Here is a 124,754-nt window from a genome sequence, read left to right on the forward strand (position 1 = left end):
GTTAAGAGAAAGGCCACTCACATGGGAATATTCTGGGATGTATTTCTGGCGTCTTCTAAGATGAGGAACTCGTCAGACTGTTTGCAGCAGATCTGTCACATCCTGGAAAGAAATCACATGGGGAAAAAAAACATTTAAGTTTTAATTGTATTTTTGTTGGTCTTGAAACAAAAGAATGGCAAAAGGCTAACGATTTAAAACTATTTTAGTGAACACAATTATGGTACATCATATGATTCGATTTTGTTTATTTTTAATTATAATAGCCTAGAAATAAAATATTGGGTTACTGAAACTAAAAAAGACACGTGCTTCTTGAGCTAAATGTGACCTTTATATTTTCAGTCTATTTGTAATAATGAAATGATCTATCTCGTTCTCTCATGCAAGATCTCAGGAAAATAGCTCATTGAATATGAAAAGTCTCAGTGTGTGTTTGCACTGTGATTCTGCTGCATGGTCAGTCCCTCTAACGAATTATTCTGCATACTGATTCAGGCAGAAATGGAGACTCTCCGGGTCATCCGAGTGATTCTGGTGCTGACCCGGGTAAGATTGTCCAAGGCCAGAGCTCTCTATCTTATTCAGCCGACCAGATTCGCCGGTACCGGACAGCGTTCACCCGGGAGCAGATCGGACGGCTGGAGAAGGAGTTTTACCGGGAGAACTATGTGTCCAGGCCGCGGAGATGCGAACTGGCGGCCGCCTTAAATCTACCTGAGACAACCATCAAGGTAAGACAAGATGATGTCCAACGAGCAGAGCTGCACCAGGCCTCTGTGCCATGAAATACAAGCTCATAATATTATGCAAGCTTGTATTTATATACACATATATTTTTTAAAACGTGTTATGTGCTCCAATAAATGATTCTGAAAGCTAATTTTACACAGAAAATGAAGGGGGAAGGAATGAAACACTGAATGAGTCAGGGTCTAAGAATAACCTAAAACCAAATGTTGAAAAGAGACTCTAACATCCAGACTGACATTTACTAGGAGTCTCTTTTTTCTAATTTCTTCAATAAAAAATACAAATTGTTACTGCTTTAATTTTATTTTGTCATGAGAATTTAGGAATTATTTATTGTAATGTGCAAAATATCACTGGAAGCCGAATCCAATGTGTGCGTAAAAGCGGAACTGAATGGTGTGTGTATGTTTTTTGTTTTTACTGTGGTGTATCTGTCTATAAATTGGGTTTGTGGTTAATATTTGACCCGGTGTGTCTCTGTACCAGGTGTGGTTTCAGAACCGCAGGATGAAAGACAAGCGCCAGCGTCTGGCCATGACGTGGCCTCACCCAGCCGACCCGGCCTTCTACACCTACATGATGAGCCACGCGGCGGCCACGGGGAACCTGCCCTACCCCTTCCCATCCCACCTGCCTCTACCTTACTACTCCCACCTGGGGGTCGGGGCTGCCACGGCTCCGGCCGCCACACCTTTCTCCAATCCCCTGCGCTCTCTCGACAGTTTCCGGATGCTGTCTCATCCCTACCAGAGGCCGGAGCTCCTGTGCGCCTTCAGACACCCCTCCCTCTACCCGGGTCCGACCCACGGCCTCGGTCCCGGAGGAAGCCCCTGCTCCTGTCTGGCCTGTCACTCCAGTCAATCCAACGGTATCTCAACCAGGCCCTCCGGCTCGGACTTCGCTTGCTCCCCAACTAGCAGGACTGACGCTTTTGTCACTTTCACGCCTTCGGTGCTCAGCAAATCCTCATCTGTGACATTAGACCAGAGGGAAGAAGTGCCTCTGACCAGATAAAACCAAAACAAACAACACTTGTTCTATATAAAAGCCTTTCCCATAAGCTTTTTAACCTAACATATTATATGATCAGGACTGAACAGCATGAAGAGGTAGCATATAAGCAGAGAAAGCCAGCTTAAACTTGGGACAAGATAATTAGCCAGATCTCCAGCTATGTGACGCACAACAGATCTTCCATTACTGAAAAATAATAATCCCCATTGCAGAGTCAGAACAGTGGGCTGAAACGTGACGCCATGGACACAAAACCACATTTGATTTTTAGAAGATTAATTTGATGTGTGTGTGAGAGGAGGGGATCCAGTGAAACGTTTAAATCTCCGTGATGGATGGTGTTAATGTATTTTTTTTTTATCATTACTTGTCTCTTTACGCGTCAAAATCGACCTACATGTATTGTTAGTTACGCGAGAATGATGCTTTCCATCTCTCTTTTTAACAAGGGGATTTGTTAACATGCTGCGGCCGTCTCATTATAAGCAGCTCTCCACACCAGGGCCCTCCACGGCGGCCTGGGCCGAAATGTGCAGATGCTAGTAAAATTAGTAAGTGATGTATATGTACGACCGGGTGAATTTTGAGTGTTGAATTAATGACAATAGCAGGAAGGAAGGGATCGTTGCTGCCAAAAGGTAACAAGGCGCCAGGGGAACGGATTACTACTACAGCCCGCACGGTTTGAAGAGGGAGGGAGGAGGGAGGGAGGAAAGGATGGAGGGGGAGGATGGACCCAGAAGAGGATGGAAAGAGCCAGAGAGAGGACAATCAAAATGAAAAAATAAAAATTTTAAGGCCATCGACGACATGCTCCTGCAGCTTCTTCCCTAAATGACACAAGAGCCAGTTCTTTTTTTAAATCGGATGAAAATGTGATTAATTTCTGCCTATAGGCCTCTTTACATATTCCTCTCGCTTCATACTGCTACAGTGGCACCGGTTTAGAGGCATTTCGCGGAGAAAGCGGACTAACAAGTGACTGATTATGTTTCACTTTATTTTATTCTATTTTATTTTTATTTTATTTTATGGTCCTTTTTTGTCTGGGTTGTCCTCTACGTCTAATTTGCAATAAACACTGTCAAAGAATCAACAGAGCATTTGGAGTGTCTGTCTTCTAAACACCTTCAGGATTTGTTAAATCGATACGGACTTATTTATTAATTGAATGGAAATGTGACTTTAATCCGACAAATAAAATAAAATAAAGAATCAGACTCAAACAAGATCTGTTCCACTCTGATCATCTTATTTCGTTTCATTTCGTTCAGCACAAGTACGTTAAGGATTTTCTATATTGGACTGCATGATCTCAGACTCCACCACCACCATCCAATCATAACACTAATTTTGTTCTCAAGTGGCTGGTGTCAAAACAGCAGAGTGAGCCCCCATCCCTCCTCATGGGATCACTAGATTGACCGTGACAGTTAAGTGGTCCCCGGGCTCCGTTAACGCCACTCATATTTTTCTCTCCGACCACTTAATAGACACGGCAGAATTAGTTGTCTGGAGATATTAGAAATGCAAAGAGATCGATGATTCCTAGGGCTCCGCCAACCAATAAACGGCGATCTTAATTGGCCGCATTTGACCGCGGCGGAGCAAATTACAAGAGTTTTCCTGAGCGTAATAGGATAAAGGCGAGGCGCCGTGGCCCGCAGAGAGACGCACAAATCAACATGGGGTCGTAGATGGGGACAAATCAGAAGTTGTTGCTGTGACGTGCGGCGAACTGGCTGACATTTAGCATTTAAGCTGGCCCCCAAATCTATAGTTGTGTAATTGTATAGCTATAATCTAACGAGCCAGTCTGCAAAAAATAAAACAGCCTATTTTATCTAAGAATTCTAACGAATCATTTCGGGGAAAATGCAAATAAAAACATTAAAGCTCGCATCTCGCGCTCTGTGTCCAAAATGGAAAACCAGACACCAAAAAAAATGTCTCAGAAAGTCAGTAGATTTTCATTCTCCTCTGATACTGAGGTAAAAGATTCATCCTAATCAGACAGCGTTGCACCCAACCATGCACACACACTCTTCACAAACACACACACCAACCTCCCACCCCCTCTCGCACAGGAGTTTGATTGATGGCCTTATTAACTGGAGTTCTTGTAAGTGTGACCGAGCTGATTAAAATGCATATGTTTGGAATAATACACCGTTTAAGCCGCCCGGGTCGGGGCGAAACCACAAGGCAGATTTATGTAAACTATCAGGCGGTGTCTTTAAGCCTGATAGGGACACGGGTCATGCAGGAAAGTGGCTTTGGTTTGTGCATAATAAAACGGTGCCATAAAATAAAGATGAACGGATCAACGGGTAAGAGCTGAATAGGCCATTCAAAAGGCGCAGCCTCTCCAAAACTCAGTTTTCATAGCGGGTTATTTTTAAACAGGCTGGGAAAGGCTTGGAGTCGATTCTCATCTGGTTACACGGGAGCAGCAGCTCTGTACCATCATCTTCTAAACCAGCGCCACACTGTGCCAGAATGACACATTTAAGTGAGGCAAATTACAGCCACATTTACCCAGCCACGCATATGCATCTCCATCTCCCCTCAATCCTCAGAGGCCTAATCCAGCATCAACATCCCTTTTAACCGCTACAAGACATGCGTATGACTGAGCTTTAAGATATGATGGGCTCATAGACAGCGCGCATAACAGCAATTACATCAGCCTTGTACGATCCTATTAGTGCGAATTGGCTCAGGGCTCTCCAGCTCCCACATCTAGCACAAAGCGTTTTGATATGGGCGGTGCAGTGCAGCTGTCCACCGACAGCAAATTCAAAAAAACACACCAAATGGGTCTGTGGCTGCTGCTACCGCTGTTTAAATTGGATTACATCCTAATTTACAGGCCCTTGTCGTAACGCAAGGGGCTGGCGGAGGCGTGGACGGACCAATCACACAGTAATGATGATGAATGGGAGATTAATGCGCATACAAGAAAGACAATTTAAGCCTTCATCTGTTTAAATAGCCTTCCAATATCATTTGGAAACGGAGGTCACGTTAAATCAATCGGGGGACGCGTGAAAGTCGTTTTCGGCTGCGTCTTTATCAACATTATTTACGGTGCACCGGAGACAGCTCAATGCAGCAGGAAAATGGACCGGCTGCTTCGTGCGTATGTGACATACAAGTGCAACAAAAACACAGCAAGATGGGTTCGGGGGGGGGGGAATACTCCCCCCAGAAATTCTCTCATTTAGGCCTGGCTGTTCAAATCAAAGCACAGCCGAACATGTTTCCACAAGTTTCTGTGCACAACCACGTTAGAAATTATCCATAAGGATTTGGAATTAGTGTGTTGAATTCAAATAAACTCACAATGTTGTGTTTTTATCAGAGAGATTCTGTGTATGGCAGCTCGTTGAAGGAGGGGCAGGGTTTGAAAATGAAACACTGACACACACAAAAATACTTTTAGGCCTAGGCTACATTGAGAATATATAGGCTATGATGCATATGTTTGAGGGGGTTTATTAATGTTACTCACCAAACTTCATTCAGAGCAGATAGGCTACAGTAGCCGAGCTTGTTACACCGGTTCGCTGTGGCTTCAGTTCATGTGGTACAGACAGTTGGGTACAGGCCCACAACCGAAACCTCACCGGCGCCAAAACACTGCTTTTTTTGGCGGCAACATGAAACAAACGCCATCTCCGGTAGAAAGGTAGCCCCCTTTTTTCATTTCACCGTCGTCTCTCCGTGTAAATTCAAAAGGAAAAGACTTTTGAATAACAAGTAGGCTACTTTGCTTTGCTTACATGGATAAAGTTTGTTGGGCTGACCTCGGGTGGCAGCAGCTTTGCACGAACCTTCACTGACACGGTTTGTTTGCGACATTAATAACAACGTATGACATCTAAACAGAGGTAATCAGAGTGATGCCTCTTTATAGGCCTACTTCCTGGTTGCAGGTAAGGACCCCGGAAATACTACTGCGCATGCAGGTGTAATGAAAGATACATAAAAAATGAATGAAGAACACAGGTACCTACAAATTGATACATTTCGCATGGAAATAAACACAACTGTAAACAAAAACCCATACAAGTGATGCATGATACACTCTAACATATACGCACACAAATCGATGTTATCTTGTCCACGTATCCCCTTTGTAATTAACATGGTCTGACCCTGAAGCTTTTAAGCAGGTGTGCGCACCTGCGGAAGTCATTTGCAACGGTGGCTTGCACGTGAACAGGTGACCATAATATTTTTCTGGCCAACACATGGGCTATTCGTCTAACGCGTTCACTGTTTTTCACTACAGTTGGCAGTTTTATATTCAGTTGTCACAATGAAAAATAGCTAAAACCTCGAACCTCAGGCAGTCAAAGGTCAATAGACCCACGTTGAATTTGGCGATTAAAAAATCAATAGCCTATCTTGCAATTAATCCATATATTGCTCATTATAGCTCCTTGTTTGTTCTATTGAATTAAGTGTTAATATCCAAAGTCTTTTTATATCTGCTTTTTCTCTTTGAGCTAATGTGTCAAATAATTACATATGCTAATTTCACATTCATGGAAATATTTGTGGTTTACTGTTGTCTGATTATCTTGTGTCATGAACATTATCATTTGACATTTGAGGGAAATGGTCAGAAATAGCCTACCTTACCAGCCTGTTATTGTTGACACACTATCACTTGTCCTCACTGACATGAGACAAGATCATTTTGTTTCTTTCTGTACCATTTGCCTGGTGTCTGGCCAAAATATTTTGTCTTCATAACAGCTCTGGCTGAAATGTGTTTCTTCTCAGACTATGGTTTATATATGGTTTAGATTTTTATGAAATGCTCTACCTTGGCTCAACATAGCCTACTAGATTTTAGCCCTTTATGGTTTTTCAGTGCTGAGAAAATCATCTGAGCTTCTCAATCTCACTTTACTTCCCCTCTGTATTTAAACAGAAATGGAGCTGTGAGTGACACCACCAGATCGTCATCGTGTCCAGTGGATGGATCACTGAGGTGATGTGCAATGAGATTTCTAATGTAAGTACAGAAAAATATCCCTGTCTGAGTCAGAAGTATCAGGCACAATTACAAGGCCTTGCACAGACAACTAAACCAGACAATTAATATGTTAGAGAAAGCAGTTTAATTATCTGTTGATTATACTGAAATTAAATGTTAAAGGTGTGGACAGGGCTGGTTAGAGTGTCACCTCTTGTTTAACAGCTGTTGGGGTGATGGCTGGTGAACCGGAACAGTCTCCTGGGGAACCTAATTTGAGCCGCAGTGTTTATACCACCTCAATTTCATCCTCTTTGCCATCATCACAGTTCTTGGACCTCAAGCTATTTCAGGCCAAGGGAAAGCCTTTGTTGCTTTAAAACAAGGTACAGAGTTGGAGATCCTATAGCACAAGGTTGTGATTTCAAAGGATTGAAATTGTGCTCATCCATCATGTGAGACACAGCACTGCTCCTTTGTATGTCGGCTCATCCTGAATGCAAACGAGAGTTCATGTGATTGTGTGTTGAGAATGATGCTGTGATGCTGCAACTGTTTTCAAGTTTAGTATTTGTGAGTAGAGTTTAGACCTTTCCTGTCATGGTATTTGTTTGCAAAACGCAGCCTCATTACATTACTCAAAGCCATTTAGTTTTCATTAGTAAACTAATTAGTGGCATATTTCTTCTGATCCTTCATACTTAAATCCACAAATGAGAAACTTGAATCATGCAAATTTCTAGTTTTCAGTTGTGGTAATGGAATAATAAAAAAAAGTCACTACTTGTGGCGACCAATGAGAAAGGTTCAATTTTTAAATTGCTATGTTGAGAAGTCAACGGACCAGAAACAAAAGTTTCACAGCAGGATTTAAATCTAGGATACCAGAACTAAATGACATGTGCTTCAGTCAGCTTAACCACCAACTTGTCTAACACAATTTTACTTTTGAAATTATCATGGAGGAGCGCACACTTTTTGGAATAATGAGCCTCGTACATCTTCCTCTAAATATACAATATATCCAACCACCCTATCTCCTCTGGGTTTTGTGTGCGTCATACTTCTGAAGTTTCCTTTTGTAGTAATCAAGTGAAACTAAAAAAGTGCATGTTAATGAGCAGCTAACGGAAATATTCACTTTATAGCAACTTAATTTATTGTGATGGTTGAATTATTTATTTGAAAAAATAATTTATTCTTTATTTGTTTTTTGATGAAGGTGCAGAGTTGTTAATATGCAATACAGATATGCAAGAAATATTTTCATCTAGTGACCAGAGTAAAAGAGCATGAGTAAGCTGCAAATGTTTCCTTTCACACAATTTAATGTGTGTTGTCCCATCATGAGCTAATTGCATGTGGTGGCCTGTAGCCGACAGTGCTGCTTTTCTGACAGCTCACATTGTCTTTTCCTGAACTGCACCACTCTACGTCCTCTCACTGCTGCTACCAGCGCTCAACAACTCCTGGAGAGTGACAATACTCAAGAGGTCTCACTCCTTTATCATCCCTCCATCGCACCGATAGTGGCAGAAATCAGTTCACTGCAGATCAATGCTGCCAGAGTTTTAGTTTACAAAAGGCAGCAGGTGTGAAAGAATGACTGTAGATAGTAGTGGATACATTAGGACAGGGGTGTCAAACATGCGACCCGCAGGGCCAGAACCGGCCCGCCAGAGGGTCCAATCCAGCCCACAGGATTAATTTACCAAGTGTGAACATTGCATAGAAGACAGAAGTGGCATAATGTTGTTGAAATTGCATATATTTCTCGTGAAATTTCAGGTTGTTGATAATAAGGATATTTCATTAACTGTAAACATCTTGATAATGTAGCCTACTTGTACTTCTTTGCACTAAAACAAAGGGAGAAACTCAAAGTTCTCGTTATTTATAGATTATTATGCAATTCTTTTACTGGTCCAACCCCCTTGAGATCAAATTGCGCTGTGTGTTGCCCCCTGAAGAGTAAAAGATTTTGACACCCCTGCATTAGGACGTGTGTGTTTGTGTCCATGTCCCATAGGGCAGCAGAAAAGTCTATCACATTAAATTGAACCTTCAGCTCAGTATTGCATTGCCTGTTTTGTACACAGAAATTGCATAAAGCATCAGTCAGTTAAGAAATAGGCTGTACTATATTGTCACTTAAAGTCCAAGTAATCACTTTGATAGTGTCGGTAGGAGTTAAGCCTCCAAGGTCTCCCAAAAGTCTTACTCAGTGTGATGATGATCAACTTATTAAATGTCATTTGATTGTTCAGCTGCTTTCCCCATGAGATCTTCTCTGTTTTGGGGAACCGTTCACAGAGCAGGCCACATTGTGCTATATTGTTTAAAATGATTTAATAAGCACTTTGCTTTACGATGCAGCGTTATTATTTTATGACCCTCCCGGCAGCCAATGGCTTTGCAGATCAGTCCAATTCTCTCCACACCTCATTTTATTTTACTGCACGTTGGCCGCTTTACTGCTCAGCAATGGCGGTGGCTGACGGCGACAGGAAAAAAGTTGTGCCCTGTCTTTCCCCAGAGAATCAAACAGACTCCAGAGCAAAGTGTAAGAAAAAAGCCAGTTCCCACAGTCTCGCTGGACTTGCATCACTCAAAATGCAGCATGTTGTCTTTTACAGTGGGAACGAGCTGCAGCCGAAGTTCATGTGACGTGTTCTGCCATTATTAGAGCAGAGGTTTGATGGTGGAGTGACGTCTGTGTGGGGGCGACTGGTGATATGACTGCACTGTAGGAGTGTGTCTGCATGTGTATGACCGCCTGTTGGTTTATGTGTGTGTCTGTGATAGAGCATCTCATTGCTGCAGTGATGTATCCTCATTATGTCCCCATCCCATGACCGTCACACTCAGCCTACTGGTCCTCTCTTGGGGGACTGGGGCTTCCCCTTGTATCTCCCAACCCCCGGTCCATCTGACTCCAACCTCCTCCATCCCCCAACCTGCACTTGGGGTGAAGTGCTGAGTCCTCCTGCTGACCTCTGACTGTTACTGCTGACCAATAGCTGTGGTTTGGGGATGTTAAAGGAAAATTCCGGGCAAATTCAACTCAGGGCTGTATTTTCCTAACATTTTAGGTCTAAAAGAAGGAATCTCTGTCCCCGCATCGCCACGGCAGCGATGAATGGGAGCGGATTGAAGTCCCGCTGCTTAGGCTGTTTACTTTTTTTTTCCACGGACAGCATCAGATGGCTACTCAAACATGCACCGAGAAGTTTGTTTACTTCAAGCAAGCCGACATGTTTGTAAAACTATAATTCAAAGTCATTCAGAGTATCGCGTGAGACCCAAGTTGATGCGCTCGGTGTGTTCACGTGCAGTCGGAAGCTCCCGTTTGTGTCATAAACACAGGAATATCAACTCTTGACTTGCTTGAAGTAAACAAACTTCTGGGTGCATGTTTGAGTAGCCACCTGACGCTGTCTGTGGAAAAAAATTGCAGCTTTGAGGGATAAGCAACGGAACTTCCATCCGCTCCCATTCATCGCTGCCGTGGCGATGCGGGGACAGACACAACTACCGCAAAACAGGAGCAATTAAACTGAAAATCTTCAGATTCCTTCTTTTAGACCTAAAATGTTAGGAAAATACAACCCCGAGTTGAATTTGTCCGGAAATGTCCTTTAACATAAAAAGCCTAAATATCCGAGGCACTGTGGGTTGTATTGAAGGTCAGGAAGTGACTTCACAATAAAATTGCGGAACAAGAAGGAAGGCAAATGACACAAAGGTTTCAACTGACTGCTCATTAAACTCCTTCTCTGCAATGTACACAATTTATTTTACTGTACATAGTTCACCAATTGTATTTTGTAGGGCCTGTTAACTTCAGCCCCAGTCTTTATACTCAGTGTAATGCATGTATATAACTGATTTTTTCCTAAAACAAATGGAGACATTTAAAAGTTGCCAAACTAACTAGCAAACGGCTGTGTTTGCTCAATAGTTAGAGATGAGAGACCCAGCTAAAAATGGAGACAGCTCCTTTTATCATTGTCAACAACATCATACAAGAACAGGAAATGTGGTGGCAACAGTAACCCGGGGATCAGGGCTTACTAAACGGTCAATCCGCAATGAAGCAGCTCATGCTAAAGACGTGTGTTGTGATACAAGTATCTACCGTTCAAGAATGCATGATCAGTGTGTACGAGAGTGCGTGCGTGTGTGTGTCATGAGGCAGGATAAGTTTGGGAGGTAAGGTTACACCATGGGAAAGAGAGCAGAGGAGATGGTGGTACCAGATAGTGAGGGCATCAGAAGAAGCTAAGAGCCTGTGCTTAGTGCTTTAATGGATGATTTGAAAGAACACTCACACTGTTTGGCCGGGAGCAGACCTCCACAAAACTATAAAAACTCTGGTGATTGAAAAGGTAAAGGTCAGTGGTGTGTGTATGTGTGTGTATCCATCCAGTGCTCCACGTCTCCACAAAAGGTTTGCCAGGATTTTTTTTTTTTTTTTCACAGAAGTCAATTCCATGGAAACATTATCTGTATGGATAAAGTTAGGTTGATTGATGTGCAGTTGCAGGGGTTAGGGTTGAGATAATAATCATGATCTGTCTCTAGATGCCTGATGATGTGATGTATTATGATCACATTATATTGTATTGTACTTTTTTATACAATACAATACAATACAATATAATGTGATCATAATACATCACATCATCACATTATACTGTCTGCTTTATGTCAGAATCTCGTACACAGTGAATATATTTGAGACCTTTGTTTCCAGTGAGGGACTTCAACACATTTTTAAAAAGTATTTTTTAAATGTTATATTCATATAAATTTTGGAAGAGTTAGACTGCCGCTGGATGATGTCATCTTGTAAACTAACCCAGAAGTAAGCACTGACTAACAAATAACCACCACTTCTATGATTTTTAAGTTTAAATACAATCCACTGGAATAAAAAGGTTTGGCTATTCTTTCTTTTAATCACCAATTTTTGGCATGTCGGCTAGATTTTAATAGCAACAGTAAAGATAGATTTAATTAGGAGTGAGAAAGGGAACGACATGCACTCTGCACAAATCTGGACTGCTGTAGCGTAGCGGGGACTCGGCCTCAGCACATGGTACATGCTCTACCAGGTGAGCTACCACGGCAACAAAAGCTTTTCTTCTTGCAAAGTATTTACTGTAAGTATTTTATTTGACAATAAAATGAGAATATCTAACAAAAACTCACCTTATAAGCTTTCTGGACAATGGAACTGGTGTGAAAACTAATTTCCATGTTTTATTTCTGTTCTATTGGTCACTAAGGCTGTTCATATGGGGCACAAAATGCACAAATTGTGTCGGAGTGCTTTGTAAAGTTCAGCTGAAGCTAGGTGGCTCCATCTGTCTTGAAATGCTCAAATCAGTATCTCCAAACATATGACATGCCGACTTCTTGCCTTTAGACTTAAATTGTGAAATATTACATAATTGATAACATAATTTGAACAGTATTTAATTAGTAGTAATAATTGCATTAATTACATTTTAAGACAAACCCTGCAGCTTCCTGATGTAACCATATAAACAGTTCATATTACTTTTGTCTATAACTGACTGATATAACAAAATGATGTTGCAGCTCTTCAGAAAAACATCTACCTATCAAACGTCATTCTGCAAAAAAAGCCAGTGTTCCCCCAGTGGACAGGAAGTGGTGTGTTTTGTTTCAGGCAGAAGCCACAGTGGTTTGCTGGGAATCAATCAAAGAAGAGCTGCTTATTCAGCATATTGCAACAACAGAAAGAAAGATACAGTGAAACCCTGGGAAAGGCACAGATGAGTTTATTATCAGAGAAAAAAACAATGCAATCTCAGATTACCAACATTAAATCTATGACTGATTTGATTTGATGACTGATTTTGCAGCTAATTAATCAAATTGTATCTTTTCAAACTGAGCACAAACGCTGCAAATGATTCTCTGTTAAGAGACTGGTTTAGGTTTCTCTTTAGATCCGCCCGAAAGCCGTTAGTGAATAGACACGGATGAGTGACGAGCCAGTTTAATAAGACAGACAGACTGACGCTGGCAGATAGACCTGTGGCGTCTTCAGGTTGTGACTCACAGACCAGGAACCCGGATTAAGGGGGGAGAGTGCGTAACGAGGGAGTCCTGTTTTGGTCAGCCAATTGGAGGGGGGGGGGGTTAGAGAAAGAGAGGGAAAGAGAGAGTGTGTAAAAGCTTGAGGAGAAGAGGCAATTGGGAATCCTCGTTTTATAGATTCCTGTTTGTAATGTCGGCGCTGCAGAAGGAACACGAATACACGATACTGAAAACGAGGAAAGGGAAGAAGAAAGGAAGACACGTGTACGATGAGGAAGAGCAAGGCAAAGAGACTGTGGGAGCGAGGGCTGTGGAGATCAAGAAGAAGGAGGAGAGGGTTTATGGTGATGCTCTGTTTGTGACGGCTGTCTGCTGGATGAAAACAGGGCCTCTTTAACTCCTCGCGGGTTAATGGAACTTTTATGAGTTTGTCCTGCAATCATGTAACCCCTGGCGTCTCCTTTCCTCTGTTTCTCTCTCTCTGTCCTTCTCTCCCGCTCTCTTCAAGTCTTTCCCCCCTCCTATCACAGGGCAGATCAGAGGTGAGCCGCTCCTGTGTTTTTGTAAACACTGCTCTCTCTCTCTCTCTCTCTCTGTGCAATGGGTTTTATTAGGAGAGGACCAGTTATGAGGAGGTCTAAGACGGCGGCTGAGTCACTTGTCTGACTTGGTTTACATTGGGTAAAGACTTGTTTAGGTAGTGGTTAGTATAGTCAGGTGGAGAGCATGGACAGCAGCAGGATAATGGCTTAATGGCTGTGGCGTTAACCAGGCGTGCAGGCTGCTCAGAGGTCTCTTTTGTCCAAACGTTGTCCCGCTAGTGTGGGGAATAATTGGTCCCACTTTCCAGAGAGCGCTTCATTAAAAATAAAAAAAAGTAGTAGCTCATTTGTTTTATTGCAATAACCACATTTGCAACCCCAGACACCAAGACTTCTTTGACACCACTTACCCAAACCCCACAACTACAAACTTTCCCACCGCTTGGTTAAAAGTGGTCAGATGTCTGACAACACAAGGTGCATTATAAAGGGAGAGGTGGGGGTGGATTGATGGAGATTGGCGCAGAAAGGCGATGAGAACCCGACTAGGTCTCCCATCATAAAGCACGGCTGAGCGATGAGCGGCTGCGGGCCAGACGCAACTTTTAAAGCCCGACCATGACTCACGCTGACTGTCAGTAATGAGTTTTATTCACTTCCATCATTTGAGTGTCGATTGCGATCATGGGGCTATCTGAGAGGCATGATTGACGGGATGGAGACAGAGGTGTGGGGCGAGAGAGTGGGATGAAGGAGGACAGGAGGGAGCTGGACACTGATACTGATATGTTATGTACCTTCCTTTGGAGTCGGCAGCGGCCAGCTTTCACAGTTCACAGATATGTGCAGGGAAAATATGTAAAAGCTGTAATTGGGGGTTCATTGGACGAATTAGACAATGATGTAGAGGATAGAATATCAGGCCCTTTCCAACACCCTCCTGTTGTCCTTCTGGGTCAAATTGACCCAATCTGTTCCCTTCCTCCATCCATCCTTCTTTCCTTCCTTTCTCCCTTCCTTCTTTCCGCAGTTCCTTTTCCTTTCCTTCTTTCCTTCCTTCCTTTCATCCTTCCTTCTTCTTCCTTCCTCTTTTGATCCAATTGACCTGATCTGTTTCCTCCCTACATCTTTCTTTCCTTCCCTTTTCCCTTCCTTCTTCCGTCCCTTCTTCCCTCCTCCTTCTTCCTCCCATGAACAAATCTGCTCCCTCCTTCTTTCTTTCCACAATCCTTTTCCCCTTCCTTCCTTCTTTCCCTCCTTCCTTCCTTGAACGAATCTGTTACCTCCCTCCATCTTTCTTTCAGTCCTTTTTCCCTTCCTTCCGTCATTCCTTCTTTCCCTTCGTCCTTACTTCTTCCTTCCTTTTTGACCCAATCTGTTCCCTCTCTCCTTCTATCTTTCCTTCCCTTTTCCCTTCCTTCTTTCCTCCCATCCTTCCCTTTGTCCTTCCTTCCTTCCTTCCTTCCTTCCTTCCTTCCTTCCTTCCTTCCTTCCTTCCTTCCTTCCTTCCTTCCTTCCCTTCGTCCTTCCTTCCTTGTCTCATTGGAATCACAAATGCCTCAAATGAAAAGCCACTCACAACTCACTGCAGCCTGTTTATCGTTTCTTCATATCCTCAAACCTCCATTCTTCCAACAACACCATCGGGGTGCATGAACTCCTGGAGTACACGGTCAAAGACAGGCAGTTTAAAGATGATAATCAATATTGATCCCAGTCACAGAGTAAGTGTGGGGGTATGGGGGGAAGGAGAGGTCGGGGGTGGGGGGAGGCGGGCCTTACTCCATCTGGATGTTGATGGGATCAATGAGCTTTAGAGGATCAAGAATGGATGGTTCCTTGTGTGTAGGCTCTGTTAGCAGTGACACGGCCAGAGAGATTACACAACCTAGGCTCCACATCTCCCCCATCATCTCTCTATTTCTACTCGTCTTTTTATCGTTGCCGGTGACTTGAGATGAAACATCAGCCCGATTTTTCACCCGCTCGAGGGTATTGATTTTGGAGGCAATAAGGTGGTAATCTGCTGGGCAGTTGCATTAGGAAGACATGACAGACACATACTTTATTGTTTTTTATGGACCAAGATCATTAGTAGTAGATTAAAAATGGGAAACATCACAGACAGATTCCTTTGTAAATAAACTACTATGATCTTTTTTAAAGTATATTTTTGGGCTTTTAATGCCTTTAATTGATTGCACAGCGAAGAGAGAGACAGGAAATGGGGAGGCAGAGAGTCGGAATGACACGCAGGAAAGGGCTGCCCGATGCGGGATTTGAACCGGGGCCGACTGCAGTGAGGACTATAGCCTCAACATGGAGCTCAACGCTACTGAGACACACTGAGAAGAGAAGAATAGGCTTTATGCAGAGCTCCACTACTTCCTGAACTTAAACAAGATCCTTATATCCAATATTGTAAGACAGGAAATAAAGGAGCTTAAGTTCAGGAAGTCGTGGAGCTGTGCATAAAGCCTATAGTGTTTAGATCTTTACAGATCTTTAGATTCTTCAGAAGATCTGTAAAGATTGAAACGTTGATCCTCCACTCTCATAAAATTTTGGCGAGTGTGCGTGTACTTTTTTCTTTTTGCATAAACTAAGAAGAACCACATCCAAATGGTTTGTTAATAGTAGCAAAAAGAGGTGTGAAGGTTTCTCGGAATAGCCGAGGACGACTGCTGGACTTGGCGTGGAGGTGAGGATCCATCCCAATCGGTCATGCTTACCTCTGACAGTAACAGAGCTTTTCTATTTTCTATTCTAATAAAGCCTGTCCTCGCTATATTTACCTGCTTAGCACAGTCCAGTGCTCTGGGGCCACTGTGACCTGCCTGCCCCGGTGTGTGTGTGTGCACGCGTGTGTGTCGGAGGGAGAAATAATGGTGACTTAGCACCTGGACACGTCAACAATATGTAGATTTAGCGATGTTGATACAGCATCAGAATTGGCAGTGAATGCAAATTTATTTGTGGCCCAGAGTGTGGGGAGATAGAGGGAGGAAGTTCACCTACTCTGTGTGTGTGTGAGTGTGTGTGTGTGTGTAGTGCACAGCATGAGAGAAAGGGATGAAGATTCAGCTGTGTGTGTGAGTGTGTTGGATTAGAGATGACAGCCAAGACCGAGGAATCCCATCATTCCACGTCCAGGGAGCGCTCCATTCAGTCGGTGACACGGGCCTCTGGGGTGGGGCAAGAGAGAGGGAGAGGGTGGGGTTGGGGGCGGGGGTGCCAGTTATGACCTGATGGATGTGGTGCTACGGGATGCAGGGAACACCCTGAATATCGCCTCTCTCACACACACACACACACTGTCATCCAAGAACAGAGTTGTGCTCACAGACATCAGTGCTGCAGGATGCTCAGGTGTTATCGCTGTCTCATTTTCACAGTCGTATCGCTTTGCTTTATATTCCTGCACATAACCCAACTGCACAAATGAGTACACACACACACACACACACGCACACATCAGATCCCACTTGACAATGCTGCTGCACAGTCCTCCACAACTATCATTGAACTGAAAAGCCCCAAAGTTGCATCTTCTTTTATTAGAATGGCATAATAACTATCCATCAACTCAGCCAGCCAACCGTGTCTCTCCCTCCTGACGCCCACAGCCAATCGGCTACCTCCATATTTGAGAGCTAATTTGTCACAGTCAGCAGCGTCCCTCCCATTTCTTCCTCTCCCTGAAGTCAGTGTTATTGTCATCCCAAGTCTCTGAGGATGGTTTTATCATTCCTGCTTAGTACAGCACTGGGATATACGAGACAAACGCATCACACACACACATATACACACACATGTTTGTATGGCTATCTTTGTGAGGACACTCATTGACATAATGTATTCCCTAGCCCCTTACCCTAACCATAACCACCCAAAACAAATGCCTAACCTTAACCATTACTCTTACCTAACTTAAACCTAATTATAGTCATTATAAAGTCTTAACTCTCAAACAGCCCTTGGAAGGGGTCTGAGAAAGTAAGAGCCAGCCAAAATGTCCTCACAATCCCAAAATGTCCCCAATCTGATGGTTTAAAACTCAAACTGGTCCTCACATGTATAGCTATACAAGTACATACTCACATGCAAACACAGACACACACACAGGCATCTTTCCACCCACACCAACCACTCTGCAAGCTTGTGATACTTTTATGAGAATTTAATTTTGCTCCTCTTTTCTCTGTGTGTGTGTGTACTTCACACACACAGACAATGACACCCATGTTTGTGTGCGTGCGTGCGTGCGTGCGTGTGTGCTGTTTCCCTCCACTCTGTTCTAAACGAACCAATTATGGGTGTTTATGTAGCTTTAATGCGTGTAAGCGTCGGGAGAGAAACATTGCACCACTCACCACCTAATCAATGAGGCCTTGCATGCTACACCACCCCTCGCTTCTCTCCTCACTCTTGTCCTCTATCACATCACTCCTTCCTCCTCGGCCCCCCTTCATTTGCTTTCTCTCTCTCTCTCTCTCTCTCCCTCCCTCCCTCTCTCTCGTTCCCTCTCTGTTCAATTAGCAAGAGACAAGCGTGAGGTATCAGGTCAATTGGCCATGAAGAGAGCTTTAAACAGAGCAAGATGAGGCCATCACTGTGTTGCTATGCTCAGGGAAACTACTGTAAGTCTTCGACACTGAAGTTTGGTACATTACAGACAGAACAGACCTAAATGGTGTTGCATTAATACCCCCATGCTCCCAAAGTGATTACACAGACTGTTAATTAGCTGCTCTCTAAACCCTGACTTTAAGAAGTCTTGTAGTACACTATCATTTTCAACAAATCCCATGAAAAAACCAAAGCCAACTATGAGCTGATGCTAACAAATAAACCTTGTACAGCCTGTTCCCCCTGTGCCATCGGCCAGAACAATGAGCCACCATGAACATCGGTTCATTGGGCAAAGTATTTAATTTTGAGTCAATCCGACAGGCACTATTCTGGTGCCGCACATAAAATTCTCACTCACGCACCAAATCTGCAGCTAAAAACAGTCCCCTTATGCAAAATGTTCCTGTGTTTGAGTAATGTCTTCTGAAAACTCCAGTGTCCTGCTGCTTTAGTGTTTAACCTTTTTAAAAACTGATTGCATGAGTCTTATTCATGATCTATGTTTAAGATTTAAAGTAAGAACAAATGGACTTGGATCTGAGAGCCACTGGAAAACAGGAAAGTATTCGTATATGGAATTGCGGTGTTGATGTTTTCATGGGGGTCAGTGGCAATAACAGAAAATAAATTCACTCGTGTGGTAGTAATCTGTAACCACACAGTGTTGATGTCAAAGATTTCACCCCTTTAGTTCAAAAGCATTTGTATTCAGTCTTTCCAGTAATTTAATTTCATCCAATTTCATTGTTTAGACCAGTTGCTATATAAAGGAGTGACAAAATAGCTGAGCATCCATCAAGACTCTGGTTTGACCTTAAATTCATTTTGTTTTTCTCCTCTTTACAGACGACACAATAACTGCTGAGTAAGTACAAGCCATCAAATGTCTGCCTACGTCCATAAATGCTTCAGTTCCAGTGTGAGTGCTTGGAGTCGGTTCAACAGCTCCAAAATGAGCCATTGTTTGACTCATCCAGTTACTTCATCCATATCATTATAACACCCTGTACTTCAACTGTATCATTTACATTTATTCAGTCATGGTCAGCTCCTGTTTAGTGCCACAGCAGTCCATGGCCTCATGTTACCTTGTAGAAATGGTTCTTGTAAGTCGAGGGCAATGCACAGATTGTACATGTTGTTAGAGGAGAAGGGAGGTCTACTATTGGATCAGTCCTCATGGTCCGCAGAGAGTCCAAATTAAAGGAGAATTCCGGTTTTTGACCCCTAAATCCTTTTCCTGATGGTCACCCAGTGTTGGGGGAGCAAAAAACGCAACTAAAATTGATGCAGGCAAACCGGAGTTACACTATGGCTAGACGGCGCTAGGGATAGTGACATATTTTCTTAGCACCTGAGCTTCAAGATGACGGGTGTGAACTCCACCCTGTTGCCTCCCTCATGGCGCTGTAGTTAGTTTGTTACAGTTTCTAAACATTAGCTGGGGCTTCAGATCTTGTTTTTTCATCGGTGGCTCATGAAGACTGATTCATAGTTCCTCATATATGCCACACAGGCGGTGTTATCATGTCCCTTCTGACTGAGAATATACCTTCATGCTGCTCTCACCCACTCCAGGTCTGAACCAGCACCAGCAGCAGGCCTTTACAGCTACTGCTTCCCCCCAGCCGATGGCAGAGATGAATGTGGCTCAGCGGGAGCTGCACCCCTCCTGGATATTTAGGGCCCACCCTGGTGGGTCCGATGGGAATGGTGGGACCGGTGCCCTGTTACAGACACCGGTGATTATTTACCGGGCCTTGGTCTCTGTGGGAACCGGGTGGTGATGGATTCTGACGGGGGCTGATGATCACTCTTCCAATGAGAGTAATTAATATAATGAAGAGCTACTGAGCATGTGCAGCAGCTTGTGATGAATAGAGTGCGCATGTTGTTGTTACTCACAGGTGACAGAGGGAGTGTGGGAGGTAGGCTACTGTGGGACAGAGAGAGGTGTATTGCAGAAGAGGAGTTGAGGGAGAGCTAGAGTAGGGAAGGAAGGTATGAATGAATCGATATACTGTAGGAGGACAGAGGAGTGTGAACGCCTAAGAAGTCAGGTGGAAAATTGATTAAACTATTTACATCCTCTTGAACACCACGTCCTGCCGGGAGCGAGTAACACACGAGAAAAGAAAGGGCAGGAAATGTACAAGAAAAAGTGAGTGAAATCCAGACAAGCAGGGACAGAGTTTATGAGCTTCGTTTCCATTCATATTGTTGTGATGCACCCTTTTAACCAGGTGGCGGGCCCATGTTTCACAACAACTCACCACACCCCCATAGATATTCTAATGAGGACTTCATAGTTATAATTAGCTGCTGTTCTGTGCCTTGCTGTCATTGTGACATGTTTCGTGCTGACCCGCTGTCTGCAGTGGAATTATCTTCACTAATGAACCTAAGCGGAGTCAGTGACTCAGGATGGGAGAATGTTGTCTACAAAACAGGAAGAAGCCTTGTGTGGGTGTTGTGCTGATGTGCAGACGCCATGGGTGTGGATGCGAGCTCTATGGCTAAACAAGCCCGACTATTATTGGTGGGTTCATGCAAAAGATATCAAGGCCACGTTACTACACGGTGAGACAGTGGCTCGTTACGCGCTGCCGAGCGAGCTATTATACCTGCTAGATTCCAGCCACTAATTTAGCCACATGCCACTTAGCGTGCGTTTGATATGAATCACAGGGTGCTTAGAGGAGCCTCGCTCCCCCCCACACCCCCTCCTCCCGTCCCTGTGGTGTGACCCCACCGCTCTCACCCCACCGCTCTCACTTCCTTAAAGAGCGGGTCGTTAAAACAGGCGAGAGGATCCACCAGCAGTTATAATGGAGGAATAATGAACGCTGTTGCCTCAGGTATTTATCACAGCAGCAGCTCTCGGAGCTGAGGCCGTTTTATTCTCAAAATGGCAGAGAAAGGAGTGGTGGGGGTCAGTTAACTTCAAAGCCTATGAGCACACCAGCAGAGAAAGCCTTAATCATCTTGTGTATGATGCACTGATTTCATTTCAAGTCAGTTTGGTTGAGCTTCATGTAGGTGTGTTGTTGCACACCCACGATCAGAGGACGGGATGCACATTGTTCGAAAAGGTTATGATGTCATGTGTCTTTCAGCTCAGTATCTACTGACTAAGACTGGACTTTTCTTCAAATCCCACAAGACAAACACAAGTCAGGCATCAAACAGTGAACTCCTGCTGACACATCAGCCTGGTGTTGTGTCCTGGTGTGGACACAGTCAGTGTGGTGTGTCTGGTGTCCCGCCACTGGCTGCCTGGCTGAGAGGGTGAGGCCCTCCGGCTCAGACCGGCTGGCTCGGGACTCGGTCGGTCCCTCGGTCGTTCACGTCCCCTTCAGACGTCAGCACAGGCCGGTCTCACCACGGCTCCTTTACAGGCTGCTTTCATGTGTCCTTTAATGAGGAAACCGCCGGCTCAGCAGCCTGCTATAAAACACAGGCAAATTAAAACACCCAAATATGAATCAGCTACGTAGCCTAATTCAGCAGACCAGGCAAAAGGCGTAGCTACTTTTAAGGGAGACCTCAGGAAGACCAGAGTCTATTGTCTGCAATTGTCCACGATGGCATTGCAAGCTAAAATATGTCAAATCCTGCTATAAAAAAAAGTCTATTACATGGGAAGACACAGTGCATATGGGAACAATGGCTTCTTATTAAGATGTCTGATCAGATACTGGACCTATAAGTACTTCCCCTCTTTTATAATCAGATGAAGATAATCTTCAAAGCACACGGCTGAGGCAAGTGCATAACTTCCTAAAGAACAATAATAGAGTGAGTCACAAGCCCACGACACAACCCCTGCCACCAATGGCTCGCCACAGTCTGCTACAACTGCGGCTGCCACTTAGACGACAGCAGCTCTATAAAATGTTACGAAGAAACACCAGGCCTCAGGAAAAAAGAGCGTAAAATAAAACAAAACCGCATTTGTTTTTTTCCTCTCATTTCATTGTAATGATGGAAATAAGGGCATCATTCTGAGATTAGTGCTGCTATTTCTCCCCGACTGACGTTAAATGTTACGAGTGCCTGCTGAAGAGCTTTGGAGAAACAATGGAACAACCACCCACTGAAGAGCAGGATGGTGGGATCATTGTTTGCACACTTCAAGCTGCTGTGACAGACTCTGAAACATGGAACTAGCAGACCATGAAGACATGAGATATTGAGATAGCTGAACAGTAGACACTGTCTCACCCCCAACCTTTAATGAATTTTTCACCTCGTAGTTTCTCTCATATATTTATGTCCAACAACCAAGTCCAAGTCTACCAGACACGAAACTCTTCCAATCTCCACACTGCCTACTTTAGAACTGCTCTTGGGCAATTTTCAATACGTTATCAAGGTCCACGCCTCTGGGATCAGCTACATGACTCTCTGAAAAAAATTATTCATTTAACATCATTTAAAAAGGCTCTCAAAAAGTACCTCATCAGTCAAACCATGTACCATCAAACATAATAAGTCATTTATTGTCATGTTTTTCCCTCTTTTTCTCATTATTACATTCATTATTATTGTTTTGCATTATTCATTCATGTATGTATTTTCCTTACTTCCCTATATTTACTGTATAATCACTTACTTTTAATTATTCCCTATGTTCTTGTTTTTACTAACAAATTTGGTTTTTGAATACTATGTGGGTGAAGTTTTCATAGAAGCCCTTTTGGGTTTCATACCCCCTTTGCACATCCCAGTCATGATGATTGTTCATGTTTTAAATGATATGTTCGTGCAAAATAAATAAATAAAAAATCTTCAGGTTAGTTTGGGACACCCCTCGCGTATAAAACAAAAGGAAGAAATAGGGAGAAACTTAAAGCAGAAGTGAGTGATATATTTGTGTTAATATAAGTCTTAAATAGTTATATCTTCCGACAGCAATCACTTACATAGAGTGTTTGGACTGAAACACGGGTCTCTCAGTCCCTCTGCTCTGCTCTGAGCCGAAGAGAAAACATTTATCGTATCCTACAGTTTTTATCCAATGAGGAGAGAGAACGGCATGCAGGGCTGTGTGTGCAGCCAAGGAACGCCGTGAATGTGGTGACGTAGCGACGAGGACTGTTATGGTGCGTTCAAGGAAACTCGTATTTTTCCGACCGTGAAGTGGTACCAGTTCGATCTGGTACGAGTTCACCGGTCGGAAGTTACGAGTGGCCGTTATAGTGACTTTCACCGGTAAAACAGGTCGGAAAAACACGAGTGGGTTGCCTGGAACGCTACAAAGTCGTAAGTTGTGACTTGAAGCTGTAATTTACGATTTCAAAAGCTTGCCTGGAACGCAGCATTAGCGAAAACGACCGGATCACTCACTTCTGCTTTAAGACTAAATAATGAGGTGAAAGTTATGAAAGGAGTAGATAACAAATGCTGACTTTTCTGCAAACACAAGTCCTGTACTGTACATGGCTGTTGTGATTGCAAAAAATAAGAAATGGAAGCAAGTGTATGCGCAACGTATTGGCTAATCTATTAGATTTATCCCATAAAATTTCTGCAGTACTTGAGTTTATGATCATCAAATACCTGCAAAGGTTTGATGTTCCAATCAGCCATGGCCACACTGTGTAAACTAATATGATGAAGGTGATAAACATCACTAGATATCAGCATGTTAGTGTGCCGTTTGAGAAGGAAGTGAACATGGTGGGTGCATTAATGGGTTTTGTCATCTGACTTCCAACTATAATGTGCACCTTTGTCAATAAAACACAGAAGTAACTTGATGAGCGACCTTGATCTCTTTAAAAAATGACAAACACTGCATACACATAACATCTTTTATTTTAGGCTACAGCGTGACTGAGGATCTGTTTCACAGAGCAAAGACAAACTGTAGACACTATTCATGAATTTTACTAAAAAAAACACACACACACACAGGAGTTTTTTAAGATCCCTCTTCAATTCTACACAACCATTATGAAATATACATTATGTACATTTGCTCATAGCAGGAGGAACTGTTCCTCACTGACACTTTACACAGGCATCATACAAGCTAGGGTGAGCTGACATGGTCAAGGATAGACTTGAAAGTAAAAATGGCCAAGAAAAAGTGCTAAACAAAGAGAACAATATTTTGTAGTGAACAGTATAAAATTTAAACAGTGTTGGTCACAAAATAATACTCCGATGGCTCAATAAGCAGATGTAGACAGCAGAGAAGAGAGGTAAGTTCAAGGAGATTCTGTAATTGTATCAAAATAGCCCGGTACATCGCACCGCAATGCACACAGTGCAAAAATAACCAGATATTTATCTCAAAGTATAGCAGAACAGAACTGGTCGATCCAGTGAGACGTAGTACCACAGACCTGAAACTACTGTAACTAGTGTGTATCACATGCTCAACATAATAAGTGATTGAAATGAACAATGAATGAACAAGTGTGTGCACTGGCAGGAAGTCTACAGAGGCACTGACACCACCTTCCTGCCACAAACGTGTAATGTAACAAAAAAAGTAAACGTTGAGCCTATAGTCTTGCCAGTTTTGATTCCCTTACATATAATACTCAGAATGTTATTTTTTTTCCAGCATTGAAAGTATAACCCAAAGCCTTGCACTGCCTCTTCAAAAAAAAAATCCATCACTGTTTGAGTCCTCACTGTATCCTATTTCTGGATTTGTTTTTTGTTTTTTTGTCCTCTGTGATTTAATATCCACAGGTCCACGTCATTTGGGTAATAGGCAAAAAGCACAAATCTGACAATAACATACCACTTTGAACATTTAGGCGATTATTACTCATTTATCATCCTGAAAAACGTAGTCACATGCAGAGTTACATGTAAACCTGCAGCTCCTCATCCTACATCTCATTTTCCCCACTCTGGCTGATCAGCCCAGACTGGGAAGAGAGTTGCTTCGTCTCTAGATACGAGCTAAGGTCAGTTTTAGCATTTTCGCGCATGCAGAGGGATAGCCAGGAATTGAAAATATGATTCAGCTTATGCAATGAGGGGACACGTGTCGACATACAGTATGTTAATTGGACCGCAGGTCTGTGCCAGAGAGCAAGGCCGTAGTCTCTCCTGAGCATAGTGGGATAAGGGGCACTGGGGTGTGTGGTTGTGGTGTGTATGTGTGTGTCTGTGTATGGAAAAATCACAGTCAGCTGTGCTCCCCCTACATTCACTGTCCTTCCTCCTCACGTAGGAATTGGAAGACAGATGAGAAGTCCTTGTTAGCGTATCCGCGGGAGGACATGACGCGGAAGATCTGGTGGGCGAGGGAGCCCAGAGGGATGGGTGTCTTAGTGTTGGTGGCAGTTGTTTGGGCCAGACCGAGATCCTGCACACAGAAGGAAAAAGAGTCATAGGTCGACCAACATGATAATAATAATCTTGGTAACACTTTATTTGATGCCTATATCTATAACGCATCATAACCATACTTGATGGAATTATGTTGTTATCATGCAGTTATAACACTGTATAACTATAGTTATAAACACTCATGAATGATCATAATGCTTTATAACTATAATCATAACACGCTATAAAGCATTTTATCATGACTTATAAGGTCAGGTATTACAATACGTTATAATTGTTAGTAACTCGCTGACAATGCCCACATCGATAATGTAATGTAAATATAGTTATAATTGTCTTATAAACGTGTAGAACTATCATTATAAACACTCATAAATCATCATAAGACTTTATAACAATAAGCATGACACATCATAGAGCATTTTATAATGGCTTGTAAGGTCAAGTATTATAATAGAGTTATAATGCTCTATAATGTGTTATGCTTATTGTTATAAAGCCTTATGATAATTTATGAGTGTTTATAATGATAGTTATACACGTTTATAAGCCAATTATAACACATTATAACTATATTTATAATGCATTATCGATGTGGGCTAACAATTATAACGTATTATAATACCTGGCCTTATAAGTCATGATAAAACGCTTTATAGTGTGTTATGATTATTGTTATAAAGCATTATGATCATTTATTAGTATTTATAACTATAGTTATACAGTGCTATAGCGGCATTAGAACTCATTATAAGTATGGTTATAATGTGTTATGATGTACTGTAATACAGTATGAAGTGACATACATATTAGATTTCTTACGCTTTGATAGAGCTACACAGGCTGTGTATGCACAACAGACATTGTAAGTGATTTAACAGACATCCAGGTGCACTAAATAATACACAGACTAACCATTACAGAAGAGCTAATGCAGTGACAGTAAAATCAAGAGGGACACAATGAGTCACAGATGGACTGGTGAAGGGAGAGCAGATAGTACAACACTGAGACAAAAGAACAGTTGAGTGAAGTGAAACAAAGCAAACGGCACCATGGAGAGAGGGACAGCAAAACACACTGGATCAAGGAAAAAGGGAAAAGGAGTTTGAGTAGAAGCTGAAACAATCATTTAGCTTTTCCATTTAGTCAATAGGAGCTGAATTTCAGTCATTTCATTCAGGAAATGGTAAATATTTGCTGGTTGCAACTTCTTAACAGATGTTATAAGAATATTATTATATTTTAAATACTTGACATGAAATCATTTTGATGCAGCCCTGTCAAAGAGTTACAGATGATGAAAAGACAGGGAGCAGCAGGTCTGGTACCTTTGCCATTAGTGTGGTTCCAAAGCCGCCCTGGTAGTTGTTGGCAGAGGGGACGCCGTCCATCACCCCGGGAACTGGGTTGTACGTGTCGCTGGACCAGCAACGACCAGAGGACATGTTGAGGATCTTTGCCAGCAGCTTTGGATCCAAACCCAGTCTGGACCAAGAAGAGGAAGAAGACAGGGGTCAGCATCTGGTCTGGTAAATTTTCTATTCAAAGTGCCGCTAGTGAAGCTCAGACTTGTGTCTGGAGACTTGACCACGACGGAAACTTTTTCAAATATTAGCCAGTGAACCCAGAGAATATTATCTTGTATGAAATGTAGTAGAAATGTCTCTTAAACAGAAGCTTACTGTGATATTACTGATTACTGTGAAAAGGGAAATTAAAAAAAATGAATAACTAACTGATGAACAGATCAGTATGTTTCCATTTTACTTTTTAGGCCAAGTTGAGACACGGTAGAGGCAAAAAAATACAAAGGAGAGAAGAATTATGCATGAAATAGTGAGGAAATGGGACAGACGGAGACGGGAGGGACAGGAACGCCGATTATAGAATTCATTTCCACAACAGGGTGAATGTAACATGGAGAAAGATAGGTGTGGGGGGCGCCTGGTGATCGTAGTGACCCCCATTGAACCTTATGCCCGGCTGCGACCATTCCTCAGTGTTAATGGCTGAAGGCTTTGTAATGCTGGCTAATGCAGTATTGATGTTTACCAGCACATCTATCCTTCATCATCCCCTCTTTCACGAAAAAAAGAAAGTGGAGGAGGAGAAGTGGTTAAGCAGCACAGGGGAGCCATAAACCTCTCTGTCACGTATGGAGGAGCGCTCTTACTTCAGCTGCCCCATATTGCAGCAACCTACTTTCATATGCAAGAGAGAGGACAAGTCTCCAGGCCGCGGTGTGAGGAAGCAAAAAAAGCAAATGAGACAAAGAGAGTGCAGACAGAGAGAGAGAGAGAGCAGGGAGTGAAACAAAGTGCAGAGTATTACAGTAGGGAGGGTGCAACTATCTGCCTGTGTAGTGCAGCTTTTGTATATTAACGTTTTAAGGGCCAGTGTAAAGCTGACCACATCAAGCCCTGGCTGCCTCACTTCACTGTTACTTACAGGCCTGTAACTCTATTCTGCTCTCAATATGACTATTAAACCATCATAGGTCCTTAAGGCCAGCAGCCTCCCTCCCTCCCTCGCTCTCCCCCTCCCTCCACCTGGCTCTCATTCTGCCATTACTACCACACTTTTTATTAGCTGTCTACCGACTAATTAAGAATGGGAATTGCATTTACACTCTCTCCATGTCTCCTTCCTTATTTTTTTTCCCCCCTTGTCTCTTTTGTGTCCGACTCCCTAGCTTTTTTTTCATATTCTTTATTGGGAATGTCGCATAAGTGACACTGCATGTATGTGTGTGTGTAAACATGTGTTTTTGCTCGCAGTTTTTTTTAATGGCAGTCTCGCTCATGATGGCTTTTTTAGTTTATGTCTATGAGCATCCCTCGCCATCCTACTTCTCCTCTCCTCTCCTCCTCCTCCTCCCCCTCATCTTCCCTGCTGACACCTCCCTGTCTGAGGACTCTGGGGGACATATGTTTGACATCGCACACACACACACACACCCCCATCTCTCCTCTCTCACACACACACATAGAGAGACAGAGCCCCTCCCTGCGTTCTGGGTCAGCAGCTGAAAAGGTTACTGGCTGAGCTACAATAAAGCGCGTCCGAGCGCACAGATCGTTTGTTATAGCGACCAGAGACGCTGACGGGGAGCTGTTGTCCTCTGTTAACGATAAATCAATGAAGTTCCCCTCCTGCTCTCCATGCACACAGACACACACACACACACACACTATCTCACACACATACACACGGCCGTGGTTATTAGCTGACGCAGTGGTGTTGTTCCTCGCCTGCGGTAATTTGCGTGGAGAAGAGGACATGTCACGCTTTAACAAGATTGACATGGATAAACACACACAGACACGAACGGTAAAACAAACGTGTTGCTGCGCGATGCCACTGTTGATTAAAGAAATGTGAGAGCGATGGAGGTGGGGATGAAAATACGAGGGGAGGGTAGTTATGTGTTTATGTGCTGGGGGGGGCAGGGGGGCTCTAGCAGGTGGAGTTCATTTGCAGCGCTGATATTAAGTGGCTTTTCATTGCGATTAGCTCCTCGTCCTGGTCTGATGCCACGAGAGAAGCAGCCCAACCCGTTCCCCATTTATTATTACATTAAAGAGCTAACGAGCACATATACACACACAAGCGTTTACTATCCCATTTATAGAGGCAACAAGCACATTTATCACCCAACTTTAATCTTCATCGGAACATATGCTCACAATTCATTTGAGCTATGAAGAGAGGAGGAGGTGTTTGTGTTCCTGTGTGTTGTGGCAAACCTATTTCTGTCTCTCAACACAAAAGATTGTGTCTTGTTACACCCTTTGATTCACCCGCCGCTCTCCCTATAAAATGAATAAAGGAGAAAATGTGTGTGCATCAGTAACTGCGCGTTTGCATGCATGAGCGAGCGCAGGTACACAGGCGTGCAGTGTGAACGGTAAAGCCGTAAAAAAGCCTCATATCCCTTCCTGAGCCAGTCGTCTCTCTCCTTTCATCTTCACGTGCATCATTAAAATCAACCACTGCCCCGCTCTAGTCTGCTACTACGCCTCTCCTCTCCTCTCCTCTCCTCAGCTCAGCCCCTTCCTTCTTCCTTCACTCGCCGGATGGCTGCGTGCAGAAATTACGGCGGACACAAAAGAAGAGAGGCAGATGAAGGGATTAAAAGAAAAGGGTGAAATGATGAGGTAAAGCAAATAACGACGAGGAAGGAATGGGCTGAAAGAGAGGGAAAGAGTAGGAGAAAGACAGGTTGTGTGTGTGTGCGTGTGTGTGTGTGTGTCCACGTAATTGTCATGCGTGGCCATTCCTTGCACTAAGAGAACGTCATGCTCTGTTGGAGACGGCCCGAGCTTCCATCTGAGATCAACAAATTAGCTCCATGAACAGAACAGTGTGTGTGTGTGTGTGTGTATGAGTGAGACTGTGTGTGTGTGTGTGTGTGTGTGTGTGTGTGTGTGTGTGTGTGTGTGTGTGTGTGTGTGTGTGTGTGTGTCTGTCTGCATATACAGGTAAGGACACACACACACACACACACTTGAAGAAAAGGGCAGCTCTATCAGGCCCAAGTCCAGCATGATAAAATGTTATTGCTGTTTTCATATAAATTGGCTGTGAGTACTTAGTCTCCTTTGTGCCGGACTGTATCGCGCGTGTGTGTGTGTGTGTGTGTAGCAGCTCACATAACGCCTAAGAGAGTGTCTTCTCTGCATAAGAGGCAGCAATGCAGCATGGGAGATTTAAGGGTGTGGGCTCTCTCTAAACGATGACAGTCTTTGTCAAACCCTCTAATAAAGCCCTAGAGATTGGCTAGTAAGAAGACGGGGAATCACAGAAACACACACACATACACACATACACCATGCATGTGCATACACACTATGAAGACTGAATATGGGTCAGACAGACTTGTAAAGATATAAAAAATTATTCGCATTCCAAGTGAAGGGATGCTGTAGTTATTATTCTCATTTTATTTCATAGGTAATACATTATAATTATGTGCACCGTGAGTAGAAGTTGTTGCAGTTTGGTAGAAAACTGCTGCCTTCACTGTCTCTGGATGTAAATCTGTGTGTCTGAGTGTGTGTGCGTGCATCAGAGACACTGTGGCAATGTGTAAATCTGTGTCGCTCCCTTAATGCCTCCATATTTCAGAAGCCTAGTGGGGGGATTTATGTGCAACTGCTCATGCCAATTTTCCTCCTCTGTCTCGGCGCAGATAAATCAGCCGCACTAACACAGCTGCACTGTGAGAGGGGTGGCGCACGGACGCGCACGCACCCCCCACACACACATGCACAAAATGGGAGCACACGCCATTTAAGTAGCAGAGCCCATAAAACATATATAGTAAGATGGTGAACAGAGGAAACGGTCTATTATTGACAAGGGATATGTATAAACAGGGCAGAGAATAAATTCACACTCCGAGGGTGAAAAAGTAATCTGACGACCCCGGTAATTTCATTCATGTAAGGAATAACTGATGTGTGGCCCCAATGTAGAAAAGCTGGCCCCTTTCAAAAAGGGTTACTCTGTAATATAAGGTCAATGGGAAAAAAATGCATCAATTTTCTAACTGATTGTTTCATAGTGATCACCCTGATGTAGAACAAATTTTAAAATTTCTCTCATAATTTAAAACAATGGCTACTGGATAACCAAAGTTGCCAGCACACTTAAAAGCAAGGCACTTGTTACTCATTTAGTCTCTTTAAAAATGTAGTTTAGTACCTCTTAACGCATTCAATCTATGGAATTATCTTAAAATCTTGTGAAGTAGGAATTGGGAATTTTAAAATGTTTTATCGTATTTTGTATCATGTATGACTTAGCTTTTCTTTCCATTGATCATATAGGATAGAGTACACCTTTCTCAAATGTATTGCACTTGTCCTAGTCTTTTTAGATGTGGAAACTGTGTTTCTGTATTGTCTATGTGTTGTCTACTGTCTATTTGTGTCATTCTATGAATCAGCCTTGTAGAGTAGTTTGTGGTCTGTATTTTTTGTGTATTTTTGCACGTTATATGTTGGGACTGCAGATGGAAATTAGCTGTGAGCTAAATCTGGTGCAACCATCTCTTCGTTTTCTGCAAATGATTAATGTCATTGCACGTACTGTCCCTTAATAAACAAGAACAAAAAACACGCTGTTTTCCCTTAGAATCAACTAAAATTCCCTGATAGTAATTCTGATGATTTTGAGCCCTATCAGTGCTGGTTTAACTCAGGAGACTTCATATCCCATCATCCTTAGCCGTATGGCCGATGCGGCTTTGTGCAAGCATGAGGTATTATGAATGATGGGATTTCTAGGCGGTGTTCAGTGACAGGGGTGTGACAGCATACTAGTGAGAGCTCAATCAGCAGATGTAAATCAGACTCGGTGGCTCTGCCCCCTCATCCATCTCTTTCCAGCACAGGCGGCTCTGACTCTGGGCTGGACTGACCCCTTTGCACTTCCATAAACTGCACACACACACACATGCATCTCCAAACCTGTATTGAAGTAGTAAATTACTGCCACAGTTACAGCCGTATCACTGGTGTAGTAATTGCTTTTATAGTGACGGCTATATCTGAGGGCAACTTCATAGTTGTGATGATGCGTTGTACATGTGCTGCTCATGGTACATGTCATGATAGCTATTTTATAATGTCATATATATGTGTGCCCATGTAAGTGAAGTAAATGTATCCACTAAGAACATTTCAGTCTTTGCCTTTTTTCTTTTAGCAGCAGAGGTAGGGCGCGCATTAGCGTAGCAGTGGCTGACAATACCTAATGCCAAGGTTCATGGTCTCTGCGGTCCCAATCATCCCGATGGCCAGCAGCATGTTGTTGCAGATCTTTGCAGCCTGGTGAGGATTTAACACAGAGAGGAAGGAGATTTTATGTGCAAATGAATGAGGTCTGCAGGGCATCGTGTAATAGGCTACAGACAGTATTACAAAGAGAGCATGAATACATTTAAAGGTATATCAGATATAGATGTAAGATAATACAGTTTTGGAATGGACTAATTAATGAGTCTAAACAAATCTTTTACAGGGACATTTTGCACAAACATCTCACGATTAGTATCTCCATTAGGGTTCATGATGCTCAGTACAAATTGTTCTGTAAGGAAAGGCAGTCCTTTATAAAAGCCTGATGTGAAGCATGTTTTGCTGCATTATGATGATCTATAGAAACAGGCAGGTTTAATGGTCTCCCTGAAGAGCAAATGCTTTATTTTTTATGTGATTCAAATGAGACTGAAGACAAGGTCCCCACTCCCTATACCTTTTAGTAGAGTTTATTGCAGATAAAGTCTTCTGTACGGATAATTATTAAATCCATAAATCCATCTACTTGTGTGTGCATAACATGATAAAAAAATATAGCCCATGAAATCTGTGTGCATGTTTAAAGGGATTCAACATTTTGGCAAATTGGCCCATTGCCATACCTTTATTTGTCGGTGCAAGCTAGAGCAGAGCGGCGAGCTGCTCAGAGCTACGCTACGGAGGCTAATGGGATTTCTTGATTTCCCTCATCAAACTCATCAAATACACAATCCAACTACTCCAAAGCGCTCTGGTGGACAAGTTGTGACCTGCACATTCACCACGCTATGTGATAATAACACAACGTTACGAGACTGAGCCGTTTTAGAGGTAAATACAGAGCCTGCTTGCTGAAAAACTGTCCCTGAAGGCAACGCGGATCAGCGGTTTTGCATGTATTTACCTCTAAAACGGCTCAGTCTCGTAACGTTCTGTTATTATCTTATAGCGTTGTGAATGTGCAGACAACTTGTCCACCAGAGCGTTTTGAAGTTGTTGGATTGTATATTTGATTATTTTGATGAGGGAAACCAAGAAATCCCATTAGCCTCCGTAGCGTAGCTCTGAGCAGCTTGCGGCTCTGCTCCGCCGTTCTAAAAATAGCTTGCACCGACAAATAAAGGTAACAAACTTACTGCTAAGACTATAGGGATTATGGCAATGGGCCAATTTGCCAAAATGTTGAACTATCCCTTTAAATTAAACAAACAAAGGAACAAGTTATTCTAGATTTGCATGTGGGTGAGAGTATTTAAAAGTGTAGGTTTATTTGTACTTAAGTGTGTGACATGAGTGAAATAGGGCTTAAAGAAAGAAGACGTCATCTGTATTTGTGTGTGTGTGTGTGTGTGTGTGTCCGTGTGTGTGTGTCCGTCTTTACCTGTCCAGTGCCAACCTGTCCACAGTAGACAACATTGGCTCCCATGCAGGTGAGCAGCTCCTGAGCAGCGTTGTACTCCTCCTCTACTCCACCTACCATGAAGGTCAGTTTGGCCAAGCTGGCAGCTCCGACACCTACACACACACACACACACACAAAAAAAAACACAGGTTTGAGGTGACATAGCACACACACATCTAACAGCCTGACCTATAGGCCTGTAGACCGAAAACACACAGCATCTTTATAACTGCAGATGAGTCATACTGTAACTGAGCAGTAGGTCTGTCATAGTAACGTATATGGATTTGCTACACAAAAGAACACAATATATCAACCACTTGACTGTTTCAACATTACCAACTGTGTCTGAAAGGTCAGCTGTGTACTTTTCTCTGTGTGGATGTGTGTGTGTGTGTGTCTCAAAGTGGGACAGGCGTGTTAAGTAGCGGTGCACCAGAGGGACAGAGGTATCTTTAAAAGCCGATTGTTGCCATCATCCACTACACAACTCTCGTGGGAGCCCTTGCCTTTTGTCCTGTCACCCTGACTCTTGCTGTCTCACACACACACACATGCACACACACCAACAGCTGCGCCTGAGGCCTGGCCCTCTCATGGGGGTATCAGTGACAGGCGTGAGGGGTAATTAACTTTACACTTTATCATGTTCAATTAGGTGTCCCTCCCCATGCCTGATGGCTTAAGAACCGTGCCATGTTGTAGGAGGCAACCACACACACACACCCACTCCCCCTCACCCCACAGGGTCTTTAAAGGGACATTGTGTAACTTCTCCTGTTATCTATTCACAAAAATCAATTTTTTCGTTCAAAAGTATGTTTTTCATGAATCAGTAATCACCCCCATCAACAAACTGAAGTGTTCCTTTCAGCTCTGAATTTGCCGTTCATATCATTCATATCTACATGGAGCGGGTAAGCTCGGTGCTGGCTGCCATGTCGTGCCGCCATGTTTTTACGTTCAGTGGCAGCGTGACGGTAGGAAACCACGGAAACTCACCGGAGACACCGGAGCTGTCGGCTCAGGTGGAGGTGGCGTCTGTGAAAAGTCACCGCGGTAACGCAGTGAGGAGGAATGGAGCGTTACACTGATGCTGCATTCACCTGCAGTCCGGCAGGCGGCCGTCGGTAACAAACCAGAGAAAGCCGGAAAAACGTGGGTCAGGTAAACAATACGACATTGCCATGACAACATATTGTCACGTGTATTGTTTTGCCTCGTGCTGACGGACCACTTGTTTACATAGAGGCTTGTGCCGTTACGTGCGGCGGTTGTCGTCCGTCTGCCATCTGCCCAATTTCACGTGAATGCAGCATTAAAAATACGATTGAGTTGCTTGCGATATACAACCGCAACGCTAGATGGGAGGAATTCCTACACAATGTACCTTTAATGCAGAAATAACCTCTTTTAAGAGTGGAGTCTACCCAGCAGGAAATAGCAGCATCACTTGAATACTTCCACAATGAGCCAAAACATCATTATATCTTCTTTTTTTTTTTTTACTGTATTTTAAAAAAGACCAAAGGAAAAGAGAGAGAAATAGAAGAAGGCAAAGAGGAAAGAGAGAGTTCAAATCCCTCTTTAGGGTGTCGTCTAACTCTAATGAAAGGCCTCTTAATAGTGAAAGCCTAATAATGCCAGTGTTAATAATTAAAAGGGAATTACCAGGCACAAAACAGCTGAAACCACATTATCAGACTTCACTGGGGAGGGGAGGAAGGGAGGAGGAGGAGAGGAAAGGAGAGGAGTAGCTCGAGCTACTGTATATTTTAATGACTCATAAACATAAATGTACATCTTTTCCCCCTCCCCCTTCTTTAATTGGCTTTACTGTTGTCAAGTATATGATGATGCCACTACACTGTATGTGCATGTTGTGTTGCGTGCGTGTGTGTGAGTCAGTGATGAGCTGTCAGCAGGTCATTAGGGCCACATAATGAAGCCTGAGGCCCACGCTGCGGCAGCTGCCTATGGACCACAGCAAACACACGCTTAACATAAGGCTGCCACACACACCAATCATACACACATATGGTCCACAGACCATAGACATGATAGATTTTTCTCGTCGTCTTTTTAGATCTTATTTATCTGCTGTCTTTATCTATTTGAGATTTGTTAAGTTGAATATAATAATGTTTTTATCTGACCGAGAAGACTGTTGAGATTATTTGTATTGATTATTGATCTTGTCTGCATGACCAAATCATTTTAAACATCCATACGGTGGACAAAGTACAGTGGTAACTCTTGACAATAACTCCTTTATCCTTTGATATATGTATTCAGCTGGAGTTTTGTCTAACTACAGGTAGAAGTTCAGCCAATAATATCAGTTCTTCTGTTTCCCCCCCCCCCCTCACTTTCTTTCATAACCCCCCCTCCTTTCTCTCTCTCCCTGACTCACACACACACACACACACACACACACACACACACACACACACACACACACACACACACACACACACACACACAGAAAGAGCAGTGTGACAACTGTGCTGGCTCATTAGTGGAGATCACTGTTCGCAGACGGCTAAAGAGGAGATTATTGATAACACAGTCAACATGCTGATCAATACATCTCACTAAGGAGAGAAGGAAGGAGAAATAAGAACAAGGAGAAAGAGAGAAAAAGAGAAAGAGAGAGAGAGTGAGAGAGAGAGAGAGAGAGAGAGAGAGAGAGAGGTGTAGATTTGACAGCAGAGAAGGAAAACAATCTTTTTCTCTCTACCTCCCAGCATCCCTCCCAACTCTCCCTCCCTCAAATTAACTAATCACCCATAATAAGCTCTTATGATCTGTAGTGGATTTCTATAAGCAGTGACACCAGGATGATGGAAGATCCTCTGAGCTGGAAGAATAACACGTCATTAGCATAACAATATGTATGTGTGTGTGTGTGTGTGTGTGTGTGTGTCGGCGTGAGTCTGTTCACTGTGCATAGACTAAAGTGCACTAAAGTGTTTGCATATACAGTATGACATTTGAGTCTGTGGTAGTGTCTACACCGCTACCATGTGTGTGTTTATATGAGTGTGCGTGTGTGTGAGAGTGTGTGAGAGAGAGAGAAAGAGAGAAAGAGATAGAGAGAGAGAGAAAGAGAAGGGACGTCCCGTTCTCGGGCCGGTCCTGTCAGAGACGGATTAAAGAAGAATCCTAATGAGGCTTCCTGAGCATCGGGTCCGCCGGCTCATCCATCCCAGCGGGAGTGACAGTCCTGGATCGTTAGCACTGCACAACTACAGGACGCCCCCTAGGGGGGTAGACACGGTGTGTGTGTGAGTATATGTGCTGCGGTGGGGGTGGAGGGGCACCTATGATAGAAGATATAGGAAGGAGAGATGGAGAGGAGGGATGGAGGTACTGAGGAAATATCCACAAGAGAAAAAGTTCTATATTCTGTATCATCATGCCCCTGAATACATTCAGCAAAGTATAATTATGACAGTGCACCAGAGGGGAAGGAGTGGACTGAGAATAAAGTGTCACGTTAATGTCTTGAAAGCAATAGCCTACATCCTCTGGATATAATCCCCCTGGGAAACAGTCACGCCTCTCCTCGGTCACTTTCTCCAGGGGACAAGTTCTGGTTAGTTCAGTAGTGAGTGCCCACCTTCTCACCCACAGCGACAAATCTTCTGTGCCCATGCTGAAGCTGGCTGAACTATTAATGAATTACTCTGTGGCTTTTTCTTTCCTGAGAGCAAGGGTGAGGAGGAGGAGAATGAGAACGGGTCCCACAGTGCGTCCTATGACGTATGGAGAGGCGCCACGCGGTGCGTTAATATCTGTGTGCGCATGCTTGTGTAGTTGTGTGTGGTCCCTGCCTCTGTTGACTTGCAGACACACACAGACAGCTCCTTGATGTGATCTACTCTATTAAACGCCATTAGGACAGATGCTTAACAGCAGGTTTCTTACAACAGGCATTAACCGTCCGCTTAAGAGGATGAAACCGGTCGTGTGAAGGCGAAGAAAGATCAGAGCGACAACTTTGGTTTGGCCTGTTTGTAGTGAACACTAAATTCATTAGCACTTCTTTCATTACACACGAGAGAATCAACCAAGGCATTTCATGACAGCCTCATGGCCATTTAAACTCGAGCTTCTTTTTGAAGTGGCATTTGTGCGCACAAAGTAGTGGGAATGTTAGTGTACATGTGCATGCAGTATCTGTGTGTCCCTGTGTATGTGTATGTGTGTGTGTACCAGGGTCAGGTGCAGATCCCAGAGCCGTTCCGCCAATAAGACGTCAGTTAGAGCTTCTGAGGCCGCGTTCTCGGAGTTACAAGCCGTATGTGAACCAGTAGGCACTTTTTTTATTGGCGGTGGGTTTAAATTAAACTACATTTGTGAATATGAGGCTACACAAACAACACACAGAGTCACGGATACATACACACAGAAGAGGGGATGTTCCCAGAGTTTGGTAATGGATGACGCATTTGACACCGTGCCACAACCCTGCTTTTTTTTTTTTACCCTAAAATAAATGGAAAAACACTCACAGCAAAACAACACCTATAATATCATTAGTGCTCCTTCAAACACCTCATTTCCTCAAATGATAATGTAACTGCTCTAAGTGTGAGAATGCCAGCACAGATTTGAAGGATATGCCAGATTTCACGTCACACCTTTTGAGTCCAAATGTAGTTGGTGTAAACAAACTCTGGCCTTGGCAATACATGACCTCATTTGCTGCTAGGTTTTTAACTATATGCACATGTAAGGTTGTAGTTTTGGCTTCAGCCGCAGTCATCTATAATTCAGACTGAAAGAGCCTTCACACAAAATAGTGCTACAGCCTTGAGTCAATGGGGGTTGACTCCTTGCAGTGTAAAGCCAGTAGGGGTAGAATGTTTACGGGCCAACAACGCAGCCTCATGTGGTCCACCATTATAATTACACCCAAGGGCAGATCTTTTTCTCAAACAAATTAAAAACCCAAACAGGCCCTGTAAAAAGCACAACGGATATCGAGTAAATAAGTGAAACAGTAAGAGAGTACGAGTTAACCAAAATCGCTCACACATAACACAAATAAAAAAAAAACACACACACACACAAACACACAAAATCAGCACTTTCAATAGTTCATCTGCCAACTTTGCTAATGCTACTCTGTTATGTTAAAAACAGACTCTTTATCGGCTCCAGTTAACAAGCGCAGAGCCATGAGAACTGAATCCTGCACACAAACGCTCCATGAGAACCGGGAGCACGAGGGCGACCGGAGAAAGTTTGGGCTCTGGAAGAAGGGAAGAAGAAAAAAAGGAGGAAAGAGTGGAGATAGTTTCTACAGCCTTAAGGGTTTCGTTTGCTATGTCTTTTCATTGACCACTGGACCAGCCTCATCATCATCATCATCATTATCATCATCGTCATCATCACTGGTAAGTGCTCTATTCCGCAGGGGAGAGCGATGGTCAATGGTAGGTGACAGAGGATGGAGGGAGCGAGAGAGAGAGCCACAATCAATCCTTTCCCCGGCCCAACGAGACTCATCTAGGATAGAGCAAGTTAATAATGATCCCCAATTAGGCTGTGAGGAGGCAGACACACAAACATTCACAGACACACACACACAAATACACACACTCACATGGTTAAGGTGAAAAAAAACCTGTCCTTCATAAAGACAGAATGCTAATTCCCTTTTAGAGACATGACATCCAGTTTGACAGTTAGGCTACATTTGATGGACAGGGACTTTTCGTATGACTCATACACCAGCTGACTTTTTGTCTGCAAACACACACATACACACATAGACACACACATACACAACAGATGACATAGGGGCAGAGATGTACGAGCCAGTCCCCAGCTGCTGTGGGTCTACCTCCATCTGGAGCATAGGCTAGACCCTAACCCCCTATCACCACCGTCCCTGGTCACTCACCCCCTCCCACTGCTTACCCCCCCCACCCCCTCCATCCTCCGTCAGTGAAAGGCTTGTTATGCTAATCTAGTCTTTGGACCACTGACGCTCTCTAGCGCTGGTTAGCCATCAACATGACAGACTGCGACAGCACCAACCCCCGCTGCCCATCCAACCTGATTCCTTAACTCTGTGTCACTGAACGATCACTAACCTTCACTAAACTGCCCTCAGGCTCCACCACTCATCTTGTCAATTAATCCCATTCTCAGACTGGATTAGTGTTGGCCCGAGTGCTCTCCTGCTCCTTCCTCTGACCAGAAGTACCAGAAACAGCTTCCACAAAAACATCTTGGTCTTAAAAAGGGTCCAAAATGAATCCAAATCTACAACATGCTTCACCAAATTCAGTTTCCGCCATTTAAAGAGGAACTAAGCAGGATTTCTCCCGTGGCTATGCTACATTTTTACCTTAATTAAAAAGCTTGTGATAATTAACTACATGACTTGTGACTTGTTACGAGTTAAAACGGAGGCTCTCTGCCTTCACCTGGCGTCTCACGGCTGAAAACCAACCTGGCAACATCAGTGTAGTTACTCGGTCGCCCCCCCGGTGTCCCAGCTCTCGTCTCTGCACACAACACGCTTAGTAACCCGTAATTTTGTGTTCATGACGGTTAAGACTACACAAACACGCGCGCCCTAACATCGTATATGTTATGTAACGTTATCCACCGCTCCATTTATTGATTTTTCGCCGGCTTCGTTGTAAACAGATGCACATGGGCGAGAGGAGCGTAACCGAAACAGTTGAAAAGCGAGCGGACTTGCATAGTTCCCCTTTAATTTCAGTGCGAATTTGGATTGAATTAATTGTAGGGGTGACAGCTTTGTAGGGGTGTGCCAAAAAATCAATTCACATAAGAATCGCAATTCTCATCTAATACGATTCAGAATCGATATAAAATGTCCCAAAATCGATAAAAAATAAATAAAAAAAATGAAACAAATCTGCTGGCTGTCGGCCTCCATTTCCTAAATGTGAAAAAGAGACTTTACTCATTATGTCTTGCAAAGGGGAGGTCGCTTATAAGCCCATTGGGCTTTATGATCTTTCCTGCACATTTTTTGTCTTTTACTGATCTTGTACTGATTGTATGTCTGTTAGTGCAAACAATAAAACAAAACAAAGCAGATTGGAGTAGATCATGAGGATCCTTTGCACACCGATAGATTGAAGCAGAAATCATTATGAATCAAATCGTTTTGAATCAAAAATCGATTTTGAATCGAATCGTAGCTCCAAAAATCAGAATCTAATCTAATTGTGAGATAGTAAAAGATTTCCACCCCTACTGTGTTGAGGACAGCTGAAAAGTGAAGAAAGCGATAATCTCAGACATAAATCTGCTGACAAAAAGCACAACATGCTCATAATTTGTAATTTAGGAAGCAAAGGTGCTTTTTTAGAGCACACAACAACCACTCAGGAAATTCTGCCATTGCCACAATAACTAAATTCTCCCCATCCAACGTCTATTTCACAGTATCACTACAGTTGGTCCTTTTTCAAAAATAATTAGTACCGGTAAATAGTTAGAAAGGAATTTGCATTAAAACATTTGGTAAAACAATGCTGTAATGACAAACATTTCCTGCAGCATTCAACTGCAGTGCAACGACTAAATCAACAGATGGAGTGTGTTCAGTTGATACTGTACTGGCAGTGGTTGATGTGGAAGCTCAGCAGCTGTTTGATTTCATAACACTTTGAGTTGTCTTGGCTTCCACAACATTTAATTATTTCCCTTTGAAATAGTTAGTAATAAATCATGTCATTATGTCATGCAGTTGAAAATTCTGCAAGTTGGGACTGTTTACCAACAGTAAAGAACCTTTTTTTAATTATTTTTTTTTTTATCTATGTCAGTTCGGACAGTAGGAACCAGAGTGAGAGCTCAAGCCAGAGATGATCTTTGTGGAAGGAGCTGCAGGTTCTTTAGGCCTGGAGGGAAAAACAGAGTTTAGATCAGTCAGCAGAGGAGCAGACTGGCAGCGTTGATTGACGAACGAACCGTGCCAGCCTTGGCTTGAACAAGCACATGCAGGCTGAAGGATGACGTTCAAACTGTCAGCAAATGACACACTGCAACGCTCAGCCTCAGTTGATGTGGTATGGATATGATTAGAGTGGTGTTGAGCCTCAGCCTAAATAGGTAGTTAGCTGAGGATTATAAGGCCTCGCAAACAAGCAACATTAGCCCGAGTGCCCATGGTTCCACAACGCTGAGGCTGCTTCTTGCTTTCATTTGCACCAACAGCTACTTTCCCAGCGCTGGGAAAAACACAATGAAAGGTTTTTTAGGGCCTTTTTAAAGCCATCGTCCGTTAGCAATGTGGCAGCCCACCATGGGCACACAGACACAAACACAGGCATTCTGGGTAATTACTGCTAACGACCCCGTCGCTTGTTAGCCAGACCTCCTATTTTTGCCATCGCTGTGCCAACACCCTGGGCCTGTGACATCAGAGCTTGTTTTGTTGTGGGTCAACTTTGCATGCGGACGCGTTTAATGACACCAGACAGTGGTAGGAGTGTGTGTGTGCAAGCATATGTTAGCATGCCTGAAGAGCCAGTGTCTCAAGTTAATATAACTCGGTCTATTCAGGAAAGTGTTTGCATGAAGAGTACAACCCTGTGTGTGTGTGTGTGTGTGTGTGTGTGTGTGTGTGTGTGTGTGTGTGTGTGTGTGTGTGTGTGACTGTGTGTGTGTGTGTGTGTACTTGTGTGCGTGTGTGAGCCACACAGCTGGGTCATGCAGGGCTACAGCCAGGACAATGGTCAATGTGCAAGAAAGAAAGCCAGTAGGATGCCTATGAGAAGAAAGTGAAGGTTTTTTTGATAGCTCTTTTTAAGCAGGGTTATGACTCTGCAATTCAGATCCCACGGGTCGCTGCCAAACCAGTAGTGACGCACACAACATAACACAAATACAACAAATACACATTTCTGTGTAAAATGCGCCACCTCACACCACACACACACACACACACACACACAGACAGACACTGACACAGACAGAGACTCACTGACACAGACACTCACGAAAGGATCCATTTTATACAAACAAAAAAATCTATATTAAAATACAAAAAAATACAGAAACCACAAAAAGAATCGTCTGCTTTTGCAGACGTTTGAGAGCACAAGAGATCACAGCAAGTCTGTGCTGCGCTTAGTGAGTTATTATCTTATTATGGGCGAGACACTACAGGCAAAAACACTGTTTTTTCATGCACTGATCAATTTTGAGATTTTGGGATATTTTTCTTCCCGAACATGTCTTCTTTCAGAAAAGTCAAAAGAAATGGTAGAAAATCCACATTAAGGTGGTTATTTTACTTCATTTTGTCTCTTTTGTTGGTAGATTTCTCCTAAATTCACCCAAAGTTAACAGCTACTGTGACATACTGTGCTGTGCCTGTTGTCTGATCCATGTCATGTCATGTATCATTGTAAAGCTCTCTCTCTCCTGAACAATGATGTAGGCTCCAAAAATGGTCATTTCCTTTGTATCCACAACCAATCGTAAAAGTATGATTTACATTAACAATCTATGGAATTGTACAGTACAAATCTTTAATGGCCGTTTTCTCAAAATGAGTTTTTCCTCAGACTCTGAATCCGAAATTTCAACATCAGCAGCACTTAAAGACACCAAACCTTCCAGTTTTATTCCTGTCTATATTCTGAAGGTTTTTACAGAGGGGATTGTTGATATATCATTCAAAGCCTGATTTATACAACATTTTATTCCTAAAAACAGGGCGAAATTTGATTTTTTTGTAGGGCTTGTGACAGTATTTTCTCATTTACAGAGTGATAAAAAGAGATATCCAAAATCCCCTCTGTAAAAACTTCTGACTCTAATATGTCAACAAAATAAAACAAGAATTTTGAAAGTGGCTTTATCCATTGTTCACATTTCAGTTCGGGAAATGTATGCAAAATAGCGCATATTTCATTAGATATTACCTCATTTACATATTTAAACATAAAATTTGACAGGGTTAGTGATAAACTTGGGAAGTTTCATGGTGATATCTGTTAGTTATTTTTTTTCCCCCTTTCACCTGTAGTGTCTCCCCTTAAGTGAACAAAATTATTTTTCAAACTGTCTCTTTCTTTATGTAAACACAATTAAATATATCCAAAGGATTAATTAAATGACATAAAAGAAATATAATATAGACACAATCACATATTACTTATGATCACACAGACATTTGTGTCTCAAAGTAAATGTTTAAGTAAGTATTTCCATTTTACCTTAATGCTGTATCTAGTACATTATGCTAACTATTATGATTACTATTGGTCATGGAAATGAGCAGTTGTACACACACACACACACACACACACACACACACACACACACACACACACACACACACACACACACACACACACACACACACACACACACTATATGAGTATGACAGTGCGCTATTTGGGTAGGGTGCCATCTCCTGGTGTAAACACAGCATGTAACCACACATCCCACCCAGAGGTGTGTGGAGTGGGGAGGGGGATCCAAGAGAAGAAGTTCAAGAAACCTTATTGATTTTCCATCTACAGCAAAATAAACCTGTTACATTCCAACTATACAGTAGGTGCTGGTGAATTTTTTTTGGGATCATAAATAACTTAAAATGATTATCAACATTATAACTGACATTCAGAATAGCTTTTAATTAAGTGTCTGCTATTGTGAACTAAACTAGCTTCATGATCAAATGGATGACTTATGCCTAGAGGTGACACTGCATGCAGCATGTGTGCACGTGAGAGAGAGAGAGAGAGGGAGAGGGAGAGGGAGAGAGAGAGAGAGAGAGAGAGAGAGAGAGAGAGAGAGAGAGAGAGAGAGAGAGAGAGAGAGAGAGAGAGAGAGAGCAGAGTGTCTGCAGAGAGGCCAGCAGCAGGTAAATCATTGGTCATCTCAGGCTAGTAAAAGAGGCTTAGTTAAGAGACAGGAGAGGAAGAACCGTCACAGAGGACTGCACACATGAACTGTGCACTGTCTATAGTATGTAAACAGCGTGTGTGTTAAAGGAGAGTAACAGGCTTAAGGCTCTGATCTCACTGACTGCAGTCGGTCTGTTCTGTTGACGCCAGCTGGTAAACATGCCCGTGTGGGCCGAGTCTATGTTTGCCTGGGAGAGGGAGGGAGCTACAGTGTGTATTGTGCATGGATGAAAAGCCGGACGGTGTGATAAAAAGCAAACAGTCTCATACGCAGCCAGCAGGAGTCTCGGGATGTAAGCATACCTATAACTGAATACATGTATCAAAAGAATTGTTTGTGTGTCTGAAAGAGAAGAAAGAGATAGAGAGAAGGACAGTTTTACTGCAGTGTGTCTCCTTCATGTCTTATCTCCCTTCTCTCCTCTCCTGCCCTCCCTGTGAGGGCAGTTTCTCTCCTCTTTATGACTCTTTATCTGACATGAAAGGCACTAACATGGGATACCCGCCATTACGGCTCCATCAACGTGAAAAAGCTCTGACATGGGATTCTCCTCTGCGGCTCAGCCCATTAAGGACGAGCGGTGATCCTGTGCTCTGTCAAGGAGCCGTCACCAGCAGACAGCACCGACATAATGAGGACTTGAAACCTTAACCTTGCCTTTAAGACCCCTGGTCAAAAGCGGCAGTAAAAATCTCCGGAGGGCACCCACTGACTGGTCCTGCTCAGTAATTACAACCCATGTCTTAGCACTAACCCAAAAGGTTCCATAGTTTAGATATACAAAAGAGTGTAAGACAGTTCAGAAGCAAGTCTGAGGGGTCATAGGCCCAGCAGCACCATGATTGGTATTCTCAAATGAACAAACCAGTCTGATCCTGCCACTGGCACTGTCTCCTTCCTCTCTCACATCCTGATCAGCTGCAGTGCTGTCAGAGAGAGATAAGATATCCTCTGCCAGACCATTTATCAAAATGTAGCATCTCCTTTTCACACACAGCTTGCATAAACATCATCTTCCTTTTTTGTTGAGACAGGTATCATGACAAGTTGCTGATCGCCGTTCGGCAAGGATCAAAAGCCGTGGCAGTGTTATACTGAAATGTGAAACTTTGTTGGTGTAAGACAGCTGACCCAAAAGACACATTTGTTTTCTAACACTGTTTCGGTGACACATTACCTCCTGACACCGGAGCGTCCATGAACACAGCACCCATCTTCTCTGCAGCGGCCGCCATCTCTCTTGAGACTGCAGGGTCGATGGTGGAGGAGTCGATCAACAGCGTTCCCTTCTTCACTTTTCTGAAGAAGGCGAAATAAAAGAAATCTGCACGTCACGTACACTGAAAACAAGAAGTTTTGTCGTGCCAAGTATTTCTGTTTGCACAGTAATTTTTTTAAATAGAGGCAGGGTGTGGTTATGAATGTCACAGTGTTTGCGTACTTTAGAATGCCGTTTGGGCCCGTGTAGACTTCGATGACGTTGGGACTCGACGGCAGCATGGTGAGGATGCGGTCTGCTTTTTCTGCCACTTCTGCCGGGGTGTCCATCACCTGAAGAAAACGAAAATAAACAGCTTCATTATAACATCCTGGCATCTCAGAAACATGTACTTTGTTCACTCAGCAACTGAATTACAGTGTGTTTTAAAGAATAATTGTTGTATGTGTATTTATAAATTGGTTAATACTGTGTACTTTCAGTCGATTTGGTGCTAAATAAGAGTTACTGCATTACCTGAGCACCCAGGTCTTGCAGCTCCTTGCAGGACTCGGGGAAAACATCAGTGGCAATAACAGGATAACCGTTTTTTAACAAGTTTCTGGCCATGGGACTGCCCATGTTTCCCAGACCAATAAACCCCACTGGTGTTTTTGAGGCCATTGATCGCGTTGACACTGAAAAAGGAAAACAACAAGAAGTGTGAGAAAAGTGGTGAAGTGTTTTGTTCATCTTAAAGACAAGAACAAGGTAAATGATGTTCAAACTCAACAATTATTTATGCTATAATGTACAAAAGTTGTTTATAATCACACTGTGTTGTTGCAGAAGTTAGGCTATAGTTTGATCAAAAAGCCATTTACAACTGCAGTTCAACTATGAAAACCTTGGATCCTCTTGACAAATGCTTTCAGGTTAAATGGCAGTGAGTCAGCTGTAAATGTTCTCTAATTATACTGGAAAGGCTGTATTTACAACCAATAACAACAGAGCAAATCTTGCTGCCGTAACATACGATGGCCAAGCTATTAAACTGCTGGCTCAGCCAAGGTCCAGCCAGGTTAACAGATACTGAACAGAGTGGAAACACTGGCGCCGGGCCAACCAGACGACAACAATGGGATGAGGCCAAACACAAAGCGCCGTCTTAGATTAAGAGAACCCTCTAACATACACTGTAGATAAGTGCCACAATCCCGGTACTTCTGTGATGATAAACATTTAGGAGAATTCAGTATTCTAATACTGGCCTAAACTGAACAAATATACAAACACCAGTGACTACGACTGTGTAGCTTTAAAATTCTTATACCAAAGTAACAAAACTGCGTACTCTGGGCAGACAGGTGGCCTTAGCACAGGGATCCAGACTAACTGTTTTTACTAGGAGCACAGTGGCCCCAAACTTTTTTTTTTTTTAGGAGCGCAAGCAGAAACTTTTGGGGTGCAAACTGTATATTGACTTGCAAAGCAAATATTCACATTTTTCTCATTATTCATCTTACATTCATTATCCTCAAACATTGGCCTGCCACTTGTAATGACAGACTCCAGATTCTGTGAGTCACCCCTTTCAAGTTTTACCAGTATTAAAAGAAAAATAGCAAATTTACTGGTTGCACATGCGCAAGCAGATGAAAAATGTACTTGCACTGTTTGAAATTTTAGGGGCAAAATGCCCCTATTTAGGAGCAGCCTGCAGCCCTTAGCAGTTCCCTGTCTTGCACTCCATATTTTGCCATTCCAGCCACTGTTTTCTAAATTGTGTTAAGGAGAGTCACATCATCCCTTTGATAATTACTCCGACTCTAAATGCAAAAGAGAAAAAGGAGCCTCTGTTACAGCTGGATTTAGCCAGAAAAAACTTGCTTTAATTCGTTGTGCTTCTGCCTCTTGAAACTCTTGCCTTGCCTTGATGATCTGAATCACCAAGTTAACTACTGGTTTATTTTACCACATCAGATATAAATGTGAACAAACTGAAACTATAAGTATAAAGCGCATTCTTGGCCAGTCCTTACATTTGAACCGGGCTTTAGATTTTCTTTTAATTGTGCAGTGAAACACAGAGGTGAACAAACAATGCAAAGCTCTTCAAAATTATACTCAGCTTATGATGACATACAGAACAGACAAAAAGGAAAACTCTTGTATTTAAGAAGCTGTAACTAGGAAACATTTTGCACTGAGTGAGTATCTAATTTGTTTTCAGTTTTGTGTCTAGGAATGACGTTGCAGTATAAGTGACTCAAGCTTGTCACTTCAGTACAAAATGAAAGAAAAAAAACTAAATAGAAAGAACTGTCACTTATTTACAGGAGGTAGAGAGACATTAACTTTTTTTTTTAACACTCGACACCCACACAAACAAAACAAAAACGTCAAAGCACTGAATATAACTGCATGCTGTTACTGAATATTTGAACATTTAAAAAACAATATCTTTCAGAAATAATGTCTCCACCAGTCTTTCTCGCTTGACTTTAGCATAGTGCCATCACATCTCAGAGTCATTTGTATTGTGTATGTTTGTGTATTGAGCTGAAAAAACTAAATGTAGCCTAATACTTTCTCCAAACGCAAACAACACAAGCTGACATCATCTTACAACAACCCATTATCATTACAAGCTCTAATTTGCAAATTTCCTGATCCCAATCAAAATCAGCCTCAACAGGTTGGTACCAGACAGAGAAAGGAAACCTAGAACAGATATCTACCTGAAACAGCTGAATGTAATATTACAGCCGATTTCCAAAAAAAGATTGAAACCATAAAGGATTTTCATATACTTTCCTAAAAAAGTGTGAAAATATACAGTCAGAAGAATATATTAAATAGTTGGGCTTTCACCTCCAAAGCTATATAGCTGTGGCACTAAAAGTTCACACAATGGACTACATAACCGTACAGATGAGACACAACTACATCATTACTACACATAATCAAAATTTGGTTGCAAGAAAATGAGAACTAGTTGAGATATGAGTTTGGGATTGAAATACTCTGTTTTTTATTACTTATTAACTGTGAAATATTCTGACACAACATGTTCCTGTAGCTGCCTGGAGATTATCCATGTGGTTTCTTGAATGTTCAGTACAAATTTCAACCCAGTCCAGTGAAAAATAAACAGCTTGTGATGTTTTGAAGAATAAGAGGATTCAAGTTAGCTCAAAGAGTCAAACTTGAAAAGCTAATTGAACTTGAAGCACATGCTGGCATTACTTAAAAGTGGACACTAGGGTGATAATGGGGGTAGCAATGTAATGGAGGCCAGGCTGTGGGGACTTTAGAGGAGGGACCTGCACTTATAATATAAAATACAATATATTAGGGTTAGCCTAATGACAGACAGACATAAACACTATTGTTTCAACACCAGATGGTTATGGAGATGGTTACATGCAGGGAAACAGGGGCCAGTGTAGTTATAGCATGCCAGTGGTCCTTGAGTTTCAAGTAGCATTACTGAAATCAGAATGGTCCTGATTGAGAAACATGGTTGTGTGTTGCAGTGTGGGATGGGCTGCAGGGAGGAGTGGATTGAGCAGGCTTTGTGACAGTGTTGCAATCCAAGACTAATCCATGGTTTTGTGTAGTGTACAGACTCAGAGCAAAGTACACAATTGTGACTGGCAACACCTGAATCTAACTAATATAATTAGTTAGCCTGTACAGAGAAAACGCATAGCTCTCAGTAAAATTAGCTGTTGCTGGTCATTGCTGTTCACCTACGGTATGTTCATGTCCGTTTAAGAACAATGTCTTATCTAACTGCATGACTGAGCACCACGCAGCAGGAGACCACCTCAGGGACACTGTGTCCACACTGAAACACTTCACTAATGGGCAGCAAATGTTCATACTTTTCTCAGAGGGCTAGCAGGCTAGCTAACAGGCTGTAGCCGTACATGTTCCGTGTGCATCCCCCCCTCAACCTGCGCTCGTAAAAACGGCGATAAACGACATGGTGAAACTGACAACATAAGCGAATACGTTACCGTAGGGAAGGTTGACATGCTTATTCCACCTTAACAATAAATTTCGTGACCCTCTAAACAACGCAGCCATGCTTCTTTCCCCTTGACCTCGGCGTACGGTGACAGCTGTCAAGCCAGGAAAGCCAAACCGAACTGTTATGACTGAGCGGGATTTGCACCAATCACAGCGCTTGGTCAGCTTCAACAGCCAATGGGAATAAAGCAAAGGCGGGACATCCTGTGCTTTTATTAGTTAATGCCCTTTAGCCGCTACTGTCTGTACAGTATTCACTTCACACTGTCGTATTGTTGCAAAATCAATAGATTAAATAATCACAAAACTAACTTTGCAATATGTTATTTGCTTTGCAGTGGTGAAAACAGATAACTTGAAAACAATACAACTACTTTTTACACTTACTTACACTTGTGGAATTGTTTTAAGCCATATGGAGAAAAATAAAGATTTGATTTTTCAAATTAATCCTATCACATATACTGACAGAGCCCTCTTCAGTGTTAGAGACCACATCTACCCTCGTCTCCTCCTGAGCATCCTCAGCATCCTCAGCGCTGCTCAGCATCCCGGAAGTTCAGCATCATCTGCTCTTTCAGGAGGAGACGCATCATCGTCAGAGCTTTGACAACAACGGGGACAGTGGCAAAAACATCGGCCTGTCCGGCAGACAGTCACTCTTCTTTGCAGGTGAAAGGGCTACTCTTTCAATTTCACGCGAAATGAACGTCTGTCACTCCGTCTGTTGTTTCTCTAAGACAGTGTTTAGCTTAGCTAGTGACTTGACACGACATGGCCTGTTCGCAAGCTAATGTTAGCTGCCTTAGCTGCCGTAAATAAGATTATCCTCCGGCTAACTGAGTCAGGATTTTACATGTCAGAGCTGTGTGTTGTGCATCTGCTAAGTGTTTTGTGGCTGTGTCTCAGTTGTGCAGACAGTGCCATGTGGGCTGGTTTTTGCTGAATCGAGCCTCAGTTATGACTTTCACATGCGTTTATATCTGAGTCAGGAGTCCACGGTGTGGGTCACATGTGGGGAAATGTAGGGTAGCAGGATCGTTTTGTTGTTTTCTTTAGCCCTGTTGTCACCCAGGACAGTGATGCGAAGCAGGCTTCATCACTTGCTAGCGGCTAGACACATTTAGCACTGGTGTTCCCCCCCCTCGTCTGCTCACTATCATCAAAACAAAGGCGTAGTTTAAGCAGTTTCAAGTCAGCTGTCTTGCTGTAAGGTCCTGTGTGTGATGTGGTGGTGTCTCAGTTAAAGGGCACACTGTAGCTTCCACCCAGATTAGCTACATCAGGTTGTTATTCATCTTTGATAAGAAGAATAGAAGATTTTTTTGTTGATAATTTTACCTTTAGAGACTTAAAGAGACAAATTCAGAATGAAGGATGAAAATGACGACACAGAGACATCCTGACTTTCCATGTATCATGCTGCAGAAAACCTTAGACTGTCACTTCCTGTTCAAAGCCCACGTTCTTTACTCACCATGACATCACTATCACTGGACAAAGCACACAACTGTTTTCGCAGGCTCACCATGACTAGTAAATTCGTTTTGACAAGAAAAGTAATGGAATTCCCCCCGAAGTAAAAAGTCTGCTACCCACACTATAATAAAATACCCTTAATTCTCAGTGTTCGGCGTTGAAAATCTTTAATCCACTCATCCATTTTGCTCTCCTCCAGACAACTTGTGGGTTACAGAAGGACAGTGGAGAAGAGTGTTTTGTTCCCTTAGAAGGACAGAGCCTCTCCCATCACTTGTTGCTGTTTTAAGGCCGAGCCTTGAAGGCTGAAGTCGGACAACAAAAGTCTTCTGTGCTTATCTGTGCTAAGTAAATGCCACAAATTAAAAGAGAGATTATTGAGTACAAGTGGCTGCAGCTTTGCTCCACTAAATGAACGTTGATATGCATCTTATTCACCATATCTGTGTAGACACACATCAGAAGACCTCTGCTTAGCTGTTGACTTCACCTGTACATGTTCACTGAGCTGATTCAAGAACACAAACTTTATTTGTTTTTATTAAAATGAACAGCTTCTGACTTTGTGCATGACTCGGAGGAAAAGTTATGTATGTATTTCCTTCGTTGAATGTCTCTTTCCTCTGCTGCTCTTCCCCCCTGCAGACAAATGAAGTGACCAATAGGATACAATGTCGTCGTTCCAGGTGGTGGACTCGTCGCCGGGCAGCAGCGTCAGCGTCATGGAAACGTCCAACTTCGCCCACGTCATCTTCCAGAATGTGGGGAAGAGTTTCCTGCCCCAGGCGCCCCTGGAGTGTCGCTACACCCTGACCCCCTACATAACACCCTACCCCAAAGACTGGGTGGGCATCTTTAAGGTACAATACGAGCGCACACACACACACACACACACACACACACACACACACACACACACAAATGTTGCAGCTGCTATTACTCAGATCATCCTTCAAAGACATAGCCAAGCATAATCAATTCAGGACTTTAATCTGAATCACTGAAATTACAAAGAGACACTTAGACATTGGAGCTTTTCCCAGCCCATTACATACGTGTTTTTGACATGGATTATGTGTTAGCGTTTTATTAATTGCCCATAGGTTTGAGTTTGGCACATTAACACATACATCCGCCTTGACACTAATGCCCCAGCTCTTCACTACATGCCTAAAACCTCACCGCAAGCTTTGGTGTGGTTGCTCCGCATGCAGAAAGAGGAAGAGTGTACATGGTGGGCTGGTTACAGTAGGTCTCGCTGGGGGGCAAACATTTGGTGCTCTTTATGAACCGCTCTGATTCTTATTAGGACCCACTTCACTTGTTCGTTCCCCTCTGACTTTCCATCAGTCTTTTTCTCTGCTTCCTGCAAACCCAACCTCCCCCTCAGCTGCACTCTTTTATCAAGGCCATCAAATCTCACACGTAATTAACAGGAAATGTGAACTAGGAAACTTAATGTCTCGTAAAGGCAAAAGACAAACATTTTATCGTTGTTTAAGAACTGACTTCAAATCCACCAGCTCAATTAAAAAAGAATAAAGATGCTGGGTTTATTTGGAAAAAGTCAATTGGAAAATTTAATTGTTGTAATCCGTGCTAATGAAACCTGTTTGATGGTTAGTGCTTCATGTCAGGGAACAAGCAGACTACACTTCCTTAATCCCTTTTACGTAGATGTCTGTCTTTGTAGGGCGATATTGGATCTTATTTAATTCTGTCAAAATATTGGCAGCGTCAGTGTGTGTGTTACGAGGATAAACAAATTATACTTGCGTGTTAATTGATACTTTTTTTAATTAGGGCAAAACGGTCGAGTTATTTATGTGTGTTTTTCTAGATGACAGTCATTCGCATTAATCATAACAGGAAATGAGCTGACACGGCACATCGTTTTTCTGTTTTGCCTTGAGTGTTCGGAAGCGAAGATGTCAGAATCAACAGGTTGTTGCTGTATTATTATAAATGATTGATTAGCTTTGACTTTGTCACCCAGCACCGATGATCAGCATTGATGCAAATGTTTGTCTTTGATGACTCCTTTTTGTCTCCCAGAGGCAAAAACCTGTGTGGGAGGTGAGTCAGGGAGTGAGCATCCCCCCCTCCCCCTCACTTACCTTCACATCTATAGGCGTTACCTGAGACAGAGAGACACTGAGCAATCCAGCTGACTCTGGGTGAGGATGACTCAGGCTGCTCAGACAGACACTTTTGGTTTGAGTTGTGCACAGACACCACCTAGTGGCTGATACTGTTCATAGGACAACAATAAGGATCCCAGTAAAACAAACTTGCTCCTAGCTAGCGGTGCTCTCAAACGGCATTGTACATGCATTGTATACACAGTAAACACAAAGAGTGTACACTCAAATCAAGCTTGTCAGGTTTTCTTTTGTTTTCCAGCACGGTGACACATTTTTGTCCCAAATAGAATTGAACACATTGTTACACACATACCACTTGTGCACACACACAACTCCCTAAAAAAAAAGAAAGAAAAAGCCCTCTGGAGGTTTTTTCGGTTGTGGCATGTTTGTTGGGTCGACAGGGAGAAACCCGTTGTGTGAGGGTATAATTAAAGTGTCATCGTGCTGTTCCCTCACACCTTGACTGCGTGATTGATAGCTGCTTTGCCTGTGATTATTTTATAACATCACTCCCATGTTGGAATGCTACACCATACCTAACTGACTGTCAGTCATCTTCACTCTGCAATTAGAAAAATTATTTATGTCTCCTGTGTCTTAAGCAAATACACGTGAGCACACAAGCAAACTTGGCAGCAGTCCACAGCGAGCCAAGCCTCTCACTGAGATGCTGCTGGAGGTGGAAGGAATGTTCTTGGCCTGGTTTCCATACTGACTATTACAATTTACTTGCATAGTATTATGCACAATGTAATGGGCTGATAAGGTAAACGCTGCAATTATGTTTCATGCAACTGCATTATCTAACCTGAAGTTTTGACAAATGTTTTGAGTAGCACAGTTGATTTACTGTCACTGTGTGAAGCTTCCAATTGCTTTGTCACATATTGACCTCTTTTGTTTTCTCCTGGATTGAAATTCATTAGATTGTTGGTTTAATTGTTGTTGTATCTACATATCTAACTGTATGAATGAATGAATGAATGAATTTATATTTATTTATTTATTTATTTATTTATTTAAGACACCAATAAAGGTGTCCAGCCTATATAAGGGCTTACAAGACACATTTCATATTTAGACAAACAAAATCATCAGAGTACAGACTAAACAATTCACTTTTTCTTAGTGTCCAGGCACTTTTTATGAAAGTAGCTATAGTAAAGACTTCTTTTCTGAAGAACCATTCCAACTCAGTAAGAATCTTTATTATTACATATCATTGAATGGTTATTGAATTAAAAAAAAGTGTATTATGCATCTATTTATCATTTTGCCTAAACTGACTGTACATCTGTCTGAATGACAAGGTTTTTCTCTCGTGCCACTTTTCCTTTCATTTTCTTAGATGCAAAAAAAAAAAATCCCATAGTGCCACAGGTGGTTCAGTTATCCACAGCTGTAGCGCAGTTATGTAATGTCACAAACATGTGATGTGTGACTTGAAACGAAGTGTGTGTGTGTGTGTGTGTGTGTGTGCGCGCGCGTGTTTGTGTGTATGTACACGAGCAGCCCAAAAAGGGGAGAGTGTGTGGTTGTGCGTGACAGATTTACGACGCAGGACATGAGTTATGATGTTCACAACTCACTTTCATCATCTGTCACCTAACAACACATGAAATTCATGGAATTACATCTCCCTTGCCATTTTGTGTAAAATTTTCACCTTTTCTTCCCCCGTCTCCCCCTCCCTCAACCTCAACCCCTTTCCTCATTACCACGTAGGACGTTCTCTGCCGTCTCACGAGTCTGCGCATGTGTGCTCTTCCACACAAAGCTATGTACACCCCAGCTTTTCCCGCCCCAATCTCACACCTACACTGCCCCTCTTTTTTTTTTTTCTTTTTTTTTTGTGAGCCCAAAAGGGGCAGGAAGCGAGGGGGAGGAGGAGGTGTGTGGAAGAATGAGGGGGCAGGCTTTTAAATGTTTCCATTCTTGCCTTGAACATTGTATGTAATCCTCCAGATTCCTTTATGTCTGTGTTGTTGAAGAATGAGACGGTAACAAAAAGATGAAATGCTATTAACCTTCTAATCATATATGTTAAGGTAATTAGTTTGATACTTGTGATTTTACAACATAATAACCCGTTGCTTTACGCTGTCCAGGCAGGAACTATTTTTTCTGGTGGATCAACATGTTCAGTTTTGTTTATAATGCCCTTTCAGGTGGGTTGGAGCACAGCCAGGGATTATTACACCTTCCTTTGGTCTCCCATGCCTGAAAACTATGAACCAGGAAGTACTGTGCACAGGACTGTTGTGTTTCAAGGTACACACACACACACACACATGCACATACAGACACACTATGTAAACCACTATACAGACTCAGTGTAGTCCAAAGTAACTCCTCCATTTTACAGCACATATAAAAACCAGCACTTTTATTTAATAAGGGAACACAGCCGCAAACGGCGGCCTGGGACCCGAGCACCTCTCAAACCACACACACACACACATACACATTGAGGGCCTGCAAACTGGTTTTACTGGGCCTGGAATGGTCAGATATTACACAGTGAAAATATGAGAGCATGCTGTGGTGTGTCAGTAGTCAGTAAAACCAGTTGGCTGCCTGGCGGATGTTCTGTACTTACTCCTCCGGCCCGCAGAACCAGGCCTTACACGTCAGCACTGTTCTCCAGCGAGCTCTCAGCGTAGCTTTGGCTATTTGAAATGTTAGCATATATAAATGATGTGCTACCTATCAAAATGTTCAGTGTTGTCTGGTCACTGGTGAATAATTTACTCCTGCAGGGCTCTATGAAAGGGACAGTGCTGGCTGCTTTTCATCCAGTGTAGTAGTTTCTCTCCATTTTAAACCAGAACAGCTGTAGATACTAAATTTAAATGCTTCTGAAACAGATACAAAGTCACAAATTTAACATTAAATCAAATTACAGACAAACAATTGTCAACAATTTAACACTCTGTCATGTCTTTGCAACCCCAGGGTATTACGTACCGAAATCTGACGGAGAGTTTTACCAGTTCTGTTACGTCACACATGCTGGTGACATCAGAGGAGCCAGCACGCCATTCCAGTTCAGGTCAGCAACGCCCACGGAGGAGCTGCTGACCGTCACCGAGGACGACAGTAACTCAGACATACTGGTCGTCACCACCAAGACAGGCCTGCTGGAGGTAGGCCACACAGGACCAACACTGCTCTCTCAGTTTTCCATCTTTCTGTGGTTTGATCCCCAATAAAAGATTTTATAGCAATGTGCTTGATCCCTATCAGATTCACAGGCGCTGGTCTAGACCATGACCATGACCTCTGACCTCAGGGAGCAGGGGGAAAAGCAGAGGACACATTTCCTCTATTTGGAATTAATAAACTATTACATTATTGTCCTTCAAAGCTTCCATGAAAATGAGACACAGTGTGTCATACAAAACAAAAAAAATATTCATTATATAATATTTTTTAAATCATTATCTCTTGACAGGACAAGATAATTACGAAAACCAGATCACTTGCACACCAAAGTCTTTAATATGCAGGTGCAATTCTCATCAACTTTTCTCCTGCGTTCTAGCGAGTGGAGGAGGCGCAGCAGGAGCGCAGGGAGCTGCTGATGGCCATGCGGCTCCTGCAGGAGGAGAAGCAGCAGCTGCAGGAGGAGCAGAAGCGACTGGCCAGGGAGCGCGAGCAGGAGAGGGAGACATGCTGCCTGCTGCGGACACACAACCAGGTCAGAGGGAGGAAACCAGATGACGAGAGGGAAGATAGGGATGCATGAGGAGAGACGGCATGCACACACACAGTCTGCAACACATAGGGTTGCAAAGGGGTGGAAAATTTCCAGAAACTTTCCACGGGAAGTTAAGTTGGGGAATTTTGGAAATATTCCAAATTGGAAACCTTCCATGGGAATTATGGGAATTAACTGGAAATTGGGGGTAATTTAAACAACCTATCATATCCAAACATAAATGTAAATATTTTGTTTTATCATAAGCAGACATCCATGCAAAATAATACAATTAAAAAACATGACATTTCAACAACAGATTTATTTGTTAGTAGAACTTTATCAAGTTTTAATTCTTGTATGAACAATCAATTCTTTTACTGAACAACAAAAACATGAATGTTGAGTAAAATATTATATTAAATATTACCCCCCCCCCCCCCCCCACTGTGTGCATGTGATTGAGGAATAGCATAGATATTCAAGTGCACTTGCATTAAATCTGGTTGTTTTAGCCAGGATTATGCTACAATATATTTTCCCCAACTATATTTAAGTTCCCTGTTAAGGGCCAACCTTCAATTTTGTAAATTTCAGATTTATTCCCATTTATTCACGTTTATTCCCATATATTCACGTTATTTCCTAGGGAAGTTTCTAACTTTGAAAATTGTTGGAATTTTGCAACCCCAGCAACACATAATCAGTGGTAACACGAGGAGCCAGGGTGGCTTGATTTAGTTAACATGCATCTAAAAAAAAAAAAGTTGTTGTTATCAGAAGCAGTTTGCGCAACATTGAAATGAAAGGTGAGGTAGTTTGTGTGCATGTGCAGGGTGAGCGTGTGCAGCGACGGTTAGCCTCTATTTGCACATGTGTGTGGAGCCGGTTCCTCACCAGTGATCACAGGTCTGAAAACTTCAAAAGCCAGAATTTATGAATAATCTGTGTCCCTGTTTTTAGAGACGCACAAAGAGCCACAGCGAGTGTGTACGTGTGTGTGTGTGTATGTGTGTGTATGTGCATGCCAGTCTTTCTCTCCTTCTTTAACGACCTGACTCAGTGGGCCAGAACGGAATTGGGACGCAGTTTTCTCGGGCATCTGGCGTCAGGGACGGTGCCATCGCGACCACAGAGTGAACAAACATGACGTCAAACACACAAACACACGCGCGCGCACGCACGCACGCTCATACACATGCACAAACTGCCCCCACCACCTCCCCCCCCACCTCCTTCATTCTCACACTCAACTCTCACATTCGGGCTCCACACCACAGGGCCCCTCTAATGTGCATTCACACATGCACAAGCTCGCGCGCGCACACACATACTCACACACACAAACACACTCATTATGCCACCCGCTTGCAAACCCTTTTAGTCTGTGTGTGGAATGAGAGGAGGGTAGTCCGCAAAACCGCCTGCCTGAAAAAAAAAGAGAGCCCTGCCCAGCCTCAGGGACAAACACCACTCAGTCACGCGATTCAGTGGCCACTGCTTTCTCACTGTCTGTCGTCTCCCCGTCCCCGTCTCTCTCTCTCTCTCTCTCAATGTTCACTGGTTTTGGTTCAGGGTTAGTTTATTGGCATGACGCGTGAATAATTTATTTTGTTCGAGCGAGGTGGATACAGTGATATTTAACAACCTCTGTCAAGATTCAATAAGGAGATTGAGTAATGCTCCATATTGATTTAATCTTCTTTTTCTCTCACCCGTTCACTGGGATGAGTCAGATTTCAGATTTTAGTGTTTTACGAGTTGCTCATTTGATAAGCAGTAGCTTGGCACACACGCCTAAAGCCCAATGAAAGCAGAGAAGTGTGTGGGGGAGGGGGGGGGGGGTGTTGACTGGCCGAGGAAGTGGAGAGGTGAACCGCTGAAACTCGCCAAGAGTTGTGGGAGTTTGAATCCAGTCTCTTATCGCCCCCTAGTGCAGCTCTCAGGTCCGAGCTCAGAGCGACAGCAGGCTGCTTTGAGTTAGTCCGCTGCTGCTCTCTCTCTCTCTTTTTTTTTTTACGAAGGACAAAATCGCCATAAATTACGTGGCAATACACACACACACTGTTATTACCGTGCTGCTTTTCATTCAACAGGCATGTCCATCTGCAGATATACGACTTCAGTGAGTAGGTGTGTGTGTCTTTTGTAGAGCATTTATAGTAGGTGCGTTCGCTCATGCCACGCTGATGAAAATATCCTTTGAGTTTAACATGAAAACATAAGTACATATTTTGTGGCTGCTAATTTTACGACTACACTTTTTATAAGGTCTTTATGCACTGCTAAAGTGCTTCCCAAACGCCAGCCGTAAAAATCATACAGTAATCTACGCAGAGCCAAGCCCAGAGGGAGACAGGCCTGAGAATGTGCATGTGCACTTTTCTATCTGTTGCGGATTGATGGCTGCACTATGTGCTACCTGTCTGTCTCCATATGTCCTTGACTGTATGGCTACGTGTCCGCCCTCCCGAGTGCATGTGTGCGTGTGTGTAAGCTACAAATAGAGAGGACGATGTGTGCAGAGGTATGTTGTTCTGACACAACCAATATTAGTCGTGAGTGATTTAATGTCCTACTCTGCTGATTTGCATCAGGTTCAAACAACAAGGCATTTCCTAAGAAGACACACCTCATTGGAGTAAACAGACCTCAGGATCTGTTTTGGGACAACAGGAATTTGTGTGTTTCTTTTTTTAACCCTCTATGGTACCGTGTTGCCCTCAGGCAACACACCGATTTTTGGCCTGTCACATCTCCACAATGCATCCCTTGCAGTTTTACTTTTAAAAGTTCCATGCAATTTATTTGCTTATTAAATAATGGAAACTTGTTCAAATGTACCTGTTGCCTGAAGTGAACCATTATGGAATCAACATTGCAGCATGGGATTATGGTTGTGTGTGTTTAGGTGTAAATATAATGTTCAAAAACATATAATTCATCATAATTTTGTTTTGATCCTTAAAATAATTTGATTTTGGTTGCAGTAATTTTAACTTCAGGTTATCATGATGATGAGGAGGAAGTTTAGAGTGAGAATTGAGATGAGGATGAGGTCAGTGGAGGTGAAAGTTTACAGAGACTGGTGTTTCTAGAACAGTATAAGATAGAATTTACTGTAAAATGCAATTATAATTACTTATTCTTCAAAGAAATACGCTTAGACTCTTTGAGTCATTCATTTCAATGGGTTGTTTCACAATGGTACACTTTCACTCATGCACCGTTATGGTACAATGTTGCCTGCAGGCAACAAATCTCCAAAACCTCCAAAAAATAATAATTTCTAAAAAGTTTCTTTAGATTATGTTTATTTAGTCTATTTTGAGACATAAAAACACTCAACAACAAACATTTTCCCCCCAATGGCATCATAATGCGTACCATAGAGGGTTAAGAGTTGACTACTCAGCAGGCTGTTCCCACACGCATTCACCCTGCAGTGCAGCTGTGTGTTCGTCCAAGACCGTTTGACATTATACAGCAAATACAGACTGCGTATTTGGAAGCCATCAAAAAGTTCACAGATCATAATTTGTAACTGGTAATTTGTGATTGATGCGAAAAGACTTCCAAGATCCCCAGAGGGGAAACGAACAATTGATACCTAGTTAACTAGAAATACGCAGTTCAGAAAAGGTGCAACTGAAAATGAAGTAAGAAAAAGAAGACATTATGAATGAATTTTAGGAGCTTTAAATAATAAGCGCTTTATGCATTCATGACTGTTTATTGTAATTTATAATTAGCCGTTGTAGACTACAACAGTTTAATATGGCTTCACCTAATAAAGTGGCCATTGTGTATAGGTATCAATGGTCAATATGTTACACATGAAACATAAAAACATATACTATAGTAGTGCAACAACAAGTATGTAAGTGTGGATGTGCAAGTTCTCATGCACATGTCATGCATCACATGAAATATTACCATCAGTGATGATGAATCATGACTCTTGCATAAGCTCCTGTTTACCTCCTCTGTCATCTTTGGGCATGCTTCAGCTCGCTCTGCAGTTGAGCTGCCGCGAACGGCTGCAGCAGCGGTCAGTGTGTGATCCACAGCTGTCTCCCCCCGTCCCGCAGGAGCTGCTGCGCTCGTCGCAGGGCCTGTCAGAAGAGAGGGAGGAGGTGAGGAGAAGGCTGACGGAGGCCACGGACCGGGTTCGCCAGCTGGAGGAGGACCTGCTGGGAGTCACCCAGAGAGGCCTGCAAAAGGAGACGGAGCTGGATTGGTGAGCGGAGAGCGCTCGGCCATCAATCATCCGTCTCCGTGTGGACGGGACTGTTTACATAACTGCTTTTGGAGAGGATTTCTCGCCGGCCTTCTGCTTCCTCCACATCTTCATCCTTCTACTTTTGTACATGCAGCAGGCTAAATAATAGAAAGCTCAAACCAGAGCCTCAAAAATAGCCATGGCACGGAATCGGCATCAGTCACACACTGGTTTCAGGAAAGAGTTTCACATGATAAAATATGTTATTTAAGCATTAAATTATAACAGCTTTCTCTTCACCCCCCCCTGCTAATATTCTCATGTGCACACACAACCACACACGTACAAAATGTTGCCAAAGCACTTGCCCACTGGGGAAGATTACATCTGGCATGGAGAAACAGATGTTACTGTCATTTTAGGTGGACATTCCTTGACATTCCATCTGTGGCTTGAAATCAAACTGTGATGATCCAGCTTCTTAAATTTTGTTTTCATTATTTCCCTCCCAGCCTGCGTGATCGACTGAAGAAGCTGACAGCGGAGAGGGACAGTCTGGAGAGTCATCTGAAGAACGAGAAGGATGAGCGAGATCTCTACAAGGTTTGGAGACAGCTCTTGATATAATATCTGAGAGGCTGGATGAATGGAGAAGATCATTTTTTTTGACCAACAAAGCCCTTTTCTTTTTGTCTCTTTTCCCCTTTTGCTGTCACGTGTTCAGGCTCACCTGCGCAGCACCGAGCTGGAGAACACTAAGCTGAGTGCCGAGCTGCAGATGTTGAAAGCAGTGGAGCTGAACAGGGAAGTGACCATTGCCCAGTTCCAGGAGGAGCTGGACCGGCTCAGAGCCTGTGTTGCCCAGCGGGACAGCCTGGAGAAAGAGCTGCTGGCGCATAAGGCCGACAAGGTAACACTGGTTGTTGTGTGCATCACATACATAGACTGCCAAAGTACAAACACAAGTAGCCTAATAAATCATTTGCCTATGTTCCTGTGTGCACATCTACATTTATTTGTATGTTTAAAAGTTGTAAAAATAGAAGTTGATATGATATTAAACAAATTTTTATTAAGACCTAGGAATTTACTAGGATGATGAGTAGATGGCTGGTCTTAGAAACTTAGAATTTTAGATACTTTATTGTCATAATAACACATTTATGATAACAACAGGATATCGTTTAGAGCAGCTTAACACTGACGCAAAACTAGTGCAAATGTGCATATTACATTACATTAATGTCCAGAGAAGGGCATTTAGTGCATAATACATATCACACATATCCACAATCATTACAGCAGCAGAAAAGACATTTGATCTGAAACAAAGTGCAGTGGTGCTGTCTTCATCTGCCATCCTCAGTATGAAACAGAACATGGAGGCAGTAGACGGTCTGGCATTATTTTAATTTATTTTATTCTATTTTTTCCTTCTCCTTTTGTGCTTTGATACACATATTATCTAATTTGTGAAAGGATTTCTTGAAAAAAGGGTTAAACAACATAAGTTGGCTTCTTTCTGCCCCCTTTCATTCAGGAGTTGCATTGTTATTATTATTTTTTGTATTGAACTGTTTTAATTTTCTTTTTTTACAAAAAAAACCCTAAACTATTTCATATCTACTTAACTGTACCTATATCAATGCACCCTTTCAGCAAAATCAGTTCATCTTTACATACATTTGACTTTTTTTTTTTTACATGTCTTTAGGCAGAGCTGGCCCGTGTGCGTGAGCAGCTCCGTCAGGCTGAGGAGCAGCTGCAGGCGTCCCGGCAGCAGGCCTCCCTGCTGGCTTCAGAGCTCCGTGACTCAGCCAGCGCCCGTGACCACACCATGACTGAGCTGTACCGCGCCCGACTGGAGGCTGACAAGCTCCGTGCCAGTCTAGCCGACGCGCAGGCCGAGTGCCAACGCATGGAGAGCCAGTTAGACCGCATGAGGAGCACTGCACAGAAGGAAGTGGTCAGTGTCCAGACCCCTAACCTCGTTAGCTGAAGAATTTTTACTTTTTCAATTGTTATTCAAGGAGCAGTGAGAAACGAAGGAGAGACAGCCAGAGAGCACCTCTTTCTAAATTTGATGTTTAACTTTATAAAGAAGTGTAGAAGAGGAGTAATCCTATCGCCTTTCATCAAATCATGCATCTTGTCACACTTCCTTCTCTATTTCAGGGTGTTGGGACCAGTGGGGAGGTGACACCCAGCATGATGGTGGTGTCCGAGGCGGAGGCGGAGCTGCAGAGGGAGGTGGAGGAGCTGAAGCTGCGTCTTCACATGGCGGCCGAGCACTACAAGGAGAAGTACCGTGAGTGTCAGCGCCTCCGCAGGCAGGTTGCTAAGCTGAACACAACTGAATCACAGGGGGTGAGTAATAGTGAGTTGATTAACACCTCAACGACTGGAAATTCTATTATGTTGATGTGTTGTTGTCGTTGCCGCGTGTCTGTGTGCAGGAGCCAAAGAGAAACGCATCCACTGAGACGACACAGGAGCCACTGACCCCCAGCCCAGAGTCACCCACAGCAGGTATGCATGTATACAACAGGCTCCAATACTGTAGTAGCACCCCCCCACCCCCAGTTGATTTTAATGCTTTGCAGTTACAAGACATAATTTCACTGTAAGGGATATGGCTGAACAAAACTCAGGCCATCGCTGTTGCTCATTTTCACCTCAACTCACTCTACATACTGCACTGTTCCCTCATACTTCCTTACCTATTGTGTTGAGGTATGGGGAAACACATATGAAACAATTACCAATCCTATCTTCATACTGCAAAAGAAAGCCATTAGAATTATACATCATAAGGATTACCTAGCACCAACCAATCCGCTCTTCATCAGTACCAATGCATTGAAATTTGAAGACCTGGTCAATTTAAACACTGCTGTAATAACTTATAAGACATTAAACAACTACTACTACCTCCACCCTGCATACAGGAGCTGTTCTCAACTAGAGAGTCCCAGTATGACCTCAGGGGGACCTGCATTTTAAACAAACCAAAAGCAAGGACAAATACTAAAGGCAAATGCATATCTGTTATTGGAGTAAATTTATGGAATAGCCTTGACAATGAATTAAAATCATGTTCAACTACAGTAGTACCCAATTTAAAAGGATGTTTAAAATCAATGTATTGAATAAATATTTGACACTAGGTTAAAGTAAGTTCATTATTATTATTAAAACGATGGTTCTGCTTGTTTTGTTTTGATACTATTTCCTTTACTTACTCTACTTTTTGGGTGTAGGCTAATCTTCTCACAATGTTGTTTTGTTTTTGTAATCTTTCTTCCTGTAAACAGGGTCGGCATTAATAAGCTTTGCTTCTGCCTACGCCCTTTCGCTCATATTGATCATGAATTATTGATTTGTTCGTGTATATGTTTTATGTTTTGTCAAATGGACGAATAAATCAATCAATCAAACATATCAACATGCACATCTTAAAACAAGTTGCTGCAGATTCTTGGAAATAGGGAATAAATTAAAGCAGAGAGTTGATGAGTGACGTCAATGACCTAATGTAACATCCAAACAGTTAATGACAAAGCTTTGATGAGATAACTGTGCTTTCCCACTGTTTCCAAGGCTAAGATGATTATACTGAAATATCCATAATTAGGACTTTTTAGGGAATATTATTACTGTAATCAAAGCAGGGGATATCCAGCTGATTGTGTGTTTCTGCTGTGTTTCTCTCCAGGGAACATAGTGACTGCAGTCCTACAAGAAGCGGCTGAGATGACAATCACCCCAGATCTCCAAAACAGGGAGTCAATGTACATTGACACACACATCAGCACAGACACTGAGGACATGCAGAGACAGACCATGCAGGAGGAGAGGGTCGAGGCAGAGGGCGAGGCGGAGGCGAACCAGAAGGACGAGGATGAAGATGAAGAGAAAGAAAAAGAGGAGAAGAAGGAGAGCCTGCCGGAGGAGAGCCTGAGGATGACGAGCTGGGTGGAGGTGGAGAACGAGAGGCCGAGCGCGGAGAGCGAGGAGAGTGAGGAGAGCGAGGACAGCGATGAGATCACGGAGGCGGAAAGTGAACCCAAGGCGGAGGAGGAAGGGGATGATCTGGAGGAGGAGAGGGATGATCTGGAGGAGGAGAGGGATGATCTGGAGGAGGAGAGGGATGATCTGGAGGAGGAGAGGGATGATCTGGAGGAGGAGAGGGATGATCTGGAGGAGCAGGTGCTGCTGGAGGCGGAGGCGAGGAACATGGGGGAGGCGGAGAAGGAACAGACGCGCTCGGTGGAGGAAGAGCTGGCGATGATGGAGGAGAAGTGGAGGGAGCAGTGCGCCATCAACGAAACGCTCAAACAGCGGCTGGCCAATGAGGAGGAGCGGTTCAGAGTGAGGCACACACCTACACACAGACACATACAGTACACAATATACCTCAAAGCCCAGAGAGATGTGACTGTGTTGATGTTGGCTGAACTCCCGTAAGAGTTGTTGGCCAGAAATATGAGGTAACACTCTCCCAGTGATCAGCAGGTGGGTGTGAGCCCAGGAGCAAGGCAGCTACTGACCCCCCCCCCCTGCACACACACACTCAGCAAATCATTTCCTGTGTAAATATAGGTTAAAGCAACACACATGCTCCAGTGTGGGTATAGGTGTTTATGAGCACAGTGCTGTAATTGGGCAAAGTTAGGGCCTTAACTTATTATCACTTTCACTATTGATTAGCCTTAATGGTTGATTTGTAGCTATGTTCTGATTTGTTCGTTGATTGGCAGCCTCATTTTGATTGGTTGGTTTTTAAGCTTGTTGTATCCTGATTGGTCGGTTTGTAGCTGTGTTCTGATTGATACAAATTGCTACAAAATGAGAAACTTTGACTGGAGGATGAAATTGTTCGATTTAGATCATCAGAGGTCAAAGGTCAAGATCACGGGTCTTCAACGTTTTTCAGGCCAAGGACCCCCAAATTAATGGAAGATGAAGCAGGGACCCCCAAATATTTATAAAATCGTGTATTATATTAAACTAGGCCTAGTAGCCTACCATGTACAAACATACCCTGGATTCAATACTCAGCTATTCAATTAATACCCAGGTTCGTATATTCATGGTCGTGCCACTGCCATTTATAAACAGACCTTGTTAACTGATACCAATGCTATCAACAGTGTCTTTCAATTGGCTGATAATCATGCATACAAGCTATTCAAATTGACATTGTTTGTTTTTTTTGTTTCCACATTTATGCTTAGAATAAAAAACAAAATTGTATCAAACCAAAGGTTTCATGACCCCTCTGCAGCACCTCTGCGGACCCCCTAGGGGTCACGGACCCCCTGTTGAAGACCTCTGGTCAAGATTATTATGATGGAACATTTTCACCTATAACTCACACAGGAATTATGACAACATTTTAAACATGGGTAATATTTCATATGACAAGGATGTAACCTGGAACCGGGAGTGGAGGCAGACAACCATGGGGTGGCAATTTTAGTTTTTGGATGAATTTTGCTTCAGTGGAGTAATTTTCTACTTCATGTAGGGCACCTCAAGCTACAAATGTGTTTTACTATTCATGGAGAGTATATGAGTAGCCACTAGCAACGTAACCCACAATAACACTTGGCCTAAGACTGTCAAATATCCATAACAGTTTACCTTAGGGTGCATTTAACCAGAAGAACCAGGTCACTGCATGCATGAACACATAGCTGCTGTGTCAATGCCACACATGAGTCACTGTGTGTGGTATGTGTGTGTGTGTGTGTGTGATGCAATACAAGCACTTGCGCTGCTGCTTGCGTTTTGCGTGCGAACGTCGGCCAAAGTACCTACCAGCGTTTAATCTCCACCAGTGAGTGTGTGTTTATCAGAGCTGTAAATAAGGCTCTCCCCCCTGTCTTTGATAGAGTCTCCTGTCTGAGGCGAGTGGCCCGGGCCCCGAGCCGCTCTTAATGGCCCCGGAGACTGACAAGAGAGGCATCCGCAGAGCGCCATGCTTTACGGCTGTTTACATCACCCGCGCAGTGGATGGAGCGAGGGAGAGGAGAATAAGACGAGGAGAGAGAGAGAGCAAGTGGGAAGGGGGCAGCACAGAAATTCACTGTTGCCGACTCCCTTCACCTGAACTTAACCCTCTAATGCTGCGCCGTAAATTTATGAAAGAGGGGGAGAGCGAGAGAGGACAAAGGAGATGAAAGAGAATGGTGGGGGGGCGGGCGAAAGAAGCTAACAGAATTTAAGAGTGAAAGAAGACGGATAGACAGACAGACATGAAGCAGAAAGAGAAGCCGCGGGAGAGGAGGGAGTCGGACCCTTTGTAATGAGATGAAATAAGAGACCAGCAGGCAACTAGTCATGTAAACTATCCCACAGGGTCAGTCCTGTTAGAGAGAAAGAGATTTACTACGATCCCCTGGTCTGCTCCGGTCCGCCCTGCACACAGTCCGTGGTTCTGTCTGTGTTTCTGTGGCTTCGCCTGTGTGTTTTACAGTAAACACCACACATTTGACACAGCTCCAGCTTAAATAAAACCCAATGACACCCATTAATTCATTCACTTACTTGCCTGTGCGTATGTTTGGCGACATTCATCTTCATCAGGTGACACCAGTGGAGTGGAAACACAAACCTGGGAGCAAGTAAAAAGGGAAGGGGCTCGTATCAGCGCCAGGAAAGATAAAATGTTTCCTGAATGAATCTGCCACTAATGATTTTAGTTTCCCAAATTAATCACTACTTTGATTATTGATTCAGTGTTACATTAACAGATTGACAAACATTCCCCAGTAACAGCTTTTTAGTGAGGAGAATTTTTCCTGATATTTGATCGAATAAACAACGTTAATCAATAATGAAAATAATTCAGTAATTCAATCATTTCAAGTCCGCATATTTTATTATTCACACTCTGCATTTTGCCTTGCTAATAATGTGGAGCACTGGGACGTTAAAAGGATTTCCTATGCACTTTCCTGTAATATGCACATCAAACAGCTTGAGCTAATATCTTATTACATCACAGTCCTCTTGAGATTGTCTTTCATTATCACTAATCAGTCAGCAAGCAATTTAGTTTTGTTTTTTTTTCCTTTTGCATTTTTTATGTCTTTATTAGACGTCTGACTGAGCAGTGATGAGAGATAATGAGGGGGAAAGAGATGTGAAATGACATCCAACAAACCAGATCCTCAGCCTCCGCCACCAGACCCCCAGGGCGCCGCAGTTTAGCACTTTTAATGTTCAAGCATTTGTTGCTCAATAAATATACCAGACATCACAGAGGGGAAAGAAAACTCCCTGTGTCCTGATAGACTGACGGTAAAAGTACAAGGAAATGTCACAACACTAAGAAACTTAATGGACTGATGTTAAGAAAAAAGCTTTGTATAGGTTACTGATTGGTTATTGAAATGGATACAGTTACTTGATGGGACATTCAATGATGTTTGTGTTTTATTTCCATTGTGTTGTGTGTGTTTTTTTTAGGTGCAGATGGCGGAGCGAGCCAGTGAGGTGACGGAGCTGAAACGCAACCTTGCCCAGGCTCTGAGAGACAAGGAGCAGCTACAGGAGGTAAAGCACGAGACACGTTCCTACCACGACATGATGGCAGCAGATATTAGCTGTGTATAAATAAGTTAGCACTGGATCGTGTCTTCAGAGTTCAAACAGTGCATTTTTGTGTTTTTAAAAAAATAATAAATTAAGGTTAGTTTGACTTTTAAAAAGCTCCAAATAAAAAAAAAAAGTCCTTCTGTGACTGTAGAAATCACACACCGTATGTGGATAATGTCGGCCCAATTGAATTCCACAAAAAAATATCATCACATTGAAGTGCAGTGTCTGAGCGCTCTCCTTCCCCTTCTCCAGACTCCCCACTACCCACTAATTAAAACATCTATACTTGCTTCTTTCGCCCAGCGGTACAGTGCCATTAGACAGTGCAAATGCCACGCGACGTGTCTGTTTCACCTTCCCAACCCTGGTTTAAATGTTAAACCTGATAGCAGCGCACTAATGAAGTCATCAAGAGAGGGGGCCAGGGGGGAATAGTGAAGAGAGGGAGGTAAGAGAGGGAGAGGGAGGGAGGAGGGAGGGGGGGGGGTCCCTCTATCAGCAACACCAGAGCGGAGGGAGCCAGAGTCTGACACCCATTACAGTAATGAGTAGGGTACTAATGCTCTTGCTTCAGATATAATCACAAAGGGCAGTAACAGTGTAGAGGGAAACTTAACTCTGAGCTTAAAGTACTCACTCCCTGTGTGGTCCTAACAATGAAAATGTGCCATGGAAACTGAATTTCTTTCACACAGCTCCTCTCTTCAGTCCCTCACTCTTCAGACAGATAATCATGGTGCTTCTGTGCCCATAGTGAAAATACCCAAGGAAATGAAACAAAATTCAATTTAAACATAACTGGAAAAGAAAAACACAGAAAACAGCGAGTCAGATGAAAAAAAAAAGCCATGAAGAAATGAATGAAAACTTAGGGACATCCCAGGCCAGTTTCAAAACCGTGGACAATATGCCGTATCCACCATTCAGCCATCCATGCACTTCATATTTTCATAGGTTTCTCTTTAAAGGTGCATTGTGTAGGAATTACTCCCATCTACCATTGCGGTTGTATATCGCAAACAACTCAATCGTATTTTTCATGCTGCATTCACGTGAAATTGGGCAGACGTAACGGCATAAACAAGCCTCTATGTAAACAAGTGGTCCGTCAGCACGAGGCAAAACAATACACGTGACAATATGTTGTCATGGCGATGTGGTATTGTTTACCTGACCCACGTTTTACCGGCTTTCTCTCGACTTCTGTGACTAAAATGACATCTGGTTTGTTACCGACGGCCGTCTGCCCGACTGCAGGTGAATGCAGCATCAGTGTAACGCTCCATTCCTCCTCACTGCGTTACCGTGGTGACTTTTCACAGACGCCACCTCGACCTGAGCCGACAGCTCCGGTGTCTCCAGTGAGTTTCCGTGGTTTCCTACCGTCACGCTGCCACTGAACGTAAAAACATGGCGACACGACATGGCAGCCAGCACCGAGCTTACCCGCTCCATGTAGATATGAATGATATGAACGGCTCATTCAGAGCTGAAAGGAACACTTCAGTTTGTTGATGGGGGGGATTACTGATTAATGAAAAACAGACTTTTGAACCAAATAATCGATTTTCGTGAATAGATAACAGGCGAAGTTACACAATGTCCCTTTAAAGACTTGATATTGGGTTCAGCCTGTGGAGGTCCCATGATGCTCAGGGATGGGTGCTCTCTCCTCCAGGAGCTGCAGCGTTACGTGTGCAGGCAGAGGGAGCAGGAGGCCGGTGTTCAGGGTGCTGAGGTCAGGCAGCCGATGGTGCTCCGCTACCCTCTGCCGTACCCCCAGGACCCCTCCCCTCCGCCTCTGGTGCCACAGAGGCCCGCTGAGCTGCAGTACGGCAATCCCTACTCCACCGACACCACAAGAGGTAGGAGAGGATTTCTAGCTTGACCTCTCTCTCTCTGAGTAACATTTTGCTCAGGATAATAACAGTTACTGTTTTTCTAGACCGGGTGGACGTTGCTCTGTCTCCTGAGCATATGACCCGTCCGCCGCCCGAGGCCCCACCCTGCGCCCCTCCGTGCGCACCCCCGATCTCACCTCATAGCCCTGAAGCCGGGGCACCGGGCTGGGACCAGGAGGTGGTCTGCATCCAGCCCTCTCGCAGCACGAGCCCCCCGGAGAGCCTGGAGCACCCACCAGAGGAGCCACGGAGTGTATGTGCAGATACACACACACACACACACACACACACACACACCAAACTAAAACACAGGGTGGTAGCTGGCAGGTATTCTTAATTGGAGTATTTGTATTAATATGGGTTTTACACATGCTGATAATACTGTTTCGTTTTCATGTTTCCTGTATGTCTTCTTGAAAGGATTTTGTCAATAAGTTGCAAGACCATAATTGATCTCAGCACCAATTTGTAACCCTAACCCTGTCTCAGTACAGCAATACATCTGGATTTTTTTTTTTTTTTTAAGCGGCATAAATTTTGATCACAGCTTTTCTCTCCTAACCTTCCTTATGTTTTGCAGCCAATGAATCCTGTCATGGTAATCCCCCTGCCTATTTCGCCTCTGTCTCTGGAGTGCTCCTCCTCAATGAGTAAAGGGAAATGCAGCCTGCCCTTAAAAGATGGAGCTTTGAACTCATTTGCATAAAGCTCTAATTAACGTCACTCCTTCAGAGCTCAAGAGAGGCGAAGATAACAAGGGCCAGGAGAGAGTAATTAGGGGAGATTTTGCATAGGGACAGACCTAAGATCAGTTAGTGGCGGATTATATCTTTGGTTGTTTGGGAGCAAACCTAACAGGGACTGGTGTGGTAATCTTTAAATAGAAACCCAGCTGCACATGCATGCACACACACACACTAATCTTCACTGGTTCACATCATTCTGTCAGCACGTCTCCTTTTTTGTTTTGCTGGCGTACGTACATAACACAGCTCTGGAGATAATGACCTTCCTTCTCACAATGTGCTCGCTGTGCATCGTAGGTTGCGGATGGAGCTCAGCCGTCCTGTGATCATCAGTCCAGCAGGCGCGGCGAAGCCAGGGGCAGCTTTTGCTTCGACTCCAGGTAGCATGCCCTCTCACTGACATAAAAAATAATGTTAGAATAACTTCACTTTTACAATCGGGATATTTAAAGAAGGGAAGAAATTACACACAAGCATTGATTAGAAACAGACGGCAGTATGGTGGGGGTGGGATTCCTTCCATGCATCTTGTGTGCTGGTGGTGAGCCAAACCAGGCTGATCTGAAAAGACCTGCAGAGCCGCTAAGTGACTCCAGAGAGCGGGTAGTTGTCTATTTATATAACTGTAATGCTGCAGCTAATGATTATTTACATTATTGATTGGTGCGGCAATGACTTAATTGATTAATCTGTTAATAATTTAGTCTGTAAATCAATCAATCAATCAACCTCTTTAAAACCTCTTTTCCGAGAGTGACCTGGCCAAGATGGATGGTTACACCAAACACACAGGACACAAATAAAATACGATCACACACTACAGGAAAAGAAGAGTGGGAAACATGATTACACAGTACAATCACAACATCCAATTGAGCTTATTTCTTTGTCTTTTATAATTGCCTTGAATTCCCCCAGAGTTACAAGATGTGTCAATTTCAAGTCCTTTTGCACACATTCCAGGTACAAATGTAAAAGCCTTTTTGCCCAGTTCAGTTGTGACTCTCTGATGCCCTGAGAACGCAGGCCATATCGGCTGAGGTCTGTCACATGTGTAAATACAAATCTGTAGGCAGAAGTCCAAGAATAGATTTATAAATAAAAGTCAGCCAGTGAGAGAGTCTACGGACATACAATGATGGACAATGTGCGACAGCATATAAGGAACAGTGGTGACGATAGCTGCAACCAGTAATAAAACGCAAAGCGCAGTGGTATACAGTATCCAATTTCTTTAAAAACTATCAGGAGCGTTCATAAAAAGCAGGTCTCCATAGTCCAACAAGGGTTAAAAATGTTCTGGTGATCAAATGTTTTCTGACTTGCAATGAAAAACATGATTTATTTCTTAAAAAAAGAAACCCAGTTTCAATTTCAGCTTAGAAACGAGTTTATCGATGTGCAGTTTAAAGGACAGGTTCTCATCAATAAAACCCAAACAATACATCATAGTGGTAATGCAAAATTTCTGGGTATCACACAATAAGCTTATTATGAATAAATGTATGAACAGTTAAACAGCAGCTCTGTGAACATGTGTGTAAACACACCGGCACATTTCAATGAAAATAATTATGTAGAAATGAAAATTGTGTGCTTCATGTTACATCATCAATCAATTCAGTTTATTGTCACTTCCATGAAAACCTCGTTATACATGAGAGACAATAATTCTAAAATGGACAGCGGCAATTTTGATAAGGAAATTTAAAAAAAATAATATACATTAAAAATAAAGTGCGCCAGTTGCTTCTTGCAGTTAGTTGGGGAAAGTGCGTAATGTGTGTGAACAGTCAGTGTGTCATCATCCCATGGTGTTGTTTATGGAAACACAGAGAACAATGGACCACGATGAATGAATTTGAATTTGAATTTGAATTTGAATTTGAATTTGAAATTTGAAATTTGAATGGACCACAGGAACCTTTTAGTTTATGAGCAAAAGTACCTGGAATTAAAAGTTCCTGAAATGCATCATCATGTGGAGGTAACACTCATTGTCATAATAACCTCACTGTGGACAGTGGAGGAAGCCAAAAACACCGCATTGTTGTCTGAAACCAAATTTGGGTCAGCCAATCACAGCCTGTCAGTATTGTATTGAAAATTGACAGCTGGTTTAACAGTTAGGTATATCTGCATGGGTTTTTGCTGCGGCAGCCTTGGCATCAATACATCTGCTGTATGAGGGTCCACGTACGTTATCACTACACCTCATATCATGCACTGGATCTCTTGATCTCTTTTCTTTCTGTCTCACCCTTGTCTTACTTCCTGTTCCCAGTAACGACGTTCACAAGCGCTGCCCACTGTGCGAGGTGATCTTCCCGCCCCACTTCGAGCAGCGCAGCTTCGAGCAGCACGTCGAAAGCCACTGGAAGGTCTGCCCCGTCTGCTCCGAGCAGTTCCCCCTCAACTGCCAGCAGCAGCTCTTCGAGAGGCACGTCCTCACGCACTTTGACGGCCACGTGCTCAACTTCGAGCAGATCGAGTGAAGGGTTTTTGTCGTTTTTTTTTTGTTTTTTTCCCCCCCCTCCCCGAGGGCAAAAACCTAGAATTCTGTCACACTGTATGGGTAAATGTGTCGTCAGCTATTAGTTCATTTTAACTGGGGTTCGGTTAAGTTGTCTTGTTAATATACAATCACTAGCACTTTTCGGGCAATCTTAAAGGTTAGAAAGAATGTAGTTCTTCTCTGGAAGGAAGAAGAGTTTGTGCTACTCCACTGAGGTGTTTATTTAGTAGAGTAGCTTTCACTTCAAATGCACAGTGGGTCAAAGGATCATTAACACTTTGGAACAGTCTCAAGCTCCTTTACTTTTCTGTCATGCTCATCTTTCTGCTAAAGCACCCTTGAAAGTGCATGCATTTATTCTGTGATCAAAACAACTACAAAACAACACACTACAAAATTACAGTCGATAAAGCGAAAAGAGTGAAGAGTAGCAGGAGAAGAAAGAAGCATTTTACTGTCTTAATGTCCCTGTTCTTTCACCACCCTGAATATTTCTCTCACGGTGAGGCAGCCAAGAAAGTACTTCATCTTTTAATTCTGATTCAAATCGTGGGAGGACAGAGAAAAGATTACGAAACATTTTTTTTAATTGTAACTGCGATGAGAGCTCTGAATATGCGCGTGGGGGTGTATAATCGAAGAAGGATGTGGTGGAGATTTTTTTTTTTTTTTTGTCTTTTCGACTTGGGAAGTGATCTTTGATTTCTCCCAAGCTGCTGAACGTATGATGGTGATTAACCAACACAAGACGTCAGATGGTTTCAACAACTACAACAACAACAAAAAACAAACAGCACTATGTTTCCATGTATCTGCACTAAATAAGGCTTTATTCTGAATGTATTGTACATATGAAAATAAGTATAAGTTTGTGGAGAGATCTGTGAATTGCTGTCGTGACCCTGCTCCTCACTGTTACCTCCCTCATGTTTTAGTGATGAAAGGAATAATGGACCAATGATGATTTACTTCCTGGCGTGCACTTTTATTCAGTTCTTCGATGGCTCGGTTTAAGAAAAAGAAAGAAAGAAAAAAAAAAAGCCGGGCTGAGGGACACCGGCACCACGTTCGAAGGCAAACAGACTGCAGGACACTCGGGTTTCAGACACTTCTATTGTTCCGTACTTCCACGTTTTAAAAGTTAGAACTGTGAAACGTCATGGCTTCGTGTTCAGCCCTCATGAGTGAATGTCATTCCTACGTGTCCTCCCCCCCACAGGGCTTCATACCACTACTTGTCTATTTTTCTGTCATCACAGAGTAACCCCCCCCCCTCCCCTCCCCTCCCCCTGACAGTGTTGTGTTCAGGCTTTAAAAATTGCACATGCCCAGCAATCACAAGGCAAAATGTATGTGTGTGTGTGTATGTCCGACGCAGCCCTTTTCATGTGAGAATGTCTGGACGACGGTTTTAAGTGTGTACTGCAAAAATCTTTATGAATAAAGTAAGCTTGTCTAAATGCATTGAAGTAACTGTTGTGCTTCATTTTTGGAGAAGAAAGAAAAGAAAGAAGTCCACCATCAGTCTGAGCTACAGAGCTTTTTACTTTATTTTGCTGGTTTTTTTGTTGGTTTATTGTTTTTTTTATTATTGTCATTTCATCTTTACACTTAAGCAGCTTCTCTTTTATATAGAAAGACAGTTTGACATCGTTTACAAGTCACTCTGCTCACAACCTGTTGTTCCCCCGTACAAAAAGGAAACATTGGTCTCCACATTACATACGAAAATATAATTTAAAAGCACTTGACAACAGACACACGTTACAATACATTCACTGTACACGGTATATTGAAATCCCTCCCTCGCCACACATCCCCCCCCCCCTGCCTGCACACAGCCTCCCCTCCTCCTTTCCTGTTATGTGTAATACTGCAATTGGCCCACCGTGTGAAGATCTAACTATTGCCATGGTGACGGCGGTGTCCGTGAAGCAGGGATGGTTTTTACGAGTGTTTGACAGAGCTCAGATGGGGAGACTCTCGGCCTCCGTCCATCTTGACCTGGCTCTGCTCTGATCCTGGCCACAGACACACTTAACCCCCCCTTAACACTGACAGGCAGGAATGAAGCTTTTCTATCGCACACAGCGTTATCTCAGACTTACTTTCAGGGGAGTAAGCTCTCAGATAGCAACATTTTCTTTCTTTTTTTCTTTTTTTTTAAACAGATCTTGGTTCACTGGTTGGTGCTTCAGAATAGACGTCTCTCAGGCAACATTTGTGCTTTTCAGTCGAGCAGCACACTACTTCAAGGCATTGCAAGCACAGATGTAACGGTGATTATTGTAAATGAATGGGGCTAAAAATCATTTAATGGACCAACTGTTTCTTTAATGACATTTTGTGGTACCTGCTGACAAGGTGAAAAATGAAGCATTTCAAAAAAAGAGAACAAAAAAAAACAAGAAGGTCCATTTTGCCATTTCAACCCAGGTGGTTTCCATGGCAACAGCAGCTTGGAGAACAGGGAAGGGGTGTGTGCGTGTGTCAAGAGGTCACGGTACCCATCGCAATGAAAAGAAGAGAAGAGAGGAGGCTCGTGCTCTGAGCTCACAACTTTGTGCACAGAAGAGGGATATGATGTCATGTGTCTTGGCACGCGGCGGCGCGGCACTGCACCACTCTTGTTTTTCTAGAGGCAATGAATGATGAAATCCCAGTCAGGGGGGCAAAAAACACCACATAACGCAACGCAACGCTACCAGCCGGCCGGCCAGCGAGCCAACCGTCCTGCTCCACAGGAGTCCAACCAGCGGCCTGGCACTGAAACACACTGAAAACACAGTAACTAACAGGAACTACGGGCTGATGACTTGGATACTGCTGAGAAAACACACACATACATACACACATACATACATACAGCCGTTCATACACACATCACACACATCCACGCATACAATGAACTGGAATGTTGTCGTCTACAACACACACAAATGACAGGTTGTAGGTGGTAATCTCTTTCAAATACAAATCCACCCTTTGCCTTCCACGCGCCGTTCTCTCGCGTTACAACACAACAAAGCATGCGGAGACATTCTGCTGACGTACATCCACCCATCTGCACTTTTTTTTTTTTTTTTTTTGGAGGCGCAATGAACAAGTAAAACCCATTGCCACACGGTTTGGCGACCTCCTGGTTGAAACTGTTACAACTCCCTCCCTAAATCCACCCACCCCACCCTCCCTCTCCCTCCCTCCCCCCCTCATCAGGCACATGGTATGGTCAATGTTTGGCAGTGGAGAGCTGTTGGCAACGATCATGGAAAAACCAAAAAAAAAAAAAAAAAACCAACAACAAAGATATTGGCAACTTGAATACATTATGATGCTTAACCTGCTTTTTTGGCGGCTAAGCCTCTGGATCACAGCTCTGGCACTCTGAACGAAGAAACACTGGAGATATGACGGACATGGATGGCTCTGTGTGGGGGTGGTGGTGAAATATTTAAGGTGTGGATCATTATTATTATTATTCTTATTGGCCTGGCCCTTGTATGAATACGCTCTCTTCCTGATCAACAGTGAAACATCGCATTCAGAGTGTGTCATACTGAAAGGCATATTAGCTCCTAATCTCTAGGATGTGTGAGAGGAAACGTGAAGTCAGCCAGCTGTTTGACCTTTGACCCACGGAGGTGACAAAACTGGCCATCGCAGCAAATAAGGAATGAAAGGAACACTTACTGATACATAGAAATTAGAAAAACACTATCTAAAACACTGACAAATATAAAATAAAGCTTGAAAATAAAGTGTAACTATTTATGTATATGCTCATGAATACTTATATATTTTTTATATACACATACATATCTGTCTATTGTTTATATATCAATATATCTATTTAAAGTATAACTTAACTCTCGCACTTGGACCCCCAGAAGTTGCTGCGAAGGCACGGATCTGAGCTCAGCAAACTCTGCGTCTCACGGACAGGGAGTGTAGCAACGACTGAGCCCAGATCAGCGCCAAAATCAACCTCATCCCACACAACAATGAGCGGGGACAGAAAGGGGGTGGGGGGCAGGGCTTGGTTGCACTTCCTGGTTAACTTTCTCCTTTCTTTTTCCATTTGTTTTTTTTGTCTTTTCTTTCTGTTGTTTTTTACAGTTAGCACCTTATGTAAGTCAAACAATAGAAAAAGAATAACGTGATAGCATATACGAATGTGCAAATGTACAATAAAAATACTACAAAGATACATTTCTTTTCCAAAAATACAAGTGATATAACGTGGATAGAAAAAATAATGTAATGCAAACAAAAAAAAAAAAGATGAAGAAAAAAAAAAGTAATAAAAACAACTTAAAGCATGCACTTGATCCTTTAGTGTATGGGATGGGTATAAAAGGGTGGGGTAAGGAAAGTCAGGATAGAACAGGGCTATGTTTGGGGTCGTTGACTGGTGTGATGACGACAGGCTCTAGCCTTGGATCTTGCGCAGGATCTCGGTGGAGACGGGCGGGTGGAAGTTGATGGTGTGGTGTCTCAGGCCCTGCGAGGTTTTGTAGCTCTTGCCACAGCGACACTTGAACGGTTTCCTCACACGGATCTGTGTGCGGTGGCCGTTCTTGGCGTGGTACTTGATGCCATTCACATTCTGTTGAGAGGAGGCAGAGGAGAGACGGCGTTACAAAGGCTTAGATACCACTTTCTATTTAAATGTCAAACCCCCTATTTAACATGCAGTATTCAGGGTTCCCACTCTTTTCTTGTAATCATTTTCCAGGACTTTTCGAGGACATTTTCAGCTGCTACAGTCTGACAGACATGCTATTAGGCCTTACACACATGCTTTGGAGAAGTTGTAGTTCGACAGTTGTACTTTATTTTGTACATTCAACCAGTTTGTTTCTATATTTATTTCATTTCTCTCACCCCCAGAAGTTTGATTTAAAGATGCGCAACCTATGGCTCTAAGTTATTTATGAAATAATATCTTACGTGCTCAGAAATTAAGACAAATTTATCATAGAACAACGCAAAAACATGTTGTTTTTGTTTTTAAACCACACCTAAAGCAGCTGTCTTTTCTCGCTGGGCACATCTTTGGAAAATAAATCCTTAGTGGGGTCTGAAGAAGTCAAATAGAGCTCTGGTAGCTGATGTCACCATGTGATAAATAATTTTCCAGGACAACTTAAGCTTTTCTAGGACATTTTACCCTTTTTCTCAATTTCCATGTGTTCTCCATGACTGGATAATTGGTCAACTATTTTCCAGGTTTTCCAGGTTTTCCAAGACACGTGGGAACCCTGACTTTCTATTTAAATGTCAAACCCTCTATTTAACATGCAGTACTGAACATGGACGCAGCCTGGTGATGGTTGCAGCACAGAACAAGTCTCTATAAAGACGCATAGAACTGTTTGACAGTGAGGTTTTTTTTTTACTTGGCTAACAAATGAATATAATAAATGATACTTGCAGAATCCAAACAAGATCAACCCATGATTTAATTTTGAGAGTGGCGTCATCCAGTCCTTCATTATGCCCATTAGGTCAGACCATTAACCTCGTGCAAAATCCACAGTTTGTTCTTAGATACGGCTCTGTTGCTGCTCCTAGAGACCGACTCGCATTCTGTTCCATCATGTCAAAGCCCACGGCGCTGTCTCCAAGTGGTTTAATGGTTTAATGCAGATACAAAAAGCGGGACAGACACGAAATCCCAGTCCTGCAATTAAGTTCGGGATATTCCCACTCGCATATTTTCTTAACAAGAGCTCCCCACTTCATGAATGCATAAGAGAAATTATCGCTGCGGTGTGGAGAACTTTCTGTTGACTTTAGTTTTTTTAAGAGTATAATTTGTTTTGTTTTGTATAGACAGTGCATTTATAAGCATTCTGTCTGAGTTAACACAAAAACCTCTCTCATCCTTTTTTTTGTTTGTTAGTACGTAGTTAATTCCACCACTTCAATCCAGAGTGAAATATCTCAAAATATCAAAATCTAATCTATTAATTGCCACAAAATATTCCACAATCGTGTGTTGTTCCAGGACACTGTGTCCCACTGACGTCCTCCCGATAGCCTGACTTTTCCTCTGGCGCCACCATGAGGTTGACATTTATGATCTGTGCCTAAGTACGGGGTCCCGAAGCTGCTGGTACCATCAGAGACTCTTGTTGTTGTGTCAAAGTTTTTACAACCTCCGTCCCTGACAGAGAGAGACACGGTGGTGGAGGCAGGTTAGGGGACATATGAGGACCCGTTCAGATCAACCAACGTCACCGTCTTTAGTTTTGGAAAGAGCATTAAGGGGTTACATTCCCACACTGTCCATTAGTTAAAGAGCAGGGATGACAAGCTGAAAGAGGTTTTTGTGAGCCGCTGTAAATAAATCCAACCAAAACAAATCTGCTGTGATATATTTATCACTGCTTCCAATCATCATTCTGGATTTATAATGCTTTTCCAAGCATTATGTCGGGACATGTGATACTTGGACAAAAGCTCCAGTGTGTCCTGTGGCTGTGGCTGTGTCTGTGGCTGTTCTCCCCCCCTCTGTCCTCTGGTGGAGCCCTTACCTTGTATCTCTTCTTACAGCCGGGCACGGGGCAGGCGAAAGGCTTCTCCTCTCCCCCGTTCATGCACATGGAGCTGAGGATCGACTCGGAGCTGATGGCGCTTTCTGTGGTCCACGACTCGTCGCTGTCCGACTCCTCGTAGTCTACCTCCTCCTCATCATACTCACTGCCTGGAGACACAATTGAGGAAGCGGAACAAAACTATCTAGTCATCCCCCAGATGATATATGGATCAAGTATTTACCCAAAAGGGACTAATGCCCCTGGGAGTTAAACCAAAACGGAAATGATATGTGACTGTTTATTAATACATTTCCCTGTGTCCTGCTCCTACTTTGATGGATTAGCAGCCGGCATGCAAATGAAAGCACAGCTCAAACAAAACAGCAGTGGTTTGCATGTGTGTATATCTGCTTCTGTGTGTGTGTGTGTGTGTGTGTGTGTGTGTGTCCCTGTGAGTCAAAACACTGGGATTGGCACTGAGAAAGAGATCATTAAGTGGGAGTGATCCCCATTGCTTAGCCTGGAAAAAGTGCTTTGCTAAGTGCAGAACATTTTCCACTCACATGCACACACACACACACACATGACACATCACTGAAATGTTCAAACACACACACACACACAAACACACACATGCACACAAACACACATAAAGGCCTACTGACCCCCCACCATCTCACAGGAAATGCTGCACCTCAGCATGAGGAAATGGATGGCACCCTGGCACATGTTGAAAGCGGGTGTGTATGTGTGCGTGTGTGTGTTTTTGTGTGTGTGTGTGTGTGTGTGTGTAGCCATCCTGGTGTATAAGCCCAGACCTAACACTACGTTTGGAACCATTTGGGCTGGAATTGGACATCTGCTTCTGGGCTGTGCAACACACGGCCCCATGCGAACACACAGCGTGACAGCTGCTATGTAATTAGCAGAGTGTTGACTGGTCTGCTCACTGCAGGAGCCACCTAATCTAACACACAAAACACAACACAACACAACACACACACACACATTGAGCAGGAGACAGTTGGGAAGTTTCAGCCTCTTCCTCTCTTTCCACTCTGGAAGAAGATTTTTCCTCATGATTTCATAAATGTGTGGAAACTCTGGCATGAGACGTTTCCAGCCGTTTACAAAACCTCTTTTTTATGGTTAAAAGTGAATAATTTGTGGTTTTCTATTTACAGGTTGCGGAATAAAAAGGTGAGCTGGCTCGTGCTCTCTTGGCACATACGCTGAAGTTATGTAAAAAAAAAAAAAAAAAAGGGAGCTGGCTGAAGCCAAAAAGGCAAAAGAATAAACAATTTCTTTTGTATTTAAATATTAGAATTATTTCATAACAACACCTCCCAAATTCATGATTTTTCATTTTTAAAACAATTTACTTTCTGGTGTGCACCATAGGTTTTTGTTATGAAAAGGTTTTCTGTCATGTAATGTGTATATTTTATCATATTTTTCACTATTGTCCTTTTTCTTCTTTTTCTTTTTTGCTTTGTTTGCCATGTTGGGTGGTGTCTTGTGATCACATGATCACGTGGGACTCTTTAAATAGGGACACCTGTGCTTCATTATTCTGAAGAAGACAATGTAAGTGTCGAAGCGCGTTGGTCCATCCCTGTCAAATAAAGGATTTTATTATGTTACATTCAGAGTGCCTCAGCCTTTTTGGCTTCAGCCAGCTCCTTTTATTTCTACACATCTTTTTTTAGTCTTGATGAGCACCTGATTGCTTGCAGCACTCCCTATTGCTTTGACGCTGAAGTTATGTTTTGAATTTTCCAGCTCGGTGACCAGGTATGAAATAAGCTGCATTCCATTCAGGTTACAAACTCCTTCGATTGTTCATCGGCTACTGTCGGAGGAGAGTGATGGATAACCGTAACCGTGACTCTAAGCTGTTTCTGTTACTGCCAGCAGGGTTAATTTGCATTAGTTTCAACACTGTCGTCTCACTCAGCACCTATAGGTAATCCATCTTTCGTCCTCTCGAACGCACATGTCAGCGCACACACACACGCGCGCGCACACACACCTGTCGTACCTGTGGGTGTGCTGCTGCGGAAGGAGGAGGAAGGGGTGATGGGGGGCGTGACGGGAGGCGTCAGGTTACCGCTGGTGTGGCGAGGAGGCGTGGCCGTGCTGTTCCTGGACACACCGCCCGTGATGGACAGGGACAGTTTGGGCGTGGCCTTCTTCTTCATGGTCTCCTGCTCCCGGCGCGCCGCATCCGTCATGAACCTGACGGCACAGAGATGTGGTAGTGTTACACTAAGGACACTGACAACAATATATCAATCAATTCTGCAGGATTTTCTAAACATAGTAATCACAACATTTTGTGTTTAAAAAATCAATTTTTTGATGGTGAACAGCTGCTAAATGCACATTAGCAACGGAGGCAATGATCTTTCAACCTACTGAATATCCAAGTGTTAGACAAAATCTATTTATCTATCAATCAACTTGAGTCTATTTATTTTCCAGTTTTGTCCATCCTTTTGATCAAACATTGTACTGTTTTTATTATTTACTACCTTGAATTTCTTTTATTCCCAATTATCCTTCTATTCTCTATGCACTAATTTTATGAACTGATCTGTTGTCTTGTTGTTGAATGATGATGTTTATTATGCAGCTGAGAAACTGAATTTCCCTCGGGATATATAAAGTATTTATCTATCTGTCTATTTTTCTGTCTATATTTGTACTGACAGTAATTGTTGAGAAGCTTGAACAATATCATTACAGATGCAGATTGCACAACTATGGGAAGTACAGGACCCAAAACTGAATCCAAAAGTCATGAAACTGTTTGGGTAATAATATATTCTAGGGCTGCATGATATACGTATATATACATATAATAATAATATAAATATAAATAAAATAAAAAAAATCATGCTGCCATTATTTTAACTAATTTTGTGATTTGCCATATGGAATACATACGTTTTATTTTCACTTAAAACATATAAATATGTTGATGGGATTTCTCTGGCCATCTCTTGGGCATCCCATTGCTTGTGGTGCGATCAATGCACATTTACCATTATCAAAAAAAAGAAGAAAAAAAGGCAGCTCCTGCAATTTGGATATTACACATAGCCGATCTGTAATTCCAATTATAGTACAATTAACTGTGCAGCCCTGATCTATTCAACTACCTGTGTTTTCATTTCTAAATAGACTCTAAAACCTGCCCTTTCCTGCCCTGCCTAATCTCCTTTCAAGATGAAGCCAGCCATTACTTAGTGAGTAAAACAGCATAATGACCCAAGTTGTGATTAAGTATGATTATACCTTAATAAAGCCCAACTTTTTTTTTCTCTTCACACTGCTTTTGCCAATGCTTTCTTCCTTTCTGTAGTGTCATTTGTTGCTATAATGGGAGCCTTTGCCTTTGTGCACAGTAATTATGGCTGCATATGTTGATTTGAGGGGGAGGTCTGAGCTTTACCAAAACATAACTGAGCTGCTGAACCAACTGTCCCCTGCCATATAACTCATCACAACTTTGTACAGTAAATACAGACGACATTTACAACCGCCACTTCAACAATTACCACAGAAAACAAACCTCACTCTCTCTTTCTCTCTTGATGTTTTTTCCTGTTATCTTTCCCAGTGTTGCATCTTGGAGTGATTTAATGGGACATTAAGTGGGACGTGACGACACCACCACCACCACCACACAACAAAACACACACACACACACACACACACGCTGTAATCCTGAAACGCTGCCTTTGGCTGAGCCGTTGTGCAGCGCGCCGGGGAGTCAGGAGGAGCCACTGTCTTGTGTGGTTTTTGTGCGCCGGCCTGTTGATGAGTCACTGCTCTGTCTATGGGAAGTAACATCAGGAACTGGGAGCTGTTCCCCACAAGCCACATGGACATTCACATGCTCGCACACACTCACAGGGCTTTCAGCAGTGGAGCAATGCTGCCCTCTATAGACGGACCTGTTTTTGATGAAGTGTGTGTGTGTGTGTGTGTGTGTGTGGGTGAATGTGTGTACCTGTTTATGTAGCTTAGGGCCAGATAAGTGGGCTGTTGTTGTTCCTGCTTCTCCAGAACTCGCGGATCTGTGTCTGACAGAGAGAGAGAGAGGGAGAGAGAGAGAGACTCAGATTAATCACTGCTCTCTGTGGAGGGAAAAAGTTGTGTGAATACTCTTAGTATGTATCTGACTCATACATCTATTCTTCCTGCCAGACTGGCTGATAGATTACTGGATGTTTCCCACACTGCGTTCTCTGTATTAGTCCGTACCACACGGCAGCCTTCAGATGCATTTGAAATACTTTTCATTTAATTTAATTTATTGGTTTATTTGACAGAGGCAGTGCAACACTGATCAACAGAATAAAATAAAAAAACTGCAAGTGAGCCAGAGTTAGCTAGTAAGGCTAATTTTCATCCGTTTCCCCTGACCAGATGTTACAGGCAACATAAGAACCAAAAAAACAAGCAAGCACTGCATTAAAATACAGCTGAACCTAAAAGCTGATTACATATAGTACAGATAATACATATAGCTATGACATAAGCACAAACAGTAACAGACATTGAAAAGCAGGACATGCAATGGTGAACATAGGGAAACCGCACGAACAATAACAAGCATTGGAAAACAGGACATGGACATGTACATAAGACAGTGACAGACATGACAAAGCATAATGTGGTTCACATGATTAGTGGGTACATGATTGATTATTGATTAACCACTGCCATAACTGCCTTTTAAAGGATTGCTGAGTATTGGATTCTCTAATAAGCCCTGGTATATTAGAATAAGAAGCGCATTATTTGCACCGGTGTCTTTCCCCTAAAGTGACCCGAGTCTGTTTAATCGAGGTCTGACCGCGGCGGAGAGGAAATTCGTCTGAGGCTGAAAAAAAGAGCGACTTGATGATGAATGTACGCGGTTGTATTAGTCGAAACGCACGCGCGCGCTCTCTCACGCTTTTTCCAGTTGACTTGCAAAGTCAGTAACACTACAGTAGGCGACTTCCACTGCCTGAGGGGAGCAGCGTTAACTTCAAAGCCCCACCTCTGGAAAACAGGAGCAAGTGTGCATGAAAACACAGCAGCTGGACACATCTGTGAAGTAGCGGTGCCATCAAGTGTTGGACGGGGGGAACGAACGTCCAGCAGGATACTAACCAATACAACGAGCCGTTTTTTGTGCCATGGCCGTGCACGTCCATGTCTGTGTGTGTGTGTATGTAGGCAGATGTAATAGCAAGCAGATGTTTTACAAATTCATCTCCACTTTTCTCTCTACTCTCTTCTTCTCTCTTTTCTCTTTCCCTCATCATAGAGCAGCACTTTAACTTTCTTTTCTTCCCCATCTCACATCCATCTATCTCTCTTTGCTTATGCTCTGTCTTGTTTACTACTGTACCTTCCACCATAACATAAATGCGTATCCATATATGTACAGCACTGTTTGCACCAGTTTAGCACTTGTCCACGCGTTTGTTTGTTTTTTTTGTCTTGCCTAACCCTTCAATAAGTTGTTCTTTTTGTTTCGTTTTGTTTTGTCTTTGTATGTTTTTCTTGTTCTCCACTTGTCTTGTATTGGCATCACTTAATATATTAAAAAAAAAGGAAAAAATATTTGGATAAATCAATAAAAGTGTAAATTACTAAAAAAAAAAAAAAAAAAATTCAGATCCAAGAACTGAATCATCTCTGTGCAACAATTAACAACACTCCTCTGGACGCTCCTTCCAACTAATCCCCAGTGTGTGTGTGTGTTTGCGTGCTGGCCTTCTCTTCTCAGCCCTTTGGTTTTCAGGCTTTCACACCTCATAATTAAAAAAGAATGCAGACTTCCCACAGTGCAGAGGAACACCACGGAGAGCAGCAAACAAGAAAACAACCCGGGACAAAAATGCACACTACCACCACCGCTGCTGCTGCTGCTGCTGCTGCTGCTGCTGCTGCTGCTGCTGCTGCTGCTGCTGCTGCTGCTCGCCACAGTCCTGTGCATCTGAGTTTAGGTTTAAAAACTGCTAGGTAAGGAAGTGAGACAGCGGGGGCATGCACCCATCAACACACGCTGACACACACACATACACACACATCTGAGGTGGTCCACAGAGGTGGTCTTTGACAGTCTTTTATAGCTGAGCCTTAATAATCCTACCTGCTGCTCAGATGTAGAGACCAGAGCTCTCTCTGCATACGCATGCACGTGTGCGCGCATACACACCTCGACCTACAGCATTGACAAGACAAAGTCACAGAACTTGACAGTGTCCTGAAAAACAGTTTTCGCAACAGTTTTATTATTATTATCTGTTAACTAGCGTTAAATATGAATGTATAGCCAAGAAAGTCACAGAGAGGCAAAATGATTAGTCAGGTAATAAGGAAAATGTTTTTCATTGGACAAAAGTTTTATGGTGTTACCGTCTCAAATGTGAGAATTTTCTGCTTTTCCTCATTTCACCAAATTAAAATTAAACTCAAACGTATCTTTCGGTTTTGAGCTGGTAAACGACTGATTAATCAACCATCAGAAATAAAAATGTAGTGGTAGATCAGGATGTTCTATGGAAAGGAGCAACAGCGTATAGGTAAATGTGAAAATAAACTCAGCGGTCAGTTAATGCGTTGTTTAGACCTCAATGAATAGATGAATTGTGTTGAGTTTTGTCTGACTGAACATACACATCCCAAAGATTTTCAGTTGTGTGTCTATGTGTATGTGTGTGTGTAAAGAGGAAGGGGGGGCAGGGTGTTGTGGAAATGGGGTAAGCCAGGTGCACAGAGAGAGCTGCAGTTAATGTTCACTGGTTTTATGACTTCCGCTCACCTAGCAGGACAGGAAGCTAACACACTGCTGATGTGGCACACACACACACACACACACGCACACACGCACAAGTGCACAGAAACATAGAGAACTACATGGATTTGGACCTTCGCTGATTTCATTTGAAGGCTTTATATCATACTACTTCCTACTTGTGCGTTATTTATCATTCAGCATGTTGGCTCGTTTCAGTGCATGTGTGCTGCAGGTCTGAGGTCTATAAATATCTCCCTAATTAGCATTCGTGCCATTAAAAGCAAGCACCAATCAACAGCCTCTCCCTGCATTTCAACACACACATCCATCTCTCTCCAGCGGCACACTGCTGCCCCCTGCTGAACACACAGGGCCTACAAGTGTCCCTATGTACTGTATGTGAGCATGTGTATGGCTCTGTGTGTGTGTGTGTGTGTGTGTGTGTGTGTGTGTGTGTGTGTGTGTGTGTGTGTGTGTGTGTGTGTCTATTTGTGTGTATGTGTTGAAACCAGGCCAAGAATGCATGGCTTGTTTTTCAGGCTGCTAATTAAGCCACAGAGAGAATTTTAAAGTGTTTCTAGAGCAGCAGGCAACCGGATGGACGGAGAGGAGATGAGGGGGTGGAGGGGCAGGGAGGAAGAGGAGGAGGAGGAGAGGAGGGGGGTTAGGGTGGAGGAAAAGGCAAAACCTCTCTGTAATTACACTTCCCAGGGCTTGGTTGGTTGGCCGCTCGGGCCCTGTGACTTCCGAAAGGTGATCTGTGTGACTGTGACTGCGTGTGTGTGTGTGTGTGTGTGTGTGTGTGTGTGTGTGTGTGTGTGTGTGTGTGTGTGTGTGTGTGTGTGTGTGTGTGTGTGTGTGTGTGTGTGTGTGTGTAGTGTGAAAATAGAAGGGCTGCAGTTTCCAGTTTAGGATGCCAGTCCACTAATTGCTCCACTACACCCTGACAGGTCATTTAGTAAAATATGGTGAACACACTCAGTCTCTCACACGCACAAACACACGCCCCTTCCCCTGTCACACCTCTACGCAGCAGGATGAGAAGCCAGCTGACATCTGGAGCATTCACTTATGAAGCTGTAATCAGTATCATGATGACAACAAGCATTTGTTTATGTGTGTGTTTTACACTATAGATCTGATTATATGAAAAAATGTAATGACATCATATTGGACTTAACCCTCCTGGGTCAAGGAAGGAAGGACGAAAGGAAGGAAGGAAGGAAGGAAGGAATAAAGGAAGGAAGGAAGGAAGGAAGGAAGGAAGGAAGGAAGGAAGGAAGGAAGGAAGGAAGGAAGGAAGGAAGGAAGGATATAAGGAAGGAAGGAATGCAGGAAGGACGAAGGGAAAGAAGGAAGGTAGAAGGAAGGACAATGAGAAAGATGGGAGGAAAGAAGGAAGGGAAAAAGGAAGGAAAGATAGATGGAGGGAGGAAACAGATTGGGTCAATTGGGTCAAAAAAGAAGGAAGAAGTAAGGATGAAGGAAGTAAGGAAGGAAGGAAGGAAGGAAGGAAGGAAGGAAGGAAGGAAGGAAGGGAAAAGGATTGTGGAAAGAAGGAAGGGGAAGGAAAGAAAGATGGAGGGAGGGAACAGACCAGGGGAATTGGATCATAAGAGGAAGGAAGAAGAAGTAAGGATGAAGGGAAGGAAAGAAGGAAAGAAGGAAGGAAAAAGTATTGTGGGAAGAAGGAAGGGAGAAAGGAAGGAAAGAAGGAAGGATGGAGGAAGGGAACAGATTGGGTCATTTTGACCCAGAAGGACAACAGGAGGGTTAAGGTAATAATGATAGATATCTAATAGATAAAATAACTAAAATTAAATCAAAACTGGACAAGACTTATTTTCCATTATCTATAATCAATTCATGACAGATTCCCATGATTCAAGGTGAAGTCTCCTAATGCCTTACTGTGACCAACTCAAAAGCACCAAGAGATGCTGAAACATGAGATGATAAAACTTATTTTTTTTAAATGAAGTCATCCATTATTAAAACTGTTGCCAAATGAATTTTCTGTCTGCCAACTAAGTCACTGATTAATTGTTTGATCTTTTCAGCACTGAAGATCATATTGTCACAATATGATGAATCTGTGCTCTACTGGCCTCATCAAGGAGACAAATCTCACACAAAGACCATTTCTTGTAATTCACCTAATACCTCCTTAGTAATGCATTTATATCCTCATTAAAAAATCTAATAGCAGCTGGAGAGGGGTTTTCCACCCTGTTAATGTCAGACACTTAACACCTTCCTCGCCATATTGTGTTTGAATTTGCCTTTTCTTTGAGCCAGAGCTGATAAAATGCTGCAGCCAAACCAACCCTGTGGGCTGAATGATTACGCCTTTAAAAAATTACTGCAGGTTCATTATCAGCATGCTGAGGCAGACCCTATATTATTACACATTATTACGACACAATACTGGCTCGACTCAAGTCACAGCTCAGATTCCAGCTGCAAAATCGAATCCAGATGAAAAAAGAAACAAAAAACAAAAAAAACTGCAAATTCTGGCCAAGCAAATCTGAGAAGTTTGGGAATTCCCTTTTCTCAACCCCATAGTTTTCCCCCTTTCTCAAACTTCTCTTTCAAACCTCTTCTCCACTTCACTTGTAATCTCCATCTACCCCCCCTCCTCCCTCCGTGCATCACTTTGTTGAGGTAAGAGGCAGGTATGTGCTTGCGCAGGTGAGAACACAACACACGGCTGTGGCGCACGCAGGCAAACAAGCCTGACATCATCGCATTCCTCAGACCTTACCTAGAGTCACACACGGCACAAAGCCTTCGACAACAACCAAACAACCGCACTAAAACACTGTTCACCTAACCCACTTCCTTTTTTGCCTTCAGCGGTGATCTAACCAGTGCGGGATGGGTGTGTTATCTGGGGCAGTTGCTATCCTTCCGTCTGGGATGATGTCAGCAGCGAGGACCTACACAGACATTCTACCCCCGTTTTCCCACGGAAGGTACAACGACGGGATAATCTTGTCCAATCGCTGCAGGGTATTAGGAATGGGTTCAAATAAGTACCAAGGTGAGATAAGTGAGACACGACCCCTAAAGTCTGAGCCAAAATCTGACTTCTTTTTTTTTTTCCCCACTCTTCGGCACATTGGACGTCCTGCCAGAAGAGGGCAGCACAGTCTATGGTATTGACCAAATGTTTCCAGCACAGACCCACACTGATATCTATACCCTGACCTCAGACCCACTGACTCACTTTTTACTGCTATTTATGTCTGCCATCAGAAAGCCTGTTATCACCTCCAGATTATCTGATTTATGGTCATCTGTTCGCTTCCTGCAGGACGAGGCCACAAATCAAGGTGACATGTTATCATCGAATCCTCAAGCATCTTATCAGACACCTCATGTGAAGGTGCTGGGAGGATTAGCTTATCTTTTGATTGATTATTGATCACACTTCATCGCACCACTTTAAAAACCAAAGAGGAAGACTCCGAGCTAAACGCCGCCACCCCTCTCTCTCCCCGACTCTCCACACTACCACCTCAATCCCCTCCATCTGTCACACTTATCCCCGTGGTAACTGATCTGCGAGCGGTATTGATTAGACCGTGTGTGATCTTGACACCGACGACGACCAGACGCAGTATAAAGCTATAGCAGAAGGGGGCAACTCATTAATTCGAGCGCTGCGACGGGTAAACCGCCACACTGCTGAACCGACGGTCGGGGTCAAAGGTCAAGCTAAGAGCCAGATGGGAGCATATATCAGCGGATGTGCTGTTGGGGTTGTGTGGCTGAGAAAACAATGTGTATCCTCGCCTCTCGCTCGGTTTATATCCTTTAAAATGAGTTTACTGGTGAGTTATGGAAACAAACTGGGGTCTGCAGGTGTTTGCCAGTGTTTGTAGGATAAAGAATGAACTAATAAATAAATAAATAAAATGGCAGACTCTCCTTCTTTAAAGAGGAACTATGCAAGATTTTTAGGTTAACTATGCTACATTTTTACCTTAACTAAACAGCTTTGGAGTAATTGTGGCCGAAAACCAACGTCTCTGTGGCACTGCGACACAAAAAGGCCCTGTAACCAGTAAACTATTGTTTATAATGGATAACACTACACAAATATACACATTGTAACACATGTACGATAAATAACATTATCTACTGCTCCACTGATTGTTTTCTCTCCAGTTTAGTTGAAAACAAATGCACATGGCCGTGAGGAGGGTTAGCAAAACAGCGGAAAAGCGAACGGACTTGCATAGTTCCCCTTTAAAGTAATTATGTGGAAGAGATCCCTGGAGCATATGGTAGCATGAAGCAGCACGGTCCACAACACCACCCACCCACCCGGCTCCACTTTCCCCTACGAACACAGACAAATCACAAAACTTCTCTTCTCTTTAAAAAAAAACAAAAAAACATCAGCACATCAGTCCCGTCCCACATGTGATGTGACATCACACGCTGGGTGTCCTCACCACAGCTGGCTCGCTGCTCTTTGTTAGTGAGACAGCAGGTGTGCAATCGCTCAGCCAATATACTGCCCCCAACCCCTTCAGAGACTGCCAGTTGCCATGGAGACGGGCTCAATGAAGCATCCATTTTACCCCCCCTTCCTCGCCCCGCTGCTTCACCCCCTTTAAACAGCCCCCTGATGATGGATACACACCACAAATAATGATTAGCCCAGATCAACTTTGTTACAGATTTTTGAGTAATCTGGCGGTTTTCAACTCATAATCAGATATTTAACCTTTCTACTATTGAGTTTTACATGTTTGTGGGTTATTTCAGCTGAGTGCTATATTATATTCAACAACATAGCCTACTAATTAGACTCTGTGAATGTTTTTTTAATGGCATATTGAAGCAATATACAGGATCACTCCCTCATTAATAACTTAATGTTAATGAGGGAGACACACACACTAGTAATAATTTTACTAAGTATATCATATGTTATAATCATATTTACTAATCCCTTTTCTAAGCAGCTATATTTGCTGACTATAACATTATTACAAGTTAATATCTACTTAGTTTTTTTCTTGATATGCCACATTACCTATAGGCTATGTCACATTCGGTGATGCTTGTAAATGAGCAGTTAATACTAATTAAACTATCAACAGCAAGGGATAGAAAAATAAGAAGCTTGAATTAAGTAAAGCTGTGTTGATGGTATGTGATAAATCATTTGCATTAACTTCATGTCCCCAACTACTGTGTTGATGATCTTGCAGTGTCAAATGGTGGACAGTGACTGCACCAGGTGATCAGATGGTTTCCTCATAGATACAAATCTAATAAGCAACAAGTTGAAGCTCGTGCATGTGGAAGAAAATCAAATCACCTAATGCTCTGCATGTCTGCTGCAGCCTGGTTTAATCTGACACAGTGTCAATGGTAATTGAGTGACACCAACATAATCGGAAAGCATTGACAAAAAAGAGTGATGCCTCGACACGTTGACAACACCTGAGGTGACAAACGCGACAGACTTTTTTTTTGGGGGGGGGGGGGGGGGCTCAATACACAAGCCCGGCCGCTGCACCGCATCAGGCCCGGGGACGTAAACACAGTCCTGCGCCTCTGCAGCTGCTAGCTGGTAAACCGCTGCCTGCCTGGTCGGGATGCTAGTTACACCTATGAGACCTCCGCGGCCCTCGTAGTCGAGTTACCGCTGCAGAGGTAATTAACACCGCCACCGTGAGATAAAGCTAAAAGGGCGACCACTTTCCCCCCCCACAGAAACGCAGTGTTTTCAGGAGAAATAAAGTCCCGCGGGGCTCGGTAACTCCCACGCCGACGACGGGGCAGCGAGCAGCGGCAGCGGCAGCAGGAATAGCGGAATGTAACAGCCCAACCCGAGCCGCTCTGCGCCGGGCTAACTAGCTAGGACGGAGCTAACAGCGGCTAGCCGCCTAGCTCCGTCTCCCCCTCTGGCCCGACTCACCGATGTGATTGTCCTCGATGTGGACGATGAGCTCGGCGAGGGACTCAAACTGGAGACCGCAGCCCCCGAACCTGCAGGAATTGGAGAAAAATGAAGCTGCGGCGATGCCCGTCATGTTTTCGGCGCTGGTGCATTCACCGGGTGGAGAGGGCAGGAGCAGGGAGAGGGGGGGTCCGGGGAGCCGGGGCGGTGAACGAGGAGGCAGAGGCTTCAGGTCCGGGGTGGGAGCGGGGCAGAGCGCCGAGCGGCGGAGCAGACACCGGGCGGACAGACAGACAGGACAGCGGCGGACCCAGCTGGGAGGCAGGCGGGACGGTGGGGGTGGAGATGGGGTGGGGGAGGGCTGGCTAGTGGCGGCCTACGTCACGACCTGCCTACCTGTTGGGATCTGACCTGACTGATGACATCAAACACCGACAAATCAAAGTTAAATCTTAATAGACAGTACCAAAGAAACATCAAGCGGCATATTATGCAAATCACGGAGTGCTGCAGACTTTCATGTTTATCATTATGTTCACATGTTTCCCTGCTCTTATCCATTGAACAGAGTTAAGGCAGTCCTTAATAAAGCTATATTATTGCATTTATTTGGTTATATTTGAAGCAATATGATACTAAATTAACTGTACATTTTTCAATTAGCCTATCTATATGTAAGAAATAGATTTTAGTGAATTCAAAATTGTATGGTTATGGAAAATGTATGTGGAATGGTATTGTTGATAACCATAATATCAAGTAGGCTAATATAAAACAATATGTAGGATATTGTTTTAGCATTGTGCCATTTGAAATGAAACATTTTTTAATATCAGATTTTGTAGTTAGACCTGGAAATATAGAAAGATTTGGATGGTTGGTTGAACACTCACTGCAAAATAAGCTGCCAAAAATTGTATAGAAAATGACTAACTAAATTAGCTATTGTGAAAGAGTCTGATACAATCAATTGCAGATGTACAAATGTACAATGCATTTGTTCTACAGATGTTGTTTAACTTGTGCACCAGCCTGCCATCAAAAGACTGCCAGAAAAAAAAACAAGAGACCCACTATGATTTAAGAGGCTTACCAATTACTCGGCCTGCGCAGTCATTGTCTGTGTCATCTATGTGAATAGAAATCTGGAGGAGGAACCAAGCTCTCTGACCGCACTCGGGAGTAGCAGCATCATAGTCCCAGAATAACAACTGGTTGTGAACATGACAGATGCTGACAATCTACATTCTTCTATTAATATTCATCGTGGTAAATAGCTGCTGGTTTACCTTTTTTTTTTCCTAATATAAATTTTTAGTAATGTGCTTAGCATAAATGTCTTCTGCTGTATTTCTTCGTTAATGTCTTTTTAGCCTTTGAATTGCCCATGTGTATGAAATGAATTATATAAATATATGCTTCTCTTTGGTTTTTGGGCCTTCTTGGACTGGAGTTGTTTATAAAACATGTCATGCAACTGCTTTAAAGGAGACCAATATGAAATTATGGAAATATGAAAAACATTTGTTGTTTATATATTGTTTATTTTCCATCAGAGTTAACTCGGGATTGAAAATTAGGGAATGTTGTGTTGCAACTCTACATGTATCTGTGCTGTGTGTATCGATAAATAAATGATAAGCTTTGCACAACTTATTGGCAACAGAAACTATTACATCCATAAAGTTTACTGATTAATGCTACCCTATAATGGCTCAGTGGGTGAGGGGAGAACTTTGTGGTGTGTGTGGCTCCCAGAGAGCGGAGAATGTCCTTAAATCACTGGGGTTGGCTAACCAGGGCCGGCTGGCCTGTGTTGGACCTGTTAATCGAGCGTTAAAATGGCCTGTCATAAACCACTGGCCAGGGACTTCAGCAAACAACCTCAAGACCTGGGAGCACATTCACTCTCTTTCTGACTGCTCTCTGTTTATCCAACCATATAAAACACTGCAGCACACACACAGATTCACTGCTAAGTTGGAAACTTTCCATGGGAATTAACAGGAATATGTGGGAATAAACGGGAATAAATCCGAAATTTAAAAAATTGAAGGTTGGCCCTTGGGGAAAATATATTGTAGCATAACCTTGGCTAAAACACACTGCTTACTGCAGGGCTATTGAGACCACACTACATGCACTGTGCATGGATGTCTGCTTATGACAAAACAAAACATTTACATTTAGGTTTGGATATGATACAGTTTGTTTAAATTACCCCCAATTTCCAGTTAATTCCCATAAATTCCCAATAATTCCCATAAATTCCCATTATTCCCATGGAAAGTTTCCAATTTGGAATATTTCCCAAATTCCCCACTTCCCATGGAAAGTTTCTAGAAATTTACCAGAAATGTACTGGAAATTTTCCGCCACTTTGCAACCCTAACTGCTAACAATAAGTATCACACACACTCACACAAGCAGCATGACATCACCAGCGTCTACCGTCTCTCACACATGTAGGCTACAGTATAGAAATCCAGTGACTTCATCCACCTAACACAGATGTTCTCTCTTACACACAAACATGGAGACACACACTCAACATAAACACGCTCATTACACACACATGGTGTATCAGACCTGTGACAGTGACGCAGTTACCAACACCATTACGTAAATGAGAAGTGCTAGCATGTGTTGTGAAATGCAAGAGAGAAAGGGAGAGACACAGAGAGAGTTTATGGTGCATGACATCATCTGATCTGAGGTCCGTGGGTGGCGCACAATACAGCAGTTTGGGATAGATTTCAGCCTAGCATGGATTTTCTGATTATCAGGCTCTTTTTCGCTGAAGCTAAACCGGCCAAGCAAAACATAACTCCAATTTACACATGCTGTATGGTGTGCACCAAACACACCAGTGGGTCTGCATGTGAGGGCAGAGCTGGATGTAAATTTAACTCTAACTATTACATAATCTGATGACTGTAACTCGTATACTTGGATGCTGTTTAAAGTATGTTTCCATTTACTTTATAAGTCACACATTACTCTGCAATTCAAGGATAGAAATAGCAAGAAACCACAATGCACCGTGTCAACAGCTGAGCCAGATAAATGATGTAGCCACAGTGAGCATAATGCTACATGGATGTTAAGGTCACTAGGTTTGTTTGACCTTTGACCTGAAGCACCGTATTTTTTACAGACGAGGTGACATCAAGCTCCGAGCAGGCAGCTCTCTAAAAGCTCCCAGTCTGACTGTTAAAAGCCATGCTGAGGTGAAGATGCCAGATGGTAATGGCTGGTATTGCCACTGAGTTATGGAGGTAGTTGTAATCTCAGTGGCATTGTCTGCTCCAGGGCAGCAGCAGGAGACTTCCTGGCTGCCGTCATACACTTTTCAGTGTGACTGTGCACTCTTTAGAGACACACACACATACACACGCGCGTGCTGTAAAACATCCCCTATCTGCACTGAAAACAAAACTCAGTGATTCACATCCACATGGGGAAGAGCTCAAAACACAGAGTGACATCATCACAACTTCCTGTTTCTTCACGTTGCCATGGCTACCAAAATTTGCATACTTTCTGCGATTGGCTGATGATGAGTCAGAAGGGTTCGGTCCCATGTTGCACTTCAACCACAACAAAACCATATCCCTCTGTTCAGCCCCAGCCCAGCTGGTGCAACGGAAACCCTGACCAAACATGGCAGAGATATTACTCCATGGGTTAGCTCATTTAGAAGCGAATGACCGAGGACCTGGTGTTTTGAATTGCCAATGGGATTTCAGACATAACTGAAGAAATCCCCAAACAGCAGGCATTTGTATGCTCAAAGATGAAATCAGTGCAATTTCATTTAAAAACAAACAAACACTAAAGAGCACGTTAGAGACAGAATACTTCAAATCTCTATCTGGCAAACTATATATCGTAGAATAAGAGCTCTTCTTTTAATATAAAACACAATGATTAACAACTATTTGAACTCTAGGAGTTTTCCTGTGAACAATCTGTGTCCTCTACACAAACTTAGGGCTCTCTGCCCTGATCATGACTTATGACATCATAATAAACACACAATGGCCACCAGTGTGTGACTGTGGATCTACTGATGGTAACAATAAAGCCAGTCTATCACAGTGTGTTGCACTTTATCAATAGCATTCAGTCGTCAGAGACTTAAATCTGTTAAATCCCTAATGCGTTTTATGATCACTGCAATAGCTACAATAGTAGGCTAGATGAGCATAAATTGTAAGTCTGTCTGTTTGTTTGAGGTGTGGGTTCTTTCACATAGCCTGTGATATCTTATTAGTATTTTCATTGCATGGTTGTCTGATGAGTTTGAGCTAAAGAGTTGTGAGAGGCAGTAGACTACAATTATTTTAGGTCAATAGATAAAACAAAGGGTCAGTGAACAATTTATCATAGTGATGATGATGATTACTGTTATCATAATAATAGCTGTTTTTGTTGTCATGCTCACATTAGTAATCTTGTATTGGTGTTGGCATTAGGCTACTGTAGGCTACCAGTCCTTTAATTACAGTTTCATAATGTCTTGTTTTGTCGAGATAATTTCGAGACAAAGTTCGACCCAATTAGTCTTCAAAACCTGTCTGTGTTTGATCATAATTATTATATTTCGAGATAAATAAAGCGCCATCCATCAGGAAAGTTTCAAAACTCCTGGGGCTCGACTTCATTTCGACGCATGAACTCGATACAGTCGCTGGGACGTCCCGTTCGCACAGACACCGAGAGTGAGGAGGGGGGAGAAAAAGAAAAAGTGGGTCTCGTCCACCCACCCGGTCTGCCCCGTGTCCCGTCACGTTGTCGCTGGTGTGTCTCATTTGGTTTTTGTGTCGGTCCAGGTCCAACACCACGCTGCCTGTCCCCGTCCAGTCCCGTCCCGTCCCCCTACCGGCCGGCGTCGTAACCCCGCCCCCCCTCCTCAATCCCTCTCTCCGTACGGGACCGCAATGATTTAGAAGTTCAGGAATCCCACGTGACGTCACCGGGAGGGTGATGTAATGCTTCTGTAAATAGAACGTATTGTAATCTCGCTCCAGTCCAACGTGGTTCCTCTCTGGAGCGCCGCTTGTCCCGCTCTACTTGTAGGTAAGCCTCATCTACTTTCATTCACAAAACTTTAAACTCGCCAGCCGCGGCTCTCCTGACGCTAAACATCACTCTGCTGGAATTGCTTTTACACCTTAAAAAAACACATTTTTCAACGGTGGCGGAAAGTTAACGGGGCAAGTTCTTTTTGTTTTTTTGGCTAGCTGTCCCGGTGAAGTCTCATCACCAGGCGGACGTCGGGCTGAGCGCGAGCGTCTATTTGGGGGGTGTGACAGCACTCTGAATACAGCTGTGCCGGGCTTGTTTATGAGTTGAACAGGTTGTTTTAGCTTGAAGCAGCGGGGGAAGGAAACACACCGGGTCATGTTCTGGAGACATACACACCGGTACTGACCGACCGGCCGCCTGCCGGAGGGACCTGCTGGTCAGAACCGCTGCTTACTTTGAGCTGAATGGGTTCCAAGCCGGTTCGATGATGTTAACACTCATCCACCAAACATGGCAACTTTAGAGAAGTAGTAAGTAGCCTAACTGAAGTTGGATGATTTTTTTTTTCTTTTTTCTTTTTTCTTTTTTTTTCCAAAAAGCTGTGCGTTATATGACTCATACAAGCACAGGGTGGTTTTAAGAGTTGTGTGTGTGTGTGTGTTATGTCATTCAGCATCATTGCAGTGATGATCATATAGGGCAAAGACACGAGGAAGAGGCGGGAAAAAGCCTTATAATTGCGTTGCCCCCAAAGACTTTTTTTTTTTTTTTTTTCCAACGCAGACATTAATCCGTCTTAAATTGGCAACATGTTGTCTGGTCAGTTGTTGGATTTATGTATTAAGGATGACGTCATTGTGATTGATGTAACCACTCTGACAGAAGGTTTTGCTGGAAATGTGCTGAGTCTGCTCATCTTGTACAATCGCTGCTGAAAGGAGGAAGGGAGAGGTAATAGTGCGATAGTGAATGACAGTGAATGATGAATCACTTCAAGTTTATCAGTTTTCATGTATCTGTGAATGATGACGTGATATCACTGCAAAGAAGGACACGTGATAAACTGTAGTAAATGAAGAAACACCTTTTTCAACAGAGTTTGTAAGTTATTTAAATAAATTGTGGTGTTGTGAGCACTTAATCATTCTGTCTTGTAGCTGACACAAACATTGGCTACACACGCATACACACACACACACACACACACACTTATGAAGTCACCTTGCCTGGGGTTGGAAAATGGGGGCTGAGGCAGGTTCAAACCTGTCAGGAGTAGTCCTCCCTCTGCCGCCTCCCACTCTCATTCCTTCTCTCTTCCATTCATTGTGTCCTCCTCCTTCTCTCTCTCTCTCTCTCACTGCCACTTGCCCTTTCCATTCCCCTCTCCATCACCCTAATGTCACCCCCCCCTCTCTCTCTCACACACACACACACACTTTCCATTTCTTATGGAAGCATGTACTTTTGCCCCCATCTCTCCTCTCTTTAGCTCTCACTCTTTCCCATAACATCAGGACCCACTTTGCTGTCTTCTCAGCCTTCTCTCACGCTCACGCAAACCTTGAAGTTTTTCAGAGCACGTGTTGTACCTATGAATATGTATCCAACACATTTTCGCATAGCCATCACCTCCGCCCAAGCAGACACCTTTTCTTCCGCCTCCTCCACACTGGAGCTAAGAGGATGAGAGGTGGAGGATGACCTAATGACCCTCTCTGTCCTACTACAAGTGTGTGAATCTTTGTTGATGACATGCAGCTTGGAGGAATGCCTGAGGTCAGGGAGTTGGAGGCTTCTTCCTTTGCACTCAGTGGAAAGTGAAGGGCCAGCAGCAGTAGCACTTCAAATAAGTCCTGATTACCCACCCATCACTGGCCTAATATGCCCACAGAAGAGCTGACTGGGTCAAGCCTGGGTTAGTGTGCTGTGAGCGGGTTCACTGATGTGCTGTGTTGTGCGTTTGTGCTGATATTTTTATCCTGTGGTGACTTGATTTTTATGTTATGCGGGGCGGGCATGCAGCCTTTCATCACACTGGTATCATTAACTGATGCCCCGATGAAAGCCTAATTGTAGGCTGAAACAATCGCACTGCACGTAGCACTTTAGAGATCATGATGCTGTAAGACTTTGATGCCATTTGGTGCGTATATGTTATTAGTATTGAGTAATGAATAGTTAGCGAAAACACAAACAAATTCTATGTATTACTTGTCCTAATAAAAAATGACTACCTTCAGTGTACAGCTGGCACCAAGGGGATAATTGTTCTTGAGATAAAGTTGAGTCTCAGGGCGAAACATCCATCATCTGTGGCATCTACCTCATTACACGTTGCCTCAAAGCGTGATAATAGGAGGATTGCACAGGCTTATTGTGCGATTTATCTCTGTGTATAAAACGGAAAACTACAGACTGACAACTAAATGAAATCATCATACGATTTACTGTACCACAACAGTTCATATGTTGTTTATCTTCTGTTTTCCAGGCTTGTGGATGACATGAATGACAAACAGGACAGGCCTTATGTGTGTGGTGCCCCGGGCTGCTCTCAGGTCAGTTGGATACAGTTTACCTATTCCTTTAGGGAAATATATAGTAATTACTATTTTTTGTCACATGGTTATTTAATATGTGCATTAAAATGTACATTGATATACTGTTGAGGCTTTGCTAAAATAAAATCCACAGAAGGATAAATCATTACTATTATCATGATAAAAGTAAAGATAAGAATTAGTAAAAGTAAATTAAGGAAAATCATGTGGTATAGATAAGATAGAATCACCAAAGAGACACCTGCTGATTTAACTGAGCACCTCCCATGTGTCGTGTCGTACAGCTGCACCCATCTCTTCATGTCTTTCTCACTCTGTCGGTGTGCTGCAGCGCTTCCAGTTAGAGGAGCACCTGATCATCCACAGACACAAGCATGAGATGACTCTCAAGTTCCCCGCCATCAAAACGGACACAGCTTTCACAGGTGAGACCAGCACTGAACTGTTCCTCCAGCACCCACCACTTTGTTCAACATCAAACAGGTGTTTAGTTCACGCACTGTGTGTGTGTGTGTGTGGTTTCTCTGATCCTCTGGGGATATTTTGCTTTTAATTAGCAGCTTTACCCCTCATCTTTCCCCCTAACCACGAATAAGCTTTCCCTTTTTTTTCTCCACCACTTACACTTGCTATATGTCACTCTGTTCAGCTGTTGTCTGGCTGCATGTGTGTGTGGTGATGACCTCTGTTCAGGATCAGTGCTCGATGAAAAAATGATGATGCTACGTTATACAATATGAAATCAGATAAGCTTGATACAAGCCTCATTCCCTCAGATAGTCTGCGCTGTGAAACAGAGCTGCTCATGTTGCAACATGTATAGAATACTCCGTCAGATTAGACCAAACTGATAAGGCCATCAGCCGAGACCCCCCTTTGATTTTAAAGAAGAGGTGGGGAGGGGTTGTACATGTGTCAGCACAAACCAAAATATCCTCATCCTAAATATCTCACTCTTTGTTTGAACGTTGTGGAAAAATAAGGGAAACAGGAGATAACGGAGGGACTGCACGGATGTAACCATTTCTAAACAGGAAGACTTTACTAACTAGCTCTAAATCCTAGTTTTATTGTTGTGTACACCAGACAAAAACATTATACTGCTGATCGACTGAGCAAATATTTACCTGTATCAGATTGTATCAGTGTCAGTTATTATGACAGCAGCGGTTACATACTGTAAATACATGACAGTAGGTTTGTGACAAATTATTACTTCTAATACGTATTAATTTGCTCAGTATTTCCTTGTAATAGGAGATTATTTGAGCAGAGATCAGATAAAAATGTAGTATAAATGTCAGAAGATATGGGAAAAAAAGCATTTTCAATTAACTATCATATACAGTACAATACAGTAATACTATTGTTGCTATTTTTGCTTGAAAACCTACTGATAGAATGACATTTAGTTGATCAACTACTGATTGAATCTATACGATAGTTACATTAAGAAAAAAAACAACTTTAAGAGATTTGTACATTTTTCATATTCGTTCATATCCTCTACTTTGAAGGCCTCATTTTTTCCAACTGAATAGAGGTGACATCTTATTTAAAACAATGATAATTTAATTATCATCATTTCTAAGGGAGAGATTTTGTGTCCTGCTGTGATCATCTAAATTCTGCTTTAGATGCTTCTTATGACTGAAAAAAATATTCCTTTCAAAAACTCAAAAAACCACAGTTGGTACTAAATGTAATAATTAATTATGAATAATGCTGTGGTTGGTTCTCCACTGAGACATTAAATAAAACAGATTTGCAGTTATTTAAAGGCTAAATGGATAATCTTGTAGCCAGTAATTTGAGACATGTTTTTGCTTCAATACTCCAGAGGTACGTCACAGCTCTAAGGTCATAAATGTAAAAGCAATCTGCGCAATAGGTTCACATTGAGTAGCCTCACCATCCCAGTATTTCTGCGTCACCATGATCGTCTCGCTGCAGACTCTCATGGTCAGAACACTGTCTGTAACCATGGAAACAGCTGTCCGTCTGGACATAAACATCAGCATGACATCTAACCCCTGCAGACTCTCCCTCTGCGTCCTTTCTCTCTGTGTCTCTGTCCTGCAGCCTGTCACACCTCCTGCAGGAAGTCTTATGTCAAAACAAAGAGCCCAGCCGACCTTTGACCCCTGCATGTTTAGACGGCCCAGAGAGACAGACTGATGTTATCACAGACAGAGACAGAGAGAGAGAGAGAGAGAGCATGGCTGGGAGCTGGCTTGTTTCTCCACTTGGCATCATAATCTGGGAGATGGTTGATTTAGGAAGCAGAATAAGCAAAAACAACCACATCAATGTCTGCGCTTTTTTTTTTTTAAACCCGTCTCTCCTTTTTGTGTGTTTGTGTATTTGTGTATGATGCTTCCAGACCAGACGCCGACGCCAACCAGATTTTTACAGAACTGTGAAGAGGTTGGTCTGTTCAAGGAGATAGAGGAGGAGTTTCTTCAAGCACAAGAAGAAGAAAAGAGCAAACAGGTACATTTTCAAGAAAATATAAAGCCAAATTAAGCTGAATTTCTAGTCTTTGGCTGTGTTAGACACACACGGCCTTTCCCTCATTACCACTAGGTGTTAGTCAGGTCTGTCAGGTTTGTGTTTTGAGTGACACTTGAGCGTGAGCGAGATAAAAGAAGTCAGACTCAATTAGGTGACTGCAGATATCTGACCTGCTGCAAGGAAAGACACACCAGGCGATCACATTCTCCTCTGCAAATGAAACAGCTAGACATCAAACACACAAGCACACGCAGACACACACCTAAACAAATGTATGCACGCCACGCATCACAATCACAAAACACACACAGATTGAAAAGCAGAGAGTGCCCTCAGTGTTCGAAAATGGTCCCAGCTGTATGTTGCTTCCGCCTCTCCCCACAGACGCTTACCCATAATGGGCCGCCCTGTATGAACCAGCACCAGCTCAAACCCCAGCTTCAGCTCCAGCACCCACCCCAGTCTCAGCACCCACATCCCCAGCCACCCCTGCATCATCCCCAGACCCATCCGCTGCAGCATCCCCAGTCCCATGGCCCCTTGGTGGGCCCCAGCTGCAGCCTGGCTGCTCAGCAAGCCCTGACATCCTCCCAGTCTGGATCAGTCATCAACCAGTCTCCTTCCACACTCTCGCACTCAGGGTGAGTATGGGTTCGGCCCGGGTGCATGCATACACACCTTCACGCATGCAATCATCCAAAGACACATACAGTATACACACACATAGATATTACTTCAACTGTCCATTCATGCAGCAACACATCCCATACACACATATTCCCTTTTAATGTTGCCTTTTCTCACTCTTTCTTCCCCTCTTTCGCCCCGTCTCGCCCATCCTGTTTTGGAAGTATTATAACTCATTCTGTCTGGCACAGACTGGCATTTCCCCCCTGCATAATTTATCACTGCACTAATGAACTGAGAGAAAGAGGGGGGAAAAAAATCAAACATCAATTTACTGAGAGAACAAAGTAATAGCATGAGATGGAGAGCCGCTGCGTAACACCCACTCAAACCCACTGACACTACCCACCCTACCACCCGACTACTGCCTCTGTTTTGTCTTTTAAGACTCAGAGTCTCTCTCTCTCTCGGCGTCTGGGCAGCTTCCAGGCTCCCTGGTTATCACCCAGTTCAAGAGACAGATTAGAGGAGTTCCTGTCTTTCATCTGACCAGCTCCCAGCAGCTGCTCCCACTCTTCCTGACAGTTCAATTTTGTGGATTTGTGAACTACACAAGACACTCAGTCATATTAGAATATAAAGACATATACTATGAGTTTGGTGCAAATGTTCACAGCAATTTTAATCACAGCCTGCACTGTAATCAGAAAAGTGTTTTGTTAGACACCGCCCACATCAAATTTAAATTTGTTCAATCAAAAAAAAAAAATCTAATTGAGAATGCCTTTAGGCAATGAGAACAGGTGGGATAATCATAATTGAAAATACACTATGCACTTTAATCATAGTGTAAAATGAACTGCACTGATTTAATAAAGATTGAATATAGAGCATTAATACATTTCACAGTCTTAATCTGGCAGATTTATAAATTACATACATTTTATTATATCTCTCTATATTTATGAATTTCGGACTACCAATGACAACATGTGTATTACAGAATTTTTCCATTTTTAAGCATATATAAATGTAATGACCATTTTCATAAAATTACACTTCAAAATTTAATAAAACAAAGAAGAAAATTAATTGTTTTCACCTCATAATATTTTCTCAAATTTATTTCTTCCCAAAGTGAAGTGAATGAAGCATCTTTCAGTATGTCTAGTGTCACTGCTATTTAACGTCTTTTGCGAATTGTTTCTCAACTGTCACTTCAACTTCTTTCGAATTTCAAACAATTTCAAATCAAACAAAAGCAAAAAGCTGTAGCATTTGAATTCAAATTTCCTCAGTTAAAAAAAAAAAAAAGTTTTTGTATAGTTGAGTCATCAGCAAATATGTTAAATAATGCTGTTTCATATTTCCTTTTTTGGCATTGTTTATTTATTTTATTTTTTTCTCTCATCTTTTGGGCCTTGTCCGTTTTTTCTCTTAAATGGAAAATATACTGTAGTGACAGACAGGAAGTGATGGGGGGATGTCATGCAACAAAGGTCCGCAGCCGGATTTAAACTGGGGACATTGCGGTTACACGGTCAGCACTCTAAATCCCCCCAGGATGATTCTCATTTATGAGACTGTTTTTAATACTTAAAAGACTAAAGAGGAATTTTGAACTTTCCCCAAATCTCAATGTTACAACAATAAAAGCCTTCTTATCTCCCACCAACAAGTCTACAACTGATTTCAGTTTGAAACACATACCGCAGATAAACCAAGCTTCTATCACAGCTCTGGAGTTGACGTGATGAGTCAAGGTATCACAAGTAAGTCAGTGAAATAATACGGCCCAAACATCTGTCCGGGACGTGACGGGACAGTGAGAGATCTGACAGTCGATCATGCTGCAGTAAATCAGTGCCAGCTGTATTCAGACAGACATGTTAGTCAGTGAAACCAGCTAAGTGTTACTAACTGAACCATGGAGCGGCTGTCTGACTGTTTCCCCTTGTGTTTACCACCGGTTTCCATGGCAACCTGGTCTCTGAGTGTCTGGCTGTAGGCCCGGTAGAACTGTTGTGGTTACGTTAGGAAATGTTGTTTTGGTTTGTCTGCACTGTGTTGTATGTTAAACGGGCCGCATACCCCAGATTCAGTGATGACATCATTACCGATGACCTCAACGCGGCCACGGAGGCCCACGCCGTCCGATTGGCCGCGAGCCAGAGCGGTTAGGTCAGCACATGGCACCCTGGGTCTCTGCATCCCCCGCTGTGATCCCTTAGCTTCTCTCCTCCCTCTCAAGCTGTCACTTTTTTTTTCCTTCTCTCTGTTTTCTTTCACTATGTTCACCTCATCATAGTTTCCATTGTCAGTGCTTCACTTCAAACCTCTGTTTACCCCTTTTTACTCACATACAATAACATTTACATTTTGTTCTCATTTTTTGACAAAAAGTTTTGGTTCATCCAAATTACAAAGCCACATATTTTCGCACTTACCTCTGGTGGTTTGCAGCTATGTGTTTTCAATTTTTGTGCCCGCATTTTTGAGATATTTACTTTACCTCACCGGATTTGACTGTACTGACATTGCACAGCTCATTCAGTGCCTTAAATATCTCCAGTTGTTATAAAAGGAGACCAATATTTGATCTTCAATTAGGTAGACCTAGACAACAGTGTGTTATACTGGATTTCAGAGCATGGATTTCTTCAAGACAATTTTTACGCTATTTCCAGTCACCACCACATCCAGGGAAAACACAAGATAAACACATAATTATTTTAAATGTGCTTCTTCTTTATATATCTTCTCTCTCTCATACAATGAACAAAATAGCATTCACATTGTGTCAGGCAGAAAAAATTAAATACCTCTTGAGGTAAGTGTGCAGTTACATTTTTAAAATAATGTTGGTAAACCAACCCTTTAAAAAGACAGTTAGCTCCAGTGAATATAACTAAATCCTTCCACTATTACTCCCCTGATTAATCCATCACCACATTGACTTTTTTTCATATCCATCTATCTCAGTCTCATCTGTCATTAAGGCCGGGCTATAAATGTTTCAATTTGCACCTCTCCCTCAACCTGGATTAATGAAACCTAATCTGCGGCTAGCTCCCTGGCCTGACCTGTCCCTCTCTCTGTCTCGTTCTGTGGCTGACCACAGCCCAGTTCCAGGGCCACTGTCCTCCCTCCTCCACATGCGGAACAGACACAGACAACCGCTGCCAGCCTCCTTACCTGGCACGCTGCCAGACCCCGCCATGCAAGGGGCATCTGCTCAGCACATGACTGTAAGTATGAGACACCGGTTACTCACACACATGCAGTTGCATTCAGACACGTATACGTGGTGACTTTTTCATCATCGACAAAATAAAAATAGAAACAACAACAGAGATTAGGACATAAATAACAACTAACAAAACAAAAAAGGAAAAGAAAAGTCATCATAGTGTGGATTATTTTGTCATAGTGGGTTGTCATATGAAGGTTGACAAACTGACAGCCACCTAGGTGATGACGTGGTACCGACCACAGTCAGTGTTATTATGAGGAAAGTTTGGAGATTGGGATTGAAGTGTGAGGAAGACCAACACTGACGAACTGTAGTGCAGAGTCAGAGGATTAATGATGTACAGGACTTTGTACTGAGTTTAATGTTTGTTTTTCTTATTTGTATTACATTGAAAATGTATTGTTGCGTATTGTTGAGTTGATTCTTACTGCTCTTTATTCTAGTCTGATGTCTGTTTGTCTGCTGGTATTGAAACAACCATGTTATGGCGAATAAGAATTTTCATTTCTATGGTTTATTTCAGCTGTACATACTGGTAGTGACAGAGGTGGAGTCAGTTTGAGAAGGTCAAAGGTCAAAAGCAGCTGGTTACTCTTCTCAGTTTCCACGCAGGGATGTGTTTTGTGTAGATTTAAAAAATTAGGAGTGTGAGCCGAGGAGACTTGCATAGTTTGAGATATAGATGTTGTTGGCTTTTCGTCATTGAGAGTGGTACTTACAGTGTTCCCTTTGAAGTCACTCAATCATGAATCAGTCTTAACTATCTGATCTATGAATACAATCTGCTGAATGAGGAGATTGTTGTTGTTCATTCAGTGTTGAATATACTGAAGTTGGTGGGAGAGGAAGTACTGGTTTAAAACAAATTTGAAACATGTCAGCCTTTTGCCTTTCCAGTAAAATGTATTGACTTTAAATTAAGAGATGATTAGCAGCAGCCATGGCAAATAGATTATTTATTTTTTGGGACCATTTTAATTTTAACGCTATAAAGCCAACGAGACAGTTTCTTTGTTTCACCTATCCATTTCCTATTTTGATGCTGTGTAGTTATGCGGTAAAATGGAGTTTAAATATATTATTTGTGTTTGTGTTGAGGAATTCAATGGATTGAGTTGTGTTGTTATAGGGTGAATATGCATAATGATTTATAGATGCAGGGATAGTGGCCAAAGTGGTCAAGATGCCCGAGTTAGAAATATTCATGGCTGACAGAAAAACTCACTTCGCTCTTCTGGATGAATTAATCAAAAGTGTCAAACTCCAGATGGATGTGACCTCGTGGGGAGCTCTTTATGTAGGTGCTGATGCTTTTTCTTGTGATGGTTGAAAGGTTATTTTTATGACAATTTTTTTCCCTCCTTCAGATAGAGAAGCAGATGTCTTGTCTAATGGCTATACCAGGTCCTGGACACAACCCCTCCTGTTCCTCGCCTCAGGTAGCTACTGACCAGCTCAGATATTTTCCTCCTGTCTCTGTGGATTGTTCCTTTCTTCTCGGGTAATAACATAATACAGAGTCTGTATGAGCACATCATAAATTACCAGCGACTTATGGTGATCCAATATCAGGTCTTTGTTTTGTACGAAAGCAGATTTTCAAATGTTGCAGTATTAAAGAAACAATTCAGTATTCTGGGAAATGCATATTTGCTTTTGTGAGTTCAACGAGAAGAGGAAAATGGGGAAACAGCTAGCTTATCTCAGTCCACTGCTAGCACCACCAGTGTTCATGCACCTCTAAAGCTTCTAACCTTCAATGCTATTGGTTAAATTTGTACAAAACCAGAACCAAAATATAACTATTCACCATTTTGGATGAGGCCCTGACATAGTCTAGCAACCTTTTATAAAACTGTGAATTGTGGTTTATTAAACCAATGAAAGATAACATGTTAATGGGCAAACTGAGATAACTGGCTATTAGCTGTAGCCTCAGGAATGAGAGTGGTATTGATTTCTCATCAACTCTGTCAGAAAGCAAATAAGTGCATTGACTATTTACAGAAATGGCTAACCCACTCCTTTAAGTTTTTATGATTTCACCTTCCTCATCGCCACTCAAAAATCAAAGCTATACACGAGTTTACCACACCTGTATTACAGTATATCACATGTGCTAGCAAAAAGGCAAAGAGCACAGAGCACATGGATGAAATGCTCCTAGCAAAAGGTTTCTTGTGCTGAAAATAGACCTCATGTTTGGTGAATACTGAAAAATCAAAGCTATTCAGTGATATCTGTAGCATTTTACACTTGATAGAGTGGGAAAAACATTAAACAGCTCACGCAGTGCCTTAAATATGCCCAACTGTTATAAACAGACAGAATTTAAAGAATCTTTTCAGACCCTAAATGATAAAATCTACAATATTAGAAGCTATTAGGTGTCAAACCACTTTATCAAGTGTATGAAGTTCAACACTGCCTTTGGTTTATTCCTTCCTGGTGGGGATGGACACTTAACACACTCACACACCACAGGAAGTCGCCATCTACATGCTCTCTCTGACTTTCTTGGTTGTTTTATTTACCTTGTGTCAACATGCCCTCTATCTCTTCCTCTGTGAATTTTACATTTCCTCTTTCTAGGTGCATGTAGTATGAATTGTTAAATATATGTGTGCTATCAAAAGCAACTTCAAAGGGAAAACTGTGAAATCTCCTTGCACCCACACAAGCACTCTCTCCCTTTCTCTCTCTCTCTCACACACACACACACACACACACACACACACACACACACACACACACACACACACACACACACACACACAGAGAGACACACACACACTCACACACATATACATATACATAAACAAGCTCTTACAGGTTATGACTCCATGTGTAGAGCTTGTATATAGAGTGGCAGATGAAAAGTGGTTTCGGGTTTCAGAGCCTCTCGGGTCGCAGGTTCAAATCTGAACCTCTCTTCATGTCTTGTTCATACACACGCATGCATACACGTCAACTTTTCTCTGTTTTAAGGTCATTTTTCTCATCAGTTGAAATGTTTTGTATCTTCGAATGTGAAACATGACTTTGCTTCTGTAAAACCACGGTGGATATATTACCCTCTGCTGTACAGTAACTCCACACTCGGCTCAAGTCGAAAAGTAAACATTTGACAAGTGGATCAGTGTATCACGTACAGTTCCATGTCTTCATTCACTGATCCCTCATGACAGAAATATCAGTGTGGTGTGTCATCCGGGCCGTTGCGATCCATGATGTAATCACCAGCCCCAGTGTCAGGGTGTTTCTATGTAGTAAACAGAGAAGAAATACTTGTGCCCCGTCCTGTTCAGTGTGTGTGCGTGTGTGTGTGTGTGTGTGTGTGTTTGACTGGCGGCCTGGCTGGCTGGCTGGCTGGCTTGTAAAGCTGGCACAGACAGCTCAGTGACCTCATCCTTGGCAGCCGCTAAATGTGCTCCCTTTTTTTTCGTCGCTCAATGGTTGAGAGAGAGAGAAAGACAGAGAGAGAAAGAGAGACAGACAGAGAGGGGGAGAGAGAGAGAGAGAGAGAGAGAGTGAGAGAGAGAGAGAGAGAGAGAGAGAGAGAGAGAGAGAGAGAGAGAGAGAGAGAGAGAAACTCAGCAGCTTCTTCTCTTAAAGAAATATTGTGTAACAGGGAGCAGATACCAATATTGCCAGAGAGGGGGGGTGATGTCATGCTCCAAACATGACCTCTCCCTCTCTCTCGCTCTCCTCTGCTGAGTGGAGGAGAAAGGTGAGATGAGGTTTAATTTAGCTCTTACAGTCTGTTTAGTCAGATGATACATGGGAATGATAAAGTGTGAAGGTATCAAGCTGCAGACGGCTGCATTCGCTGGAACACATTATCCATCTCATCTACAGTGGGCTGTGTTGTGGGCGATTAGGAGAAACGGAGATGGTGGACCAAGTCGGAGATTTTAATGAGTTAATGTCAGATTTTTTTCATTTTGAGACTATTTTCTACGATACTGTGAGGATCTATATCTAAAGATTGGCTATTTGGGCGTCTTTGACCTAAAGCGGCTTTTATGTTGGGGGGCTTATCTGCTGTGACCAATTTAGCTGGTTCCTGGGGGGTCACAGACACCCCACCCACAATGGAGACATGGAGATGGAAAATGTTTCCGTTGAATCACATGCTCTTTGTATATGAGTTTAGTTTACATTTATCAAAATATAACTTCTGGAAACTGTGTTAGGAAATGTTCTAGATCAAGTTCAGGTTTCATATTGAGTTACATAGTTACACATTAAGATGCTCAGTTATACAAAACATAGCAAAGTGGTCTTACATTAATAAAACCTATAATGCTTTATGTAATGTTTGGTATCCAAACTTGTCTTGCTATAAATAATATTCTAGAAATGATTTGCAACGGCCAGCTTCAGTGTTACCGGAAGCATGGCTCTAATTATCCCAGCATGGGCAATTTGGGAATCGAGTACATTTTTATTTATACACCCAGAAAACACAACACACACATATTCTTCAAAGGATAAGGAAGCCCTGTCCTACTGTTTAAAAAAAGATAGAGGCGTCAAGAAAGGCATATGAACAGAAATATCATACATTTACACTGAGGGGGAATGTAATACTAATATTAAGAAAGAAAAGTAAAAGCATATACAGTATAAATAAAGTATTAGAGGAGACTTTAAGCTACTTTGAGTGCAAAATCTGATGCAATCTCTTGTCTTTCAATCAATCAATCAATCAATTTATTTATTTCGGGCATGTCAATTTAAATCATCATCATCACACTTCATCTTAGTTCAATAATACAATGCACATGGCCGAAAGGGAAAGCGGGAGAAGCAAAAGCTTATCTAGTCCCGCCCCCATTACCCACAGAATAAAATCTTTATCATAATCTTTTCTCCTTTTTTTTTTTTTTAACATTCTTTTACTTATGACATTTTGACATAATATGTTACGGCATAAGTAGTATATAGATCATATCATAGTCTTTTCTTTTCTTTTTGCTTTTTTCTGTTTTTTACATTTTGATATAACATATTTTACTTATGACATTCGATATAACATGTTGGCAACAGGTAGTAAGCAGAGCTGAAGTTTAGCTCTAGACAGTACAGTACATAGATTACGTGTGTGTTTGCACATGTAATTTCTTTTCTTTCTACTGTATGTTCATCTATCCGCTGATCATGGGGTCTCCTCATACGGTTCACAGGTTTCTTATATATCTCAGAGTGGAATCTGGTTGCATTCCCTGAGGCCATAATAAATTCAGAGAGGAATGTGCCGTTTAAATGAGATGATATGGAAATATAAAAGTCATAAAGAGAATGTCAATCACTGGAGCTCCAGTCACCTCTGTGCTTATCTTTCTTGGGGGAAATGACATATGGACAACTCTTTGTCTCTGTGAGTTTAGAACTGGCTCTTGGCCTAATGAAAATGCCAAAATGATGATTTTTCTTTTGCAGAAAACTCCCAGAAGAGAAATTGTTATATTATACATAAGTTCAAATGGTCATTTCCTGATGACTGCATGTGTATTCAAAGCTGACCTGCTTTTTTTTTTTTTATCTCATCATCTCCACTCAGAGATCCAAACAGACACTGGCCCATCATTTCCAACAGCATCATCCAGGAATGGTTGCCATCAACAACCCAGTTTCATCCATGGGTCACATGATGGAGATGATGCCACAGCGCCACCAGGCACCTCCACTACAACACCACCACCATCATCCTCATCACCATCCTCATCATCCCCAGGTTCCAGCTCCACTACTCTCCTATCAACGATGCCACGCCGCTCCTCCACAGCACCTGGGAAGCTCGCACAGCCACCAGCTTCACCAGTCAGGGAATGTACCGCACACTCAGGCTCACCAATCACCGCCTTCACACCTGCATCAGGCTTCACCTCCTGCATCTCTGTCTGTTCCAGCACAGGTACGCAGTTTACATTTACTAATAATATCAAAAATCATCATAGACTGTATATAAAGATGGATTGTGGAGCACCACCTAACTCCCAGCTAATACAAAAAGGCTAACTCAAGGCTAATTCATTTGCTGGCTTATTAACCATCATTATATCATCATCTAACAAGCTAGGTGTGGTGAACTTCTAACACAATCAATCAATAGCAGCTAACAACTAGACTCTCGAAACAGCCATAGCCTCATTTATGCATTACTATGCTTTCACTTTTCAACTTTAAACATTTTATAGAAATCATCACCCATGCAGAAATGGGCAATCCGAGAAAGTGTTTTGTATATGTATCGTATCCAATCCAATCCATTTATTTATAAAGCACAATTTAAAAAACACAAAGGTTTCCAAAGTGCTGCTCAGTAAAATAAAAACCACAAAACAAACTAAAAAGGCAAAATCCTAAAGATAAAAAACACAATAAAACATAATTAATAAATAAATAGACTGTCCTCCCCAGATAAAATATCTGTGCACATATAATCAACAACCTACGTAACTTGCAAACATGTTTATTTCTGCTGTAGTACAGTCAGGCATATTTAAAGTGGTAGTGTATGGGACTGACTTGTTTTTGGAGCCAGCCTCAGGGAGCCATGCAAGCTACTGAAGTTTTACTTTGTACTGTGTTGGCTTCATTTATCAGCCCTGAAGCTTGGTAATACAGTACATGAATCACCTGACTTCATATTTCTGCATTGAAGCACAGTGGTTAATGTGAAAATTTTCTCTTTTTTTATTTACAGTTATCACCAGCTGCACAGCAGATGCAACCCTCACCTTCTCATTCCCAGCATGCAATGCAGATAGGTGTTAGCTGCAGTGTTGGTGGCCGGGCAGAAGGAGGAGGACCAGGCAACCGTCGCAGAAGGACATCGGAGCAGGACCCTGACGAGCGCAGGCAGAAGTTCCTGGAACGTAATCGGGCTGCAGCAACCCGCTGCCGACAGAAGAGAAAGGTGTGGGTGTCGTCGCTGGAGAAGAAAGCCGAGGAGCTGACGCACACGAACCTGCAGCTGCAGGTGGGGCGTGCTTTTTTTTTGCACAGACAAGTACTCACACACACAAACACAATCCACGCTTCAAGGATACTTAGCGTTTTTCTCTCTGTGTTCCCAGAATGAGGTGACGTCACTGAGGTCGGAGGTGGGTCAGCTGAAGCAGATTCTGCTCACTCACAAGGACTGTCCTGTCACCGCCCGGCAGAGAGAGGCACAGGGGTACCCCAGTGAGTAAAACCCACATACCCTGTACCCCTCGCTAGAAATATCACCAGCTTTTCCAGACGCCTGACACCAATCATCTCCATCCACCAGTGAGGGTATAATTCAGATACATTATACCTTATTTGTGCACATAAGGGAATACCCCATGGTTACTGTTGTCTTGTTATAACAGCCCCCCTCTACACATAGAGGGGCTTTAAACCCTATCTTACCACATGCAACTAAACAGCACTTAAGAGTCAAAACTCTGCTTTTATCCCCACAGTCTATTAGTACATGCACTTTTATTCCTGTGGAGAACCAATCAGGGGGACGCACTGCACTCTTAACTCTCCATTCAAAAGGAATATATTTTTCATTTTCATTCTCATTTAATGAACCAGACGTTGGTGGTGTTTGAAAGTGCAGTGCAGTGCTGTTCTTGCACTGGCTGTTTTGCCTTGCATGAAGCTAGCATGGAACAAAATGCAGACCATGCCCATCTTGCACTCGAGTCAGGCTGAGGTTGATGTTTGACAATAACTGAACCTGTAACTAAATGAAAATAAAAGATACTGAAAACATACTGCACCTTGTGGCTTAAATGGAGAGCAGCCATTGTGTTTTAAGTGTTGAGCTTTGGAGAACAAAAAACGGATGCAATATTGGCATGTGTTATATTCATATATTTCTATTGTTGTCTTTTTACCTGTATGTACAGTATTAATTTGTTAAAATAAAAGAGATATTTTCCTTTAATCTCAGCTGTAATGGGTTTTCATTCATGTGTTGCTCACATTACAACCACATGCACACAAACCTGCACTCACAGAACGGACAATCCACACAGGATCAGTGACTTTGATTGATAGCTGTCTCTGTGTCCAGCTGCAGGGGTGAGCCCAGGAGGAAGTCCCACCCCTGTGGGTTCTGGGTCTCATCTTCAGGCCATCCAACACAACAGCATCTCCACCTCCTCGACAGCTGCAAGCGACACAAGCCACGACCCCCAGCCCGGACGCTAGCACTCATCATAAAGACGAGGGAGGGGCTGAATCCAACCAGACTGAAATACCTTTGTGTCATAACAACACTAAAGTCTCACCGAACTGTGGATCCATGTCTCTTTACATTGTAGATGAAATACTTAACTGGATAGACAACTTTATAAATCCATGCAAACGCTGTGGTATTCTCATCTTTTCTGGTTGCAGAGGATATTCATGGTGTCATTTCCATAACTGGTGCAAAAATATCCTTTTCCGAAAGCCTTGTTAAAAACTGTGACGTCACACGGCAACTGGATTCTGTATTTGTTCAGAAAATGTCTGTTTCTGTTCACAGTAATCTGAGCATTGCCTGCTACCCACTGACTATGCACACTGACCGTCATCACTCACCGTTTCACTCCTCTCTTGCTCTTTTATCTTGCACTAATTAAAATGAAAAACAAAGCCTATATATTAGTTTATATTTCTAACTGAGCAGCTGCAGGTGCCATTTAATGCCTTCTCTTTGAAGCAGAGGCAGCTTGCCAAAACTGGGTATTTTTCTACACATACAGACAGAAAAATGTTTTTTAAAGTATATTAAGATTTGAAGTCAACCCCTGTCAAAGTCCTCTATCTTGGAAAGCCATTTAAATCTGATGATTGCACATGTTTTCCTTTTTTTTCTATTTTATTTTTAACACGACTGTCCTGAAAGTTTAAATAACGATAAAGTGCACCTCATGTCTGAATCCCTGTCAGTTTAATTTAATTTACACTTTTTGTACTGTAAAAAACTGTTGACAATCGCTGTAAATCTAATGCTAAAATAAAAACACTTATTCTGGTATTTTCATGTGAAATCTATGCAACATAAAATGTCTCAGAAATTGTGTGGAGACAGTACAGCAGCAGCTGACAGCAGTGAGATTATCAGTGGGATTGTGTACATACAGTACAGTATGGTCTATTCTGCCATCTAGTGACTGGTTTTGTTAGTAATGGCCAACAACAACAGCTGGAGTGGTCAGCAAAGCAGACCACATCCTGTTTGATGCTTGGCTGATAACAACACTTCTAAACATACAAACAACCTGAAATTAACTTTTCCTGGTTTATTTAAAGGTTAAATTTGACTACATTCATCATGAGGAAAAGAAAGTGTTCCTAACTTCAGGGTGTCATTTCCATATATAACGAGCTCTGTGGTGCAGAATATTATATTTGATATTTGATGTTACTCTTCCTGTTGGAGATCTTAACTCTTTGATGATATGGAAATATTTTTTGCATGTTGCATGCGTGCGAACACACATGGTTGTGCGAGTGTGTATTGTAATTTTAACTAAGTCTGGGAAGGCACTCCACCCTGTCTACCCAAACAAAGAGACTGCTTAACTATTACCAGATCTCATCATGACACGCATACAAAAGTATTTATGCACACACACACACACACACACACTTTCTTTCCACATACTATTGCTTTTATCTTCCTCTTTCACACACTGTTATGGTCTCACTCTAAATATAAACTATTAGGCTGCTATATCCAGTATTAATATCCTGGAAATATGAGCAGCTTATGTGCTTGACTGAGGCATAACAGCAAAAATATTGGGAACAAAAAAACCTAGGGTTCAATAGATTCATGCAAATAATCCTTGTATGTATATGTATTTATATATATATTAATCTATATCCCGCTATTTCTAGAAACATAATCCTCTGGTGCTTTCCATAATCAGTGGATTACATTTCTTTAAAAAGCCACATACATATATAGAAACTCAAATGACACATCAATCACATTGTTGGGGATTTTACTTCTTCCTGTAATGTAAAATGATACAAGGTTCCATATAAAAGTATAAAACATGATAGATGTGATACAAAACAAGTGATCTTTGTTTTCCTGCCAACCAGCAGCCATCATTACATTACTGTACAAATGTGAGACATTATGATGTCTGTGAACTCAATATTAGCACCATAGCTGAAATCAGTGGTCCGTCATCCATGCGTACACACTTCTGCTCACAACAAATCACACATTTAGAAACACACACAGCACAGGTGCAAGGAAATGAAGGAAGGAAAGGCACCAAGCAAGAGGAAGAGGAAGTCAGAGGGATTGGACTTCCTCTGGTGTCTGAAAAGGCCCCAATGAGCTCAGCTGGTCTGTTGTCACTTTAACAGTTTTCTAGTGGTTGAAACGAAAAACCAAAACTCATGTTGACGTGGTTTGTTCCTGGGCCACAAACACACTGAAGGTTTTCAATGCGGTAGCCTACTGCAGCATGTCAACTGAGAGGACGTCCTGAGCTCTAAAGTCCAGACTAAAGATCGCATTACAAACGTTCACATACTAGATTTCTTTTCTTTTTTTTTGTCCTAATCAGAGAATCTCTGCATGTCACTGTCTCTGCGAGCGCTGCTGCTGTCCAGAAAGCGATCACAAGGGAACTCGATGAGATCCCCCTCCTCTAGCGGTGCGAGTCGCGCCGGACGGCTGCTCTGGTAGCTGGCGAAGTCGGTGGACACGGAGGCGGTCGCCACGGGGGGACGGAACGGTCTCCTGGTGGAGTACATGTGGCGCACGTGCACGGCCGACTTCCTCCTCTGCAACCTCCTCTTCAAGCTCCGCCCCAGCCAGACCCCTCCGATGACCAGCAGCAGCACGGCGTTCCCGGCGAGCGTGGCCACCGTCACCAGCTGGAGGTCGGAGGTCAGCGTGCCCCCGCGACTGTAGGCCTCGGGGAGAGTGACCAGCCCGGCGCAGTGGTCGCGAGGCGCCACCTGGCAGACGGACCCTCCGACTACTCCCTCCACGCAGACGATGTAGGTTAAATCCGAGCTGAGTTCTCGGAGGACGACGGAGCGAGCCGTGCCGCGGGCGTAAACGTAACGTGGGAAGCGCTCTGGAGCCCCGAAGCGGTCAAACAGAATCCGATAGTGAACTTCGTCCAGGCCCGGCCCGGCTCCTGGTGTGTAGCGGCGATGGTCCCTCGTGGTCCAGTACACGGTGACTGTATCGGACGTCACCTGATCCACAGAAACATTAGTGATGAAACGGCGGTTGAACACGCACGGATCCGTGATTACGGGCAGAGCCTCCTCCTGGTCTGACCTCAGAAGGTCAAACTTTTCTCCCGACTGCACAGGAGAAGTTGTGGTGAGTTGTGTGTTTGAATCAGTGGAGTTCTCGTGACTTGGTGTGGAAACGGCCGGTGGATCCGTTCTGGAAACTACATTTGACCTTCGTTTCCCTTTGGCGCGTTTCCCAGCTGCCTCGGCGGCAGGTCGTGACCTTGGACTGAGTGACTCCTTCTTTGGTTTCTTTCTTTCCAGTGAGGAAGATGGATCTCCCTCCTCCGGACCCCCCTGGTCTCCCTGGATCCCCACCTCTTCGTCTCCCTCTCTTTTCCGTTTCTCTGCCCCTTTACTCACTGTGACGTCATCCGTGTTTCCCACACCTTGTGTCTCCTCCACCTGGCCTTCTCCACCTCTCTCCTCCAGCTTCATTGCATCCGTTATCTCTTTCGCCTCCACTTTTACCAGCACACCCCCTCCTCGGCTCTCCTCTGGCCCAGCTTGGCTCCTACACAAGTGGGTCCAGTTCCCGAGGGGCTGCAGCTGGGAGCTGTTCACATAGTCCAGATATTTCCCCCTCAGAGTAGCAGGGTAATGACATTGAACAAAAACAGTCAACAACTTGCCCTGAGAATGTGCAGCAGTCATCCATCTCTTCAGCTCCTCCAGGCGACAGTCGCACGTCCAGTTGTTGCCATGGAGATCCAGGTCGTAAAGCACATTGTTGAGGGCAAATATGTCACCGGACAGACTGGTGAGGAAATTGTTTTTCAGCCTCAGCACCTTTAGTTGTTTAAGTTGGGAAAAAGCCAACGAGTCCACGTTGGAAATCCGGTTTCGGCTGAAGTCGAGCTCCTCGACGCGCTCCAGAGGGTCCAGGAGACCAGCGGGGATTTCCTCCAGTCCGTTGCCGTCAATCAGGAGCTCCCTGAGGCTCGACAGCCCCTTCAGAGCCTCGCTGTCGATACGGGAGATTCTGTTGTTGCTCAGGGACAGTTTGGACAGCTTTTTCAGATCTTGGAAGACGTGGTTCCCGATGTGTCGGATCTCGTTTTCAGACAGCAGCAAAGTTGTCAGAGCTCTGAGTTGGGAAAAAGTGAGGACATTGCGCACGGCTGACTGCTTGTTGTGCGCCAGGTTTAGAAAGCGCAGGTTGGCCAGTTTGGAGAAAGCGTTTCTGTGAATGTGCTGCAGTTTGTTGGACTCCAGATGGAGATAATGTAAACTGGTCAGACTTTTAAAAACAGAGTCCTGCAGAACTTCTATTGAGTTGCCATCTAGGCGCAGTTTAACGAGATTTTCCAAGTTGGCAAAGAGCTCTGGTGTAATCTTCTTAACGTTATTATTATTTCCGTAGAGAATAGTTAATTTCTTCAGCGGCTGTAAAGTCCCGGGAGGTACATTTGATAAAAGATTATGTCCCAAGTAAAGCTCTTCTAACTTGGACAGCTTCTCAAATGCCTTGGGGTGGATAGTTTGTATCTGATTGTACTGTAGATTTAACCTGACGAGGTCACTGTACCGTGTGAAGTCGAAGGCAGAGATGTTAGTGATGAAGTTCCCCCCGAGGCTGAAGATCAGCAGCTCCTCGGGCACCCGCACGGCGGGTTTGGGCACAGTGCGCAAGCCGCGGTTGGTGCACATGAGGTGCTGCGGCTGCTGACAGTCGCAGCGGTCGGGACAAAAGCCTGTCGCCGGTGAGCAGGAGATGAACCCATTGAGAGACAACAGGAAAATATAAACTCCTGCCAGGAAATTGCAGGGATCCATTCCCACAGCACAGCCGGAGACTGAAGCCGCATTCGCTTTGTGTTGCTCAGGTGCAGTCGCCCCTCTCCTCTCTCACGCTGGAGACCATAGTCCACTTGTTGCCCTGAAAGGTGGAGGGGAAAATGCTGTATTGAACAGGCACGCGGCTCCGTCACTGAGCAGCATCATGTAGATGGCACATTAATTTGTGCAGTGCGCTCTGATGCTGTGTGAGGAAACGCTCACCTCCCCAGTAAAAAAAAAACTCCATCCCCCCAAGTGGTCATCTGCAGCGAATTACAGAGTTCCGCAAAAAAAAAAAAAAAAAAAGTGGAGTTCAGGCGCAGAGCTCACACACACACACACACACACACACACACACATACACACACTGGAGTATAGTCCCTCCTCCGCAACTCTGCGACCCTGCCAAAACCAGATGTGCACAAGTCTTGACGCACGAGATCCAGAGTTTTGCGCGTCCTCGCAGGTAATCAAACACACACACATACACACACACTCACGAGTCTGCAGTCAGAGAGGGAGGGAGGGTGGGAGAGAGAGAGAGCGAGAGAGATTGAGAAACCCTTTGACCGAGTTTTCTGCGCGCCCCCGCAGCCACCGGGGGTCTGAGATCTGGATCGGATCCCTGGTATGGACAAAGCAGACAGGAAGATTTCCTTCCCACGGAATCCCAAGAGAAGCCCAGAGTGTTGGATTCCCTGGCAGGAGGGCGCAGGCAGAGCGAACCAGTCACCCATAAAACAAGCTGGACAAAACACTCACACTCACAGTCTCTTGTCAATGGCTTTGATGCAAAGATTCATTAAAACAAAACAAAAAAAGAGAGAGAGCTGCGGTGAAAACAGGCGCGACCCTGGTGGACATCCAGTAGTCTGCCCGGCGCAGACAGGGCATACACAAAGAGAGTTGAGCAAAGCAACAATTAACACATCAACATCTAGCCTGTACAGTAGGAACGCAGTCATTACGCAGCTTAACTGTAATTCACTATTCTCTCATTAACGCGCCCCGTGTCGCCAGGGCCGTCAGGAGCACAGATGGTTCACATTTGGGGATGAGGAATTCGGGTCGTCAAGTGTGTGTGTGTGTGTGTGTGTGTGTGTGTGTGTGTGTGTGTGTGTGTGTGTGTGTGTGTGTGTGTGTGTGTGTGTGTGTGTGTGTGTGTTAAGACTGAGCAGGAGAGGTGCCAAAATCCGAGTAAAAGATCTCCCAAGTTAAAAGAGGGGAAATAAAGGCAGGGTGCAGTGGAGCATGTGCAGGGCTTGTGCATGCAGACTCTGCAGCCAGTGTACATGAGGGCTCCTGTTCCAATGCAAGTCTGAAAAAGCATGCAAAGTTATACTGCCAAGACATCTGCACATTTACAGCACATGAGGTAGAGCGCTTACCCACTGACACACACACACACACTGAATCAGCGGCTCCTTAACCTTTTGTGTCTCATGTACCTCCACAGCCTTCACCATCATGTTCCACATCATTCTGAACCGCACAAGTAGATACTGTTAGAATCATAAAACCCGTCTCCATTGCAACAGGTGATGTAGATGTCTATGAATGGGGATTTGTTAACCATGGGAAGAGTGTGCAGTCATGATTCACTCGAGCACACAAACGTGCTTTCTCAACCACCCTTGGGGATCCGAGGAGCGATACAATGGTTTCCAGAGCCGGGCTGATGCACGGCCCGAGTGTAGCCCATTGCATTTCCAGCACGTAGTGAAAAAGAAGCACTCCCTGATTGGCCCCATTCTCATGCATATCTACTGGTAGACATCATAGTCGGCCATTATGGCTCTGGTGGTGGTGTGTGAGCGGGTGAGAAAGAGAGACAGAGAGGAATAACAACCCTCGGGGAAGCCCCCTCTCTTTGGGAGGTCATTTCCTGTCTGGCCATTTCTCTATAGTATTTCTGAATCTGTCCCCCCCCCCTCTCTTGTCTTTCCAGTCTCTCTCTGAGGAACACACACACTGAGAAAACACTCACAGATCTGGCCTCAGACACAGTGGGACCAATCCGATAGTTTTATGGCAGTCGCCTGGTCTGTTGGAATACACAAAAGATTTCATCAGCATGGATTCGCTTTCAGTGTAGCATCACAAATAACTCCAGATTAACTTAATGGGCTAACATTTTGAGGATAAGGGTGAATGAGTCGTTCTCATGAGAGCCCGCTGTGCGCAAATGAGATGGATAGATAGAGTGAGACGTGGAGAACGGGGTAAGACAAGAGAATGGAGAGCCAGGGATCAGGGGAGGGTGTGCCATGTTAAACTGATGTTGACAGAGATTGTTGTGCAGGAAAAGTGATCTGGACTTGACCCAGATTCGCAAAGACACCGGCACAATAGGCAGCATTGAGGAGCCCGCAAAGAGCTGTCTGCCACCGTGCCTGCACACAACAAAGGCTGCAGGCTGGTTTCACCGCACCGTCCTTTCATCGGCTCTCTCTCCTCTCAGCGGGCCTCTCACTGTCCAATCAGCCGGCCATATGACATTTCAGTCTCTCAGTCGACGGGGAGAGAGTGTGTATGTGGGAAACGTAATTCCATCAGGGGAAAAGAGGGAGGGAGGGAGAGAGAGATGACTTGTATATCTGTCCTCACCTGAGTGTGTCTGTTTCTTGGGACTGACAAATGTCTCTGTGTGTGCTTATAAATATGTCTGCATGAAGTAAAGAATATCCAGGTGTGTGTGTGTGTGTGTGTGTGTGTCAGTCAATGAGCTGATGCTGCAGTGTACACAGGTTGTCTTCGAGTGGACGCCTTCAGGTGTTCAAACTGCTTCTTAATGAATGAGTGAGGATAAGCGTGTGTGGTGGTGAGGCCGTTTTCAATTAGAGCTATTACACAATCTAAGTAACTACATTGACTTAAAGGGACATTGTGTAACTTCTCCTGTTATCTATTCACAAAAATCGATTATTTTGTTCAAAAGTATGTTTTTCATTAATCAGTAATCCCCCCCATCAACAAACTGAAGTGTTCCTTTCAGCTCTGAATTAGCCGTTCATATCATTCATATCTACATGGAGCGGGTAAGCTCGGTGCTGGCTGCCATGTCGTGTCGCCATGTTTTTACGTTCAGTGGCAGCGTGACGGTAGGAAACCACGGAAACTCACCGGAGACACCAGAGCTGTCAGCTCAGGTCGAGGTGGCGTCTGTGAAAAGTCACCGCGGTAACGCAGCCGGTAAAACGTGGGTCAGGTAAACAATACCACATCGCCATGACAACATATTGTCACGTGTATTGTTTTGCCTCGTGCTGACGGACCACTTGTTTACATAGAGGCTTGTTTATGCCGTTACGTGCAGCGGCTGTCGTCCGTCTGCCGTCTGCCCAATTTCACATGAATGCAGCATGAAAAATACGAGTACATTGAGTTGCTTGCGATATACAACCGCAACGCTAGACGGGAGTAATTCCTACACAATCTTTAAGTAACTGAGTAGGCTATTTATAGTTTTATATATTTGCTCCGCTATAATTCAAAAGAAGATCATGTGTGTCTTACTCCTTTTTCCATTCTCATGTATAAAACAGGAAACAAGTCATTTCATACATGTCACATGGCAAGTGACAAACTTCACCTGCTGATGATGACTTATCAAGTCAATGAGTGGGACATATAGATGAATGAAACAGCCTGTGCTGGTTTGATGGTTTAAACCTACAGATTAAGAGCTGTAACTGTCGCACTGATGACGCATGGAACAGTTTAATGCATTAATGTATCAATGATATTCTGTGAATGAACGAAGAACACTCTTTGACACTGAGCATTTCATTTGTGATACTTTTGGAATGAAAGACTAGAACCTTGAATTTAGAGATTCTGAAATGGTTTCGCTTTTTGGGATATGTGGCCTATACTTATCCATGGGGTACAGCAAACCCTGCTGATAAGCCGGCAGCCAACTGAGCTAAGAAATGCACTGGCACACAACCACACCATCGAACCACAACATCTCGTAACATATTTTGTACAGATGAAGTAAACAAGATGTAAGTAACATTATTTATGGGGCTTTTAGGCATTGACTTTGTTCCGTCTGCATACAGTCTGTCTACATATTTGCCTCTGTGTCCAGTTGTCCAGTATTTAAGCTAAACTAAGCTAAGCTGCTTGTGGTCGATTCATATTTACTGTATAGATATGGTGTAGCGTTAGCTCTTCTCAGTGATTTCACATCAACATGTCAAAGTATTCCTTTAATGGATGTCAGTACTTTCCCACATCTGCTCTTCGGTTAAATACTGTTTAATCTTTGATCTGAACAGACATATCAACATACAGCCAAGGCTGAAATGCTGCAGTCTAGCATGCAATGACACATAATGCACATTTAGTTTAGCACATAATACACCAACATGCACACAGTTACATATAAAACTCCAAAAAAGCATAGAAGACTCGGGGGGTGAAGCGATCATTCATCATGTATACCACATAACAGACACACAA

General features: G+C 43.1%; 6 protein-coding genes across 9 annotated transcripts in view; 3 read left to right on the plus strand and 3 right to left on the minus strand.

The window, feature by feature from the left end:
• Positions 1–1,767, plus strand: part of evx1 (even-skipped homeobox 1) — a gene marked incomplete at both ends in the record, with an annotated part of 2,552 nt that extends 785 nt beyond the window's left edge. Inside the window, 2 exons of the mRNA XM_083982746.1 lie at positions 503–734; positions 1,240–1,767. Coding sequence (XP_083838872.1) covers positions 503–734; positions 1,240–1,767 — 760 coding nt within the window. The remainder of the gene's footprint in view (positions 1–502; positions 735–1,239) is intronic.
• A 22,067-nt stretch (positions 1,768–23,834) lies between these two features.
• On the minus strand, positions 23,835–49,788 carry hibadha (3-hydroxyisobutyrate dehydrogenase a). Its single transcript, XM_083981840.1, has 8 exons — positions 49,672–49,788; positions 46,184–46,344; positions 45,890–45,999; positions 45,626–45,747; positions 33,508–33,641; positions 32,080–32,156; positions 26,652–26,808; positions 23,835–25,336 (listed from the first exon to the last, which is right to left on the minus strand). Exons 1-8 carry the CDS (start codon positions 49,739–49,741, stop codon positions 25,178–25,180), a joined length of 990 nt encoding a protein of 329 aa, XP_083837966.1. The 5' UTR covers positions 49,742–49,788; the 3' UTR covers positions 23,835–25,177.
• Positions 49,789–50,227: 439 nt separating this feature from the next.
• Positions 50,228–75,327, plus strand: tax1bp1a (Tax1 (human T-cell leukemia virus type I) binding protein 1a). 3 transcript variants are annotated; one of them, XM_083981705.1, is made up of 17 exons: positions 50,228–50,356; positions 51,809–52,023; positions 55,479–55,581; positions 56,266–56,456; positions 56,855–57,010; positions 61,102–61,250; positions 61,745–61,835; positions 61,957–62,142; positions 62,947–63,198; positions 63,408–63,599; positions 63,689–63,761; positions 64,948–65,603; positions 68,709–68,795; positions 70,519–70,705; positions 70,786–70,994; positions 71,785–71,867; positions 73,772–75,327. In XM_083981705.1, the coding sequence occupies exons 2-17, from the start codon at positions 51,835–51,837 to the stop codon at positions 73,980–73,982; spliced, it is 3,015 nt and encodes a 1,004-aa protein (XP_083837831.1). In that variant the 5' UTR covers positions 50,228–50,356; positions 51,809–51,834; the 3' UTR covers positions 73,983–75,327. The 3 variants fall into 3 exon arrangements, with proteins under 3 accessions (XP_083837831.1, XP_083837833.1, XP_083837832.1); XM_083981706.1 differs by having other exon boundaries at positions 50,319–50,356; positions 51,850–52,023; XM_083981707.1 differs by lacking the exon at positions 71,785–71,867 and having other exon boundaries at positions 73,772–73,854.
• Positions 75,328–77,833: 2,506 nt separating this feature from the next.
• On the minus strand, positions 77,834–93,617 carry LOC310993279 (juxtaposed with another zinc finger protein 1). The gene is made up of 5 exons (XM_083981595.1): positions 93,294–93,617; positions 84,563–84,635; positions 82,586–82,782; positions 80,542–80,711; positions 77,834–78,608 (listed from the first exon to the last, which is right to left on the minus strand). The coding sequence occupies exons 1-5, from the start codon at positions 93,406–93,408 to the stop codon at positions 78,432–78,434; spliced, it is 732 nt and encodes a 243-aa protein (XP_083837721.1). The 5' UTR covers positions 93,409–93,617; the 3' UTR covers positions 77,834–78,431.
• A 4,686-nt stretch (positions 93,618–98,303) lies between these two features.
• Positions 98,304–115,457, plus strand: LOC310993571 (cyclic AMP-responsive element-binding protein 5-like; the record flags this gene model as incomplete). Of its 2 annotated transcripts, XM_083981959.1 has the most annotated exons (11): positions 98,304–98,357; positions 100,798–100,864; positions 101,199–101,292; positions 103,251–103,360; positions 103,766–104,022; positions 107,130–107,256; positions 108,629–108,700; positions 112,828–113,181; positions 113,974–114,249; positions 114,347–114,455; positions 115,327–115,457. In XM_083981959.1, exons 2-11 carry the CDS (start codon positions 100,811–100,813, stop codon positions 115,455–115,457), a joined length of 1,584 nt encoding a protein of 527 aa, XP_083838085.1. In that variant the 5' UTR covers positions 98,304–98,357; positions 100,798–100,810. The 2 variants fall into 2 exon arrangements, with proteins under 2 accessions (XP_083838085.1, XP_083838086.1); XM_083981960.1 differs by lacking the exon at positions 98,304–98,357 and having other exon boundaries at positions 100,805–100,864; positions 101,152–101,292.
• Positions 115,458–117,815: 2,358 nt separating this feature from the next.
• On the minus strand, positions 117,816–120,455 carry tril (TLR4 interactor with leucine-rich repeats; the record flags this gene model as incomplete). Its single annotated transcript, XM_083982742.1, has 1 exon — positions 117,816–120,455. The coding sequence occupies exon 1, from the start codon at positions 120,282–120,284 to the stop codon at positions 117,816–117,818; it is 2,469 nt and encodes an 822-aa protein (XP_083838868.1). The 5' UTR covers positions 120,285–120,455.
• Positions 120,456–124,754: the final 4,299 nt, after the last annotated feature.

This window comes from Trachurus trachurus (assembly GCF_905171665.1).
Source record: "Trachurus trachurus genome assembly, chromosome: 11".
In the NCBI taxonomy this organism is placed as follows: Eukaryota; Metazoa; Chordata; class Actinopteri; order Carangiformes; family Carangidae; genus Trachurus; species Trachurus trachurus.

Coding starts and splice junctions, on each gene's coding strand:
- hibadha (XM_083981840.1), bottom strand. CDS start 49,741: ATGGCTGCGTTGTTTAGAGGGTCACGAAATTTATTGTTAAGGTGGAAT. Junction 46,000..46,183: donor TGCAAGACCTGGGTGCTCAG/GTAATGCAGTAA, acceptor CGTTTTCTTCAG/GTGATGGACACCCCGGCAGA. Junction 32,157..33,507: donor GACAGGTTGGCACTGGACAG/GTAAAGACGGAC, acceptor AATCCTCACCAG/GCTGCAAAGATCTGCAACAA.
- tax1bp1a (XM_083981705.1), top strand. CDS start 51,835: ATGTCGTCGTTCCAGGTGGTGGACTCGTCGCCGGGCAGCAGCGTCAGC. Junction 61,836..61,956: donor ATGAGCGAGATCTCTACAAG/GTTTGGAGACAG, acceptor TCACGTGTTCAG/GCTCACCTGCGCAGCACCGA. Junction 71,868..73,771: donor AGCTTTTGCTTCGACTCCAG/GTAGCATGCCCT, acceptor TCCTGTTCCCAG/TAACGACGTTCACAAGCGCT.
- LOC310993279 (XM_083981595.1), bottom strand. CDS start 93,408: ATGACGGGCATCGCCGCAGCTTCATTTTTCTCCAATTCCTGCAGGTTC. Junction 82,783..84,562: donor GCCCTAAGCTACATAAACAG/GTACACACATTC, acceptor CTGTGCCGTCAG/GTTCATGACGGATGCGGCGC. Junction 80,712..82,585: donor CCGCAGCAGCACACCCACAG/GTACGACAGGTG, acceptor TTGTGTCTCCAG/GCAGTGAGTATGATGAGGAG.